The sequence below is a fragment of the Linepithema humile genome, chromosome 3 (assembly GCF_040581485.1).
Source record: "Linepithema humile isolate Giens D197 chromosome 3, Lhum_UNIL_v1.0, whole genome shotgun sequence".
Lineage (NCBI taxonomy): Eukaryota > Metazoa > Arthropoda > Insecta > Hymenoptera > Formicidae > Linepithema > Linepithema humile.
In genome coordinates this window covers 9,579,307-9,723,485 of record NC_090130.1, presented here as the reverse complement: position 1 = coordinate 9,723,485, position 144,179 = coordinate 9,579,307, and the positions used below count along the sequence as shown (strand labels likewise).

At 33.0% G+C, this 144,179-nt stretch overlaps 11 protein-coding genes and 2 long non-coding RNA genes across 15 annotated transcripts in view; 9 read left to right on the top strand and 4 right to left on the bottom strand.

The window, feature by feature from the left end:
* The first annotated feature begins 2,922 nt into the window (after window positions 1-2,922).
* On the top strand, window positions 2,923-3,966 carry LOC136998891 (uncharacterized). The gene is made up of 2 exons (XR_010889408.1): window positions 2,923-3,440; window positions 3,516-3,966. It is a non-coding gene; the product is annotated as an uncharacterized lncRNA (long non-coding RNA).
* Window positions 3,967-5,327: 1,361 nt separating this feature from the next.
* On the top strand, window positions 5,328-8,293 carry LOC136998687 (uncharacterized). Its single transcript, XM_067351770.1, is given in 4 exon segments — window positions 5,328-5,355; window positions 6,391-6,578; window positions 6,656-6,815; window positions 8,071-8,293. Coding segments are annotated over 4 exon segments (504 nt in total). The 3' UTR covers window positions 8,199-8,293.
* Window positions 8,294-12,385: 4,092 nt separating this feature from the next.
* LOC105679234 (very long chain fatty acid elongase AAEL008004-like) lies at window positions 12,386-32,118 on the top strand. 2 transcript variants are annotated; one of them, XM_067352242.1, is made up of 7 exons: window positions 12,386-12,680; window positions 14,807-14,892; window positions 29,687-29,877; window positions 30,538-30,630; window positions 30,969-31,025; window positions 31,229-31,471; window positions 31,806-32,118. In XM_067352242.1, the coding sequence occupies exons 2-7, from the start codon at window positions 14,835-14,837 to the stop codon at window positions 31,962-31,964; spliced, it is 801 nt and encodes a 266-aa protein (XP_067208343.1). In that variant the 5' UTR covers window positions 12,386-12,680; window positions 14,807-14,834; the 3' UTR covers window positions 31,965-32,118. The 2 variants fall into 2 exon arrangements, with proteins under 2 accessions (XP_067208343.1, XP_067208344.1); XM_067352243.1 differs by lacking the exons at window positions 12,386-12,680; window positions 14,807-14,892 and adding an exon at window positions 26,009-26,158.
* Window positions 32,119-35,972: 3,854 nt separating this feature from the next.
* LOC136998686 (uncharacterized) lies at window positions 35,973-36,416 on the bottom strand. The gene has a single exon (XM_067351769.1). It carries the CDS (start codon window positions 36,414-36,416, stop codon window positions 35,973-35,975), a length of 444 nt encoding a protein of 147 aa, XP_067207870.1.
* Window positions 36,417-41,322: 4,906 nt separating this feature from the next.
* Window positions 41,323-46,595, top strand: LOC136998886 (uncharacterized). The gene is made up of 3 exons (XM_067352246.1): window positions 41,323-44,570; window positions 44,648-44,689; window positions 44,762-46,595. The coding sequence occupies exons 1-3, from the start codon at window positions 44,509-44,511 to the stop codon at window positions 44,958-44,960; spliced, it is 303 nt and encodes a 100-aa protein (XP_067208347.1). The 5' UTR covers window positions 41,323-44,508; the 3' UTR covers window positions 44,961-46,595.
* A 25,127-nt stretch (window positions 46,596-71,722) lies between these two features.
* On the top strand, window positions 71,723-72,557 carry LOC136998887 (uncharacterized). The gene is made up of 2 exons (XM_067352247.1): window positions 71,723-71,942; window positions 72,029-72,557. The coding sequence occupies exons 1-2, from the start codon at window positions 71,770-71,772 to the stop codon at window positions 72,486-72,488; spliced, it is 633 nt and encodes a 210-aa protein (XP_067208348.1). The 5' UTR covers window positions 71,723-71,769; the 3' UTR covers window positions 72,489-72,557.
* Window positions 72,558-77,532: 4,975 nt separating this feature from the next.
* LOC105668615 (piggyBac transposable element-derived protein 4) lies at window positions 77,533-80,186 on the bottom strand. Its single transcript, XM_067351768.1, is given in 3 exon segments — window positions 77,533-79,453; window positions 79,456-79,627; window positions 79,809-80,186. Coding segments are annotated over 3 exon segments (1,389 nt in total). The 3' UTR covers window positions 77,533-78,614.
* Window positions 80,187-88,611: 8,425 nt separating this feature from the next.
* On the top strand, window positions 88,612-105,020 carry LOC136998884 (uncharacterized). The gene is made up of 2 exons (XM_067352244.1): window positions 88,612-89,408; window positions 103,947-105,020. The coding sequence occupies exon 2, from the start codon at window positions 103,954-103,956 to the stop codon at window positions 104,599-104,601; it is 648 nt and encodes a 215-aa protein (XP_067208345.1). The 5' UTR covers window positions 88,612-89,408; window positions 103,947-103,953; the 3' UTR covers window positions 104,602-105,020.
* Window positions 105,021-106,588: 1,568 nt separating this feature from the next.
* On the top strand, window positions 106,589-108,526 carry LOC136998685 (uncharacterized). The gene is made up of 2 exons (XM_067351767.1): window positions 106,589-107,740; window positions 108,510-108,526. Exons 1-2 carry the CDS (start codon window positions 107,203-107,205, stop codon window positions 108,524-108,526), a joined length of 555 nt encoding a protein of 184 aa, XP_067207868.1. The 5' UTR covers window positions 106,589-107,202.
* A 904-nt stretch (window positions 108,527-109,430) lies between these two features.
* LOC136998882 (putative G-protein coupled receptor F59B2.13) lies at window positions 109,431-119,622 on the bottom strand. Of its 2 annotated transcripts, none has more exons than XR_010889403.1 (5): window positions 116,256-116,266; window positions 114,543-114,794; window positions 113,190-114,367; window positions 112,683-112,909; window positions 109,431-112,331 (listed from the first exon to the last, which is right to left on the bottom strand). XR_010889403.1 is itself a non-coding variant. In XM_067352240.1 (5 exons), the coding sequence occupies exons 3-4, from the start codon at window positions 118,123-118,125 to the stop codon at window positions 116,494-116,496; spliced, it is 1,335 nt and encodes a 444-aa protein (XP_067208341.1). In that variant the 5' UTR covers window positions 118,126-118,201; window positions 118,360-118,553; window positions 119,139-119,622; the 3' UTR covers window positions 115,934-116,337. The 2 variants fall into 2 exon arrangements, 1 of the variants encoding a protein (XP_067208341.1); XM_067352240.1 differs by lacking the exons at window positions 109,431-112,331; window positions 112,683-112,909; window positions 113,190-114,367; window positions 114,543-114,794 and adding exons at window positions 116,494-116,721; window positions 117,019-118,201; window positions 118,360-118,553; window positions 119,139-119,622 and having other exon boundaries at window positions 115,934-116,337.
* Window positions 119,623-124,717: 5,095 nt separating this feature from the next.
* LOC136998842 (uncharacterized) lies at window positions 124,718-129,212 on the bottom strand. Its single transcript, XR_010889378.1, has 4 exons — window positions 128,621-129,212; window positions 127,263-128,431; window positions 126,291-126,519; window positions 124,718-125,936 (listed from the first exon to the last, which is right to left on the bottom strand). It is a non-coding gene; the product is annotated as an uncharacterized lncRNA (long non-coding RNA).
* A 132-nt stretch (window positions 129,213-129,344) lies between these two features.
* Window positions 129,345-138,847, top strand: LOC136998684 (uncharacterized). Its single transcript, XM_067351766.1, has 4 exons — window positions 129,345-129,427; window positions 129,548-130,147; window positions 135,820-137,457; window positions 137,808-138,847. The coding sequence occupies exons 1-3, from the start codon at window positions 129,345-129,347 to the stop codon at window positions 136,946-136,948; spliced, it is 1,812 nt and encodes a 603-aa protein (XP_067207867.1). The 3' UTR covers window positions 136,949-137,457; window positions 137,808-138,847.
* Window positions 138,848-140,975: 2,128 nt separating this feature from the next.
* LOC136998683 (golgin subfamily A member 6-like protein 22) overlaps window positions 140,976-144,179 on the top strand; it is a 3,241-nt gene continuing 37 nt past the window's right edge. The window contains exons 1-4 of the mRNA XM_067351765.1: window positions 140,976-141,648; window positions 141,795-143,249; window positions 143,403-144,039; window positions 144,090-144,179. The exon at window positions 144,090-144,179 is cut by the window's right edge and continues 37 nt beyond it. Of these exons, the coding sequence (XP_067207866.1) occupies window positions 140,976-141,648; window positions 141,795-143,249; window positions 143,403-144,039; window positions 144,090-144,179 (2,855 nt within the window). The remainder of the gene's footprint in view (window positions 141,649-141,794; window positions 143,250-143,402; window positions 144,040-144,089) is intronic.

Below are 144,179 nucleotides of genomic sequence, written 5' to 3'. Positions count from 1 at the left end.
TCACTAGGACACAAGGATCTAGCGTTACGCGCCGCTCGTATGTTGCCATTGTCATTTGTAGAGCGGTCCTCCCAACGCTTCATCGCGCGCCTAGTGATCGCATAGCAGTGGGATGTCCTTCTCGCTGCGCGCGCTTTACTTGCACGGATTCACCAATCTTTTTTCGTTAATTACTTAGTACATATTACAAAAATCAAAAAATGGTAAAGGACTTTTCTACTCGATTTGACCTCCTCTACCTGTATATGACCGGTGGGGCGAGTATTGCCAGACACCCTGTATACAGGGTGTCCCGCGAGACTTGTCCTACCGGGAACAGGGAGGTAGATGGGATCGAAATAAATATAAAAGTTCTTTACCGTTTTACGATATTCGCAATAATAAACAAGATATTAATTTTAACATTTGGACTAATGAGAGCGCGTCGAGAAAAACGCTCCAGCCGCTCGAGGTCTAGCCCGGCTTAGTCTATCATACATTGGCTGCGGGCAGCGCGTTGGAGAGGCAAGAGGGGAAACGCGTCGTGGCTCGGCGCCCGGCTTACGTCTCGCCGTCTCGCCCGTCTAGGCTGGGCTAGACCTCGAGCGGCTGGAGCGCTTCTCTCGACGCGCTCTCATTAGTCCAAATGTAAAAATTAATATCTCGTTTATTAATGCGAATATCGTAAAACGGTAAAGGACTTTTATATTTATTTCAATCCCATCTACCTCCCTGTTCCCGGTGGAACAAGTCTCGCGGGAGACCGTGTATATACAGGGTGTCCGATAATTGCTGAATCACCTCTCAGGTGTAGGTAGAGCGGTTTAAACCAAATAAAAAAGTTCTTTATTATTTTGCGATTTTCGCAATAATTAATAAGGAATTAATTCAATAATATCGGCCAATTCGCGCGAGTTTAAAAGCGCGGCAAGAAGAGACCCGTGGTGATACAGCCCACTGTTATTTGGTTACTAGGCGTACGATAAATGGTTGGGAGGAGCGCTCTATAAATGACAACGGCACATACGAGCGGTGTGTAACGCTAGATCCTTGCGTCCTAGCGACCACGTAACAACGGGCTGTCTCTTCTCGCCGCGCGTTTCGACTCGCGCAAATTGGCCGATCTTCTTTAATTAATTTCTCATTAATTATTGCGAAAATCGCAAAACGATAGAGGACTTTTCTACTCGGTTTAACCCGCTCTATCTGCACCCGAAAGGTGATTAAGCAATTATCGGACAACCTGTATAAATATTATTATATCTATTTTTTAAAATGTTTTATATAAAGGCAATATATATACAGATGTATTTTGTACACAATCCTTATATAAATAGTAAATAGCTTTAATTGCAATATTTAATAATTAAATAAATTTTTTTTTTTGGAATACAAGAAACTAGTTTTAGGGAAACTAAATAAAGTTTTATATAAACTCAATAGCATTAAAAATAGAATGGACATGCTAGAAGACAAAATGCAATGTTCTAATTATTCTAGCCAAGAAGAAATTCTTATACAACTGCTTATAACAACATTTGAAAAGTTAACATTTTTTAAAGAACAATTAAAAAAAGTTAATTTTAAAGACAAAGCTGTATTTTAAAAATATTTTTTTATTTTATTGAATACTTTTAACGTGTTCAAAATTAAAATAATAACATATTATATTTAATATTTATTTAATCTAATGGTTTATTGATAGTTCAGAGAGAGAGAGAGAGAGAGAGAGAGAGAGAGAGAGAGAGAGAGAGAGAGAGAGAGAGAGAGAGAGAGAGAGAGAGAGGGAGAGAGAGAGAGAGAGAGAGAGAGAGAGAGAGGGGGGGGGGAGAGAGAGAGAGAGAGAGAGAGAGAGAGAGAGAGAGAGAGAGAGAGAGAGAGAGAGAGAGAGAAAGAGAGAGAGAGAGAGTGAGTGAATCAATATAAACATAAAACAATATTTTTTAATAATATTCACAATCTTTTCTATTTTTTGTCAGATTAATACGTTTAAACTTGTGGGTGGAAATACGGCGCACATAATGATACGCAACATCTTAAAAAAAGCCATGACAAATAATTTTACACAACATTTTAGCTAGGCTGGAAAAAAAGCTAAGAGAAGCTTTCAACATTTTGGTCTTTCAAGAATAATTATACGTCAATTTCACACACAAACAAACACACACACACACACACACACACACACAATATAGAATGTCTGACAACATCAATACATACGCTTATGTGAAATAAAACTCATTACACTAAATGAAAAAGTTCTTTACCATTTTGTAAACTATGTGAAATTTTTAGATAATAAAAGAAGATAGATTAATCAAATGCATGTGATAATGTGGTGGGACAACTTTTGTAGGCATGTTTTCATTAAATGGCTTCGACTTATCGATTGTTTCTTAGCTACGACAACTGATAGAGATATGTGATTCAGCTTTACACGTCGCTACCGTTCGTATATTTCACCTTTTGTTCACCAGCTGATATTCACTGTTGCAAACAGACAGCCGATAAGTTGAAGTTTTTCAATGAGACTATACCTATACAGCTTATTCCATTATTTTACGCGCACTTATTCGCCAATTTTTTTCAATTAATATTTCAAAATTTTATGTGATTTTGCAAAATGGTACATTTTTATTCAGTTTGATAAATTTTACATGCACACGAGGGGACGTACGGATACTGTTGAACCCTGTGTGTGTATGAATTATATATTGTAATGTTTATAATAACTTTTTATGTTATAGAAACTGTTCGTAGGACACACAAGCATGTAAGTGATGCCGAAATTGCAGAAACCATTTCCAAGTGGCTTACCCAAACTCCTGTTAGGATTGAGAGAACAAAGTATGTACTTATAGAACTATGTACTTATAGGAGGATTTATTTTATGTATAATTTTATGTACATTACCGCTCATTAATTTCAATACACCTCAGATTTGTTGATTTCTCTGTAAAGAATGAACGTGATACGTATATTTTGCACAGAAATGAGTCCACCTGCTATTAAAAACACTTTCAGCACTCACATGCATCGTATTTAAACATTATTTATATAAAAAATTTTGAAAACTGTAGTTTTCGAAGAAACGAAATTAACAGCCGGATAATGTCAGATCCCTGGAAATAAACAAAATACGTGCGCAAGGTTACGAGGTTCTCGTAGTGATCAGATACACGCCCAATGCTGTTTTGAAACCCATTTATCAACACATACACAGTGAAAGAGCTCCGGTGTTCGCCTTGTACTGTGATACTGTGAAAACTTGTGAAAATGTGTAAAGTGGTCTTGTAAATGGCTCCCAAGAAGGAGTTATCAATCGAAAAGCGATCTGCCATAGTCGCTTTGAGAAATGCAGGACATAGTTTGCGTGAAATTGCTCGCCTAGAGAAGGTTTCTCTTGGTGGTGTGCAGTGTACCCTCAAGAGATTTGGATGGTGTATTGAAATTAATGAGCGGTAGTGTATATTTGTATGCTGTATGTATATTTTTATGTAATTATATGAATTTTAACTTTTATTTTACTTTTACAGACATTTAACAAAAGAAAATAATAATCAAGATTTTATTAGTATATAAAAATAAATTATTAGTGGCAACAAAAGGTGGAATATATGAATGGCAGCAACGCGTAAAGTTTAACTGCATATCTGTATTTGATTGATTACTAAGAAATAATTGATCGAAGCCAGGGAAAATATGCCTACGAAGATTGTCCATATTACATGCACTAATTAATCTATCTTCTCAAAATTTCACTTAATAGCGTACAAAATAAGACTAGATATAAGACTTTATTAATGAAAAATAATAATATAACAAACAAGATTATTTACTTTAAAAAAAATGCAATATTAAAAAAATTTTTATTTTTTTTTTAATATAAAAGAAAATATACTTTTATTTCAATGTTAACATGTTATGCAATGTTATGTGTATTTTATTTATGTTAACATAAATACAAATAAAAACATTTAATTAAAATGTATTGTCATAGCAATTTTACATTTATATATTAAAAAATATAAAGACAATATTTTTATATGCAACATTATTTTCCAGGGAGAACAACAGGACATGTAATAGACATCTATAAACGTCTATTAAATGTCTATTAGACGTTTCTTCGACCTAATGTTCTCCCTGGGGAATAATGTTGCATATAAAAATATTGTCTCTATGGTGTTCTCCATGGGTCTAAGATTGCAATAACAATGCATTATTGCAAATTCATTACATTGCAATATTACTGTAATATTTCGTTGCAATCTTCCTAAAGGCGGACATTTTAACATTGCTGCAATCCCACAGCAATGATGCAACAACATTTTGCAGTGAATTTGCAACATTGCGATGAAAGATTGATGCAATGTGTATGCAATCTTTGTGTGCTGTATGGGCCTTAATTGATCAATTGTAATTTTTAGTCTAAATCAAGGTGAAATCTGCATTGCCATTTCGAAGACTACTTCGATGTAGCCATAAAAATGAAATGCTACAACCATATGAATAATTCATGGATAAAATTGCATCCACGTAGTCCACGTAAATTTAGAGATTTGACATGAATGTGATATAACTGCTTTATCGGGACATATATAATACGCCCGTCCTGAACAGTTAACCACAAATGTCACCTTGTGGAATATAAAAAGAATTAAAAATTAAAATTTCACAAAATTAGAAATTTAAATTTAAACGTCATAAAATAAGCTATGCAACACGTATCTATTTTTTGAATTCTTTATGATCTGCTAAAATAATTACAAAAAATTGTCTAAAAGTGCTCTTTTCTGAGTTCTTTAACAGTAAATCAAAAAGAGATCACTATGAACTTTTATTTCTAACACAAAATAGTTCTTCATAATCAGCTCATTTTGCTGCATGATGACCCAGACAGCATGATGACCTCATATAATACTCCTAAAGAGTTCCAAAAATTTTTCTGAGTTGATAAATTTAGATCAGAAGGTGGTTAGAACGTGCTTATAATGTACTCGGATGCGTCGACTTCTGAGCTCATTTTGATTTCATCATAAAGAGTTTTTTATGCATATAACCTAGTAAACGAAAAATTATTGAAAGTTCAGAAATAGAATTGAAAATTACTGAAGAATTTATTTACGATGATGCTGAATTTTATTTAATTTTTCTCAATAATTTCTCGTTTACTGGGAACAAATATACCTCAAAAAATTACATGTAACAAATTGCGTCAGAAATCGTTGTACCAGGAACAATTTCACACACTGCGTGTTTTTTATGCACTGCGAACTGCGAGACTTGGAAAGTACTTTGTGGGTAAATATAAATAACAAAGAGAATAATCGACGAAGAATATATGGATGACCAACAAGAATCCAGCCGAGTCAGGTTGGGTGATGCGTGTTTTTTGTTTTCACGCATCATATTATATGATGTCAAAATGAGCTGATTATGAAGAACTATTTTGTGTTAGAAATAAAAGTTCATAGTGATCTCTTTTTGATTTACTGTTAAAGAACTCAGAAAAGAGCACTTTTAGACAATTTTTTGTAATTATTTTAGCAGATCATAAAGAATTCAAAAAAGAGAATACTTTTTGAACTCTTTCTGGAGATCCTGCTGTCTCGGCGGCTATTTATAACATGAATATAAATTTGTAATAAGACAAATATAAAAAAGATAACATATACTCGCCAAATAACACAAACACATTCTATAAACATTTTATACAATGCATGTGTTATTTGGCATTCTAAACGTCATCTATGTACATCTTCAGTACCCAGTGAGCATTATTAAGAGGAAGAGCTCTTTAAGAGGACTTTTTGAAGACCTCATTAACATCTCTTAAAAATGATATCAATAAGTTATCTTTTTATAAGACGTCTTTCAAAAAAGCCCTTTATGATGTCCACTTATAGATGTCTCTAGTAAGTGAGCTCTTGAACCGATAACAACCGGTAGTTCGATACGGTCGTCAAGGATAATAAACAATAATAAACGCTCGCGTTGTGCGCGCCAAGTGACATAGCCCAAGTAAAACGTAAAATAACCTAAACTTGGAGGAATTGTTATTTAGGAACACCTAATAAAACCAATCAACAAAAGATTGAAAAAAATATCACAAGAAAAGAAGAATCTCATAATGAATTATGTTGTAGTAAGTGTATAAAAATAAATTTTTAATAATTTATATTTCAATAAATATGATTTAACTATAGTTATATATAAGGTAAAGTAATAATTATTGGTTTCTCGAATATCTTCTATATCATGTAACTTCTGTTAAACAAATTTTTCTCCTACTCTAATACTTCCGAAAATATCCAAGGTGGCAATAGTTATTGCCTCTTCCTATATATTAATTAATTATATACATATGTACACACACACACACACACACATATTGTTTTTCTTAAATAGGAGCTTGTCAAAATGACATTAAAAAAATTACACGATTATTGGTTACAATCTAATAATTATTGTTAGATATACATCCACATTCTTCACAAGAGAACACAATAAATTTGAATTTACCGATTGGAACGCCTGAGGTACTAGAAGAATTTAATAAATTGATAACACAAGACTCCGTATCTTTATCACAATATGTAAATACTCTTTGTCAATTAAATTAAAAAAATAAAAATACATCTATAAAAGTTAAATTATATAAACTTTGTTACAGAAAAGGATAATTAGAACTATAGGAGGAAAAGATGCGGAACAACATGTAAGAAACGCATTAAAACTTACTCTAACTGATTATCTAGCTTACAAACTCTCATGGACCGGACAAAAAAATACTATACAAACGAGAGACATGAAATTTGATGACGTCATTATCGGTATTTTTGTTTTCTTATAGTTTTATTTATTACTTTTAACTAATTATTATATAATTATTATTTTTGATAAAAATTATTAAAAATTGGAAAAAAATTAATTCAAAGTAAAAGTAAAATTAATTTATTAAATTATTTTATTAATTAGTTAAATTATTTTAAATTTTAAAATATATAAAGAGATACACAACGATACAGAAATAAGTAATTGTCATATAAATGATATTAAACATAGTTTAACCAATCTGCACCGTTTTTTAGGTGGACATTACGTATGAGCTATGCACTTAGTAGTAGTTTGCCGTTAGTGTTAAATTATTTGGTAATAATTTTTCTTTTAAAATTATATTTACATTAATTATTTAAATTTATAATTATGAAAAAAGTTAATAGAAAGTTTTGTTTCTATATTATATTTTCAAAATATATTCTTATTCAAGATCATTAATCACTTTTGAGTTGAATTAATTAATAAAATATATATTTGTCTCAATATTTATATGATATAAATAGTAATATAAAATATAAAAAGTATGATAAAGATAAAATTTGTCTTAAATAGACATAGGGGTATTCAATTGGTTGCGCCCCAATTCAAGTTAATAGAATAAAAATATTGATAAAAGTTCAATATAAAAATTGTCTAAATGGGTAGAATCTTATTGTGTTTATTGAAGTAGTTATTAGAGGTATAATATATAAAATTATAATTGATATAAGTAAGGCTAGTACGCCTCCTAACTTTCTTGGAATTGAACGTAAAATTGCGTAAGCAAATAGGAAATATCATTCTGGTTGAATATGAATTACCTACTACTACTATCCACTACTACTATCCACTACACACCAATTGTGTCACTTTTTGGATACTTTGTGTACTGTAATCTAATAATATGTAAAAAAGAAATAGTTAATAATATATTTTTGTTGTAATTTTTTCATAATATTTTAATCATTATTATTATTATAGAGATTATTATTTCCAATTAAATTTTTTTCATCTATTTACTACATATTTTTAACGTTCAAGAATTAGTTAATTAATTTATTTATTTTTACGTTTCTTAATTAATAATTTCTGAGTATAATATACTGAAATATATATTCTGAATATATTTTTTATATAATATATTCTGAATATCTTTTTAGAAAATAGTAAATATATAATAAAAATAAAAATTTATAATTTTAATAATTTTATAATAATTTATAATTTTAACTTTTTATTGTATAAAATTTATTAACAGAATTTTTTCAGAAGTAAACATCAGTATTAGTGGAAAGAGTATTTCTTCCCATTCCATCCAAACTGTAATTAAAAACTGGCTACAGCATGCTGAAGATAGGATAAATCAAAATACAAAACGACATGAAAAAAAGAAATGAAATGTTTGAGAAAAAATTATAGATTTTTTTGTTTTATTTAGTTTTGATAAATTATAAAAAAGTGGTATTGAAATATTCTATATATGCATTTTATTGTCATGATAATTTTATTTTTCACATGTGCAATATAGTAATTACTTAAATAAATAATTACGAAAAGTATTATATATATAAAAATAAAATTTTAATATTACTTTTATAACTTTTTTATATTTTTATTATTTTTATATGTAAGGATCATATATTATATGTTTTTATTTTTGTATGTAAAACACATAAGGAAAAATTATTTTTTGTATTACTCAAATGTACCATACAACATAATTTCTGAAATGTTTCTATATGGATTCTACATTTATAATAAAAAAGTTATATAATGTATTGTATGTAACATTGTGTTCCTTTTCATATAATAAAATACATAAAAATAGTGCTATTAATAACAATTCTTAATGTTAACATTTTCTTGATATTTAGAAGAAGTCAGATTTTAATATTCTTTTAGATGTCATTTATGTGATCTCTTTTTTTCCTCTAAAAGTGACGCATTAGAGGGCTTATTGATATCATTATGTTATCTTCAAGATGGTGTTGTTGGATGTCTAACTCTCAAATCTGAGTACTTGAAGAGCTCTTTTTGATAACATAATGCTCACTGGGTACATTTGAATATTCAGTGAACATTTATGTAAATCGATGGAATAGCAGGAGGATCTCAAGCCAAAGAAAATTGTAGTTCTTGAAATCTTTTATTGTAACCAATGTATTTCATAAGTAGCAAACGTTTCGGCTAATTATTCAGCCATCTTCAGTGCTACCTTAACAAATCTAAATAATTATATATGTTAGAAATTTGTTTCCCGTAATTGAGGTCAAGTTAATAAAAAATTTGTTTATTTATATACCTAACAAAATAAATAATTAAAATTCTTAGTCGCATACCTGTTAATCAGAAGTCTGCAGAATCAATTTCACATTATTAAACTCCTTCGAAAGTGAATTCACATATGTGATTGAGAGAAATTCTTATATATGTAGGTGTTATTCAAATGTCACCATGTTCTCTACTGTGAGTTAATGATAATTCTTAATTTATGTAAATGTTTATGTAAACCAGCGCTCGGAATTAGAGTGGGTGTTTACGATAATTCAAGTTCGAGTTAGTTTCACTAGGACCGAAAAATGAGATAGACATAACCATCTAGAATCTTTATGATTTATGACAACTCGACGCTGTCTTGTATTGCTTGAGTTAAATTAATTGAATTTGTTGAGTTTATAGAGCAAATTTTATTGTAATAAAAAAATGTCAACTGCAAATCAGTCTATGAAAGAAACAAATAATGTTGGTATGTATGTGTGTGTGTGTGTGTGTTGGTATACCTCTTTAATAGATATAATTATATATATATGTATATAATTATATTTATTAAACTCAACAAATTCAATGAATTTAACTCAAGCAATACAAGACAGCGTCGAGTTGTCATGAATCATAAAGGTTCTAGATGGTTATGTATATCTCATTGTCGGTCCTAGTGAAACTAACTCGAACTTGAATTATCGTAAACACCCAGTAGCACAGTTCAGGCCGATGCCTGAGCGTTGCATCCTGTTCCCACACTACCGCCTGGCGGCCGAGCCGCCGATAGCTCTGGCTCAGGAGCGTTTTATATAAAAAATAGGCTGGGTTGTTGAGGCATCTCTCAGGAAATCGTAACATTTTCTTCGCTACATAAATAATGTTTATTTCATTAACAATTAAATATACAGGGTGTTTTATAATGTCTGTGCCAACGCTCATGTGCAAATAGAGTGCGGTAAACTGAATAGAAAAGTCCTTTACCGTTTTGCAATTTTCGCAATAGTAATTGAGATATTAATTAAAAGGGATTGACGAATAATCGCGCGTTGCGCGTAGCTAGATCGTGGGCTGTACACTCTAAACGTGACAACAACGAGGATCGCATGGCAACAAAAAATAACACGTAGCGAGAGCAGGAATGATATGCGTTGTTATTTTTCGTTGTCATGCGATTCTCATTGCTGTGACGCCTAGAGCGTACAGCCTACGATCTAGCCGCGATCAATTCAGTTTACCGCACTCTATCCGTACACGAGCATTGGCACGGACATTAAAAAACACCCTGTATATACAGGGTACTGGGTACTGGGAGGTAGATGGGATTGAAATAAATATAAAAGTCCTTTACCGTTTTACGATATTCGCAATAATAAACGAGATATTAATTTTTACATTTGGACTAATGAGAGCGCGTTGAGAGAAGCGCTCCAGCCGCTCGAGATATAGTCCGGCTCGGCGCGGTGCGGCGAGACGTGAGCCGAGCGCCGAGCCACGGTGCGTTCCCCCTCTTGCCTTTCCAACGCGCCGCCCGCAGCCAATGTATGATAGACTAGGCCGGGCTAGACCTCGAGCCAGTGTTGCGATATGGGACCGGTTGTATGCGCATGTGCGGCAGTACGGCGTCAGTACAATGTCTCATACAAGTTAAACAAGGCACCGTTACCCCGTCACATTAAAAATATTTCAAAATTTTTTGAAATTGATTGAAATTTTTTATTTCTTGGTTTTTAGCTGCTGGCTCCGTAGATTCCATGTTTATAAATAAATAAATCTTACCTTATTTGTAGTCACCTAACCTTCTCATGTCAAAACGTCCCGCCATACGGTCAACACACAACATATAACGGCACTGGATTTCCATCACCGCACATGCGCAGAGCCGCACATGCGCATACAACCGGTCCTATATCGCAACACTGCCTCGAGCGGCTCGAGCGCTTCTCTCGACGCGCTCTCATTAGTCCAATTGTAAAAATTAATATCTCGTTTATTATTGCGAATATCGTAAAACGGTAAAGGACTTTTATATTTATTTCAATCCCATCTACCTCCCAGTTCCCGGTGGTACAACTTACGCGGGACACCCTGTATATATTATGTTTTAATGAAAATAAACATTACTGGGATAGGTCATTTCTTGCTGGCTCGGCCGCCAGCGGCCGGGCGGTAATGGTGGAACAGAGGTATCGACACGGGAATTGGCCCGAAATGTGCAATTAATTTTGAGCGCTGATATAAACAGTTATGTCATATTATGTCATATTATGTCATAAACAGTTATGTCATTTTTACTGCTGATTTTAACATATTCTGGGCAGGTTTATAATAGAATATTCTTTACAAAGAAGGATATTTTTCACACATGCATTAATGATTTCTTCGAAAATATTCTCATAAAAGTATATTTGATGCAATATAGAATATTTATACAATATTGTGTGTTATCTGGGCTTAATGATCTAATTAAAGTATTTAGATTTTAACATAATGTTTATGCTAGTGCAGTGATATAACCTATAAAAACGATAAGAGCGGTGAAAATAAGTTAATCATATTTATTTTTTTTTATGTGTTTATAATGGAGCTGTAATGATAGTATAGTCCTAACCGTTGAACTGAGATGAACCGTTACTAAAAATGAATGATCAGAAGAAGAATTACTATTATCTTCAAATGCTGCAAGATGGTATATTAGAAAAGAGTGTCGAGAAGGACAAATTTGTATTTCTACGCTCTCATCAACTATAGAAAACATGGAAATAGTGTAGCATGACAATTGTATCATGTTTTTTAAATTTTGTTTCTTGTATAAAAAATCATGGATAAAATATAATCAAAAGTTTCCATCGTCATTCGCATATATTCAAAAAATTTTTATGGATACTTTTTCAAGTCATTGTATAAATGTTAAAACTCCCCAAATTTATATCATTTGGGTATTAATAAATGTACAAAATATTTACATTTTTTACAGCCTTTAAAGACAATAATAATTCTTCTCTTGAATTACTTATTTTTGGAAACGGTTTATTTCAGATAACGATTAGGACTATACTGTTATCACAATTTTATTGTAAACATGTAAAAGAAAGTTAGATGTTTTATTTCGCATGTGTCTGAAAATTGGTCATGAATTGGCAATGAAATATTAATTCAGGAAAAAAAGGTACTCTCAGGCCTTTTGTTTAAATATTTTTGAAAAATTTTTTGTTGCCCTCTAAGCTTAACTGTGATATCACTTGATATTCACTACCAGTATTAAAATTGTACAGGTAGGTAATGTAAATTATAAATTTCAATACTGATAATGAATATCAGAAGGCAGCTCTTTTCATGCTCAACAGCGCCCAACACTATCCCCTACATGACTCATATACACCACTTTCATTGGTGCTGCACCGCGCATGCGTGAGAAATATCCTTTATAAGAACTGCTCGAGATGTATTCCTTACTCATTAACGATCAGTTTTTCATGGGACGCTCATCTCAACACGGATGAGAAAGACGCATACGGAGTGAATCGTATCTAAACTTCTTTAATTTTGAGAGGAGGCAATAATCACAAAGTTCTTTCATCCCAGAATTTGTAAAACTAATCCGCAAAGTTAAAGAAAGGGTGAGTACACATAAGAAATTTGCATTTAAAAAATGTATTTTTTATGTTTTCTTTCATTATTTTTTCTCCTGATCTTTCTTTTTTTTTATTATTTTTAGGTGAAAGAATAAATCAAAACTACAATGTTATAATTATGTTGGAGATAACAAACCGTCTTATCATTAACTCTAATTCTATGTTGAGTACTATCCAGTTGCTGTTGTGATTGAATAATTTCAGCTACCTCAGAACTATTTGATAAATCTTCAGTCAAAATCTAGAATTAACAATTTGTACAAATGTATAAACACATATTGAGATAAAGGTTTAAGTATTACGTAAAAATACTTTAGCTTGATCAAATACTTTAGCTTGATACGTTAATAAGTTTTCTTCTAATTATAAAAATAATAATGTATACTAAACTGGTGCCACTGGCGATTGTATAGAAAAGAAAGACTGTCTAGATTCTGTGTTCTAAGGAGTTTGAAGCGGTGTTAAATCTTCTCTCTCACACTCTTTCTCATTTTCAAATGTCTACGAAAATAAAAAAGGGAAAGTTAATTTTGTTTTGCATAATCTTTAAAAATAAAGCCTATTTTTACATTAAAATAAGAAAAAAAAATAAAATACCGTATCGCCATATATTATATCTATCGTCTTAGTTAGTCCCACAGATAGAAACGACGACTTTGTATTTGAGAAGGTGCTAGTAGCAGTTTTATTGTTACAGCCAGTATGTGATTGAGATGCAGCAACTGGATCAGTCCACTTCCACTCATTAATCTAAAAATTTTAAGTGAAACAAATTTAAACATTTATTACATTGAAAATTATAACAATTGAAATGAAATTCGGATAATCGAAATATTGAAATAATAATTTTTAGACAAAAAAATATGGAATTTTAATTTTAGTTATTTAAATTTTTTTATGCTGTTAGAAGTTATCTCTCATAACGTTATCTCTCAACACATAACGTATACTATATTATATCGAGTAAAATTTTCCTTGGGGAGGACGTCTTGGAACGTAAGTCTAAACGTGTTCAATGTTGTTATATGTATATGTTTAGTAAATGTATATGAAACGTGCTACTTGAGAATAACACTGATTATGAGATAGCAGAGATTGAAAGAATTCTAAGATTCATAAAGATTGTAAACCAAACTTAGGTTTACTTACCGCACTTAGGTGTTCTTTTTTCACAGCACTTGAAACGACACAGCATTAATGAAATTATAATATAAGGCTTTATGACTGAGCTCGTGGAAACGTACGCGTCTGGCTGCAGCGTTCAATTGTTTCTGCGCCTTTCGACCGATGGGAAAAGCGGCAGGCAACGCCTATCGCTTTTCCCACCAATCCTACGACTAAAAGTTTTTTACGTGTGATGGTCTTTAACAATTAGTTACCGAATTTGAAATGTTTACATGATTTTGACGTAACTTTTACTATGGCAACACTTCTTTTTATCACATAGATAGAGTAATTTTTGTGGAACCAGCGCTCATGCCATATTCTGAAGTAAGAAAAACTTATTTTTACTATGGTATGCAGTAAAAATTTACTTGATATTTTATCTTTTACTTTTATTTACAATGCTAACTTTCATCCAACAAGTTTTGCCTTCGTAGCGTTAAAATTTTTACTATGAAAAAGTGTAAAAATTACGTTGCATTATTGTTTTTAAAAAAATAGCTATAGCATTTAAACTTATAATTACTTGATGGTCCGCAGCTACTGCCGTATTATAGTAATTTTGGATATAAAATTTTCTCCGTGTAATAATTTCAACTATGTTTATTATAAATGACAATATAATTAAGTTTCTATTTTTTTATTAGTAGCGGTGTTGTCATTTACTGTCATAATTTATAAATTTTAGTATTCTATAAAGAGTATTTTATTAAATGTGCATTTTATTTATGAAAATTATGTTAAACACGAAAACAAAAAGTTAATATTTTATCAGGATAAAAAAATAAACTTTTAAATTATTTTACTTCTTTAATTTTATAAGTTTAAAATAAAAATGTAAATAAAAAATTTTTTAATTTATCATTGATCGCATATAGTAGACATTAAAAATATGTGAATGTAAAACAAGTATATTTTGTACTTACGCTTCAAATTTTTTTTTACAGATTTTACGTAACGTGAACAATTACTACCATGGCTCTCCTACAACATTTAGTCAACAATTACACTGAAGTTTTGCAAAACCTTAAAGGTAAGTCCATGTAAATTTATTAACTTATTTCTCTTTATTTGATTGATTAAGATTCTTAATTGATACTTTTGTCGCAATGCTGAAGCGGTGTGAAAATATATGACTTTCTATATTTCATACTGCTTTAGCATTGAAATAAATATTAGTTAAGAATTTTAATCTATCAAATAGAGAGAAATAAGTTAAATTTCCATATGGTTGCGAAAAATCTCAGTGATCGCTTGCATCGTTCATTACAATACATAATTACAGCTGTTAACAAAATTAGAAGTAGTGTTCTCAATGACAGATTGTTTGGACATCTTTGCATTGAAAACGATGAAGATTACAATCGTTTGCTACTTCACACAGAAGTACGTTGGCTGTCAAAGGGTACCTGCTTAAATCGATTTTATATCTTTGATTCAGTTATAGAGATTTTTGAAAACAAAAATGATTCGTTGCGAGAGAATTTACTGAAGTTTAAAAACGACATAGCTTATTTGACAGATTTGTATAATAAGTTTAATGAAATGAATTTACGGTTGCAAGGAGACGAGCTCAATTTGATCAAAACTAAAAGTATTATTTCTGCGTTTATGTCAAAACTAGTCTTGTACAAACGTAACTTAGGACGTAGAGAATTTTATCAGTTTTCAAATCTTGCCTCGATAAAAAAAATAACGAAGACATTTTAACTTATTGTCAATACTTGGAAGCACTTCATGATGATTTTAATAATCGCTTTCAAGATATTTTTAACATGAAAATTCCCGATTGGGTTTTAAACCCACTTTCAAATACTGAAGAATCAGAATTACTATTGCAAGAAGAATTGATTGAATTATCAACAAACGAAGAAATAAAATTAAAATTCGTAAAAAGTGGATATCAAGACTTTTGGCTGCAAAAACAAATACCGTTAGTTTATCCAAGACTATGGACTATGGCAAAACAATTTTTTATCGCCTTACCCTCATCTTATTTAGTCGAACGTGGATTTAGTACGGTCACAAATCTGTTGACAGAAAAGAGGAACAGACTGCAAATAGTTAAACGCGGAGACTTAAGGCTGCTACTGACAAAAATAGAACCAAATATAGAAAAATTACTAACATTACACCAGGCCCAAGGTTCGCATTAATGGCTATTTTTCATTTATGGTTGTTTTTTATATATATCTCATAAAACATTAAGATATACTTAGTACATACAATGTATATACATTTATGTATATTGTATATTCTATGTATATATAATAGTTCCTTATGTAATATGTATATAAAGAATATGAAATGTATGTGCAAATGAAACCGGATTAATGTACATAGGAGATCCATGATACATACATATGTATATGATAAGTACAATCTATGTACATGTATTATGTATATACATTTCCTGTATATACCATGTGTATACAAAGTGTACATACATTAGATACAAGTCATAAAATAAACTCTTTGAGGAGCTATATTTTTGTCTTTGTTATTATTGTTAAAGCGATCTTTACTCCTTACAAGCCACGCTTTTATAAAACATATTATTTCTGAATCTGTACATTCTTGAGCGTTTTTATTAAGGTACAGCAGCTGTAAATATTTTCACAAAATATTATAAAAAACATATTTGTATATATATATTTCAAAAATATTATAAATTTATTAATAGTGTCTATGCATATATGTGTATATATCAATAAATAAATAATAAAATATACTATAAATATAATATATATATAATATAAATAAAAAATAAAGATAATTATTTACAATTTTTATAAATATAAATGATATTTCTTTAAACAATTCTTTAAACATTCTTTTTGTTTCCTTTGTTTTTTAATTTTACATACATTAAGAATATTATTTTACATAGTTCCATTAAAAAAATATACTTTATTATATTTATTTTTGTTAAAATTGAAAAAGACAAAAATAAAAATAATTATAAAACTTATAAAAATAATTTAATAACTTACAGAGAATAACAGATGCAACAGCTAAATTTTTGAAAACTTTTTTTTTCTTAGCTCCTTCCCAAGAATAAGACATACCAACTTCATTGGTAAACACACGATACATTATTCTCCGTACGATTTCTTTAATACAAGACCCTCCAATACGGCTTAAATTTTGAGACTAAAATAATAAGATCATTATTTATTTATATTTTAAATATAATAGTATATAATATAATAGTATAATATAATTAAATAATATTATCAAATAAAATAGTATAATTTTTACAATCTTTTTAAATGTAAAAAAAGGTGACATATAGAAAATATAAAATATACAAATAAAATATATTACAAATTAATTATATTATTAAATATATTGTATATATAATCTTTACAGATTTTGTTAAATATAAAAAAAAGGTTAAACATAAAGTCTAGTTAGACATAAAAATTTAAATATATTAAAAAATTATAAAATATTAAATATGTTATAATATTATTATTTTTTTGACACTATTGTACATTAGTAGAAAAATATTTTGATTTCTCTTACCAAAATTGTCTTATTATCTTCTGAATTCATTAACCAATCTTCGAATTCAGCCAAAGAATTTTTATTTAATAGAAATGATTGTATAATTTCGGGTATTTCATTACATACAGATTGTTTTACTTCATCTGCTTTATTTTTTAATAAAGCATTTATACCTTCAGAAATATCATCAATTTTTAAACTGAGAAGATGCAACTCTCTGAAAACTCGTTTTTCAAACTCTAAAATGTAAATAATTGATTCTAAGTATTGTATAGTAATATTTTTTCCAGAATTTAATTACAAAATTATATTTATTTATTGTTGTGAATAAGTATTAACGAATAATATTCGTAGAACAAAAAGCACTTTTACTTGGTATACTTAATACAATGTAAATAAAGTAAATACAATGTTTGATGCACTTTAGGTGCGTGTGATAACTTATACGTGTGATAACTTATACGTAGGAAGAACGATAAAATTAAAAGAAACTGTATGACGCAATCGCTTTCCGCGACTCTACTGCTAAAAACAGAACCTTAATGACGCTGATGTCGCGGGGATGTAATAACGCGGGAAATTTAACCTTTCATCATTTATGTAATTATAGTGTACTATATGATAAATTGTAAAATATATCGAATACGAACTATTTCTCTCGAAAGTTTTGTTCTAAAGTCGAGCCAAATTTATATGATAATGCAGTATTAGAAGTAGGAAGAGTAATACCACAAGTAGAAGTAGTATCATGAGTAATAACTTTCGACTGATTATTCTTACGAGTGTTATTTTCTACTCTCATGTCTAAAAAAGAATTAAATATATCTTTTTTATATAATTATATACTTTTTTAATAGATTAATAGCTGTTACAAATATTAAATTAGTATTAATTTAAAGTAATAAAAAAAAGTGCAAATAGAATTTTAAACTTTTCTCTCTTATATGTTTTATATATTTTTGTATTTTTTAATATAAATTATCTTTATTTAAAATACTTTTTATTAAAAATATTTAAAATACAGATAATAAATAAAATTTATAATATTTATGAAAATATTTTTTAATTTTTTTATTACGTAAATGTAATTTTATGTTAGCATCATATTCTTTACTATTGCTTCTTACTATTGAATTTATTTGTTCAATTGGAACGTCAGGGTATACTGAATCGTCTGATGATATTTCTGTTTCAGAGGACAGTTCATATTCACTATTAGATTTATTTTGGGGCCTTCTACTCTTTTTCCGATTATGTTTCTTTTTTTGTTTCAACTCTTCATTGTTGGAAGAAAGAATGTTTGTATTTCTTGCTTTATTAGCTTTCTGTTGTGCTTTTTTATAGTTGTCTAAAAAATTATTAAAAAATTATAAAAAATTATAGAATTTTAAATAAATAATTTATAATTCAATTAAAATTAGATTATAAATATGAGAAATAAATGCGGAATTTGTATTTCTTATAGTTAAATAAATTATCATAATAAGCAATAGATATCACTAATACTTATACAATACAGTTATATAAATATACACATAAAAGATTTATGAAGTGCAAAATATATATTTGCCACATATTTGTGTGCGTGCGTGCGTGCGTGCGTGTGTGTGTGTGTGTGTGTGTGTGTGTGTGTGTGTGTGTGTGTGTGTGTATTGTATATATATATATATATATATATATATATATATATATGTGTGTATGTGTGTGTGTGTTTATACCATAAATACCCAAAACACTTGCTTCATAGAGCATCCAATTTGCTGCAGGATGATGTTTCTTTTTTATAAAGTCTATTATAACATGTTTCACAGTGCCTTCAGGTGGCCAATAACATTGTGAATTTTTTTCGATATATTATGTTTTCGGTACAGCTTCTATTGTTTCTTCACCATCAAATTTTACGACAATCCAGCTCATCTTGTCATCACGATTAGATTATTGTAGAATATTTTACAACAAAAGAAATACATATTACATACTACAATATGTAAATAAACAAGTTTATAGAATACAACTAATTTCACACTTTTACTTATTTATAATAAAGAATAAAATTTTTATGCGTGTAAAGATTTTAAAACGTAAAATATGAAAAAAATTAATCTAATAATAATTAATAATGATTAATAAGACACATATTTATATATTATTTAAAAAAAAATTATTACAAATTTTAGCACAATTAATATTATACATTTTTTAAATCAATTTAAAATTAGCAATAATTTATATATGTAACAATGGAAATGAAACAAGTTTGTGTTTGTAAGGTAACACTACCAATTTTCTTTTGATAAAGTCAATGTTCCATACCTCAAGTTATTTTCCTTCTTTATATATTGGATATTAAATAAGGATGATGAACATGGCTTTGAATAAAAATTACCTTGTTTACTATATCTATAGCCTAATAAAAACATAGAGTTTTCACAAGGAGCAAAATTTTCAATTTTAACTATTACATTATTGTTTAATTCTACAAATTTATCAGCTTTTTTTGAAATATCTAAGTAATAATTATTTATTTGTATTCTTTTGTATTGTGGAAATGTGCAATTATTTGTTAAAGGACCATTGGAATGTTCTATCAATAGCTTTACAGAATCACTGTTCGTAATATTAGAAAAACTATGTTGAATATTACTTTCCTCAAACACACGATGTATGATTTGTTGTAAAGGTAAAGCAGATTTGCGAATCTTTTTCTTTAATTGTTGCATGTAATTTTCAAAAGGAAAAGCGCTAAAATTATCAAGTGAACCATATAATTTTACACAATCACTTAATTGCAAGAAGTTATGTATGTTGTGTGACAGTGGCGTAGCCAGGGGGGCTGTGGGGGCTGCAGCCCCCCCCGAAATTCTTAATAATTTTAATAATTTCATAGCTGATCACAAAAGTGAATTTCTGTCATATATGCTGTTTCACGCATTTAATATGCTTCACTCAGAAACGTATGCCTCGCTTTCCTTCGTAGTCCAGTCGTCAAAATCTTTTACTACCTTTACAGTTCATCGAGTTTATATTTTTTCCGACTTATTTTATTATAGTTTAATATAGTTTCCGACTATTATTTATTATAGTTATTTTATTTCCGTGAAAATAAAATCTAATATTTTTATACAATAAAGATCCGACAATGACTTTTGCCCAATTTGCACACACTACTGCAAATATTAGCAACTTTAGCGATTTCTACAGCAACAGTCGAACGCAGCTTCTCAACATTAAAAAGATTAAAAACCTATTTAAGAAATAGTACTGGACAAACGAGACTTACTGGTCTTGCTTTAATGAGCATTCATCGGGAACTACATGTCGATGATGACATTTTGCTTAATAAATTTTTAACTAAAAAGAATCGTCGAATACAATTATAGATTGTAATAACATTAACTTCACACGAGTATAATATATAAAAATTGGCATTCTACGTTTAAATTTTTTTGTTAAATGTTAAAAATTTCAATGTTAAAAAACATTCACAGTTCTATATTACAATTTTGTTTTAATTTAAATATAAAATTTGGTTTTTAAAATCAAACTCAAATGAATAAAGTCGTGAACATAGCATAAAAATTATATAAAAAAAAATATATATATATATATATATATATATATAAATATAAAACAAAAAAAAGATAAAAATAATAAATAAAAAATTAAAATAAATAAAATTACTCAAAAACAAAAAAAAAGTAAAATGGAGCCAGAACCCATCACGTCCCCGTCGTTGGCTCTGGGTCGCGCTAAGTGTGGGTAATATACCGTGCAGATGTGTCTAATTAATAGTGATAATTTGTAACAAATTAAAGCTATAGCCCTCCCCGAAACTCTTTCCTAGCTACGCCACTGTTGTGTGATACAAAGTTTGGACCGTAAATTTTAATAGATTGGCAAATAAAATGTTTCATCAAATTATGAGCATATAATACATAGTTTTCAAATCTCGAATAATATTGACTTATCATTATGGAACTTGCAAGATTTAATGTAATAAAATTATTGTAAATTTTAGATGACAAAACGTCTTTTAAAATAATAGACCAGCATAGAGCAAAACAAATCTAAATTCCGTAGCTTTATATCTTTTACAATCAAGTATAGAACGTGTTTTTCTTGAAAATTCATAAAGAACATATTGCTTTAATTTTAGAAGATTTTCCGAAATTGTATTTACATTAGAAGCTCGTAATTTATGAGGTGGTTTACCATAAATCCATCCATACCGTTTATGGCAAAGAAGTCTTTTCATGCCACCTAATAAGAGATTATGCATATAATCTATTGGTACACTGTTTATCATATTAAAGTTTGGTATATCTAATAATATACTTTTGCCAATATGATGTTCTTCTTGAGCAGCAGTTCTAAGTGAAATATCGGTTCTTTTGCAAAAACGTTCTGTTTCCGTAAAGCATAGTACATGATTAAACATTTCACCCTCTTCATCACATTTTGTGCAAGAAAAATAGCCTGTATGACTTTTAATAGCTAAAGCATATGATTTTGCAGGTGAATCACAAATTAACATTAAAATTCGGAATTTATATCTAAAAGAATTTATTAATATTCCATTATTTGATAGATGAATACATTCATTTACAAAATCTTTAAGAAAATCATTAGCAGATTTCGGTTTTTCTGAACCATGATATAAAGCAACTAAAAATACTTGTTTTATAAGAATTTTTATTGATTTTACCGAGCATAAAATAGGCCATAACGAGCTATTAGAACTTCTGCTTAAAGGTAAACCATCAATATTGACAGTTAATAAAAACTTTTTATTTTGTTCGATATTGATTCCATGCTTTATACAAAATAAATTTAACGTTTTTTCTATACCGAAATAAAAATATGTTCCGGAGTCTAACACATAGATTGTGTCTGACGAAGAGAGCGAATATAAGTCCGTACTTAAGACAATCTTGAATATAAGAACGGACTATTATGAATACCGGCCTAAGGTCCAACGCACAACAGAGAAAATATTAGGAATAGGAATAAATATTAAATAAGAGAAAAAGAATAAATTCTTTTTTTCCTTTTCTTATATTATTTAATATTTCTATCTTTAAATATTTTTCTTTATTGCATTGGGCCTAATGCAATAAAAAAATATTCATTTTGTTAATTGAAAAGTTAATTAAAGAGTTGCCAGAGCTTTACACATATACAATAATATATATTTCTAAATACATATACATTGCATATATATAATATACTATGCATAACATGTACATTGTACATATATGTACAATGTAGCATATATAAAATATATATTTTCTAATTTCATGTATATAAATCGCGCAAATATAGATAATTTGCATATTTTGTTGCATTTCCATTAATGTAGCTGAGAAGTAATGGTTATAAAAAAATCATTATGCTTGCTAACTTGTAATATTATTTTATATAATAGATATATTATATAAAATATATTAAATTATATACATTATATTACAACCATTCTTAGATTTCTTAGCTATATTAATAGTAATTCAGTAAGACATGTGCAAATTAATATTTATATGCGTACTATGGATATGTAATATCTATTATTAAATATATATAATAATATAAACTATAATATCTATTAATAAATATACATAATACATAGTATAGCATATATAAATTATGTATGTGCAATGTATGTACTTAGTAATAGCATAATGTATGTGTATATATAATGTACAGCAATATATATACACATTATATACATCAAAGTATATACAAATTACGTATATCTAATGTATGTACATATTACGTTTAATAAAGTATATACAAATTATGTATGTGCAATGTATGTACTTAACAATAGCATATTGTATGTATATATAATGTACAGCAATATATATACATATTATGTACGTCAAAGTATATACATATTATGTATGAACATTTGACATACATTGTACTATATATACTGTTGCGCCCGCGAACAGTCTTTCCGTCACAAACGGTACGCACAAAATTACAGAACACTTTTACGAACACAACAGAACTTTATTTCACTCAACCACTAAAGGGTAAAACACAGAACAAGCTCGTTTAAATGGTACACCGCTGAGCTAGCAGAAACACGTCCGCACTTTTCTGCAGCTCCCGAAAATCTGACATCTGTCTCCTTGTTAACATTCTCTTAGCAACAACTTGTTTATTTACAATATCCTAGTAACTGTTAAACATTTACTATTTCCTAGCAACTATCCTCTTTTATTAACTCCGCAAATCAATATATCGATCGCGGTTCTATCAGCTGTCAAACGCGATATCGGGCGACGAAAATCAAAACGGCGAGGACGCAACAATACATATAAAATACATCAATAAATATACATGTCATACATATATTGTGATATACATCCAAATTATGTATATGTAATGTATAAACATTTGACATACAAGATATTATTTTCATATTATGGAACAAAAATGTATATTCATAGAATGTCCGATGTTATATGGGTATGATCTTTCACTAGTAGTGCAATAGAGCTATCCACATTTATCGCAAACAAATATACAAGCAGTTACAAAAATAAAAATATAGATATTATGTTTTATACGACTGAAAAACTTACATAAAATCTTGCTTCGTCGGAAGGCTGGCCATCGCATCTTGGAATTTTCTAAAAAGTGGAAGTGACGAATCAGAATACAGAAAAATTAGTACCATGTATATATTTATATTCCATCAGACCATGTACATAGCAACTGATATTGAAGCTGAACTTCTTATTTGATGGACTGTATTTTTAAAAAATATCGCTATTACTTTTATTTGCCCTGTCTGTTCAGCTTCAAGTACTCAGTATATATATCATTTAGATGCGTTTATTTTTTTTAAACTTATATGAATATGGATAATTACTAATCTCTTGAAATATATAAGACATAGAGTTACGTTTTTGCAATCAATTATGTCTCGGCACCAACCGTGTCCTCGTGAGACAAAAATTAATAAATATAAACCAATATAAACTTTTACAAACTCATCATAGTGATCACATATTTTCCGCCTTCCGTAAACACGGCCATACATTATTTCCGTTACGTTTGACATTTTGACTAATTAAACAACCGAATTAGAAAACTAAACTAATCAAAACACCAAATTTTTTATAGACCCAGAAAGAATACAAGACGTAAAAAAATATTAATTTTGACTATGATCGCATGTACCGTATATAAGACATTTTCATTATTCACACACATATACATATATACTTTAATATTATTATCAAAATACATATTCAGAAAGCTTACATGAAATCTTCTTTCGTCGGCATATTTTCTAGCTGCTTCCTCATGTTATTGAATTCTCTAAAACGTATAACATATTTATTTTTATTTCTTAGAAATAATATTATTTCTAAGAATTTATTTTTATCTATTTATCCAAAAATATCTATACATTCGCTGCATGTATATACAAAATGTGTAGTATTTATGTAACTTGTAGAATTATTTACGACTAAATTAGTGATTTTTTTTGGTTTTGGAACAAGTACATGTCGAATTTTTCAATGTATTACAAGTATAAATACTAATCCCGTCATCATATTACTCAAAATGACTCAGATATCGATCATGTAACTTGAATTTTCCAGCTAACAGGAAACTGAAAGTGTCAAATAGTCAATATTATGGTAACTTAAAGATATCTATATCTCTTAAGTGATGTGCGCAGACCACACAGAGAAACTATAAATGGCACATAACTGTTAAAACACGTAATAATTGAAACTTTAAACATTTTTTCGTTTCTACTCTAATTGTTTTACGAACACTAATAACATTTTTAAATGTATATTTTGTTTACCGGATCAACTAATTTCAGTTAATTCGATCAAAAAATTATTGTATACAAAGAATAAAAGTCGTAACTAATGTACTAAAGTATATAACTATTAAACTGCGTTTATATATTTAAATCTATAGTCTTACATTTCAAAAGGAATTCAACATTTTATAAATAAATAGAAAAATTATCACTTGCCCTATTATAGCATTCTAATTACGCTGATGATCATGTTGTGTTGCATGCTCATGTTGTGTTGTTTCATGATAATAATTATCTCTTGAAGGATATGGATAGTCATATCCGTCATATCTATCATGCCGTTGATAGCAATAATTTCCCATAATAGTTTCAGAGTATCCTCCAGTGCATCCGCTTGTTTGCGGCATTTGTTGCAGACTTTGCAAATGTAACAGTGGATTTAGTGTTCCGGAATCATCAGGACACACGCTTTGATCTTCGGTAAAAGTGGATGCTCTATTAGTGCTTTCGAGTTGCCTTGTAATAAGAATGAACTAAATAAATTATTAAAGATTTTTATAATTATAATATAAAACTATTTCAGAGATGTTACATTCATTGACTGCAAAGATTTCACCTCAAAAATATTTCTTTTTTCTCAAACGTAAGCAGTGAAATCAAAATTTTAAAATTAATTTTAAGACATCTTAACATTCCATTACATTAACATTCCACGTAAATTACATTCTATCTTCAAGAAATTGATTTCAATTGTATTTCAAATTTCAAGTGCATTATTTTTCAGTCAAATAATTAGTTTATAAACACATTTCTTTTACAAGGCTTTTCATATGGAAGCTATTTTTATAAATCATTACAGACATATTACATCTCACATGTCGAATATTAAGTGACATACCACCAACACGTGTAATGGAAGTTGAAGTTCCTGACATCAGTTGCGTGTAACTGCGGTCAACCGCAACTTTTTCATTCGTAACTGCTACGTCGTCTCTAATCGGTGAGGACCAAGTTGTTCACATGTTGCTTCTTTCTGACTCCTGACTTGGAAGAATTGCTGTAGAAGCATCGTTTGGCGCATTGCGAATTTCATCGACATCTTTATCGAGATTAATTGGTTTCTCTGTTTCTGGTTTTTTTTTCTTTCTTAACGACGGTGCTTCGTCTGACTTAAAGTCGTCACATACTTCTTTGGTTTTGTAATATTCCTCGTAGGACGTTGAACGTTTCTGAAATTCAATATTTTATTCTATTACTAGAAATTTTTTTAAATTACTATTTTTTTCAATATCTGCAATAAATTTTCATAATATCAATAAAAGATAGTTCATAATATCAACTACAGAACTTACTGATTTAAACGAAATTGTTTCAACCTCTGAACCTTACTGTTAGCAACTCCAGCCTTAGAAAGGAATGCTTGTTTACGACGTATATGAGTTTTGCGTTGGTTATTCATCATTCAATGAGTCTCACTACCTTTAAATGTATAAAAGTAAAAGAATTTAAAGAAGTTAAACTCCATGCATAAAATTCCATTTAAATGCCGCAGTAAATACTTTTATCATCTTTTTAATGGCGATTTCTACTGTTCTTATCAGCTATCAAACATTTTGCTGCGTACAAATATTACTGATTTTTAAATGGATTATCTCTGCATTGATGAAAGAAATCAATATCATCATATTTTGACAATGTAATTTATACGGTTGACCAATGCATTAATAGACGTATCTTGTTTAATTTTATTTACACAAAATTTGTAATATAATTTATACACTAATAAAATATAATACAGTAAGGAACTTGTAAAAATGGAATATGTACAATGTTACGAATAATATTACTATGTTAGAATACTATACAAGTTTTATATACAATTTGAGTTATTTCGAGGAAACATTCATTCATCACTTTTATTTAATAATATTGGATTGTGTATATACTCATGTTTTTGCCCTTTTATTTTTCATTATCTCCTTTAAGTGTTTTTTTGTTACTGTAGGTTCCTATAGTTCCTATAAAAGAACTGATATAACATATTCACCAGCAACCGGCTTATCGGTTTCGGAATCACTGCTGGAATCAGAACTCTCGTCATCAATAGTTTTCCAATATAACATCATGTAACATTTTGCCCGCACATCAGTAATAGGTATTACATAAAGATCGCTTGATAACGCAGAGCATTTATAAATATCTAATGATGATGATGAAATACCCACATCATAAAAATCTTCCATAATTTCGAATTTCTTTACCACAAAATGGTACCTTTCATTCATTTCTAGTATGTTTTCGATGACACATACTGAAGAATCCTTTAAAATACAACATTTGTTGCCAAGTGAAGTAACATTAAAATACATACTTCCGGTTTGTATCTTTGTGTACTGTTGACAATGTGTAGGAGAAAATCCTAATGGAAGAGGACCTTCGCTATGCCGGTCGAACATTTGTATAACTGTTGCACTACTGTGTGCGGAATGTTCTTTCCGCTCATGATTATTTATTTCTGCCTGTCTGAGGGCAAATTGCTGTAAAGCCTGATGAGGTTTTTTATACGAGCGTTTGAGAATTGCATATTATTTTCATACTTAAAAGCAGAAAAACTGTCAAGCGGACCAAAGCGTTTGACATCTGCCACCAGGTGTAGCAAAGCATGCACATTGTATGACATAAAAGAAAGTTTATAGAAAACTTGACATTTTTCAATAAATTTTTTAAGTGCTACTTCTGCACACTATAACAGAGACATATTCGAAAATGTGTTACTGCAAAGCGTACGAATTGCTGTATGTAGAAATAATAAATGAATACATGTTTGTTTTTCCATAATGCCAAGCATTACTGTAGGCCCAGTATATAAAATAAACTGTCGTCCCTCTGTGGCTTTATAATCCGAATAGTCGCTCAATGACCTAGGTTTTCTGGCGAAGTCCCGTGGACAATAATGGGAAAGAAGTTCAAGTCGTTTTGATACTACATCTAGGTTTCGGCCTGATAATTTTGTCTTTTTATCACATTTGCCCGTAATCCACGCCGTTAACAATTTCTTCACGACTCCTGTACACACTAAGTGCAAATAGTCTACGGGAACTTGTGTTACCATTCCCATTGGTAATCGAGATAAAGGGCTTTTTCCCTTATGATGATCGCGGTCTGTCATCCGAATATACTCCTCATCGATTCTTAAACGATGATTCGTACCTAAGATCATTCGTTGCTCATATCGTATGCCGACAACTTTACATTTTCCGCATGCATGATGATGTGTGCCCATAATGATTCAATAACCAAGAACGTGCTGGAGCATCTGCGATGAATGCTCTCAGTGTAGTGGGAATTTGTTGATGACTAAATGTTATACCGCCCTTTTCAAAAACTTGCAATACATCAGTTACAAATTCATCCATAAATAAGTTAATGTCACCTGATTTTTTATTCCCCATATAAATACTCACTATTTTCGGTTTGCTGTTACTTATATTGCTTATTGAAATTTAGATCGGCCAAATTTGCATTGTCCCACATTTGTTTAATTTTGCGCCATCGGTACTCCAGTCTACTTCAAAAACGGAAGGAATCTGATTCGGTGAAGTTTTCTTCAGAATATTATTAATGCCTTTTTCAAAACCAATATGAAGGTATTGTCCTGGGTACATTGAACAAACTGCAGTTCTGTCACGCGGCGTATTAAGTAATGATCTTGTATCTTTTGGTAGAAACGTATGGCATTTATGTGATCGTAATGTATTTAAGATTATATTCCCCTGTGTATGGGTCAGATTACATTTTATAAACGCTGATGCTAAAGATTCTTGAAATGCCTGATTTACAGTGTCCAAAGATATGTCATTACTGATTGTACTACTACAATCATTATCTACGATTAATATGTCATTGACTTCAAGATTTTGTTCACTTTCAACATGCATTAAATGATCATAAATATTTTCATTCGTATTTAACTCGATAGCAGAAGACACTGTTTCATTATTAGCAAGATTATCTGTTTCATTATTAGTAAGACTCTGTTTCATTATTATTAGAGCGCGGTATTCGATTATTTTTTTTTTTTTACGGATGTAATAATGTCTATCGTTTATCTTCGTCACAAACTATCTACGAACGGCAGTAAAACATTTTTTTTTTTTATTTTTACAATAATTATTTCCTGACCACAGCTATAAGCAGTGATTCAAGTTCGAGCAGGCTAGCACCGTACGATGCTGCACGCTGCTCGGTGCACACAAGTGAGTACCGATTACGTCACGCGTCCGTGTGCGCTTGGAATGCATCACTGGCTATAAGAATTTTAATTCTAGAAATAAATTATAGTTTATGAAATATAGCTATAGCCTACTATTAATTAGATCAGTGCTCGGAATTAGTTTCGTTTTTCAAGCAATTCTCGAGGTTGACGTCTCCTTTCTTCTAACATTGAATTGAATTTAAAAATTGTTTAGTCAATAAACGTATTTTACGAATTTTTGTAAGACGAATTATATTTCGTTTTTTGACACAGATCCGATGATAGACACGTGGCCTCTAATGGGATCTCCATATCCTCTATTGTGCATTCTTGTGACATATTTAATATTTGCAATAAAAACTGGACCAAAAATAATGGAACAAAGACCAGCTTTCCAACTTAATAGAACAATGATTTTATACAATGGATTTCAAATACTTTTCAGTGTCTGGTTAACAGCTTTGGTAAGTATAATATTGTGGTTCTGCGCGCGCGCGCGTGAAATCTGTTAATGTTTAATATTAAACTACACATCAATTACTACATCATTTACTACACATCAAATTATTCTATTTGATTCCTTTACATTCAGTTTTATTTAAATTTAGATAGTTATGTCAAAACGTTAACTTCAATTAATTAATTTTTAACATGGTATTGAATTTATATAAATATATACATATTAATATATTTTCCAGTCATTTACACAATAATTATATTATTTAATATTTATTTTGAAGCTTTCACGATTCACATATCAAATGCTAAAGTAATCTTTTTTTGAAAATGGAATAATAGAAAGTGAACAAAGTACATTTTCACTGAAAAACGTGTGACAATATGTACTTTGTTCACTTTCTATTATTCCATTTTCAATAAAAGATTACTTTAGCATTTGATATGTGAATCGTGAAAGCTTCAAAATAAATATTAAATAGTATAATTATTGTGTAAATGACTGGAAAATATATTAATATGTATATATTTATAAATTCAAAATCATGTTAAAAATTAATTAATTGAAGTTAACGTTTTGACATAACTATCTAAATTTAAAAAAAACTGAATGTAAAGGAATCAACTAGAATAATTTGATGTGTAGTAAAAAAATTTATTGATTTCAGCTCTTAGATCTTAATATTCAACTATTTTCTTTTCACGGATGTAATGATATCCACCGTTTACCTATGTCACAAAGAAAATACATACGAACAGCGGTAAAACACTTTTTTTTAATTTTTACAATAATTATTTACGATAAATTTGTAATGTTGTGTATCATACCCTCACCGGCACAAAATTCGATCCATATGCTAAAATTTATTTTATCTAATTAGGAGATATTTTTTTGTTTAGCGTAATTTTTTTTGGTCAAATTGATCATGATCATTTGGATATTAAACAGTGTTAAGGTAGTTTATTTCTGTTTACATGATAACCAAACAGATTCGACTATATGTGTTTTTTAAAGAAATAATTTTGCTAAAAATAGATCGAATTTTATGTCGGTGATTCATAAATCGAATTTTATCGTCGGTATATTTTGAATGTCCAGCTGTCACGAAGTGGGTTGTGGTATTTCCTTGCAAAAGTCACCGAGCTTCTAGATACGGTAAGCAAATGTATGCATATCATATATATAAATATATATGTACATATATACACAATAAAATTAATGCAGATGAGTTAATCATTATGGTAGTTAATAAAATAGTTATTCTTATGTATAGTAAGATAAATAAAGTTGAGTAAGGTAAGAAAAAAACATCTATTAAAAAATATAATAATGTTTATTTTTTTCTCTACTTTTTGAAGGTATTTATGGTGTTGAGAAAGAAACAGAATCAATTGACTTTCCTTCACGTTTATCACCATACAGTAACGGTCCTTGTTTCGTGGTGCTACTTGAAATTGCTGCCTGGTGAACAAGGTGTCGTAGTAGCTTTTTTGAATTCCGTCGTTCACATTATTATGTACAGTTATTATTTCATCGCCGCGCTTGGCTCAAAATACAAAAAGTACATTTGGTGGAAGAAATATATGACCTGTATTCAGCTGGTAATTATCAAACATTATACTGCCAAAATAATTTATACAGATTATTAAAATTTTATTTCTTTCAATTGATATTCAATTAATTCTCGTCAATCTTTTTCAATACGCGATTGCATTTCTATAACTTAATAATCGAATTTAATGTCGACATTACTTTTAAACGTTTTATTTTATTATTCTCAGCTATTCTTTTCAATTAGTGTGCTGAATATATTTTTATAATATTTGTTTATTTAATAAAAAAAGATTGGAAGAAATGACAATTATACATTTATTATAGATTTATTATAATATAATGATTCAGATGTAATAATTAAAATTCTTTATCAAATTTCAGTTGCACTTTGGAATGCTATGTTTCTATCTAATAGCAACGTTGGTTCTGGACTGCCGAATGACAAAGGCTCTAACGTATTTCTTGCTAATAATTTTTTTCATATTTATCTACCTATTCAGCAATTTCTTTCAAAAGGCCTATAAGACAAAAACGGCTTAATTTCGCAAAAATTTAATAAAAATAACAAATAAATTCAATCGAACTAACGTCCCAGATAGCAAAATCAGACAGAGCACGTTTTGCAAATTATATGCTGCATACTATATCGACAAAATGCTGTCAATATTCTTGCAGAGTATGCCGTTTTAGTTAATGTCGTCAGAAACATAGCAAAAATCGAGTATAACGTGTATCATTATGTAATGGCAGAAATTCGGCAAAAATTGAGCATAGCTTACCAACATAAATAGAGCCAATTTCAAACATTTTATGCTGGTATAATATATCGGCAGAATGCATACAGAGATTGCACATAACTTGCTGTCACGGTGTAACAGCAGATTGTCGGTAGAAATCAAACTTGTCGGCGAGCACGCTATGACGGCAAAAACACGGCAGAAATGCAGCATGCTCTACCGTCACATGATAATATTTAATAAAATGGTATTATGATACATCGTATATTTAATTTAATGATACTTTAATACAATTAATAAAATTAATAATTTATTTTTAAAAAACTTGAAAAACACAAATTGTTTTATTAATGCTTAATTCTATAGATTTTGTATATATACATTCTGTAGACAAGATATAATTTAAATAAAATTTTACAAATTTATTTAAAATTACCAAACAACATGCGTGTGACGTATTTTTTAATCCTTTCTAAAACATTCGAAAGAAACAGCTCAAATTTATTTTGAACACATTTTTATATAGCTATCCACATTACTCTCTCTTACTAAAAAACTATGTAATAAAACTGTTTTTAAACTATAGAGCAATACGATATGAATATAATGTTAAGTATAAGAAGCGTTATATTTATTTTAATATATCAAGAATGTTCCGTAAGTGAGTTTATCATTCTACTTTCTTCAATATTTGTTGTGTTGTATAAGTGACATTAGAACTTATTTAACTATACATTTAATTTAACTATACATAATAAAATTATACATGCATAATAGCATGAGTGTGCAGAATTATATACAGATTTTTTTTTTTTTAAATATGCGTTTAAATTTTAAGATGAACTTTTTTTATTAATATATTGTATTAAGTTGTATATATTTTATGCTAGCTAATAATTATAAAAAAATTTCTACTAGTTAATTTTATTAATGCTAAACATTTTTACAATAAATTTAAAATAAATTATAATGTATTTTGTTAATTTAGTAGTTAGTAAAATGCTCGCATGTAAAATAGTAGAAAAATGGGCTTTAGGTTTTTTACATTTTATGTGTAATATTGCCTTTAGGTTTTTTACATTTGCTAGCATTTATTAGAGAATAAGACGAGCTGTGTTGCTACGCAATAGTAATTATTTAAAACAGACGCCTATTTGTTATCGCCCTCGACAACGGTCTGCGGATTCGCGGACACATGCTGCGTTATATTTTACAAGCTTGTGATTGGTGGAACCGTTAGCGTTGTCGAGTGGCATTTTTAACAATTGTCGCACTTTGCATCATTCTGATTGCAATAGCGAGAGCTGCCGGACAAAAATTTCATCTGCGAATATTTTGTGCGAATATAGTGTGTGTTGAAAATTTGGAAATTAAAAAATTTTTTAAATTTTTATTTGGTGAGACAGAATATTTAAACTGCAAGGATTAGACAGCGAGGAATATTATATAATTTTTATCGGTAAGAAAATAGCTACTTGGACAACAGCGAGGGATAATATCAAATAGGTAAATCTTTTTTTATTGAAACACTCCATTTCGCAAATTTCCAATTGTCTCGTTTTAGTTATTTTAATAATTTTGATAAAATAATTTATATTCCTTATTTTTCCGTTTATACCTTAACACGTTCCGTGCCTAGCCGTATATATTATAATAAATTTAAGATGTATTATCAAAATAGTGTAGAACAAAAGAAATAAATTGCGAAATGTTTTATGATAATGTATTTGTTTATGTAAAATATTGAACGGCCTGAATGGAAAATTCAGCGTAAGCCATTGAGGCACGGAACATGCTATGCTAGCTAATAATTTATTAAAAAATTACTACTAATTAATTTTATTAAGACTAAACATTTTTACAATAAATTTAAAATAAATTACAATTAATTCTGTTAATTTAGTAGTTAGTAAAATGCTCGCATGCAAAATAGTTGAAAAATGGGCTTTAGATTTTTTACATTATATTACTAATACTTTTACATTACTAATTAATTTTATTAATACTATACATTTTTACAATAAATTTAAAATAAATTATAATTTATTTTGTTATGTGTAATATGGCCTTTAGATTTTTTACATTTGCTAGCATTTATAAAACAATAAAACGAGCTGTGTTGCTATGCGATAGTAATTATTTAAAACAGATGCCAATTTTTTGCCCTTGACAACGGTCTCAAAAATTTTATCTTGGTGTGCGAATATTTTGTCTATTAAAAATTTAGAAATTGAAAAATTTTTTAGATTTTTTATTTGGTGAAACAGAATATTTGGACTATAGCAAGGATATTATACACTCTTCATCGGAGAGAAAATAGCTACTTGGACAACAGCGAGAAGTAACATCAGATAAGTATGAAACCTTATTTACTGAAACGCTCCGTTTCATGGAATCTTGCTCAGTTTAGACGCACGTGATAATTGCTGCATCTTACGTAATGGTTCTATTTGTATCATTATCAATATTTTTATGGCTGACAATTTACATTATTTAGTATTAAAAAAATTTTTTGATGTAGATACATTTTACGATATAGGTATTTTATCTTCAGCATTGCATATTTTTAAATGTTCCACATTAGATGAAAATATTTTTACCGTTTGTATAAATGAAGTCCACCAAAAATGTTTTAGAATGCTCTTCTGGAATTCCACATTAGTTGATGAAAATGATTCACATGATGAACAATAATTCACAAACTTCTCAATATATAGTTGCTGCAATAATACATATTGATAAAATTTAAAAATAATTTTGTAATAATAAAACTTATAAATAAACACACTTTGTTACTGTTTAAAAAAAAAACTAAGTTAATAAAATTAGTTGTAAAAAAATATTTATATTTATACCTGCAAAAATAAAAATGTAAAAAAATTATATTTTATCGGTGCATATTTTTTTCAGGAAATTTATAAAGAAAGGTGCTCAAAAATAAACAAAGGACATATTTCTGCCATCAAAGAGAGACCAATTCTTGATAACCAAAGTAACAGTTTCACTATCAAAAATGTTTGATTAATACAAGATAACAATAACGTTGACTTCTATTTTAAATTAAACTGAAAAGTTTATTTACATGAATATATATATATGTATAATTATTATTTTTTTAAATATTACTTTTAGGTAAAAATGTTATTCTGTTATTCTGTTCTTTGTCTACAAATGCTTTTTAAAATATATTTTTGATTATATCATATTTTAGGGCAGAGTAGGCCGGGGTGAGAGCGAACTGAACACATACGCTTCTGGTATAATAATATTTTTATTATATATTAGTAATGTTCGTGTTGCGACCACAAGGATAGAGAAGATAAAAGATGTAGATGCGCATGCGGCGAGCATAAACTATCGCTCGAGCTTAGATAGAGATGGCGCGGGATGTGTCCGCTCGGGTATCGCCACATAAATTCTAACACTTCCCCTCGAGGCTCGTGCGGTGATCCGCGTTAACTCTATTTTCTACACCTAAAAGTTCAATGCACTTTCGATGTTTTGGTCCCGATAAACCTTTAGTAAGGATATCCGCCGCCATGTTTTCTGTTGACTTGTAAACGACCTCGATACGGCCGCTCTCCAGCATTCCTCGAACAAAATGATGCCTCACGTCGATATGCTTAGATCGGTTGTGAAACACAGGGTTCTCAGCCAACTTGATGGCTCCAGAGCTGTCGCTGAATATCTTTACCTTTCCAACGCTTTCCAATCCAAGTTCGACGAGGAGGATTTGAAGATACACTGCTTCCTTGGTAGTCTCACTCAAGGCCATATACTCGGCCTCTGTTGATGAGAGAGCGGTGGTCCTCTACTTTCGAGATTCCCAAGTAACAGGACATCCAGCCAAGACAAAAGCAAATCCTGTATAGGACTTTCTGTCGTCTATACAGTTTGCCCAGTCGGCGTCCACGTAGTCAACGAGTGGATGAGTATTTCTTCCAAATGATAATCCGATGTCCCTGGTGCCTCTCAAGTATCTCAGCACGCGTTTCGCAACGGACCAATGACTCGAGTCGTAACAATTGTTGTACTGACTCAGATAACTGACTGCGTGTGCGATGTCAGGTCTTGTACACACAGCCAAATACATCAAGGCTCCAACTAGTTCACGGTAGGGAAGATTCACGTCTTGCTGGGTGATGTCTTCGTTTCTTTTCAGTTTCACGCCGACATCCAATGGTGTCTTTACTGATTTTGATTCGGACATTCCGAAACGACTCAATATATCATTCAAGTATCCCCTTTGATTCATGGATATAACTCCTCGGTCTTGCGAAAATTCGATTCCGAGACAATATCTTACGGCTCCTAGATTTTTGACATCAAACTTAGTGGATAAAAATTCGTACAATTTAGAAACGTTCCGATTCCTTTTTGATGCCACTAGCATGTCGTCCACGTAGATCAGTGCTCGGAATTAGTCTGAACATTTCAGCCGATTTCCGTGGTATACGCCTCCTTTCCTCTCCTTACCGCGCGCGCCGCAGCCGCTTGGGCCAGCGCCGCCGAGCGTTAGGAGCGACACTATCTGATTATGAGTGGGTTCTTCTCCCTATTTATTAAAATTTAAAAAAATGTATTAAAATTTATTAAAAATAAATTTTTTATTTTTAAATTTATTAAGTGAAAATATTTCAATAGATTTCCACGTCACCCATGAGATACTAATGCTGAAGCGTTTTTTTTTAAAGTGGTTTCCCCCGTAGACCTATTCCACTAAAGATAAAAATAAATTCTTAATTTAAAAAAAAAATATATAAAAGAGATTTTCTTAATTAGATTTTCTTGGCCTTTTATGAGAATGAACAATTGATGCAATAATGTAGATAGAAACCACTTTTTGAAAAACGTGTCAGTATTAGTACCTCATGGGTGACGTAGAAATCTATTGAAATATTTCCACTTAATAAATTTAAAAATAAAAATTTATTTTTAATAAATTTTAATAAATTTTTTTAAATTTTAATAAATAGGGAGAAGAACCTACTCACAGAACCTAATCAGATAGTGCCGTTCCTAACGCTCGGCGGCGCTGGCCCTAGCGGCTGCGGCGCGCGCGGTAAGGAGAGGAAAGGAGGCGTATATCACGGAAATCGGCTGAAATGTTTAGACTAATTCCGAGCACTGACGTAGATCAAGACCATAAGGATGTCTTCCTCTCGCCGGAGGTAGAATAAACAGGGATCACAAGCGGATTGAGTAAGTCCGAAGCTTTTAAGAACTTCACTCAGCTTTACATGCCAGCGCCGCCCTGCCTGGCGTAAGCCATAGAGCGACTTCTTTAGAAGGAGCACTTTCTCTCCACAATCTAATTTCTCTAGCATCTTTGTGGATGACTTGTGAATCTTGCTTCCTTTCTTTTCTCGATCGACGATTCTCTCTAAGATATCTTCGAAATTGTCCGGACATTCCATAAGAATCTCTTCCTCGAGTTCGCCGTTTAAGTACGCTGACGTAATGTCAAAATAACTTAAGAACAACTCATGTTGAACGGCTAGTGCGGCTATCATGCGAATAGAGCTCATGCGGGCTACGGGCGCAAATGTATCGCCAAAATCGATGCCAGGACGCTGCGAGTAGCCTTTTGCGACAAGTCGAGCCTTTCTTCGTTCCAGGGTTCCATCGCTATTAAACTTGTTTCGGAGTACGAAACGACTCCTGATGACTTTGCGATCTTTGGGACGATCGATGATTATCCATGTATCGTTCGCGATGATTGACTTCAGCTCCGATTCCATGGCCGCGAGCCATTCGTCCGCCTCTGGGCTTCGCAGTGCTTCTTTGACTGGAATCTCGGCTAGATACGCAACTTCCGCGTCCCCGTCGCCGAAAAACAATTCGTTGTATTGCTTCTTGGGCCTTCCCCTGGATCCGGTTCTTATTATACGTGGCCTTCCTCGGCCTCTCCTTGGCAAGTTCGCATTGTTTTCGTCGACGCCTTCTTGGACTAAGGAATCCTCTTCGTTGTCGAGTTCTATTTCCTCCTCGCAAGTCTTTAGAGGGATTTCGACTTCGCCGCCTTCCGAGTTTTCCGTGTGCTCCTCGTCGTTTGTGCTGAAGTCCTCAAAGTCGTTGCTAATTTGATCCTCGTCGTTTTCCAAGAATTTCGCGTCACGGGTTACATCGATTCGTCGTTCTTCCGGAATCCACACTCGATACGCCTTGGACTCTTCAGAGTATCCGACGAAGATTCCTTTGTTCGATCGATTATCAAGTTTACCTTTATTTGGATTTCTAACTAAAGTGTAAACTTTGCATCCGAATTCTCGGAGATGGCGCAGATCTGGTGTCTTGCCCGTCCATTTCTCGAAGGATGTTTTTCCGTCTAGACTATTTGAAGGACATCTATTTCTAATGTAGTTGGCGGTGTTTACAGCCTCTCCCCAGAACGATGGTGGCAACCCGGACTGGATCAGCAAACATCTTGCCATCTCTATGAGTGTGCGATTCCGTCTTTCCGCTACGCCATTTTGCTCAGGGGTGTGAGTCACAGTCAGCCGTCTGCCTATGCCGTATTCCGCTAGGAATTGATCGAATGCCTTACTTCGATACTCCTTCCCGTTGTCAGACTGAAGGTATTTGATGCTTCTTCCGGTTTGCTTCTCGACGAAGGCCTTGTAATCCTTGAATGCATTCAAAACTTTGTCTTTTCCTTTCAGCAATTTGATCTTGCACCATTTCGAGTGGTCGTCTATAAAGGTAAGTATGTACCTCGCTTTTCCATTTGATTCAATGCGCATCGGCCCGCATACATCGGAATGTACGATTTCTAGGAGTTCCGTTTTTCTATCGGACGCTGTCGGAAACGAGGCTTGCGTCATTTTTCCTCGAATACAAATCTCACAATCAAATTTGTTCTTTGACGTACCTAAGTTGATGCCTTGTACGCTTCCGTTACGAACGCCCTCCGCGAGATCGCGCGTGTTAAGATGTCCCATTCTCCGGTGCCATGATTCAAATAAATCGCGCGTCTTTTTATTTTTGATCGTCGCATTACATTCTAGCTTCGCTTCGCGTAGGTAATAAAGATCATTGATGCGATCGGCAACGAGTGTGATGTTTCCGTTTCTGTCGATCACTTTGCCGTATTTACTATCAAAAATTACTGTATAGCCTTTATCTGCAATTTTACTTACTGAGAGAAGGTTGGTTCTCAAATCCGGTACGTATAATGTATCGCGTACACTTACTCTTTTAAGTTTACCGTTAACCTCCGCCGCGATTGAGATCTCGCCTCTCGCTTTTATCTCGGTTGACGCATTATTCGCGAAATTTAACTTCCCAGAGTTTACGCTCGATATCTCCGTAAAATCGCGTTTATCTTTACATAAGTGCGTAGAACACCCACTGTCCAAACACCAGCTTTCACGCGATTTATCGTCTTTTACTTGGAACGTCTTTTGTGCGGGCACTTCTTCCGATGACGCGAACAGACTTACATCTTCCGCTTTTTGAGCAACGGTATCTTCGAGTGATGCTCGACAATCGGCGGCTTTGTGTCCTATTTTGTGATATCGGTGACACTTATATTTAAAGGATTTGCTGTCTTTTTGATCACGCTTGCCGCGCTCACCGTCTTTCGAATCACGTTCCTTGTTTCTTTTCGGATTCGCCGTCCGTCGCTTAACGAGCGGTCCCTTTACTACCATGGCGTTGGATGTACATGCGCGCGTATCTGCTTTTCGCGCGTCACCTTCCTCCACGATTTTTACGCGTAACGCTTCCGGACTCGGTAGATCGTCGCGGGACTCTATGGCGCACCTGAAATTTTCGAAACAAGGTGGTAAGCTTGTAACATGGGTTAAACCCATGTTACTATTCGCGCAATCGGCCGCAACGATCGTCCGCGCATCGAGCCGCCGGCCGCAACACGTCATCGGAATGCGGCCGCCGAGTGGGGCGAGCGGGTATGTAAGGCCGTCGCTCCGGCCAGTAGAGACCTGACCCGGTCTGCAGTGAGCACGCTGCAGACCTTCCGAGTCATCAGGGCGCACTCTGACTCGGCTCTTCCTTTCCTCTAGAAGCAGGGAGCACTCTGTCTCCGCCAGGCGCACTCGGCATCCGTATACTTCTCCGTTCCTCTAGGAGCAGGGAGCACTCTGTCTCCGCCGGGCGCACTCGGCATCCGTATACCGTTCCTTTCCTTTAGGAGCAGGGAGCACTCTGTCTCCGCCGGGCGCACTCGGCATCTGTTCACCGTTCACCGTCCCCCTCAAGGCAGGGAGCACTCTGTCTTCGTCGGGAGCACTCGACGTCCCGTACACACTGTCCGTTCCTCCGTAGGATTAAGTAGTATTTAGTTCGCGCTTCCTAGTTTAGATTCTCTAGTTTGTATTCTTTTTAGTTTATCCTTTTCTGGCTTATATCCGCTAGCATGTATTCTTTTCGTTATATTAAATGGTTTATCCTTTTCTAGCTTGTATTCAGTAGTTTATATTCTTTCGCGGTAGATACCTGTCTCACTCTTGCGTTACCCGCGTTACTTCCGTACTTTCCGCGCGCTCTTGCTTGCACGCCGCACTCGCTTGCTTTAATAACTACCGCTTGCTCTTTATAGTAATTATTGCTTCAATATATTATGCTTTCTTCAGTTAAGAATATATTTATTTTTACCTCCAAATTGGTCTAAGTTAATTGAAGTCTCCCCGTCTGACCGCTTATCCCGAATCCTGGCACCGGCGAGCTACTCCGCGCTTAGCAATAAGACCGCGAGATAAATTTGCACCGTTACAAGCTGTACAACAACATAATTGTTAGTAAGTCGCTATTAATGTCTACTTCCATTTCCGCGAGCTTGTCCACGGTGTCGAAGAACTGGTTCAAGTGTTCTCGAACGTCTTTTCCGTCGTCCATCCGATGCAGGGTCAGCTGTTTCAGTAGGGTGGCCTTCCGCGCCGGTCCTGTCGATTGGTAGATGGTCTGCAGTTTCCGCCATACCTCATTCGACGTTTTGCAACCTTTAATCCGTTTTAGCTCGGCCGGGCTTATTCCCAAGATAATGTCAGACTTTGCCTTTCGATCTTCCTTTTTCCATGCAGCAGCGGCTGCGATACCATTTGGATCGTTTTCGATTACCTGGGGTTTGGCCTTTTCTCCTATCACGTATGCCCATGTATCGTTTTTGACGAGTAGCGCTTCCATTTGGATCTTCCATGTGTCGAAGTTGTCTCGATTTAGTGGTTCAATCCGCACAATATAATGTGAAGCCATATTGATTCGTCTCTCGACAACGCTTACGATCGGTTTCGACTAACCGCACTTTTGTCCTCACGCGTATTTCTCTCTTGTTTCATTTTGCTTCTCACACTTTCACTGCGAGTCCTGGGCCCATAACCTTTTAGAGCAGAGTAGGCCGGGGTGAGAGCGAACTGAACACATACGCTTCTGGTATAATAATACTTTTATTATATATTAGTAATGTTCGTGTTGCGACCACAAGGATAGAGAAGATAAAAGATGTAGATGCGCATGCGGCGAGCATAAACTATCGCTCGAGCTTAGATAGAGATGGCGCGGGATGTGTCCGCTCGGGTATCGCCACATAAATTCTAACATCATATATAAGTTGTAAAATTTATGCATTAAAGAAACTTGATATCAGATTCAAATTGTTTTCGTACAACAATTTACAAATAACAAATAATTAGAATATTTTTGTATATATTTAAACTTTTCAAAAAAGCTGTTATACATACAAACTTTTAAAACTGTTATACAAAAAAAAATTATTTATATATTGGTACCGCGGAAAGTTCGTGTCGTTTTTTCCCTCAAAATAAAATACAAAAATTTTGTACAAAAGAGTTTATTCAATCTGTTATATATTGGCCATTTTGATCGATGATCTTCTGCCATCTTTCTGGTAACTTCATAATTCCGCTGGTGTAGAAGCCCCGGGGTTTCTGAGCGAAAAACTCGTCCAATCCATTTTTGACGCTCTCTAAAGAATTGAATTTTTGCCCATCGAGATGATTCAGCAGAGACCGGAACAAATGATAATTCGAAGGAGCAATATCGGGCGAGTACGGCGGATGAGTCATAATTTCCCAGTCAAACGTTCGCAATCTTTTCCGCGTCACCAATGATGTGTGTGGTCTTGCGTTGTCGTGATAAAAGACAACTCTTTTTCTGTTTGTCAATTCCGGCCGCTTATCCTTGATTGCCTGCTTCAATTTGTCAAGTTGTGAGCAGTATTTCTCCGAATTAATAGTTTCACCTTGCGGGAGCAGCTCATAATACACCACGCCTTGCCAGTCCCACCAAATACAGAGCAGGACCTTTTGTAGGTGCAATTCTCTATTGGCAACCATTTGCGATGGTTCACCGGGCTTAGACCAAGACCTTTTACGTTTAATGTTGTTGTAAATAACCCATTTCTCGTCTCCAGTCACCAAACGTTTCAAAAAAGACTCCGATTTGTTCCACCTCAGAAGCGAATCGCAGATCTCGATTCGGTCTACAATATTAAATTTTTTTCGCTCAATTCATAAGGTACCCAAATATCGATTTTTTTAACATATCCCATCGCTTTCAAATGGGCTCTTACTTGTGTGGCACTGATATTGATCCTCTCTGCGATCTCCTCTGCCGTCAAATGTCGATCATTTTCAATTAATGCCTTAATTTCATCATCGTCGACCTCGGATGGCCGTCCGGAGCGAGGTGCATCTTCAAGATCGAAATTGCCAGAACGAAAGCGGGCAAACCATTTGCGGCATACTGATTCGCTTAAGGCATTGTCTCCGTACACAGCACATATCTCACGTTCGGCTTCCTTTAACCCTTTCCGGAAGAAAAAAAGCAAAATATGCCGAAAGTGCACCTTATTTTCTTCCATATTTAAACGTAAGTAATATCAATACAACACATTCAATGTGAATAACTTTTTTTTCAAATGTCAAGGAAGGTTAGACCTTTCCAAAACTATAATGAAGTTGGCTGCAATTGCTACGCGTAATGCTTTTTTTCTCAATAAGCGACATCTCAGGGAAAAAACGACACGAACTTTCTGCGGTACCCAATATATATACGTTATTTGTAAATTGTTGCATGAAAACAATTTGAATCTGATATCAAGTTTCTTTAATTCATAAATTTTACTTATATATGATATAATCAAAAATATATTTTAAAAAGCATTTTGTAGACAAAGCAACAGAATAACATTTTTACCTAAAAGCAATATTTAAAAAATAATAATTATATATTTTTTTTCTTTCCTTGTACACTTTATAGAATATTTTTTTTATTTAAGGTAATTATCTCTGACAATAAATGTAAAACTTAATTTCTTACAAATTGATCTAAATTTTTACTATATCTTTATTGAAGTAATATCTAAATGGTCCTGTAAGAAGAGAAATTTATCGTTTAGAAGCTGAGATAATTGCAATTATAATTGTACTTTTTTTGTCTTGCGTACCTTAAGGTAATTATAATTGCAATCATCTCAGTTTCTGAACAGTAAATTCTTTTATTCTTGCAGAACCACTTAGATATTACTTCAATAAAGGTATAGTGAAAATTTTAATCAATTTATAAGAAATTAATTTTTTACACCTATTCCCACACAGCACAAAACATCCTATGACATCTTAGGGATATCTCAATGTCCTGAGGTAATCCTACCTGAGGTAATGCTTCCCTTCTCGGGATACATGATTCTGTTACTTTATATTTTACAATATACATGTATTCACACAATTTGCCTTTGCTTTACCCATGGAGAACAACAGGTCTAAGAAACGTCTATAGACCTGTTGTTCTCCCTGGGTATACACAATTATGTTCACATTTAAGAAAAAATTGTTTTATTCACTTTTCTTCTTGCAATCTTCTTTTTCCTCTCGTCTGTTTTTTCCTTATTTCTTTCGTTTTTCTCTTTTTTTCATGTTTTTTTAAACATCCATTCTATTCCTTTTCCTCCCTCTGACATTATTGTTTCTTCTTATATTTGCAATGTGTGTGTTTCCGTTTCTGTACATTCTTTTCTTATAGCAAAATGGATCGCCCTAAAAGGCCAATCATGAAGCCTTCAAGATATATAACCACATCATCAGATGAAGCTCGATGAAGCTCGATGAAGACGAAAGAAGACAGCGGATGGAAGAGAATTACAGATAACAGACGATATAAGGGAGTTGCAAGCAGTTTTAAACGAAAACTGCTCGCCAATTTATACTAACAATGAGAACCATTTACACACACAGAATATACAAGTATCACAATCATCTCAGGCATACACACAGACAGCCACAAATTCACAAAACATTTCTTACATACAATTACAAACATCCCATGAACCAAATTACACTGAACCTATACTTACATATGAATCAAATATAATGCCAAATGTTTCAAAATTTCAGGCTCAACCACGCCATGCAGAAAATGATGTGCAATATTGGTGAGTATATGATAATTATTGCAAAAAAAAAATTATTACATAATGCACTTTGGAGCTAACGTATATTTATTTTGTAGGAAGTTTCAAGAGCGACTGGAAACCATAGAAGCTCAATTGAAGTAAGTCCAAAATATAATATGTAGCAGTAATATATATTACATATATATAATTATATATATTTATGTTTGCAGGAAATTGAATATCAACGTAGAACAAATTTTAAAATGTGTTCAAGACAGAGATCGACGCCGAGTAACAAAAGTGTCATGCTTGCCACTTTCCACGGAAAAGGATGTGCAAGATTTTAAAAATGTTAATGACGAGACGTATAAAGAAGTTGTAAATTTTAATGTAAAAACGCATAGATTTTTAATGAATAAATTAGTGTAATAAACACAATTATGTTTTCACATTTCAGGTGAATTTTCTACAATATGTTGGCGGGTTTACAGCCAAGGAAGCAATTAATTTATGTTTGAAAGAAATTATGGAAGATCAAACGATAGCAACGTTTACATGGTTTGGCCGTGAAGAAGGCTCACGGCCTTTGTACAACGCGCGAATTATTCAGGCGATTTACGGTAAGCTTTTTTTCAGTATTTGTACATAAAATAAAAGCAATACAATTTTAATAATAAAATGTTATATTTCTTATATTTTTCAGTTGCTGTTTCCAATAATAAACATTTTGAAAAACCAACTCGATCAGAATTTCAATGCTATATGCGAGAAGCCTTGAGATCGGCAAAACAACGCCACAGAACATATAAGCGACAAAATAGATCGAGGAAGAAGGAGCGAAATGTGGCTCAAAAATATTGGGCCGATGAAGAGGAATTGGACAACGAACCGGATGAAGCAGTGGAACAAAATGAAAGTGATTAGGTATGTATATACTAAATTTTATTTATAGAATATAATAAATTATTATTAAATTATTAATATTATAAAACTATGTTGCAGTGCCTTGAAGATTATACAAGTAGAATTGGATTCATCGTTGGATTTATCGCCCTTTGTGATATAAACGGTGATATAAAATAAATTAAAATAAGTTTTAAGTTAAAAGTTCGTAAAAGTGTTAGTTTTATATAAATACATAGTATTAACATTAGTATTATTACTTTAAAATTTTACTAAGTTTTTGTAAATTGTGTAGGTAATGAGGTGGTTTTTTAGCTGGTAGGCGGTCAGAATAGCGGATTTATGATCCAAGTTCTAGCTGAATCCAGCACTCCCCCATGGTACGGACCATGGGGACGTCTTTTGAAGATTTTTCCACCTCCGTTAAAAAAAAAAAAAAAATTTAATTATAAGTTAGAAAATATTTTATTAAACTTATTATTATAATAATAAATTTACGTCGTGTATAATGTAATAACTTGTAATAAAATTAGTTATAAGTACTGAATTTGTAATATTTAATATGTAATATTACAATATAATATGTATATGTAATAAATATAAAATATAAGTAATATGTATAAAAGTATATGTAGAATATAAAATAATATGTAGAAAATCGTACGAAATTATCTTAAATTGTATTAAATTATAACAAAATTTTATATAAATAAATAAAAATTTGTTTTTAAATAATTAATATTTTTAATTTTATTTAAAAAACATTTAAAATATTATTTTTTTTAAACCCGACATTTTTAAATGCCATTTTTAAAAAACACGACATTTTTAAAAACCACTTTTTAATTTCATTAAATACCATTTAAAAATGCACATTTTCTGATCCATTTCTACCGTATTTCTGCCGCCACATCGTGACTGCATATTGTGCTCAATTTTTGCTGTACGTCTGCTGTCGGTAACTGCTATTGCAGGCTCTGTTCAATATCGACTGCATTTCTAGCGTCACATCGTGACGGCACGCCGTGCTGCATTTCTGCCGCGTTTCTGCCGTCACATTGTGCCGTCACATAGTGCTAGCAAAAACATAGCTTAATGAGGACGCAGCGGAGCGGAATCTGCTGCACATTCATGATTGAATCTGCTGATATACTGCTGGCATTTTGCTATCTGGGGTATGATTGAATTTTTAAATAAGTAATTTTTAATATTTATAATAGCGTTTTTTACTGAGCCGCACTGAGTGCGCACCGAATATTTGTTCAGTAGCAGCAACACTGTACGAGGTTGCCGAAAGTGCGAGTTTCTTGCACTCCCAGCTAAATAATAAACTACATGTGTCAAGTGCCAAAAAGTGCAATATTTCTGGATTTACGAAAAATGATGGAACATTCAGAGAAATTAAACATTTGCTTTAAAGTCAATAATGACATGCTGTCATTAAAACTTCAATCAAGTGAAATAGACTTATTCAATAAATTGATAATGTGTCAAAAATGATAATATGTCCAATTCAGCAGAGGTAGATTTACTACCTCCGTGAGTTCCATCCGACGGATAGAATTGTGAAATTGCGTAAATATCAATTATTTTATAAGCTGTTGCTCTTGCAACACGAAAATGACTTTTGAACTGTAACAATAATATATAATTATTTGTAGCACTTATATACAACACATGTATATATTTTTCCACATAATACAATACCAATACAGTACAATAAACAATACCTGTACAGCAACAATTAAATTATTAATAAACAATAAATATATAATCACGACTTACGTCCTTATCCGTAAAATTATATACAACATTAATAAAATTTTCGATTTTTGGAATTTTTTGTGGATTTCCTTTTGTTATTTCATCTTCATCACTGCTAGATGATGAAGAAGATAGCAAATCTAGCAATTGAAGAGCATTAAAAATATCGCGCGCTGCCATCTTGCACTCAACCGACACCGTCTCTTAGAGCTCGTGTCGAATTTATGCACTAACGTGCAAAAACTCGGCACTCAACTTCTCACTGAAACAGCGCGCTCCGTCTCCGTGCGCACCGAAACGCCCAGTGAAATACGTTGCCCTCATCTAGTGCGCACCCAGTGCGCACCAGTGCGACCAGTGAAAAACGCTATTAATTAGTAAAAAAAAAAAAAGAATTAACAAAAGAACATACAACAAGAAGATTGCAGTTTGTCGTGCAGCAGCAACTTTCAAATGTCATCAATTTTTATGATAAATATAAAATTACGTAAGAAATCTGTGTATGGAAATATCTACAAAATAAACGATACATTTTTATGCTTTATGCTTTAAAACATGTATTTACTTGAATTCCTATTTTATTGTAATTACATGTACTTAGCCCTGGTAGACATTGCTTCTCGCTTGCCAGGATACAAGCCTGCGCCCGATTTGGTTACCAAGCCACAGCCTAATTAGAAAAATAATAGCGGCTAGAGTCAGGCCCACTGTCCTTTTTGGAATGGCACTGCATATAAACAAAGTGACATTCTGAATAGATGCCAGGCTTGCATTAACCTGGCTGCAATCGGGCTCAGACTAGCCAAGACGGTGTTTCTAGTGTGGATATAAAACCTAGATTTTTGCAATGTAACCTAAAAACCAATTCATCTCTTTGTGTTTGAGTTGTCTGCACTATGTATAATCATTTGCAGGAAAATTTTAATAGATGTACTTCAAGTAGATTGGAGTACTGATGGGGCCAAATTGAATAAATCGGGCAATATGCAAATTTGGCCGATTCAATGTTCCATAAGTAACATTGTTAATTCTACACCTGAAGTTGTAGGAATATATAAAGGGCCAAAAGAACCATATAGTGTTGATCTTTTTCTTAATCAGTTACTGCAAGTTGTTGATAATGGTATTTTCTTTCTTTAAAAACAAATTCCAGTAATATTGCGAGCTTTCATTGCAGATGCACCTGCACGTTCATGGATATTAAATCATTTTGGACATACTTCTAGTAATTTGTGTTCCAAATGTAAAGTTGTTGGTACTCGATACAAAGTTCAAATGATCTTTATAGGCACAAATCATCATTTACGAACGGATAATGAATATGCTCAACTCATTGATGAAGATCATCACAAAGGATCAAATCCACTAAATCATTTATCAATGAGTATGGTTTCATAAGTACCCTTTGAATATATGCATTTGATTTGTATAGGTGTCGTCAAAAAGTTAGAATAGTTCCCCGTAGGGGCGAAATCCTCCGCCGCCTACGCATAACATTTCCAACAAAGCGAGGTTCCCATAGTTTGCCATGTTTTTAAATATTATAACTCTTAATTGTAGGCTAAAAGAAAGCTATATGTAAATTTTCAACCAAATCGGAGCTGACTACCTTAATATAGAAATTTACCACAATTGCTTTCATTTCAGGTCGAGTATTTACATTTTGTAGGCGGCTTTACTCTACACGATGCAATAAAATATTGCATGAAAGAGGCAATAACTGATGATGCAATTCAACATTACTCAGCTTGGGGAGAGCGCGGAAATCTTCCATTGTTTGAAACTAAATTAATTAAAGCAATAGATGGTAAGTTTTTTTGGCTTAATATAATGTATTGCATGTATAGTACTAAGTTGATATACAAAATAAATTGTGATTTGATTGCTTGCATTGATTAATCTTTTGAAACATACATTTTATTACGCACACACATTTATACATACATAGACTCTATATTAGAAAAAAGTAATCTTGTCTAAAATATATACAGAATATTTTATTTTATACAATAAATTGCGAATTAATGTTATTTTTAATTTACAAATGCTGTATGCAGAAATTTACATTTTGGAAAACCATTGCGTAAAGAATTTTTCCGAGAAGTGAGAGAGGCAGTACGTTTCGGAAAACAAAGAAATCGCAATGTAACAAAAAGAATGAGCGAAAGAGGGAGAGAACAACGACAGAGATTGCGACATGCAGCAGATAACAACTTGTTTGGCGAAGTAGTAAAAGACAATGCAATCGATAATACAGACGATGCAAATGATGGTGATCTAGAAAATAATTAATTATCAGGAGACGCGGTAGTGTCTCCGGCCAAGTTCAAAAAACGACACTACTAAGTCAGGAAAAGAGTCTCTGGCAAAGTTCAGAAAATGACACTACTAAGTCTCTTATCCTGCGCGCACAAAGTCGATTTTTCGAGGGTTTGTAGCAACTAAAATATAAAAAATTTTATAAAAACACATAATATATCCTTAAAGGCGGCATAGCCACGACTAATTTGAGCAAAAAAAAATTAAAATTGGTCCAGCCGTTCCGGAGATACAAGCGGTCAAAAAGTGATGTTGGTAATGCAAAAATTAAGAAACGTCGTCTCCTTATTCTTTTCCTCTGTCCGCAGGGGCGGATGAAGAATTTACGGGGCCCAGGGTATTATCATTATCATTAAAATTTACGGGAATTTTTCGCACCAGGTGCCAAGAGTCGACGATTTCGACTTCCCCGAGTTGCGCTACAGGAATTCCTCGCACCAGGTGTCAAGGGTCGACGAATTCGACTTTCACGAGGTGCGCTACAGGAATTTTCGCACCAGGTGCCAAGGGTCGATGAATTCGATTTTCGGGAGTTGCACTACGGGAATTCCTCGCACCAGGTCCCAAGGGTCGACGAATTCGATTTCCCCGAGTTGCGCTACGGGAATTCCTCGCACCAGGTGTCAAGGGTCGACGAATTCGACTTTTGCGAGTTGCGCTACAGGAATTTTTCGCACTAGGTGCAAAAGGTCGACAAATTAGACTTCCCCGAATTGCGCTATGAGAATTCCTCGCACCAAATGTCAAGGGTCGACGAATTCAACTTTCGCAAATTGCGCTACGGGAATTTTTCGCACCAGGTGCCAAGGGTTGACGAATTCGAGTACTCCGAGTTGCGCTACGTGCATTCCTTGCATTAGGTGCCAAGGGTCAATGAATTCGACTTCCCCAAGTTGCACTACAAAAATTTCGCAAATATGAAAGAGAGAGACAGATATGACATATTTTGATATAAAATCTAAAATCTCTTAAAATATTTAGTTATCGATAATCTTACCGTAATATTTTTATGCGCAGATAATAAAACAAATCAATACGTGTAAAAAAGACTCATTGTTATTTTAAAGAACAAGTATGTAATTTACAATGTACTTTTTTTAACAATTATGCATCTTCCTTATACCACTTGATTCTCATTATTCTAATCATAAAAGTATTACGGTAAGATTATCCATAACTTAATATTTTCAGAGATATTCTAATTTAAATTTTATATCGAAATATGTCAGATTAAGATATAAAATAACTCGAAAAGTATTAAAAAGAACTTCTGCAAAGTATAAAAAAGAAAATTATATCCTTTAATCTTGTTAATATTTTATTAACGAATAAACTGCCATGTAATAGAATTTTATTAGTATTAATGAACGAAGAACATCTCATCGACGTCGACATCGATCCAGTCGCAAAACTTATAATGTAAGATAATTTAGTTAATATGTTATTAAGTTAATATAAATGTTACATTCAAAATGTAGAAAAATAATTAAAAAATAATTTAAATTTTGTCACATAATTAATTTTGTACATTTCTGTACATTTTTATATTAACTTAATTACATATTAACTAAACTATTTTACATTATAACACGTCTTGTGTTTTATATAGCATTTCAGTCATGTGAAACAGATGTTTTATTTGTAATATTAGAAAATAACTAATTATACAGGGTGTCTGGCAATAATCGCCCCACCGGTCATATACAGGTAGAGGAGATCAAATCGAGTAGAAAAGTCCTTTACCATTTTTTGATTTTTGTAATAAGTACTAAGTAATTAACGAAAAAAGATTGGTGAATCCGTGCAAGTAAAGCGCGCGCAGCGAGAAAGACATCCCACTGCTATGCGATCACTAGGCGCGCGATGAAGCGTTGGGAGGAGCGCTCTACAAATGACAATGGCAACATACGAGCGGCACGTAACGCTAGATCCTTGTGTCCTAGTGATCGTGTAGCAGTGGGACGTCCTTCTCACCGCGCGCGCTTTACTCGCGCGGATTCGCCGATCTTTTTTCGTTAATTACTCAGTACTTATTATGAAAATTAAAAAATGGTAAAGGACTTTTCTACTCGATTTGACCTCCTCTACTTGTATATGACCGGTGGGGCGATTATTGCCAAACACCCTGTATAAGTCTTGCGTTTGATATCACAGTTACGTTATGTGAAACACAATAAGTGTCCTTTTGAATGTTCTAACTTAATTATTTTATGTTTTATATGTCGCTGATTTGATATCATAGTTTATATTATAATTTATATAAGTGTTACATCCGAAATGTACAACAATAATTAAAAAATAATTTCAATTCTGTTACATAATTAATTTTGTACATTAATATTAACTTAATTACATATTAACTAAAATATTTCACATTATAACACAAGTATTTTGTTTTATATCACACTTATATTCTGTGAAACAGATGTTTTATTGGTAATATTAGAAAATAACTAACATAAGTAATGCGTTGGATATCACAATTACGTTATGTAAAACATAATAAGTGTCATTTCGAATATTTTAACTAAATTATTTTATGTTTAACATGTCTTTGATTTGATATCATTGTTTTTTTTCGCATATTTTGTAAAAATTTTAACAAAACTGTGATATGAAGCCAAAGATATTTCATATCAGCTATCCATGGCTTTATATCAATGGGGCAGTCAAACCAAAGACATGTTACAACGAGAAATAGTTTTGTTTGAATATTCGAAATAAAACATTTGTTTCACAGAATGTAAGTGTGATACAAAATACTTGTGTTAAAATGTAAGATAATTTAGTTAATATTGTTTGAATTTGTTAGGTGAGTAATTTGGTATTGACCAAGAGACACGAATAATGAGAATATATTTTAATATAAACATAAGAGGTACAACTCAGAATACAGAAAAAATAAAGAAGACGTAGATAGCGTATATCTGAGCTCACAACACACAAGAAAGCGCGCATGAAGGAGGGGAACAACAGAGCCATCTATTAAGCAATAGATTACTGATGGAAACATGAATTCTCAACACCTCCTCTTGTTTTCGACGTCATCTCTATTTGCGTAAGACATCGTGAAATTATGGACCATGGCAACGGCTTTGTAAGCAAATCTGCTGCTTGCTTATTCGATGGTACATACGTGACGACAACTTTTCCTGCTTCTTGTTCCTGTCTGATCCGATGAAAACAAACTCCTATGTTTAGTTCTCTTATGGAACTCAGGATTCTTAGACATTGCTATGGCAGCTTGGTTGTCTACTTTCAACTCAGTTGGTTTCATCTACTTCAAACCGAAAGATTTAAAAAGTGATCGTAGCCAGAGAAGTTCCTTCAACGCTTCTGAAATTGACATGTACTCTGCCTCCGATGATGAGAGAGCAGTAATTCGTTGCAGACTTGATGACCAAGCGATCGGTCCACCATGGAGCAGGAACATATACCCAGATGTTGATCTTCTCTCTTTTAGTTCACCAGCATAATCGGAATCACAAAATCCAATCAATTCATCTGACGACTTCCGATGAAAGTATAATGAGACATCCATCGTACTTTTAAGATACTTCATGACACGCTTTGCTGCCTTCCAATGAAGTTCTTGTGGATTATTTGAATATCGAGCAAGGATGCTTACGGCATATGAAATATCTGGTCTTGATATTGTGGCAATGTAATTTAAACAGTCGATTGCTTCTCGATAAGAAAAACTTTTCTCCTTACTCTTTTCTTCATTGAATTCAGTCAATTCAATAGACGAATCCATTGGGGACTTCACAGGTTTGCAGTCCTCCATTCCAAAACGATGCAACATACGAGAAATATATCCCTGTTGATTGATGCAGAGCGTTCCTGTCTTTTGATTTCGAGTTATTTCCATTCCAACGTAGCACGTTGGTGTATGACACGTAACTTCAAATTCTGAAATCAGCAAAGAAATAAAAATATTCATTGTTTCCTTTCGTTTACATGCTATTAGACCGTCATCAACATATAAAGATAGTATCATCCAGTCATTTGTGTTAATACCTTTCACAAAGACACATGGGTCGGCTTCTGATTGTCTAAGACCATGAGACGTGACAAACTCGTTAAATTTACTATTCCAGTTCTGAGGTGCTTGTTTAAGCCCTTAAAGGCCCTTCTTCAGATGACAAATACGATTCGATCCATTTTCATATCCTTTCGGTTGCTGCATGTAGATATCTTCTTCAAGAGGACTATTCAGGAAAGCTGTCTTTATATCAAATTGCGTCAGTTCCATGTCGTGTTTAGCAACTACAGCTAAAATTGCTCTCACTGACTCATAACGTACCACAGGCGAAAACGTCTCAAAATTGCCTATACCCTGAGTTTGACTGAAACCTCGAGCAACCAGTCTTGCCTTGTGACGTTTGATTGTGCCATCCGACTGCAATTTTGATTTAAAAACCCATCGACACAAAACTACAGGATGTCCATCTGGTAAAGATTTAAGTTCCCATGTTCGATTCTGAACTAAAGACGACATCTCATCATTCATTGCTTGCTTCCAGAGAACAGAATCATCTCTTGAAACTGCATCTTCATATGAAACTAAATCTAATGAAACTTTCATTGCAGCAATATGAGCCGTTTTGTTCGACCTATCTCGTAACACTTGATCCGTTGGGGGAACTGGCTTTTGATAAGATCGTGACCCTGGTGGTCGTCCTCTTTTCTTCTATGACTCGGGTATAATTTGAATTTCATCCTCTTCTTCATCCAAATCATCATCAGATTCTGCGTCCACAAAATCATCTTCAGATCCTGTTGTACTATCTTTGGCTTGATATTCCTTATTAAGAGATTCTTCAAGTTCCTCCTCTTGCTCCTCAGACGGTAAAGGAAAAAGAACTTGTTCAATTGTATTTGTCACATCTTCTATTGTGACATCTGCTACTCTTTCCACAATTTTCTTCTCAAGATCAAAAACTCGATATACCTTGTTAGTATAACGATCATATCCAACAAATATCGTCTTTTTAGCCTTGGAATCCCTTGGAATTGCCATCTTGTGTCTCATTGCATCGGGAATACGAACAAAAGCTTTTGCTCCAAAGACTCTTAAGTGAGTAATATCAGGTTTCTTTCCATACCATTCACTGTACGGAGTTGTAAGTGTAATTTCTCGATTTGGCACACGATTACGAAGATATGCTGCCGTTCCGATGGCTTCTGTCCATAACAAATGACGATCTACCTTTGAGATGTCAGTGTTAAATAATAAAGATCGAGCAGTATCACATAGTGTACGATTCTCTCGTTCAGCCATACCATTGCACTGTTTTACGTTGGGTGGCGACAACTCGTGTATAATTCCTATTTCTTTGAGAACTTTTTTTACCTTATCATTTATATATTCAGTTCCATTATCAATTCTCAATGAAATTGCTTTTCTTCCAGTTTCCTTTTCTGCTTCTAGAAAGAATTCCTTTAGAATTTTCGATACTTCTTCCTTTGATTTCATAAAGAAAACTCTGCGATAACCAGATGCCTCGTCTTTTAGTGTCAGAAAGTACTTGCATTTATTCCACGATATGACTCCAACATGACAAACATCTGAATGAAAACGTTGACCGGCTAAGCATTCACGCTTTTCTCTAGTGAAATGTGGACTGATTGTCTGTTTTCCTAAATGACAAGAATCACAATCGTCCCTTTTCTTCAGAATTACTTCAAGGCCATCAACGAGATTATTCTTTGCCATTGTTCGTATCACGTTATCACTGACATGACCAAGACGCTGGTGCCATAATTCAATCGATCGAGCAACTTTTACAGAAGCTGGTGGTGGCACAACACGAATAAAAGGTATATACTGGTTGTTGATTCTTCTGCCACCAAGTACCGTTTTTTGTCCATCCATTAGTCGCATAATTCCGTTTCCATGGTAAAATCCATAACTTTTCGTTTTCTCCATAAACGTCATTGAGAAAAGTGATTCGCTACTCATATTTTCGCAGTAGTATACGGATTCCCACATTCGTTTCTCCCACTCTCTGCCATCGACTGACTTTTCAATTTGTATATTACCAATATGAGTTGCTTTCAACGTTTTACCATCGGCAATATTCAATATTAGTGGCACACTAACCTTTCGAAGTGACGAGAACCATTCAATATTACCAGTAAGATGAACACTTGCGCCAGAATCTGCGATGATACATCCATCATTCTTTGATTTAAAAACAGATGATGCGGATAATCCTTGTTCAGCTTCTACATCTTTTGATTCTTTAGATCCTTTCCGTAAATCTGATTTTTCCAGTTTCTCCGACTTCTCTGATTTCGACCTACAATCTCGCTTCATATGTCCTATCTTACCACACTTATGACACTTGCCTTTAAATTTCTTTCCATCAGTCTTTATTGCTTGACCATGCGTTGACTTAGACTGCGATTTGAATGCTTTATTTGATATGTCATCCGATCGTCCTTCAATATTTCTTTCGGCATTGGCAAGTTTCTCCAAGAAAAGTTCCAGAGACATTTCATCCGATAAAATGGACCAGCTTGTAACGAAACTGTCGAAATCCTTCGGTAGACAACCTAGAATCTTTGCCATTAAAAGTTTTTCATTAAGAGGATGCTTAAGTCCTACTTTATCGACCGGTATTTTCAATTTTCTGGAAAGTATGGCATTTTTTATTGCTTTGATAGAATTACAAATCCTTTGGTGTAAGTAAAGTACACATGCTAATCTTTCGGCAGATAGTGAAATTTAGACCAAAAAATAAAAAAAATTTTAGAAAATTTATCGACAATGTCACCTCAAAGAATTATATCTTTTATATCAAAATTATACTGCTTCAATCTGCAAAACAAGGGTGTGTGCCAAAGAAGAGCGTATGAAACAATAATGGAAAACCAAAAAAATAGAGCTTAGAGACTTATTTTCAAAATGCCATACTTTTCCAGATTTATGCAAAGCATGCGTGCAATATAGAAGAATAAGATAAAAAAGAGCTATAGATTAGTTCCGGGATTTTAAGATAGAGGCGCTATATAGTTCTCACTGCTGTCTGTCATATACAGAATCTGTTAGGTTAGTTATGTGTGTGTGTGTGTGTGTGTGTGTGTGTGTGTGTGTTGTGTTATGTGCTATGAAACCCGGCTGAAAAAAATGGATTGAAGGCACTCTGAAGGATAAAGTGTATGTATTACACATAAATTTTGCAACATTTTTGCAAACATTCACATTATTTAGTTACATACATTCATATTCTAATTTCTGTAAAATACTTTTATTCATGTGCTTCATGTGTATATATTATATATATTATGTGCTCCATATTATACATATTCACATCAAAGTATCTATGTAAAAAGTTAATATCATTTTGTATATTGTTATAATAAATGTATATGTCATATAACTTATATATTATTTATATGACGAATGACATATATCATTTAACACATATACATTATATATATATAAAGCATATGACGTAATAAAAATATCTTACAATAAAGAATAAGACAAGCCAGAGGCGGTTTTCTCGTGGACTGGCAATATAAAATAAGACAAGCCAGAGGCGGTTTTCTCGTGGACTGGCATTAGAAAATTCTTATTCTTTTCTTCAAGCCAGAGGCGGTTTTCTCGTGGACTGGCAATACAGAATAAGACAGCCAGAGGCGGTTTTCTCGTGGACTGGCATTAGAAAATTCTTATTCTTCTCTTCAAGCCAGAGGCGGTTTTCTCGTGGACTGGCAATACAGAATAAGACAGCTAGAGGCGGTTTTCTCGTGGACTGGCAATATAAAATAAGACAAACCAGAGGCGGTTTTCTCGTGGACTGGCAATATAAAATAAGACAAGCCAGAGGCGGTTTTCTCGTGGACTGGCATTAGAGATATCTTATTCTTCTCTTCAAGCCAGAGGCGATTTTTTCGTGGACTGGCAATACAGAATAAGACAAGCCAGAGGCGGTTTTCTCGTGGACTGGCAATATAAAATAAGACAAGCCAGAGGTGGTTTTCTCGTGGACTGGCATTAGAGATATCTTATTCTTCTCTTCAAGCCAGAGGCGATTTTTTCGTGGACTGGCAATACAGAATAAGACAAGCCAGAGGCGGTTTTCTCGTGGACTGGCAATATAAAATAAGACAAGCCAGAGGTGGTTTTCTCGTGGACTGGCAATACAGAATAAGACAAGCCAGAGGCGGTTTTCTCGTGGACTGGCAATTTAGAATTACAAAATCCAGAGACGATCTAACGTCAGCTAACAATTTTTAATAAATATAGTCAGAGGCGATCTAACGTCAGCTGACCGTTTAGAAAAAAAAGAGCTAAAGACGATTTATTCGTGAACTGGCAGATTTTAAGAAATGTTGTCAGAGGCAATCTAACGTCAGCTGACCGTTTAGAAAAAAGAGAACTAAAGAGGATTTATTCGTGAACTGACAGATTTTAAGAAATATTATCAGAGGCGATCTAACGTCAGCTAACAATTTTTAATAAATATTGTCAGAGGCGATCCAACGTCAGCTGACCGTTTAGAAAAAAGAGAGCTAAAGACGATTTATTCGTGAACTGACAGATTTTAAGAAATATTGTCAGAGGCGATCTAACGTCAGCTAACAATTTTTAATAAATATAGTCAGAGGCGATCTAACGTCAGCTGACCGTTTAGAAAAAAGAGAGTTAAAAACGATTTATTCGTGAACTGACAAATTTTAAGAAATATTGTTAGAGGCGATCTAATGTCAGCTAACAATTTTTAATAAATATTGTCAGAGGCAATCTAACGTCAGCTGACCGTTTAGAAAAAGAGAGCTAAAGACAATTTATTCGTGAACTGGCAGATTTTAAGAAATACGTATTTCTTTTAGTTAGTAACTTACTACACTTGTGGTCTGTTTTTGTTTTATCGAATAATCTATAAGGTTATTTCAACTTTTTTCTCGCTATTAAAATTCTATCGTATGGCTGTATGATGTACATACGAGACGAAATAGACTTATACAAGGTGTCTAATAGATATAAATTAGATATGATAGAATCTTTTATTTAAAAAATCTATATATAATACTATATATCTAATTGGAAAAAAATGTTATATGTTTTCCCTATTTTTATTCTTATGTAATTAATACAAAATAAATAAATAAGTTAATTATTCAATACATACATATATATATTGAATATAGTTGTCTTTATTTTGTATTTTATATAACTGAAATGATATATACTCTCATTATTTCAGTTATCATCATATAAAATATAAAATAAAGATAATTATTTATTTAATATATGTGTATATATATATATATATATATTAATTAATTGATTAATTAGTTATTTTGTATTTGCTACATAAGGATAAAAATAAGATAAGTATATGACATTTTTCTTCAGTGATATATATATAGTATTTTATGTATATTTTTATTTATTATTTTGTCATATTTAGTTTATATTTATTTGACACCTTGTATACGCTTATGTTTTCTCGGACATTATATTGCAGTCTTGCGACGAAATTTCAGTCGAGGAAACAAGCGCAAGCATTGTTTGTTTACAAACTTCCGATGACACACGTACACAGACAACACGTCAGTGTAGTGAGTTACCACTACAAACAAATGTGTACACACGGACCTACGCGGCGTAGGCTACGCCGATAATGTCATTTCATTTTTAGTACCATCGAAATGATGGCGCTTTCGTGTCGGAGTTCGCCCGTCACTTTAGCATCCTCTTAAGCTTCTTTCCAAAATCTTCTGATTCTAGAGCTTCAATTTTACGTGCAATAACTTTTAGTCCTGCCACAAACGTACCAACCGTATCATCAGATTTCCACGAATAAATAAAGAACTCACGTAGCAATTCCAGTAAAGCATTTAACGTCTTTGGTTCATAGAATGCTTTAACTCTTTTCATAATGTCTGCTGACGTCTCACAGTCGCATACCTGATCAAATGTAGTGTCGTCTAGAGTTGATCGAATAACTGACCGTGCCTTGCTGTCCTTTGCCTTCCAGTCATCAATTTCTCTCACATTGGTAACGATGTCATCCTCAGATCTTACTTCGCTTGGCTTCACCGTTTTTCCATTAGTGATATCCCAAATTCGATAACTCTCAAGAACATCACGGATCTCGATTTTCCAACGACTATACGTTGCTTTTGTGAGCTTAGTTACTCAAATATCTTTCAATGAATTTTCGTCAGTCATTTTTGTGTTTCGTTAGACCACCGTCGTTAATCCTCTTAACCTCAAAAATACCACGCGTCTATAGTCGTTTCTTAATGAGCACTTAAGTCTCATAATCTGTTTGAATTTGTTAGGTGAGTAAGTTGGTATTGACCAAGAGACACGAATAATAAGAATATATTTTAATATAAACATAAGAGGTACAACTCAGAATACAGAAAAAATAAAGAAGACGTAGATAGCGTATATCTGAGCTCACACACACAAGAGAGCGCGCATGAAGGAGGGGAACAACAGAGCCATCTATTAAGCAATAGATTACTGATGGAAACATGAATTCTCAACAAATATACAACTGACTTAATATAATTATTACATCCGAAATGTGCAACAATAATTAAAAAATAATTTCAATTCTGTCACATAATTAATTTTGTACATTAATATTAACTTAATTACATATTAACTAAAATATTTCACATTCTAACACAAGTATTTTGTTTATATCGCACTTATGTTCTGTGAAACAGATGTTTTATTGGTAATATTACAAAATAACTAATAATAACATAAGTATTGCGTTTGATATCACAATTACGCTAGATGAAACATAATAAGTGTCATTTCGAATGTTTTAACTAAATTATTTTATGTTTAACTTGTCTTTGATTTGATATTATAATTTTATTTCGTACATTTTGTAAAAATTTTAACAAAACTGTGATATCAAACTAAAGATATTTTATATCAGCTATCCATGGCTTTATATCAATGGGGCAGTCAAACCGAAGACATGTTACAACGAGAAATAGTTTAGTTTGAATATTCGAAATAAAACATTTGTTTCACAGAATGTAAGTGTGATACAAAATACTTGTGTTAAAATGTAAAATAATTTAGTTAATATACAACTGACTTAATATAAATGTTACATCCGAAATGTGCAAAAATAATTGAAAAATAATCTCAATTCTGTCACATAATTAATTTTGTACATTTATAAAAAAGTAGGTGATATAGCATAAAAAATCATAAATAATAAGGTCTGGCCAAGTTCCAAAAAAGATACTCCAATATGTTTATATTTTAATAATTATCTAAATTTTTAATATATCACCAACATGAAAAGTAACTGATATGTTATTCAAGCTGCAAATTAAAAAAAAACATACATAAAATATTCATAAAATGTATCAATAAAACTGATCAAAATTTGATTGAAAAAAATTTAATTAAAATAACAAAATATTTATTAAAAAATACAAAAAAACTTGGCGCTGCTAACGGGCTTTGCTCCTCCCCTTTAATCGCCTCCCCTTGCGCAACGCAGCCCTTTGCGCCATCTCCCCTTCACCCCCGTCGAGGGGTCTCTCCGCCTCTCCGCCCCTCTTTACACCACAAAGAATTATGAAACAATGAAAATGAGTAATAATGTAATATATAGAATGATTAATTGACATCATGTAATTAATTGACATTATGTAAGTTAACATGTTGTTCGGTGTGGCAGCGCCAAGTTTTTTTGTATTTTTTAATAAATATTTTGTTATTTTAATTAAATTTTTTTCAATCAAATTTTGATCAGTTTTATTGATACATTTTATGAATATTTTATGTATGTTTTTTTTTATTTTGCACCTTGAATAACATATTAGTTACTTTTCATGTTGGTGATATATTAAAAATTTAGATAATTATTAAAATATAAACATATTGGAGTATCTTTTTTGGAACTTGGCCAGACCTTATCATTTATGAATTTTTGTGCTATAATCTTATAATAAACATTCTACAGTTTCTTCATGCTAAATTTTAATTATTTTTTGTCATTAATATAAAAAATATAGCCATTTTTGCTTAGGGGGTCCGTCTTACCCCCCCCCCCACCCCCACCCCTTCTTTCCCCTACTCATATACACCACTGGATTCATTGGTGCTGCACCGCGCATGCGTGAGAAATATCCTTTGTAAGAACATTGCTCGAGATGTATTCTTTATTCATTAACGATCAGTTTTTGATGGGACGCTCATCTCAACACGGATGAGAAAGACGCATACGGAGCGAAACGTATCTAAACTTCTTTAATTTTGAGAGGAGGCAATAATCACAAAGTTCTTTCATCCCAGAATTTGTAAAACTAATTCGCAAAGTTAAAGAAGGGGTGAGTGCACATAAAAAATTTGAATTTACGTTTTCTTTTTGCAAGTTTACTATTTTAGTCAATATATGTATATCATAATTTCTTAAGAGAAGGCGCGCATAATAGATTGACATTAATTATTTGTTTGTTCGACTAGCATTCGATTATTTATTTGTTTAAATTTTAATGCAACGGTAGACTAGAAATTTCAACTATGTTTATTGTAAATGACAATACAATTAATTTTTTATTTTTTTATTAGTAGCGTCCTGATGGAAATATTTTACTGAAAATACTATGAAATCAATAAAAAGTAAAATGAAAATTTTTGAAAAATTACTGAATATATTTCAAAATAAATCATAATTTTCCGTATAAAAATTTAATGTAATACTATGAAATATAAGGAAAGTTAAAATATACTAAAAATAAATTAAATATTACAATTTTTGGCTCAAATTATTAAAATAAATTATTAAAGACAAGCTACAGAGCCAGAGCTAGTTGGACATGCTTAGTTTATTAAATTTTATAACATTAGATAAAGTCTATACGTTTCGACCATTCGGATGTGGTCATCTTCAGTACAATTATTCGTTAAAATTATTAGTACATTTAATACATAAAACAATTGTTAAACAAAGTCATCTCGGAACATATTACATTAAAATTCATCATACAAATTCGTTACTTTTGAAAACGTCTAACCCATAGTTGGAAAACATTTCATCAATGTCATGCCCAATTCAATAACAGCAACCTCCAAATTATTAAAAGGAGAAAGATGTCATATTTAACATTTCTATTATACTCGATGTGCTATCAAGAATTAAGCCTTTACGGTTGATTAACATTATTCTAAAAAATAGCATGAAAAACGACCGTCAACCTTTATCCATGCATTAATCATATTGTACTCGTTAAATATGAAACTAATTCTTACCTCAATGCATAACAGTAAATTATCATGTTGTGTCACTCAGTTTGCGTGTACTTAACTTTATTTTTTTTTAAATTAAACAAAAACTATGTATCAAGTCAGTTTGCCTTCAGAGATATTTGGGAGTCCGTGCCGTCTGAGAGGACATGGCAAACTAGTTGATGGTTTAACTAAGAATGGATATGCAAAGGAAAACGTGGTGGGAGAATAATCTTTAAGCAGTAAACAGATTGAGTACTGGCAAATACATGTTTGGCAATAACTCAGTATCACTCTGCTTATTAAGACCACTTTTTTATCGTTTTATATGTAACATCTCGGAAATTAGCCTTTTACTATATGACATTTTCTTATCTAATATTTCAATATTCTCCCAATCCATTTCATGGTTTTGTTCTAATCTATGGCAAGAAATAACCGAAGGGGATTCCGTTTTTTTATTTATATCAGACTTGTGTTCTTTTATTCTAGTTTTTAGTTTTCTTTTTGTTTGTCCCACATAATCATGCATCACTCGCATCACAATCATGACACGTTACTTTATAAACTACGTCGCATTGGTTCATGGATTCTATAATATCTTTACCTGTTTTTATAATTCTATTGAGTTTATTATTACACGAAAAGGCTAAATTAAGATTGTATTTTTTTATATTTCTTGTAAATTTATCAAAGGTTCCTTTTATATAAGGTATCGTAAAAAAACCTATTCTTTCATTGTTATTTTTGTCTTCATTACATTGTAAAACCTTGTTGTTATATTTTTTAAGTCTTTCGTTAATAATGTTAAAAATCAATTCCAATGGATAGCCATTCATCAAAAGTAGAGAAATCGTTTCCTCAATGTTCTTACCTCAAAATTGTGGGTGTGTTCACTTTAAAATTCTGTCTAATATGCCAATAATAACACCTTTTTTGTGTGTGATTGAATGATGCGAATAAAAACTTAGATATCTTCCCGAAAAAGTAGGTTTGTGGAACAAATTAAATTTAATCAAGTTGTTTTCAGAAATTAACTTAACATTTAGAAAATTGATATAATTATCAATTCCCATTTCTAATGTAAACTGTAACCTATTATGCATTGAGTTAAATATCCCAAAAATCTCTTCTAATTGATTTTTTCGAGCTGCAAATAGTATGACGTTAACATATAACGTTAACATATAACGTTAACAATAAAAAGGCAAATTAAAAGGTAGGCGTTCGATTGCTAAATTTTCTAAATCCTGTAAAACAATGTCTGCTATTATGGGAGAGAGAGGAGAACCCATAGGAGTGCCAAAAATTTGTTTGTAAATGACATTGTTAAGACTAAAATAAGTCGAATTTAAAACCATATTAATTTCAATTAAAAATTCCTCAAGTGGTATGGAAATGTACCTTCTAATCAAATCCCATCTGTTCTTAAGCCAAAAATTGCAATATTTAATTAATTTTATATACGCAAGCTTTAAAATGCGTGAATCCTATTTAAAGTTTGTTCAATTTCATTTTGGCAAAATGTACTTTACAACTTAAGAAATTTGTAAAGAATGTTGGTTTAAGCATTAGATTGCGCATCCAAATTAGGTTCCTCAAAAATTGTCTACAAAGAGGTATAACTCTTTCACAATTGAAATTTGCTTTTGTTAAATACCTGCAATTATACCACCATGGATCATTTGCAACCCTAAATAATATCAAGAATGGACTAATTCATAAAATAATAAAATTAGAAATAAATGATGCCTACGCGGCATTACAATGTGTCAGAAAAGAATGTTATAGGATATAGGAATATGTAACTGGAAGATTACCATTTAATTTATACAATACGTTCTTTAATGGACAAGAGAGACGCTCCCAAAAATTGTGGTTTATAAGCTTAAATAAGATGAACAAAAAAGTTGAGTGGTTAATTTCTAAACATGACATTGATAGAAGAGCAAGAATCAAACCAATTTCTTTCAATACTCATAATGTTAATGCCAATAATAATGTTGTAACAGATATTGATTCGAGGGTGGTAGTAATTCCGGATAATTTAAATTTTCAGTCGACCTTAGAGGATAAACATAAAAAATGGTTTGTTAATTTGTCAGATGTTGTCATTCCTAAAGAGGTCGAACTACTAATGCAATTAGGAAAACGTTTTAATATGCCTATAACGGAAAAAATGCCGGCTTTAATTGAATTCATAAAAAACATTGAAAGAAATATTGAAAAAAAGAACGATGATTACAAATGTTCTGTTAGAAATGATACCATCTCAATTATCAATGGACTTTCTGCAAGGGAAACTCCTACACTAGTGCGAATGACAAAGTTACCTAATTGGTGGAATAAAACAAAAAAATTTATTAAAGAAAACCCTGACGTATTATTCACCAGGGCTGACAAAGGCAATAGTACAGTGGCCATTAATAAAACAGAACACACGAAAGAAATTATTAATATACTTTATGACATTAACTCTTACCAAATAGTTAAAAAAGATCCAACTAGAATATTAACTGATAAACTGAGGTCTCTACTTTCCAGATGGAGGGAGAGAGGTCACATAAATAACATAAAATACAGATGTTTAATGGAAACAGATGAAAACGTACCTAGAGCTTATAGTTTGCCAAAAATTCACAAAGAAGAATATCCTCTTAGAGTAATAGTCTTGTCTGTTAATAGCCCTTTATATAAGATCGCAAATTTTTTACATGGAATCATTGCAAACAATGTACCTAATTCGAAGAGAAACATTAAAAATAGTTTTGATCTAGTTAATAAATTGAATGGGGTATATTTGGAATCGGATCACTGTCTTGCATCTTTAGATGTTTCTCTTTTCACGAATATTCCTATTGAAAGGGCAATAGAGAGCATTAAAAACAGATGGGAATTGATTAGAAGGTACATTTCCATACCACTTGAGGAATTTTTAATTGAAATTAATATGGTTTTAAATTCGACTTATTTTAGTCTTAACAATGTCATTTACAAACAAATTTTTGGCACTCCTATGGGTTCTCCTCTCTCTCCCATAATAGCAGACATTGTTTTACAGGATTTAGAAAATTTAGCAATCGAACGCCTACCTTTTAATTTGCCTTTTTATTGTTAACGTTATATGTTAACGTTATATGTTAACGTCATACTATTTGCAGCTCGAAAAAATCAATTAGAAGAGATTTTTGGGATATTTAACTCAATGCATAATAGGTTACAATTTACATTAGAAATGGGAATTGATAATTATATCAATTTTCTAAATGTTAAGTTAATTTCTGAAAACAACTTGATTAAATTTAATTTGTTCCACAAACCTACTTTTTCGGGAAGATATCTAAGTTTTTATTCGCATCATTCAATCACACACAAAAAAGGTGTTATTATTGGCATATTAGACAGAATTTTAAAGTGAACACACCCACAATTTTGAGGTAAGAACATTGAGGAAACGATTTCTCTACTTTTGATGAATGGCTATCCATTGGAATTGATTTTTAACATTATTAACGAAAGACTTAAAAAATATAACAACAAGGTTTTACAATGTAATGAAGACAAAAATAACAATGAAAGAATAGGTTTTTTTACGATACCTTATATAAAAGGAACCTTTGATAAATTTACAAGAAATATAAAAAAATACAATCTTAATTTAGCCTTTTCGTGTAATAATAAACTCAATAGAATTATAAAAACAGGTAAAGATATTATAGAATCCATGAACCAATGCGACGTAGTTTATAAAGTAACGTGTCATGATTGTGATGCGAGTGATGCATGATTATGTGGGACAAACAAAAAGAAAACTAAAAACTAGAATAAAAGAACACAAGTCTGATATAAATAAAAAAACGGAATCCCCTTCGGTTATTTCTTGCCATAGATTAGAACAAAACCATGAAATGGATTGGGAGAATATTGAAATATTAGATAAGAAAATGTCATATAGTAAAAGACTAATTTCCGAGATGTTACATATAAAACGATAAAAAAGTGGTCTTAATAAGCAGAGTGATACTGAGTTATTGCCAAACATGTATTTGCCAGTACTCAATCTGTTTACTGCTTAAAGATTATTCTCCCACCACGTTTTCCTTTGCATATCCATTCTTAGTTAAACCATCAACTAGTTTGCCATGTCCTCTCAGACGGCACGGACTCCCAAATATCTCTGAAGGCAAACTGACTTGATACATAGTTTTTGTTTAATTTAAAAAAAAATAAAGTTAAGTACACGCAAACTGAGTGACACAACATGATAATTTACTGTTATGCATTGAGGTAAGAATTAGTTTCATATTTAACGAGTACAATATGATTAATGCATGGATAAAGGTTGACGGTCGTTTTTCATGCTATTTTTTAGAATAATGTTAATCAACCGTAAAGGCTTAATTCTTGATAGCACATCGAGTATAATAGAAATGTTAAATATGACATCTTTCTCCTTTTAATAATTTGGAGGTTGCTGTTATTGAATTGGGCATGACATTGATGAAATGTTTTCCAACTATGGGTTAGACGTTTTCAAAAGTAACGAATTTGTATGATGAATTTTAATGTAATATGTTCCGAGATGACTTTGTTTAACAATTGTTTTATGTATTAAATGTACTAATAATTTTAACGAATAATTGTACTGAAGATGACCACATCCGAATGGTCGAAACGTATAGACTTTATCTAATGTTATAAAATTTAATAAACTAAGCATGTCCAACTAGCTCTGGCTCTGTAGCTTGTCTTTAATAATTTATTTTAATAATTTGAGCCAAAAATTGTAATATTTAATTTATTTTTAGTATATTTTAACTTTCCTTATATTTCATAGTATTACATTAAATTTTTATACGGAAAATTATGATTTATTTTGAAATATATTCAGTAATTTTTCAAAAATTTTCATTTTACTTTTTATTGATTTCATAGTATTTTCAGTAAAATATTTCCATCAGGACGCTACTAATAAAAAAATAAAAAATTAATTGTATTGTCATTTACAATAAACATAGTTGAAATTTCTAGTCTACCGTTGCATTAAAATTTAAACAAATAAATAATCGAATGCTAGTCGAACAAACAAATAATTAATGTCAATCTATTATGCGCGCCTTCTCTTAAGAAATTATGATATACATATATTGACTAAAATAGTAAACTTGCAAAAAGAAAACGTAAATTCAAATTTTTTATGTGCACTCACCCCTTCTTTAACTTTGCGAATTAGTTTTACAAATTCTGGGATGAAAGAACTTTGTGATTATTGCCTCCTCTCAAAATTAAAGAAGTTTGGATACGTTTCGCTCCGTATGCGTCTTTCTCATCCGTGTTGAGATGAGCGTCCCATCAAAAACTGATCGTTAATGAATAAAGAATACATCTCGAGCAATGTTCTTACAAAGGATATTTCTCACGCATGCGCGGTGCAGCACCAATGAATCCAGTGGTGTATATGAGTAGGGGAAAGAAGGGGGGGGGGGGGGGTAAGACAGACCCCCTAAGCAAAAATGGCTATATTTTTTATATTAATGACAAAAAATAATTGAAATTTAGCATGAAGAAACTGTAGAATGTTTATTATAAGATTATAGCACAAAAATTCATAAATGATAAGGTCTGGCCAAGTTCCAAAAAAGATACTCCAATATGTTTATATTTTAATAATTATCTAAATTTTTAATATATCACCAACATGAAAAGTAACTGATATGTTATTCAAGCTGCAAATTAAAAAAAAACATACATAAAATATTCATAAAATGTATCAATAAAACTGATCAAAATTTGATTGAAAAAAATTTAATTAAAATAACAAAATATTTATTAAAAAATACAAAAAAACTTGGCGCTGCTAACGGGCTTTGCTCCTCCCCTTTAATCACCTCCCCTCCCCCAGCACACACACAACAGATGCAAATCCGAGCGAGTAACCTTCATGTGGTACACCTTGAATAATGTTAAAACCGGCGGTACTCTAACGATAAACCCTCATAACTCGCAAAGTACGTAATAAAAATGAACATTATTATAGTGCTTTGGAAAGCTCTTGAATTAAGCTATAAGAATATGCAATCAAATGTAGGGAGTGCCATTTAAAAAAGTCAATGTGACCTTGACCTGACCTTGACGACGTCATCCAAGGTCAATCTGATAGAATCAGTATGTGCATCTTTTTAAACCCTACAACTTTTGTTCGAAACACTTTTCTGTAAAACGTATATTTTCCGAGATATTTAGGGGTTTCCACACTTTTCGTAAACCCTGTATATATATATTTTTTTTTTTTCGATAAGATATGTAACGGACAAATTTCCATTGGGGATCTCTTTGAGTTTTATCGACTGATCGTGAGAAAGTTGCGCAAAGAAGAACCGTATAGGATGTAGGACGTAACATGAGGATACAGAAAGTTTGCTTATTCTTCCGTCTCACCACAGATGTGTGAGTCACACTTTAAATCTTGTCGCAGTAAAAGATTCCGAGAAAGCTATAGATAACGTTTTATACAAGAAACTATACAGATTGACATTTGCTAAACTAACAAAATTATGGAATAAACAGAATTGGTCTACACAAATAGCTGATAAAATAAAAAAAATATGTGGTATCTATTTAAAAACTCCCGTTATTACTAGGTAAAAAAATTTTTTATCCAGTTGTGGAAGATAGTAAATATGAGATTTATTTGATCTTAGAACTAATTATAGTCGTAACGTTTTTTCATCAATATTGAAAAGATAATAATATTTGCGGTGTTTATATACGAGCCACTCGGTTTTCTGGCTTGTATATAAATACCGCAGATTATATTACCCTCTCCACACAATAATAAAAAACATTACAATTATCACCATTTCTACGATCAAATTAATTGCATATTTACTATTTTTCAATATTAATCACATTGTTCAAAATATTTATTTTTATTTCTCATTACGTTTTCATTCAACTTTGCGTACAAATATAAGTATTTTTTCTAGAATTAATAATTTTCTATACTTTCATCTTTCATTTTAATAGATGGAACTCGACTTTTGATTCTATACTGCAACTAGTAACACTTTTAAAAAATGATTCCGAAAAAATTAATCAATGTCTCGATTATTGCAATTTGCAAAGACTAACAGAAAACAAAATTAAATTTATAGAAGAATATTGTCAGGTACGTCTATAGATAGATTGTATTATATATACTGTTACGTCCTGATCAGACTACACGATTCTTTTCTTTTCATTAAATACCAGACCTAGTAAACGCGGAACCAACAAAAACTCTTAAGAAATATTATAACGCCAGAGCTGTTTTTCTCATGAGACACCAGAAGCTCGAATCTTCTCACAGAGAAAAATAGCATGGATATTTCAAAATACCTTGGCCGCTCAGCGTGCCTATCGTCGCCAGAAAAACCGTAAAAGTCAAAACTTCGCGGTAGCTGGAGTCCTTAACCGACTCCAGACGGTTAGAGTAAGAGATAAAAAGAAAAACTGGCACCAACTAGTCATATTCTTGGATTCCACCTACGGGAACTCTAGCTAGTAGATAGGGTTTTACCGAGTAACGATCGGGGAATGACCGCAGTCGCATGCCGAGAAGGCGCGACACCTGATACGGCGCACGTGTTTAGTAGGTCTGGGAAACCGAGATGCATTAGTCGCACTCTCCACGCGACACCAAGGGCACGCGACAGTCGTAAACTGTCAAATTTATTAGATCAGTGACCCAAGGCTTTGCGAACTTATATACCGATTCTTAACCATCCAATCCGAAAGCCGAGAATCGGGGCAAGCACTTCTATAGACCACCCATCGTTCCATCGTATGGTCTAAAGACTACGCCCACCCAGATCTTAAGACGCTGAGATGCACCCCACCTATACTAATTAACACCAACCGGGTTACGCCACCTCAAAAACCTACCCCCATCATATATGGACCCGAAACGACGCTATTCCTTATTCGTTAGGGCCTCTTTCTTCCTATCTCATTTCAAGTAACCTAATCATCTAAACCCAATCCTATTAGCTAAAAATGACGCCATCCTCCCCCACATTAAAAATTTTCTCGCAAAACTAATTCCTATTCGATCCCCGCTCCAAAAACCTAAGATTTTCCAAAGAGATCTACCCCAAAGAAAAAGTATAAAAACCCGTGTTCTGGTGGCTCCGGACACAATCACACACAGTTTTTAAGCAGTTTTGCGCAGTTATTCCGTTTAGCTCAAACAGTTTTTCGAGTAGTTCGGGGGCGCGAATCAAAGAGTAAAACCAGTTGATACTTTGTCGCGACCATCTCGTGGTGCATCTCAAGTAGAGGGTCCATTACCTTGACGACACCATCCCGCAGCAGGGTGCCCACTCGTTTACAAAAGGGTCCGACGCCTATACAACACCTTCCCTCAACGGGGCGCCTGCTCAGAACCACCGAACATATTCAACGCGATCCGAAACTACTCTGCAACGAGTAAGTCAGTTCATTTCTCTTTATTTTATTATTTCTTCTGTCCTCCCTCCGGAAAAATAAAACACTCACACACACACACACACACACACACACACACACACACACACACACACATACTTGTAAAAAATACACAAATAAAATTATTAACATATGCGATTAAGAATTAAGTTTTTGTATCCTAATTATAAATTCAATCAAATTAAAATGTTGTCTTTAGTAAATTAAACTTTTGTTCTTTTTCATTTAACCACACCCTCCTCGTTCGTCACCCCCTCACACCTTCCCTCTCAAATTGCGCACAAAGGTTCCGCCCCGGGTAATAGGGATTCAATTCCTTGACCCAAAAAGGGAACCACGAGCGGTTGACTTGTTGACGGAGTAAAAACGACTCTTCCAGTCGCTGAACCGTCGCAAGTCCTAAACGTGCCGCTCGGCTCGTGCGGTCAGGTCCGTTTACGTCGATCGCCGAGCCCAACGAAAAAATTCTACATCTATCAGGACGTAACAATACATTTAGTGAATTTCTTTCATTTTTTTTTGTTTTTGGATTAGACAATGAAATCTTTGGCACAAGCCTTAGATATATTACAAAGTGAGTCAGGGATGTATATGGGATACTTATTACTAGTCTTAAAAACTTTACAAGAAAAATTAGAAAAACTCAACAAAAATGGATTTACTAATTGCCAGTCACTAATTACAGCTATTCAACAAGGTTTAAACAAAAGGTAATTTGTTAATTTAATTAACACGCATGTATTTATTATTATTTAATACAAAACAATATTTATTCATTCTGAATATATAATTTTAGATTTTTCACAATATTTGAAAAAAAAGAGCTAATCATCGCAAGTTGTTTGCACCCAAAATTCAAGTTGAACTGGATAAATGGAGAAGAAAGGAAACTTGCTAAAAATTATTTAGAAGACTTATTAGGAATCCGTTCTAATGAAAGTTCCCAAAATCTTGATGAAAACCTCGACGATCACGATGACTTTCTTGCTTTTAACCAGCAAACAAAAGAAGTCGAGTCTGCACAAGAAGAATTGCATCGATTCTTAAAATCAAATAATTGCAATATCAGTATGTTAAATGATTATACCGCAATTAAAAAACTTTTTATTAAATACAACACGGCACTTCCGAGTAGTGCATTTGTTGAACGAATGTTTAACGTCAGTGGTTCTGTAATAACGCCACAAAGAGGACATCGTCACGATGACATAATAGAATATCAAATTCTTTTAAAAATTAATAAACATTTTTATTAAAATTTTGGATATATACAGGGTGTCTGGCAATAATCGCCCCACCGGTCATATACAGGTAGAGGAGGTCAAATCGAGTAGAAAAGTCCTTTACCATTTTTTGATTTTTGTAATAAGTACTAAGTAATTAACGAAAAAAGATTGGTGAACCGTGCAAGTAAAGCGCGCGCAGCGAGAAGGACATCCCACTGCTATGCGATCACTAGGCGCGCGATGAAGCGTTGGGAGGAGCGCTCTACAAATGACAATGGCAACATACGAGCGGCGCGTAACGCTAGATCCTTGTGTCCTAGTGATCGCGTAGCAGTGGGACGTCCTTCTCACCGCGCGCGCTTTACTCGCGCGGATTCGCCGATCTTTTTTCGTTAATTACTCAGTACTTATTATGAAAATTAAAAAATGGTAAAGGACTTTTCTACTCGATTTGACCTCCTCTACCTGTATATGACCGGTGGGGCGATTATTGCCAGACACCCTGTATATGTTGTTGTAATGTAACACATTGTACACATTGTACACTGTACGGTAATCACGTTCCTAAAATAAATTATTGATTTGGATTATTAATTTGTATTCGCGCTCTCGCGACAGACTGCCCGTCGAGCGCCCCCTCTCTAGTTACTCTTTGTTACCATTTTATGTTGCGTTTCTTTTTCCTGCCGCTTTAGGATGCGCCCACTTTCGTTTTATTATTACTCACTCGTTTTCTGAAAATTACGCATATTGTAAGGCGGCCACGTGTCCTTGAAGAACAAAATAAAATATTCTAAAGTAGAGAAGAAATCATCATTATTTCTCGTCCACACCGTTACACGAAGCAATCTACCGTGAACACGTGTGGTAATTCCAGTCGCACATGAACGAAGAAATAACATACACATTGTGACACATTATTATAAAATAATAAATTTATCAATGTATTTAAAGATGTGATTTAATTCTTTTACCTCCACAAAAATGTCATGGAATTTGTCATATTAAATGTAGATTCGAAATTTGTTAAATAAATAGACGGATAAACGTATAGATATTAATTTTGAAATTCAACAAAAATAAACAAATTCTCATTTAAAGAATGCACTGCCACCCAGTAATAAATTATCTTTGAGGATGATTATCATATAAGCATAAAAATGAGACTTTAAGAAGAACTGAAACATAAGTCTACGATTTTTTGGAAAGTTACGACTATTTGTGTGAAATTCGTTAATTTTTAAACTGAAAAATCTAATTCTATAATTTTTATTCTAAGTGTATGATAATTTATTTTAAATTATTAATTAATTTAATATTTTAAATGCATTTTAATTTTAAGTTTAAAACAATTGTGATTTATTACATATAAAATAATATAACACAAAATTAAGTACCTATGTAGTATATAATAAGTTAATAAATCTTGAAATGTAAGATTCTTATATTTAAAATAGTAGTGCACATTTATTGCAAAAAAGTAACTGAAAAGTAACGACTCGTTACTTTTCAGAGTCAGTAACTTGTAACTGTAATTAGTTTTTTTTCAGTGAAAAGAACTGTAACTTTAACTAGATACTTTTACAAAATAACTTTCCCAACCCTGGAAATCATTAATGCATGTCCGAAGAATATAAGCACTCTGTAAAGAACCGGCGATAGAGTCAGTCGCGTTTAGAGTCGTCGATAATTGTCGTGAGAATAGATCTAGTCGAGTCGAGCGATATGCAGTGTAAAATGTATTAAGGCAAAGTAATAAAGGCCATTCTTCTCTCTGGTAAAAGTGATTTATTCATACACCGCGTTTACATTATTATTGCTGTCGGTAGCCAATCGGAGCACGTGGTTTAAATTAATAAGGCTAACGGACATTTTGAACGAGAGAACTCAGTGCTCCGACCGTTACAAATTATTGCTAAAAAGACTAGCTGGATTCTTGTCCAGCCGGGTCGAGCCGCTTGTCGATTAAAACTAGTCGGAGAACTTTCAATCCTATAAAGAATATTCCATAAACCTGCCCAGAATATGTTAAAATCAGCAGTAAAAATATATGACATAACTGTTCACATCAGAGCTCGGAATTAGTTGCACATCTTGGGCCGATTCCCGAGACGACGCCTTCTGTTCCCCCACTATCGCCCAGCCGCTAGCGACCAACCCAGCAAGAAATGACCTATCCCAGTAAACCATTTGATATCCTACCCAGTAAGCAAGAAATCATTGATATAACGTTATTTTAACGATATTTAGTAATATGTAACATTGTTAAATATGTAGGTTTTAACATTCTAATCGACGTCATTATAAACAAACTTGACACTGATTTTAAGGTTTTAATAACGTTGAAGTGGGAGTGTCTTAATATTACGAATAATGTTGTGCAAATATTTATTATAAATTTAATATAATGTTTTTCATATAACATTAAATAAATGATTAGATTTAAACTTACTTTTAACCTTATTTTATCATTATATCAACATTGACACAATATTAATATTTTATTATTTATTTCATATTCTTAGTAAATACAAAGTAACATAACATCAATGTTATAATTTTCCACTCAATAAAGTACAGCAAGGTATGTTATATTGCAGTTAAATGTTAAACAATTCAACAATGTAACTGCGATGTTATATATACCTTGGTGTACATTATTGAGTGAGAAATTATAACATTGATGTTATGTTACTGTGTGTTTACTAGAAATATTAAATAAATAATAAAATATTAATATGGCGCCAATGTTGATATAATGATAAAATAATTATTTAATTTTTATTATAATCAATAAATTATAAATTATTTTAAAAAGTTACTAAAATGTTTCAATATATATTTTTTATATGTAAGGATGCAGAAAAAATCTTGGTACATTACCCGATGAGAATTATTTTGTGGTCATCTTGCTAGGAAAACGAAACAAATTATTGTCAGGCAGTATATATACAGGGTGTCCCGCGAGACTTGTCCTACCGGGAACAGGGAGGTAGATGGGATCGAAATAAATAAAAAAGTCCTTTACCGTTTTACGATATTTGCAATAATAAACAAGATATTAATTTTTACATTTGAACTAATGAGAGCGCGTCGAGAGAAACGCTCCAGCCGCTCGAGGTCTAGCCCGGCTTAGTCTATCATACATTGGCTGCGGGCAGCGCGTTGGAGAGGCAAGAGGGGAAACGCGTCGTGGCTCGGCGCCCGGCTCACGTCTCGCCGTCTCGTCCGTCTAGGCTGGGCTAGACCTCGAGCGGCTGGAGCGCTTCTCTCGACGCGCTCTCATTAGTCCAAATGTAAAAATTAATATCTCGTTTATTATTGCGAATATCGTAAAACGGTAAAGGACTTTTATATTTATTTCGATCCCATCTACCTCCCTGTTCCCGGTGGGACAAGTCTCGCGGGACACCCTGTATATATAAATATTATTATATCTATTTTTTTTTAATGTTTTAAATAAAAGCAATAAATATACAGATGTATTTTTTACACAATTCTTATATAAATAGTAAATAGCTTTAATTGCAATATTTAATAATTAAATAAATATTTTTTTTCGGAATACAAGAAACTAGTTTTAGGGAAACTAAATAAGGTTTTATATAAACTCAATAGCATTGAAAATAGAATAGACATGCTAGAAGACATAATGCAACGTTCTAATTATTCTAGCCAAGAAGAAATTCTTATACAACTGCCTATAACAACATTTGAAGAGTTAACATTTTTTGAAGAACAATTAAAAGAAGTTAATTTTAAAGACGAAGCGGTATTTTAAAAATATTTTTTTATTTTATTGAATACTTTTAACGTGTTCCAAATCAAACTAATGACATATTATATTTAATATTTATTTAATTTATTGGTTTATTGATAGTTCAAAGAGAGAGAGAGAGAGAGAGAGAGAGAGAGAGAGAGAGAGAGAGAGAGAGAGAGAAAGAAAGTGAATCAATATAAACATAAAACAATATTTTTTAATAATATTCAAAATCTTTTCTATTTTTTTTCAAATTAATACGTTTAAACTTGTGGGTGGAAATACGGCGCACATAATGATACGCAACATCTTAAGAAGAGCCATGACAAATAATTTTGCACAACATTTTAGCTGGGCTGGAAAAAAAGCTAAGAGAAGCTTTCAACATTTTGGTTTTTTAAGAATAATTATACGTAAATTAATTTCACACACACACACACACACACACACGCGCGCGCGCGCGCGCGCGCGCACACACACAATAGAATGTCTGACAATATCAATACATACGCTTATGTGAAATAAAACTCATTACAATGAAAAATGAAAAATGAAAAAGTTCTTTACCATTTTGTAAACTATGTAAAATTTTTAGATAATAAAAGAAGATAGATTAATCAAATGCATGTAATAATGTGATGGGACAACTTTTGTAGGCATGTTTTCATTAAATAACTTTGACTTATCGATTGTTTCTTAGCTACGACAACTGATAGAGATATGTGATTCAGCTTTACACGCCGCTACCGTTCGTATATTTCACCTTTTGTTCACCAGCTGATATTCACTATTGCAAACAGACAGCCGATAAGTTGAAGTTTTTCAATGAGACTGTATCTATACAGCTTATTCCATCATTTTACGCGTACTCATTCGCCAATTTTTTTCAATTAATATTTCAAAATTTTATGTAATTTTGCAAAATGTTACATTTTTATTCAGTTTGATGAGTTGCACACGGGGGGACGTACGGATGCTGTCGAACTCTGTGTGTATATGAATTATATATTGTAATGCTTATAATAACTTTTTATGTTATAGAAGCTGTTCGTAGGAACACAAGCATGTAAGTGATGCTGAAATTGCAGAAACCATTTCCAAGTGGCTTGCCCAAGCTCCTGTTAGGATTGAGAGAACAAAGTATGTACTTATAGGACTATGTACTTATAGGAGGATTTATTTTATATATAATTTTATGTATATTTGTATGCAGTATGTATATTTTTATGTAATTAAATGAATTTTAACTTTTATTTTATTTTTACAGACATTTAACAAAGGAAAATAATAATCAAGATTTTATTAGTATAATAAAATAAATTATTAGTGGCAACAAAAGGAATTATTAGTGGAATATATGAATGGCAGCAACGCGTAAAGTGTTTAACTGCATATCTGTATTTGATTGGTTACTAAGAAACAATCAATTCAAGCCAGGGAAAATATGCCTACGAAGGTTGTCCATATTACATGCACTAATTAATCTATCTTCTCAAAATTTCACTTAATAGCGTACAAAATAAGACTAGATATAAGACTTTATTAATAAAAAATAATAATATAACAAACAAGATTATTTACTTTAAAAAAAATATAATATTAAAAAGATTTTTATTTTTTTAATATAGAAGAAAATATACTTTTATTTCAATGTTAACATGTTATGCAATGTTATGTGTATTTTATTTATGTTAACATAAATACAAATAAAAACATTTAATTAAAATGTATTGTCATAGCAATTTTACATTTATATTATAAAAAATATAAAGACAATATTTTTATATGCAACATTATTCCCCAGGGAGAACATCAGGTCGAAGAAACGTCTAATAGACATCTAATAGACGTCTTGTAGACGTCTGGACATCTAATAGACGTCTATTAGATATCTATTATACCCACGTTTTTAGATGCGCTGAATACAAAAAAAATAGTCATATGTGTCGCAAATGTCACCCTCAAAAATATTTCAAGGATACCAGTTATTATAGAACAAGCGTTTGTCAGTAAACATGCTTACTGCCCAAAGTGTCACGAGGAAGCTGCTGAATAATCATACATCATTTTCAAGCCCTTTTACTCACTTTTACTCGTCCATTCCTTAAATAATAACATTTTCAAAAACCTCTAAATATGAAGGTGGACAATGGCTTCCTAAAATAGTTTTTCAAAAAACTTATATAAAAATTACATAAAAAATTATATAGTAGCTCCATATTCTATGAAAGAAATACTCTGACTTTCGCTCTTAGTATGACCCAGGATCAACAACGTGGATGTGGCGAAAATGTGATCTCTTTGGGGTGCTTGATTTTCGTGAGTCCCCTTGCCTCTCACGTTGGGGTGCTTGATTTTCGTGAGTCCTCTTGCCTCTCACCTCAGAATACTTGACTTCATGGTAATGTCGCTTGTGTGTGGTACTCTTCAAAGCATGGTGCTGCGCATAGAGGAGTCTCACAACTGGGGCATATGTACATCGTTCGACGTGTAATCTTACGCAAAGAGCACAAGTGACACCTTCGACTTGTACCATGCCTCGGGAAATGACGACCAACTAATCGAGTAGGAAGACTATCGTTGCGAAAGATGCTTTCAGTAGAATCAAGTTTCAATAATGATCTAACAACCTCTAATCGAAATGAAGGAAATAGTGTATGTCCTTCATTTCTCAATTTATATAAAGCATGAGCATTAGACAGACATAGATCAATAAAGTCAAAAAATAGCTTGCGATACCACTTTATTGATTTTTTTACTGTTTCTGTTATAGATAATTGTCTATCTACATTATCTACACCGCCCATATTTTGATTGTATTTGTGGATACACGTTGGCTTCATAATGTCTTCATTTGTTCGATGATCCCTTTTTCCAGTTGCACAGAATTCAAGTTCGTGCACATTTGTAAGCATGTGAACACTACGTTTATCTTGCCACTTCATTGCCATCCACACATCATTATGAGCGACTTGTACTTTCCCTCGCACTAATTTGTTTTCTAGCTTTGGCATTCCCTTTCTATTTGCTTTTACCGTGCCACACATTCCTGTGTCACGATCATGCAAAAATTCTGCCAAAATAGGAGATGTATACCAATTGTCTACATACACAACATGACCCTTATAAAAATAAGGTTGTAAGAAGTGAGCGACAATATCGCCAGTAACACCCAAACCAAACTTTTGATAATCAATATCTGCACCAGTGTAAACAATAAAGCCCAATATGAATCAGTCTCGCAGTCTACTAACTCAAAAAGCTTGATGCCAAAACGATTTCTCTTCAAGGAAATATATTGCTTGAATCGAAGCCTACCTTTCCATAATAACAGACTTTCATCTATGCACAGATTTTTGCCTGGAATAAGAGCTGCCGAGAATTGTAAAACTATTACTTTGTAGGTGATCTATTACTGGCTTTATTTTCACTAAAGGATGATCTACGATTTTTGAGTCATCTTCGTTATCATGAAAATGTAAATAACGCAGAATTTGAATATATTTATCACGAGACATTATTTGACCAAAAATTGGAGTGTGCAACAAATGATCTGTAGACCAATAATTTCTCAACTTGCCTTTCCGAACATGGCCCATTAGAATCGAAAGACCGAGAAAATTTTCAAAGTCATTTGTTGTGAGAGGACACCAAGCTTTTATATGGGAAGTTTGAACTTGATGATTTTGAGTTTGATAACGATTCGTCTTCTCTATAATCCTTTCAAGCAGAGAAGAATCACAAAAATAATTGAAATAATCAATTGGCCTATTCCCCGATGTAGAGATATTCGGATTCATTTCGGAGCTGCCTTCGAAATCTTTGATAGATGGGTAAAAATATGCGTCCTCAAAAATTTGATTTCCGCCATAATCGTCTCCCAAATCAATATCACCAATTTCTTCAGTCTCTGAGTCTCGTACCTCTGGTTCGGACTCGCCACTACTCCAAGCTTCATTTTCACCCATTTTATCAAAGATAAGAATTTGATGTACTGTTTAGATAATAGTGTCAAAATAATAATAATAGTAATAATAATAGTAATAAATAAATACTGGAAGAGTTCTAATCAGTAATATATTATAAATGAAAAGTAGCAATCTGCAGCACTTTTACTTTATACAAGAAAATGAGTAAACAATTTTAGTCCTCTACAAGAAAGAAAGAATCGAGTGCTAACCCGCTGGCAGGTACTAACGATAATTTCAATTTTTGACCTTGAATTCACCTTGAAGATGAGTTTCGCGATACTATTTTTTTCGTATTCAGCGCATCAAAAAAGATAGGTATGCCAACTTTCAGGCCAAAATAGCAAAAAAAATTGACCTTGAAATAGCGATTTTCAAGGTCAAGAATGCTCCCAGGAATTTTCACACTATTTTTCCCATATTCAACGCATAAAATTTTTCCTGAAAAAACATCAAATATTATGTGTCTACTGGTTGGTCGATATATCGACCACTCCCGCCTTTAAAAGTTGATAAATGAGTTGATAAATTTAAATCAGAAGGTGGTTAGAACGTGCTCATAATGTACTCGGATGCGTCGACTTCTGAGCTCATTTTGATTTCATCATAAAGAGTTTTTTATGCATATAACCTAGTAAATGAGAAATTATTGAAAGTTCAGAAATAGGATTAAAAATTACTGAAAAAAATTTATTTACGATGATGCTGAATTTTATTTAATTCTTCTCAATAATTTCTCGTTTACTGGGAACAAATATACCTCAAAAAATTACATGTGAAAAATTGCGTCAAAGATCGTTGTACCAGGAACAATTTCACACACTGCGTGTTTTTTATGCACTGTAAACTGCGAGACTTGGAAAGTACTTTGTGGGTAAATATAAATAACAAAGAGAATAATTGACGAACAATATATGGATGACCAACAAGAATCCAGCCGAGTCAGGTTGGGTGATGCGTGTTTTTTGTTTTCACGTATCATATTATATGATGTCAAAATGAGCTGATTATAAAGAACTATTTTGTGTTAGAAATAAAAGTTCATAGTGAGCTCTTTTTGAATTACTGTTAAAGAACTCAGAAAAGAGCACTTTTAAACAATTTTTTGTAATCATTTTAGCAGATCATAAAGAATTCAAAAAAGAGAATACTTTTTGAACTCTTTCTAGAGATCCTGCTGTCTGGGCGGCTATTTATAACATGAAATTTGTAATAAGACAGATATAAAAAAGATAACATATACTCGCCAAATAACACAAACACATTCTATAAACATTTTATACAATGCATGTGTTATTCGGCATTCTAAACGTCATCTATGTACATCTTCAGTACATTTGAATATTCAGTGAACATTTATGTAAATCGATGGAATAGCAGGAGGATCTCAAGCCAAAGAAGATTGTAGTTCTTGAAATCTTTTATTGTAACCAATGTATTTCGTAAGTAGCAAACGTTTCGGCTAATCATTCAGCCATCTTCAGTGCTACCTTAACAAATCTAAATAATTATACATATATGTTAGAAGTTTGTTTCCCGTAATTGAGGTCAAATTAATAAAAAATTTTTTTATTTATATACCTAACAAAATAAATAACTAAAATTCTTAGTCGCATACCTGTTAATCAGAAGTCTGCAGAATCAATTTCACATTATTAAGGGGATGCTGGAGTTACCGGCCGGACATTATATTTTTTCGAACAAGAATATCTTTTTATTGATTGCATAGAATTGTAAATCCTTTTGCAGGAGTAAAGTGTACACAAAAACGGAATTCGGGCTGCTCGACTTTATTTGGAAAAAAAAGAATTAATAACAAAATTTGTTTCTATTCATTAATTTCTATTCTGCTCTTAGGATAACATATTGTATAGAGCTATCTATTTTCGTTTTTTATAAAAGTTTAACAGTTTTAAGACGCTGAATAAGAGCAGCCCGAATTGCGGACTACAGAATAGAATGTTATGAAACCATTAAAATTGGGCTGAAAAGTAAAAAATGTAAAAAATGTAAAAAATATTCTTGTCCGACTATTTTTACATACGTGTGCGTCCAATATCGGTATAACAGATGAAAAAATAACAGAAGATTAGTTCCAGGATAATATCAGAGAGGCGCTATACAATAATATGCGAATATATACACGCACCACACATACGCATACACAATACATTCATACTTAGATTATGATTTATGCCGATATCACTCTCATTTTTAGTTCCATCGAAATGATGGCGCTTTCGCGTCGGAGTTCGTCAGGCACTCCAGCATCTCCTTAAACTCCTTCGAAAGTGAATTCACATATGTGATTGAGAGAAATTCTTATATATGTAGGTGTTATTCAAATGTCACCATGTTCTCTACTGTGAGTTAATGATAATTCTTAATTTATGTAAATGTTTATGTAAACCAGCGCTCGGAATTAGTAGCACATTTCGGGCCGATGCCCGAGACGTTGCATCCTGTTTCCGCACTACCGCTCGACCGCTGGCGAAATTATTTATGTAGCGAAAAAAATGTTACGATTTCCTGAGAGATGCCTCAACAACCCAGCCTATTTCTTATATAAAACGCTCTTGAGCCAAAGCTATCGGCGGCTCGGCCGCCAGCGGCCGGGCGGTAATGGTGGAACAGAGGTATCGACACGGGCATTGGCCCGAAATGTGCAATTAATTCCGAGCGCTGATATAAACAGTTATGTCACATATTTTTACTGCTGATTTTAACATATTCTGGGCAGGTTTATAGAATATTCTTTACAAACAAGGATATTCTTCAGACATGCATTAATGATTTCTTCGAAAATATTCTCATAAAAGTATATTTGATGCAATATAAAATATTTAGGTATACAATATTGTGTGTTATTTGGGCTTAATGATCTAATTAAAGTCTTTAGATTTTAACATAATGTTTATGCTAGTGCAGTGATATAACCTATAAAAACGATAAGAGCGGTGAAAATAAGTTAATCATATTTATTTTTTTTTATGTGTTTATAATGGAGCTGTAATGATAGTATAGTCCTAACCGTTTAACTGAGATGAACCGTTGCTAAAAATGAATGATCAGAAGAAGAATTACTATTATCTTCAAATGCTGCAAAATGGTATATTAGGAAAGAGTGTCGAGAAGGACAAATTTGTATTTCTACGCTGTCATCAACTATAGAAAACATGGAATTAGTGTAGCATGACAATTGTATCATGTTTTTTAAATTTTCTTGTATAAAAAATCATGGATAAAATATAATCAAAAGTTTTCATCGTCATTCGCATATATTCAAAAAATTTTTATGGATACTTTTTCAAGTCATTGTATAAATGTTAAAACTCCCCAAATTTATATCATTTGGGTATTAATAAATGTACAGAATATTTACATTTTTTACAGCATTTAAAGACAATAATAATTCTTCTCTTGAATTACTTATTTTTGGAAACGATTTATTTCAGATAACGATTAGGACTATACTGTTATCACAATTTCATTGTAAACATGTGAAAGAAAGTTAGATATTTTTTTTTGCATGTGTCTGAAAATTGGTCATGAATTGGCAATGAAATATTAATTCAGGAGAAAAAGGTACTCTCAGGCTTTTTGTTTAAATATTTTTGAAACAAATTTTCCGTTGCCCTCTAAGCTTAACTGTGATATCACTTGATATTCACTACCAGTATTAAAATTGTACAGGTAGATAATGTAAATTATAAATTTCAATACTGATAATGAATATCAGAAGGTAGCTCTTTTCGTGCTCAACAGCGCACAACACTATCCCCTACATGACTCATATACACCACTGGATTCATTGGTGCTGCACCGCGTATGCGTGAGAAATATCCTTTATAAGAATTGCTTGAGATGTATTCTTTACTCATTAACGATCAGTTTTTCGTGGGACGCTCATCTCAACACGGATGAGAAAGACGCATACGGAGTGAATCGTATCTAAACTTCTTTAATTTTGAGAGGAGGCAATAATCACAAAGTTCTTTCATCCCAGAATTTGTAAAACTAATCCGCAAAGTTAAAGAAAGGGTGAGTACACATAAGAAATTTGCATTTGAAAAATGTATTTTCTATGTTTTCTTTCATTATTTTTTCTCCTGATCTTTCTTTTTTTTTATTATTAATTTTATTTATATTTAGTTATATTTTATTTATTATTAAATAGACAAATAATATACAATTTTACTTAATCTGATAAAAATTTATTGATGATAAATACAAAATAATAAGTACAATAAATATTTTTACAGTAAAAGAAAAATATTATATGATTATGGGATTCAGAGGAAAAATGGACCAAGTCTTTTTACAATTTCATGCATAAATTAAAAAAAACTGAACAGTTTTCACTGAACAATTTAAAAGTGAGTGCAAATGTTTAAGTTAGAATTAAAAGAAAATATGGTACTTATGAAAAAGTATACATGTTGCACATAAGTAGAGAAACAACTTTATAACTTTTGAACTAATTTTTTAACAGTTAACAAAAATAGACTTGATCCACTTTTTCTCTGAGTTTCTCGTATAATGTAACATAATAATCTGTAAACCATTATATAAACCATATTTAAACTAATATATATAATCTAAACCATAATATAAACTATAAATAATAACCAAGGTTGAAAGAAGTAAAATTTGTATACACCAAATTTTCGCATCTTATATCCAGAGTTTTCGTATATATTTATTAGGTAATTTAATTTGGCATGTAATTTTGGCAATGTAATTATTATTGCAGATGAAAGTATTTGTTGCAATTTAATACAGTCTCTATGAAAATCTTGACTATCAATTATTTCATAAGCCTCATAATGTTCATATAAATAACACGAGTTTAAATTTTCTGTTAATATTAATATATTCTCATTTGATTGCCAAATTAAATCTGTCATTTTGTGAAAGATAGGTCCATTTTCTGATGGAATTATCAGGATTGTATTGCACTCTATGTTACAATTACCTCGTTTAATCCATTTTAAAGTCTGAACAACGCCGAAACTTGAATCAATGTTGTGTGGTAAATGTGAAATATTTGCAATACTCTCAGTCTGCTTTGAACTTATCTCGTACAGTGCACATATTACTTTTTTTGTTAATAATCGATGACTTAATTTTAATTGATGTCGCAATGCTAGTGTAACAAATATTAACTCTGCTAATGGCAGAATGTGCAATAATTTTTCCTTCTCTATGTTTGCTCTCAAAACGCATAGAACAAATGTTCCATTAGGTCCAAATGGATCTAATAATCTCATTTTTTCTGGATAGTGTATAGCAATATGATGATCAAATTTCAGATTTTCCGAAAATAATTCAACGCGTAAATGCAAATATTCTTCTATTTCAGTGGCTAATAAATCATGTTTATTAACATGAATTGTTGTAGCAGTAATAATAGAAGTAATTCGTTTTAACACAAGATACAAATTCCAATATTTGTTTTCTCTATCTATCAAATGACCAATTATATATTACCACAAACTGTTCGTAATATGTATTTTCCTTTTCACCAGGAAATGTTTCTGTTATTTCCTTTGCCAACGTTTGAACCTTTGCACTTAAAATCCTGAAACATAAAATATATTAAAAAATAATTTTTATTTTTTTTATTACACATTGCATATAAAAATTTAATAAATAAAATTAGACTTACTCTAAAGTTCGGAGTTTCTGTGTGTTGTAGAGGAAGTTTCAGTAGAATGTTATTTAATTCTCTTCGTATTATAAGCCGTGATAATCGATTACGAGCACTCGGTGCTCGTAAAAAATCCGTGCTGTTTTTGGATGGACAAAATAGACCGACCTTCTCCCTCTTCAATTAAAAAGTTATACAACTCCTAGACAAATAAAACTTATAATTTAGGTGAAAGAATAAATCAAAATTACAATGTTATAATTATGTTGGAGATAACAAACCGTCTTATCATTAACTCTAATTCTATGTTGAATACTATCCAGTTGCTGTTGTGATTGAATAATTTCAACTACCTCAGAACTATTTGATAAATCTTCAGTCAAAATCTAGAATTAACAATTTGTACAAATGTATTGCGACGTGAACTGGCCTCGGAATCACGCCAGATCCGAGGGAGCACGCCCAATGGAAATCGGTAGCTCGCGGTATCGGCAATAAATGCTCGATTCGGTAACTTACGGTATCGGAAGCAGATGCTCGATTCGGTAACTCGCGGTACTCCACGCTCGTCGGGAGCAAGGTAACTCGCGAAATCGGCAATAACTGCACGATTCGGTAACTCGCGGTACTCCACGCTCGTCGGGAGCAAGGTAACTCGCGAAATCGGCAATAACTGCACGATTCGGTAACTCGCGGTACTCCACAAAATTCGGGAGCAAGGTAACTCACGCGATATCGGTAACCGGAAATGGGCGCCAGGTGCGAGTAATCGCACCGCGGTATCGGTAACTTTAACAGTTCACAAAATTGCTCGGCCGCTCCCCGCTCAGTATATGGCAGAGGGGCGCAGTTCTTTTACTTAACGTTAGATATCTGGAGTGAGAGGCTAACGCAAGGATAACTCAATAATTAACAGTTAACAATGATGTATTTCAGTGATTTAGTTTACAAGGGTAAAGATGCTTAAACTATTCGGCCGGAGCCGATACAGCGGAAATAGGTTGATACGATAGTAGGGCTCTTCGCCCTATAAATTCGGTAACGAGAATCGAGTTCGATGCCTACATCAAATCTCGGGAACGCGATTGCGATAATTCGCCGCTGATCCGACTATATACAGCCAACGAAGGACTTATGTTTTGATCATCTGATACGGCCGGTGAAGGCCAAATAAATATACTCTAAACGACGGTAACCTAACGGCCAGAAATGAAATACCGCGGAACGGCTATTTTTCGCGGATTTTCCCGTTTCTCGCCGAGACGCTAACTTTACGGTAACCGCAATCTCGCGGAGAACGTTCCCGAACCAAAATCCGCCCGCGGACATTCACCCACGGTACTTCCGGTACGGTAGTAATGCGACAGAAAGACGATAACAATCGGTAATTTCAAAAGAACGGTAACGGTAGAACGGTACGGTAACGAAACGAACGACAAACGAAACGGTAACGAGAAGAGACTGTCGGCGCTTAATTCTCGCAAGACGGAGAGACTCTTACGCGGTATCCGGAGCCGGCTGGACATGCGGTAACTGAGCGTAATTGAGCGCTCACGGTATCAAGACTTGATTAGTTGTGAGATACACAGATTACAGAAAAACTCACGCTACCAGCCATAACCGGACGGAACTCTACGGCTACCCGAGAAGCGGCTTACAATGAGTGGACGTCTTCGGCGTCTTCGGTGTCGTCGGGCTGAGTCCCGGGTGTCGTCCTCACGCACTTGCAGCACACCGAACAGTGGCTCTTCTCGGCTCTGCACGTAGGTCCTCTCCAAATCCGCGTCGCCTTCCTGCGCATCCTGCCGATTTTCCGAAAAGGGGGGCCCCTGAGAACCGCCTACAGTTCATCCAGGGCGCCCTCCTCCGCTCTCTATGGTTTCCTCAAATCTTTCGGCCGTTAACGTGTCGATGAGTCGATGTTCCCGGAAGAGACTGGTTAGGCTGGCCGGGCCATACTCCGGTCCTTCCGGGTGCAACATCTTCGGGGTCCCCGGAGCCGTCTGCAGCCGGGCGAGGTCCGCTGCTGCGTGTTTCTGCGTTTCTTAGACTCTGTGGCTGAAACCAAAGCGGAGTTAGATATGGCTTGGATGGCGGAGGCGACGGGATCGCGGTACCTGACCTTATGCTGTGGGGTCACTGACGCGTGACACCCGTCGATGATCCCCCGGCGTCCGGTCTTCCTGGCGATGCTGCATCTTCGCCCTGAGGCACAAAACACGCAACGCCGCCCGCACGGGGTCTCGCCTTACAATTTAAAAACGATATTAATGACATAAAACGGGAATGACAATACAAACAACGCGTACAAATTGTGGAGTCTCGCGGGTTGCTCTCTCCACGCGAGGAGCAACACCAGGACTCTGCTCCCTCGGCCGGGCTATCGCCCTTGTGACGGCGCTCGAAAAGCGTCACGTCACAGTATAAACACATATTGAGATAAAGGTTTAAGTATTACGTAAAAATACTTTAGCTTGATCAAATATTTTATCTTGATACGTTAATAAGTTTTCTTCTAATTATAAAAATAATAATGTATACTAAACTGGTGCCACTGGCGATTGTATAGAAAAGAAAGACTGTCTAGATTCTGTGTTCTGAGGAGTTTGAAGCGGTGTTAAATCTTCTCTCTCACACTCTTTCTCATTTTCGAATGTCTACGAAAATAAATAAGGGAAAGTTATTTTTGTTTTGCATAATCTTTAAAAATAAAGCCTCTATTTTTACATTAAAATAAGGAAAAAAATAAAATACCGTATCGCCATATATTATATCTATCGTCTTACAAGGAAAGGGACCCAAGTGTCCCCCTCCGATTTTGACGAGCTTTAAATATGTTGTAAAGTAGCTCAAAATAAGAGACACGTATTTTTTTTTATGTGCTTTTTCACACGTTTAGGGTTGAAACAACCCCTACAAGCTAAAACGGTTTTTTTGGTTTTGACTGAATATCGTCAAAACTGTAAGAGATATCAAAAAATGTTTCGAATAAAAGTTGCATGGTCTTTTATGAGCTTTATAACCGCGTAGCTCGATTTTTAAAAAATTTTATATTTTTTAATTTACCCTTACCCCTTCTTATTATTTTTACGAATTTCAAAATTTTTGTTATGACAAAAGTTGTAGCATTTTTTACGCTGAATACAACCATATATGATTTTATTATATTTTGAAATCGCATCTTTCAGAAATGAGCTGTCAATGTCGCACTATATGCGTCGCGCTGCGATATATGCATATATATACATAACGCATCGTTTGTGCCGCTTGTGTAATCGATGTTTGTCGCGCATGTGTAATTGATAAGATGAATAAAATTAGAAATAAAGATTAGCATGTTATGAAGTATTCGGAAAAATGTTCTGATCAAAGAACAAAGTTCACTAAAGTTGTTGCCAAAACATCCCCTCTATTTTACACTTTTATAGTTGCATTTCGAGTGCATTTATAGCGCAGCGCGTTGTCATATCCCGTCAGTGCATATTACGCTTTAAAGTTGTGCGCTTGTTAGTGATTACGAAAAAACAATATATAAAACAGCATCAAAAAAAGAACAGCAAATTCACTATAAAGTAAGTATTGCAGTAAGTATGCAGTTGCATGTTGCAAACTACATATTTTTTCTTGAAAGCAACTATGTGTTTTCTTTATACCAATTGATTCGTCTCATTATTTTATGCATAAAAGTATTAAGGTAAGATTCCCAAAAATTGAATATTTTACAAGATATTTTGTATTTTATGTCAAAATACTGTAATTTACAAGCCTCATAACTCGAAAAGTACTTAATGAAAAATAACTTCATTATAGTGTTTTGAAAAGCTCTTGACACCAGCTATTAGATTTTGGAATCAAAAATAGGGGTTTCTATTTAAAAAATCTAACCTAACCTTGAAATGACCTTGAAGGTCAAGCTCAAGGTCAAATTGAAGGTCATCGTTGAATTCCTCGTTGAAAATTACTTCAGAAATGACCTTGACCTTTTTCAAAAATACCTTACATGAGAAAATATTCAGCCGTCCCGGGACTTAATTGACACCCTGTATATGCATATATCGCAGCGCGACGCATATAGTGCGACATTGACAGCTCATTTCTGAAAGATGCGATTTCGAAATATAATAAAATCATATATGGTTGTATGCAGCGTAAAAAATGCTACAACTTTTGTCATAACAAAAATTTTGAAATTTGTAAAAATAATAAAAAGGGGTAAGGGTAAATTAAAAAATATAAAATTTTTTTAAAATCGAGCTACGCGGTTATAAAGCTCATAAAAGACCATGCAACTTTTATTCGAAACATTTTTTGATATCTCTTACAGTTTTGACGATATTCAGTCAAAACCAAAAAAACCGTTTTAGCTTGTAGGGGTTGTTTCAACCCTAAACGTGCGAGAAAGCACATAAAAAAAAATACGTGTCTCTTATTTTGAGCTACTTTACAACATATTTAAAGCTCGTCAAAATCAGAGGGGGACACTTGGGTCCCCTTCCTTGTAAGTTCAAGTGACAATAAAAAGGTGAAAAATATGGCGCAAGGTAATCTGTTCGCTACCCTAAAATACGCGGTCGAAGCCGTTCCATTTTTCGGCGGAAAAAATATCCCACTAAATTATTTTATCGAAAGATGCGAAGAGGCAAAGTCTATGTTGCCCAATGAAGTAGAGCCTCAGTTTACTAAAATTTTACGAACGCGAATAGTAGGCGAGGCGCGACAAACAATTAGAGATCAAGATTTCGAAACAGTAGCGCAATTAACTAAATATCTAAAACAAATTTACGGCGGATCTAAAAATGTGTATCAGCTACAGGGAGAACTAGGAAGCGTATATCAAAAGAATGACGAGGACGTCATCACTTATGCTAATCGTGTAAAACTCTTAGAAAAACAGATACGAAAAGCTTATCGTAGTTCGGAACACGCGTTAACAGATCACGACGTACGAGCATCTTTAGAAAAAGACATGTGTAAATGTTTCATCCAAGGCCTAAAACCCGAAATCGAGCAGAGGATCGCTCGAAACTTAGACGTACAGGCGATCGTAACAGATGCCCTACGCATAGAAAGAGAGCTTCGTGCTATTACAGATTTACGACATGGACCTGCTAACTCCGATCGAAATAATGTACAGGAAAATCGTTCCACCGGAATTTGTCAGATTTGTTTTAAAATTGGCCACTCAGCAGCTAATTGTAGGAAACTTATGCAAGTTGCAGATTCATTTAAACAAAATAATTTAGGCATTGAAATCCTGATTTGCCAGATTTGTAAAAAACGCGAACATAGTGCAGAGAAGTGTCGATTACGTGATCCTCAAGCTCAACGATCGATAAATGTGGTGCAAGAAAATACCATAAAATGTCAATTATATTTTAAGCCGGGTCATAATGCAAAGAATTGCCGCTTAAATAATTCTAATAATCAAACAAGTAATTTTAACAAACAGATCTCCGTAATTTGCCAGTGGTGCGACCGGGCCATTTCGCCAATAATTGTTGGAAAAAACAAAACAAGCAAGCAAATCTTAATAATCAAATCAGAATCATCTGTCAAATTTGTAATAACTTGGGTCATATAGCTAAAAACTGCCGTTCAAATTCTAATCAACGGGCAAATACTGCTGACGGAACGTTTTGCCGTTATTGTAAAGAAAACGGCCACCTAATTGAAAATTGTCAATTACGCATTGCAAGCAATAATCGTAAAAGAGAAGGAAACACGGGAAATGGGAACGGCCCCTCGAAATCGGGCGTACCGCAGGGGTCCGACTTCACGTCCGTCGACCTCACAGGAAAATGCGTAAAAAGTGACCCTTCGGAAATTCGGCCCGTAACGGTAAATCTTAACAAACAGAGTCGCGTGCCTACTGTCCAAATAGAAATTAATGAAATAATTTTGCCCATAACTTTTATGCTAGACACAGGTTCCAGTCCTAACATAATTAAATAAAATTTTATGCTTCAAAATTAAAATATTAATTATAATAACGTTTTACAGTTGAATGGTATAAATAATTACCCCATTTATACACTCGGGGAAATCGCTCTTACTCTTTTCAGCGAATCAGTAAAATTCCACATAGTGGCCGATGACTTTCTGATTACGCAATCAGGAATATTAGGAAACGATTTCTTTAAACAAACAGCTTCGACTATCGATTACGCGCACGAACGACTAAATGTTTTTGGAAACTACGTGACATTTTTTTCTCCGGAAACTATCGTAGCATCACTCAGATCAGAATTCTTGTTTTACGTGAGAATAGAAAATCCAGAAATAAAAATAGGTTATTTACCAAAAATCAAATTAGCGCACGGAATATATTTGGGAGATACTATCGTGGAAAACATGTCGGGAAAAACTTACTTGAATGTCATAAGCACCTTGGACGAAGAGGTTGAAATTCGAGTGCCTACCCTTTGACTCAGGCCCCTAAATGAACTGCTCGACGACCATAAAATTGATTAACCAGGATAGTTTAAGGAAAACGCAAGAGACGACAATACAACCTGAGAGTGACAAAACTCTTAAGACGCAAAATAAATTTAACGACGATGAACTCAACGATAGAAACACTAATAACGTTAACATTATTAATAATAATGAAAAATTCGAAGATGGTAGTAAAAATAAAGTTAAGATCAAAGTGAACAAAAACGAAAATAATATTAATGAGGGAAGAAAAAATGCCGCTCCCAAAAATCCAAAAATCTTAAGAGAGGAAAATCTCCAAACCTCTCCTCCTGAAATCATAAGAAGTCATCATTCAAAGATTGTTAGAGAGGGACGTTTCCAAACCTCTCCTCCTAAAACTTTAAGAGAGAAAAATCTCCAAACTTCTACTCCAAATAATTTTTTGAGTGATTCCATAATCCTTGACCGAGGAAGTTTCCGTACTCCCTCGCCCAATCTAATAATCCCTGGAGGGGAAAGTTACCAAACCTCTCCAGAAAATTCTAGTTCCGTCGGTTGCGAGAAGGAAAATTACCAAACCTCACCAAGCAATTCGACACAATCCTTAAAAAATTTAAAACGGAGAAGCATTCAATCCTCCCTAGAAAATTTAAAATTTTCAAGGATCGGAACACTCACAGGAAATACTAATAAAAAACATAAAAACTCATATGTAACAATCCAGGAACTTCTAGATAAAATTCAACATTTTAATCCTAATATAATGGTTAACAAAAATTAAAAAAAAAAAACAAATTGTCTTCAAAAATTGTTGCTTTATCGAAAAAAATTGCACAAGAAATCGTTGACAAAGTTTTGCCGTGCGCTAAACAAAAATCAAAACATAAGGATAAAATTAAAGACAAATTTCAAAACAACGACAAGCCCGAATAAAAAAAACAGGGTAAAAATATAAAGAACAACCAACTTGAATCTTCAAAGTCACACAAATGCTTAGTGATATCTGAAAAACCGACTGAGTGAGATTATAGAATTATTACGCTTAGAGCACCTAAACAAAAAGGAAAGGAAGAATGTCATAAAACTTATAACTGACAGCCAGGATCAGTTTCATATACCTGGAGAGCAATTAACTGTTACCGATGTATTGCAACATCAGATAGTAACAACAGATGATCGTCCGATAAATACAAGGCAATATAGATTTCCACAACTGCATAAAGAAGAAATAAACAAACAAGTGGAAGAATTATTAGAAGGAGGTATAGTCAAACCTTCACAATCACCTTACAATACACCCATATGGATCGTGCCTAAGAAAGAAGATTCCAAGGGCAATAAACGTTGGAGAATGGTTTTGGATTTTTGTGCTTTAAACGAAAAAACGATTGGAGACGCATATTCATTACCTAATATCATCGACATATTGGATCAATTAGGAGGAGCAGTACTTTTCTGTATGTAACTTAGCCTCCGGATTTTATCAAATAAAAATGAACCCAGCTGACAATCATAAAACAGCATTCACTACACCCTTCGGACATTATGAATTCGACAGAATGCCTTTTGGACTAAAAAACGCACCTGCCACATTTCAACGATTAATGGATTTAATATTATCTGGACTACAAGGACAGGAATTATTTGTTTATATGGACGATATTATTATTTATGCCACCTCCCTGGAGGAACATGAAAGAAAATATAAATTATTAATCGACAGATTGCAAAAAGCTAATTTAAAACTACAACCAGACAAATGTAAATTTTTAAAAACAGAAGTTACATATTTAGAACACGTAATTAGTAAAAACGGAGTTAAACCTGACCCTAAAAAGCTAGAAGCAGTAAAATTGTTTCCCAGACCAAAAACACCAAAAAACATTAAACAATTTTTAAGACTCGCAGAATATTATAGGAGATTTATACCTAACTTTTCGAAATTAGCAAAACCATTAACAAATCTATTGAAAAACAATACTCGATTCGAATGGACATCCGCTCAAGAAGAATCGTTTAAAACGCTGAAACAATTATTGTGCAAAGAACCTGTGTTACAATATCCTGATTTTACAAAATCATTTATTTTAACAACAGACGTTTCTGGAATAGCAGTAGGCGGAATATTATCACAAGGAGAAATAAATAAGGACCGTCCAATAGCTTACGCATCTCGAACTTTAACAGATAACGAATTGAAATACGATACATACGAAAAGGAAACATTAGCGATAGTTTACTGCGTTAAACAGTTTCGACCATACTTATACGGACGAAAATTCACGCTGGTAACCGATCACAAGTCTTTAATATGGTTTAAGAATGCTCAAGATGCGAATATGAGAATATTACGATGGAGACTAAAATTAGCGGAATACGATTATGAAATGGAATATAAAGCAGGTAAAATGAATAGAAGCAGGTAAACGCAGATGCATTATCACGAAATCCTATAAACCTTAAAGAAGCCGATTGTAAACCAGTTAGAAAATGCAAACGAAAACGAAAAATTTTTAAAGATGCTAAAACAACCTTAAAAACGCAAAGAGAATTTAACGAAGAAGAAGATAATTATAAATTGTATCTCTCCGATTCTTCAGAGGAAGATGATAATTACGAACTACGCCTTTCTGACACTGAAGAAAATGATAATTACAAATCGCACCTTCCTGATAGCGAGAAAGAAAATTACGAATTACATTTTTCCGACACCGAAAAAAATGAAAATGTAATTAAAAATAATACAGATGTGATACCATTTACCCAAGAAGAATTAAATGAACCAAACCAACAAATAATAAAAAGAGCATTAATTCACAGTCCACCTACACATGATAGAATACTAACAAGAAGTCGGATAGCACGACGTCGAATTACTGATCAAGACGATTTATTAAAAGAACAAATAGACAATAACATTATATCGTTAGACGATAGAAATGATCCGCCTGATAAAGAAAACAGTGATGAAGACGAAGAACAAGAAGATATAGACAATAACCAAGAGAGATTAATATTAAAAATTATAATAAACCCACTATTAATAATCAGCAAATAATGAAAAATAATATAATTGAATCTCGCGATCTATTATTCTTACGTAAAGACAATATAGCATATTTTGTTGATACCAACGGTAAACCTTTAGATTCCGGTTCGCAAAAGTTATTCGAACGAAACAAACTTCCGAACTTAAATAATCTTACGTTAAACCAACCTAAAACCATTAAAGTAAAAAATTATTATCATATAGTATTGCCGATAAGCGAAGAACAACGAGAAGGCCCAACATTAACTTTATCTCGAATCATAACCACTTTAAATAACTTAAAAGAAACTGTTGAAAACTTAAAAATTGAAACACTTATGTTAAGAGAGACAACAATTCATTATAGTGCATGATGATTGCTCATTTTATTTGTATTTTCCCGCACTTTCTTTGTTTCCTTTTTATTTGCTATGAGCCTGCGCGAGTGCATGATTTTTCCGTACATATATGCTTCGCTACTATCGATACTCTCTCTCTGTTCTCTTGCATGCTGTACCTTTATCAAGAAGGAATAAAGTCTCAAAACTAAAAGCTGTTTTATAAAAACCTCTCTGCTATATATATCAAAATCACATCAGGTTATGGGCCCAGTCGCCGTGCTGGCAAGAAGGAATCAAGAAACTAAAACAAAAGGAAGGAGGAAAAGGAATCGTGAACTATTCGTGCAATATAGGTTAGAATTTGAGTTACTAAAAAGGGAGGAAGCATGGCCTCAGAAGATGAGCGATATAAAGTCCCACTTTTTGATGGAACAAACTACGATAATTGGAAATTTCGAATGGAAACATTACTTGACGAAAAAGAATTGCTAGTGATCGCGCAATCTCCACGTGAACTGGAAGACGAGAGTATAAACGACGCAGCAGGGGTCATAGCAAGAAATCGAGAAAAAATAAAAAATGATAAAAGATGTAAGTCACTTATCATTCAAAGAATTGCTGACAGCCATCTTGAATACTGCAAGGGAAAGGAAACGGCATACGAGGTATGGACTTATTTGCAAGAGACCTTTGAGCGGAAAAGTATGGCTAGTCAATTGAGAGTCAGAAAGGCACTCTTAACATTAAAATTCAACGCGGCCACTGATACAATGGAATCACATTTCCTGAAGTTTGATCGAATGATTCGGGAACTCAAGTCAACAGGAGCTGCAGCTGAAGAAAATGACATAATATGTCATTTACTGCTCACTATGTCAAATGAGTATGATATGGTGGTTACAGCTATAGAGACCATGGCTGGAAAAACAGATTTGAATTTATCCTTCGTTAAGAACAGATTACTTGACGAGGAATCTAAGCGTCTAGTAAAGGGGCGCAGCAAGTCAAAAGGAGAGCAGTTGCACTCCTCTACAGCGTTTGTCTCACATGCCTCTGTTCGAGGTAATCGAGGTAAACGTGGTGGTTTGCGGAACACTGACCGTGGAAATAGTGGAACAAGTACAGAACAAGCAAATAAAAGGAATTTTCAATTCGAATGCCACAACTGTGGAAAAATCGGACACAAGAGAGCTAATTGCAAAAAACCACAGCAATCATACAAAGCATATATTGGTAATAATAAGACATACAAAGCAGAAACAGAAGAAAAAGAAGAGAAAAAGGCAACTGAAATCTGCTTCACAGCCTATAATTTGAAAGAATCTCTAGAGGAAGAGGACATCAAAGTCTGTTGTTCTACATCAAACCAGAAAGAAGCTATCCAGATAACTTGGTACTTGGACTCAGGCGCAACGGATCATCTTGTGAATAGTGATAAGTATGTTAGAAACATTAAAAATTTGGAAAGGCCGATTAAAATTAAGATAGCAAAACATAATGAATATTTACTGGCTGAAAGAAAAGGCGATATTCTAATGGATTGCTTTGTGAATGGTAAAAGCACTAGAGTTAAAATAAAAAATGTTTTAATAGTTCCTAACTTAGAGCTTAATTTGATCTCAATTCCTAGATTAGAAATTAATGGTTTTAAAGTTGTTATTGAAAACGGTTTGGCTACTATAATGTTAGAGAATAAGAAAATAGCTGTTGCTGTACGAAAAAGTAAGTTGTATAGATTGAATGCATTGATAGAAAGTGAGAATGAGCGAGCTTGTCTATCAGCTGTTAATGATGCTTTTCTATGGCATAAACGTTTAGGTCATATAAGTAAAAATGGTCTTGAAAAACTTTGGAAACTTGTTGATGGAATTAGTACTAATACAAAAACTCTAGATTGGGAAACTTGCGAAACGTGTGTGGAAGGAAAGCAGGTAAAGTTACCTCACAATAAAGAAAGAGTGCGAGCAAAACGCCCACTCCAGCTAGTACATAGTGATTTAATGGGTCCTATTACACCTGAATCACACGATGGAAAGAAATATATCCTTACGTTTATAGACGACTTTACACATTTTACAGCTATTTATTTACTCAAAGCAAAGTCTGAAGTTTTCCGTTTCTTTAAATTATTTGAAGCCATGGCTACTGCTCATTTTAATTTACAAATGAGTAGATTCAGGTGTGATAACGGGCGAGAATACCTCTCAACAGAAATAAAAGATTATTTTGAAGAACAAGGTATTCAATATGAATTTACAATTAGATATACTCCAGAGCAGAATGGAGTTGCGGAGCGCATGAATAGAACAATTCTAGAAAAAGCTAGGTGTATGTTGTTAGGATCAGGGCTTCCAAAATATTTATGGACGGAAGCAGCTCTTGCGGCTATATATATTATTAATCGAAGTCCTACTAGTGCTCTAGAAAATAGTGTTCCTGCGGAAAAATGGTTTGGAAAAAAACAGGACATAAATAAATTGAGAGTGTTTGGATGCTTAGCCTACGTACGTATTCCCATAGAACTAATTGAAGGAAAGTTTGACTCAAGAACTGAAAAATGTTATTTCGTTGGATATTGTATGAATGGCTATCGATTCTGGAATCCTATGAGTAAGAGAATATTATTAGGAAGAGATGTAAAATTCGTAGAAACAAAGTTTGTAAACTCCAAAGCGTTAGTTGAAATCGATTCAGATGTTGTTTCAGTAAGATCAATGGAAGAACCGTTAAATCAAGGCGGAGCGACAGAAGATGAAGATTGCATCGAATCAATGGAAGAAGATGAAGAAAAAGACGTCACAAGAAACATTGAAAATGAAGATGTGCCAGTCCAATCACCTCGTCGCTCAACACGGACAAAAATTAAACCCAAGTATTTGGATGACTACTGTGCGTTTGCACTTAATGCCGAAAGTTTTGTTGAAGATGTTCCAGGAAGCTATGAGGAAATACAGAATAGAAGCGACGCAAAGGAATGGTTCGAAGCTGTCAATGAGGAATTACGAGCACTTAAGGAGAACAAGACATGGACACTCATAAAACCTCCACCTGAAGGAAAGGTGATTGAGAATAAATGGGTGTTTAAATTAAAACACAATGAAGATGGAAGCATTGAAAGGCGTAAAGCGAGACTTGTAGTTAAGGGATGTGCACAAAAAAAGGGCTTCGATTTCAATGAAACCTATGCCCCTGTGGCCCGATTGACAACTGTAAGAACCCTACTTGCCATAATTAATTATAAAAATTTATTCGCTAATCAACTTGATGTTAAAAATGCTTTCTTGCATGGAGATCTACAAGAGGAAATCTATATGAAGCCTCCTCAAGGACTTATAGAGAATCAAGGATTAGTTTGCAAATTAAACAAGGCATTATATGGTTTGAAACAAGCGCCTCGTGAATGGAATATCAAATTTTACAAATTTATAAGTCATTTAGGTTTTGTTCAATCAGTATATGATAATTGTCTTTATAAACGAAAAAAAGGAGACAATATAGTCTATGTACTTTTATATGTTGATGACATTATTGTTGCAGCAAAGGAATTACATGAAATAAATGTAATCAAGAGAGTCATGATGACTGAGTTTAAAATGAAAGATCTTGGAGAATTGAAATGTTTTTTAGGAATAAAAATTTGTCAAACTAATAAGGGAATGTTACTTAGTCAAGAGCTGTATATGAAGAATCTTCTTCAGAGATTCAATATGCAAGACTGTAAAATAGCCAAAACACCAATGGAAACTAATCCTGTGAAAGAATTACATGGAGACTGTATTGTTAATACAAAACCATACAAAGAACTCGTTGGATGTCTCATGTATGTAATGCTGACAACGAGACCTGACCTAAGTGCAGCTGTCAATTTTTACAGCAGGTTTCAGAACAATGCAACCGAAACACAATGGATTGGTTTAAAACGTATACTAAGGTACATTAAAGGAACTATCAATTTGGGTCTATTTTTCAAAAAGGATGGAAAAATGCCCGTGGTTGGATACGCAGATTCCGACTGGGCGGGAGACTTGGATCGGAAGTCAACCTCAGGATATCTGTTTGAAGTTTTTGAAGCTACTGTTTCATGGACAACAAAGAAACAATCAACAGTGGCACTTTCCTCCACAGAAGCAGAGTATGTCGCTCTAGCAAGTGCGGCAACTGAACTAATGTGGCTTAAGGGTTTATTACATGATCTAGATGTGCAAATTAATGAACCGATTACTCTTTTTGAAGATAATCAATCTTGTATTCATTTATTAAACAAATGGGAGCATCGTAGACTCAAACACATAGATGTTAAGTATAATTTTGTAAGAGATATGTATCAGAAACGCATAATTGATGTAAAATATATCCCTTCGAGAGGACAAAAGGCGGATATTTTGACGAAGGGATTGACTCTTGAACATTTTGTGAGTAACAGAAGTAGCCTGGGCATGCGAACCATTTGAGTTTTTTTTTTTCTCTTTCATTTTTTTTTGTTCTTGCAGACCTATCTTATGTGTTCACTGCGTAATTGAAATGTATTAAAAAAAAAAAACACTTAAAGGTATATAATTGAGTGCAGTTATGCTGGCGTGTGTGTGTGTCAAGGACTATACTAAATTGAGGCGGAGTGTTAAGAGAGACAACAATTCATTATAGTGCATGATGATTGCTCATTTTATTTGTATTTTCCCGCACTTTCTTTGTTTCCTTTTTATTTGCTATGTGCCTGCGCGAGTGCATGATTTTTCCGTACATATATGCTTCGCTACTATCGATACTCTCTCTCTGTTCTCTTGCATGCTGTACCTTTATCAAGAAGGAATAAAGTCTCAAAACTAAAAGCTGTTTTATAAAAATCTCTCTGCTATATATATCAAAATCACATTAACTTAGTATTGCTAAAACGGATTTCATTAACAATGTACCGTGGAACAACATAAAAAATCAGCTACAATTAATATTCATTGACGCACCAATTAAATTAATTATTTGCAATGGATTAGTTAAATATCCACCTAGAGATCTACGACCAATAATAATAGGAGAAACGCACTGTTTACCCACTGGGGGACATCGCGGAGTAACTAAAACGTATAATAGAATCAAACATAATTATTGCTGGGAAAATCTAAAAATAGATGTACAGCATTTTATCCAACAATGTTTACATTGCCAATTAAAGAAGCTAGTTCGCGTAAAAACCAAGCAACCTATGGTAATTACCGATACACCCGGATCATCTTTCGACAAAGTCGCTATGGATATCGTTGGACCTTTGCCTAAAACCGAACGTGGCAATGAATATATCTTGACTCTACAAGACCAACTCACGAAATTCAACATGGGAATACCCTTATCCGACCAAACTGCCGAAACGGTAGCCGAAGCTTTCGTCGATCGATTTATTTGTGTATTCGGTTCTCCGAAGGCAATTTTAACAGACCAAGGTAGAAATTTTATCAGTGACTTAATGAAGAAGGTAGCTAAAATATTTAGAATTCGTAAATTCCGTACAACCGCATTCCATCCTCAATCAAACGGGTCACTAGAAAGATCACATCACGCATTAGGAGAATATTTAAAGAACAAAAACAGTGGGATAGATGGATAAGTCTCGCGATGTATAATTATAACACCAGTGTACATGAAGCAACTAAACACACGCCTTACGAATTAATCTTCGGTTAAATAGCACGAATTCCGTCAAATGAATCTCTAGCACCTGGCGATAAATTAGCAACTTACAACAAATATCTTGTAAATTTAGTTAGTCAACTCCACGCAATTCAGAAAAATGCCCGAGAAAACGTTGTCGAAGCAAAAATTAAATCAAAAAGACATTATGATAAAAAGATAAATCCACAAACATTCAAACTTGGTGATCAAGTCTTTTTATTAAAAGGGCCTAAACCTGGAAAATTTGGAGATCAATATACAGGACCTCACGAAATCTTAAAAATATTAAATAAAAACAACGTAAGGATAAAAATCGAAAAGAACAGTCGAATAGTACATCCAAATAGATTACGAATCTTGCATATTAAGCCTGTTGTAACCGAACAAATAAATAAATAGAAATCAACTAACAATCTAGACAAACAAAATACATAAATATATACCTATATTCATCACCGAATATATAATACTAATATCACTTCTAAGCAAAATTTGCAGATGGAAAGCTGCACGAGACAAATAATAATAGTAATTTTGATGAGTCTCTGGGTACGTGACTCCGAGGAAATAATAGGATTGTGGATCCGCCTCCGCTAATATTACTACCCTATCATTATTGGGCATAGAAGAATGTGATATTCCACCACAAGAAGTAGTATCGCAAAAAAGATGCATACAATTGCTCCAGATAAACGAATTTTCATCGACAAAAGTCATTCAATGCAAAGTGGAAATAGATAGATTGATTCAAAGATGTGGAATGTTTTCTCACTCTATGGACGTACATAACGGAAAACACGCATACATACACGAAGTATCACGAGATGCTTGTAGACGCATGCATACTTATGGCACTTATGAGTTAAATAACATTCATTTAACAGGACTAAGATTCAATCAAACCTCAACACGTCCGGTCACATTAGCTGGACACGTAAATAATGACAGATCCTGCTCAGGAACCACCTACAGTGATCTATTTGGAACGTGGGAAGAAGCCGTAGTGCTCACCACGTTAAAAATCACATTACAAGACTACATAGCTGATGTAAAAATAAATACAAACCGAATCGTACTTAGATCAGGAGTAACCTGTGAATTAAGCGGAACATATTGCACAGATATTGAAGGCGGAGATACTTATTGGAAGTTATTACCCGTGGATACATGTAAAACTAACACGTATGGAGTGTTATACCAAGGCTACATCGACAAAATAATGAATCGCGTTAAAGAACCATTTCAAATTGTTTATTCTATTACTACAAAAGATACAGTATTCGCATTAGCAAAAAGGGATACATTTTCAATTTGCGGTTACACACTTACTCATACGGAACATCCTAAATTAGTAATTTTCGAAACCACACCAGAAGCAACAATTTTTAAAGAACAATCTCATGTCGCCAATTTGGACATTTTTACATATGTGAACTCGAAATTTGTATATGTGGAAAAACACATTAGGACTCAAATCGATCAATTATAAAGAAATCTTTTACTACAACAATGCCAACTTAAACAACAAATACTATACAATTCTCTGGTTATAGCAACACAATCTCCAGATATTTTTGCATACCATCTTATGAAAGGACCAGGATATATGGCTGTCCTATCAGGAGAAGTGATTCACATAATAAAATGTGTGGGCATCGAAGTGAAGGTCGCCCATACAAAAGAATGTTACGAACAATTGCCCGTAATACGCGAAAATCAAACGCAATTCTTAACACCACAGACTCATATTCTATTACGCCAAGGAACGCAAGTATCTTGCAATCCATTTACACCATCTATGTATCTTTTTGGAGATGCATGGTATAGATTCACGCCAGCACCAGTACATACTGTACCCCCACTTACCGTGAAACCTATGACAAAACCTACTTGGAAATATGTGAGTGCCGGATCACTCGCCACTAGCGGCATTTATAGCGAAAATGACCTAGCTGAACTCAGAGATCACATTATGTTTCCTGCAGAACGGCCAGCAATGTTAAATACCTTGGCCAGAGGCATGATGGGGCAACCCACTACAATGCGTGGCGGAGGATCATTCGTCAATTTTCTGGACGAAGCATCTGTTGAAAAGATAGCCATATCAGCATGCAGAAAGTTCTGGGATTGATTCCTTCTTTTTGGCAATATCAGTGCTGGATTTATAGAAATTTTTCTGGCAATAAAAACCGTGAAATTAATATTGGATCAACACAATCGTGCATGGTTACATCTTGCACACTGTATACGGATGGTCTATATTTTTGATAGGAGCTACTTGGGACTCAGTAACTCATCTTCTTTTGCACCTCAAAACAAACATTCCTGGAAAAAGGAGACAAGAAAACGCGAAAGAATATGAAAATGACAAAGACATCAAGGCATCTGAATCAAGACCTATGAGACATCCTGAAAAAATTAATTTACAATTGCCTACCGATACCAACAAAATATACCCTCCTCTTGCTCCCAAAGAGCAACATTTTACCTTCGAATTAAAAGAGTAACATTAGAAGACAGCAATCTTTCATTTATCCATTATCTTTTTTCTTTTCTCTTCCAAATCTTTCTGGACCTTTGGAACCAACAAATACATAACTATAATTTTCCGAAAACACGATCATTAAATAGTATAATTAACAACAATCATCTTTTCTTAGCGTCAAAATGAATATTGAGCATATCAATACGAGGACCTTATCCCGTTCGACCATGGAAGTAAGAGTAGTAAAGGTGATATCCCCTACCTTACTTTGGGTGCATTTAAAACATTGCAACGCCCGGCTCGATGAATTACTAGAAGATATAAATGAGTATATGAAGAGGAAGAAGGACAGGATGCTCCTCAACCCAGACTACATCACGGAAAACGAAGTGGTGGCAGTACCGACAAACCGGGGATGGCAACGAGCGATTGTCATCCGCTTCAACGAGAACGACACTGTCCAGCTGATGTTAAGAGACTGGGGCGCGTTCAAACGCCACTCCAAGTACAATCTATATCGTCTCGAAAATCACTTCCGAGAGCAATCCTGGTTCGCCATTCCTTGTGGATTGGCCTACGCTGGACCCACAACGCGCGGACTGATGTGGTCCAAGACAACAAAAGCACTGACGAAAGTCTTGGCGGAGAACCACGAAGGTTGGTTTAATATAATTAAACCAATAAAAGACGAAGGTGCCCTCATCCGACTTTCCATAGTGAGGAAACGAGAGGAGTTTGCCCGAAATCTTCTTCAAGATCTAATAGACCTTGGAGAAGTGAAGAAAACATCAACGCCAGCGGTAACAGTTTACCCTACGGTAAACTTATAAGATAAGTTAGTATAAGTATTATCTATCTGGACCGTTACACAGCGTCATGCGAATTTTTTATATATCTCGGACAACTCAAGTAAGATTAGTTTAAAAAAAAAAAAAAAAAATTTCCGACACTTTATACCAATTTTATATAGGCTTAGCGTCAACGGCTGAATTCTGTAAACATAATGCGATAACCTTGCGGCGTATACTTATTTTTATTAATTTTATGTTACTTTCTTTTTGGAATTATTGTTATCGGGAAGATGGCCAAATAAAATGAGCCGAAACGTATGAACTTAACTAATTGTTAACTTTTCTTTACTAAACAACCAACTACGCCCAGTTATGGGCTAAAAAAAAGTTATATTTTTTAATATGTAATTTGTTTATTAAAAAAAAAAAAAAAAAAAAAAATATATATATATACAGGGTGTCTGGCAATAATCGCCCCACCGGTCATATACAGGTAGAGGAGGTCAAATCGAGTAGAAAAGTCCTTTACCATTTTTTGATTTTTGTAATAAGTACTAAGTAATTAACGAAAAAAGATTGGTGAATCCGTGCAAGTAAAGCGCGCGCAGCGAGAAGGACATCCCACTGCTATGCGATCACTAGGCACAAGGATCGCTTCTTTACTCGCGCGGATTCGCCGATCTTTTTTCGTTAATTACTCAGTACTTATTATGAAAATTAAAAAATGGTAAAGGACTTTTCCACTCGATTTGACCTCCTCTACCTGTATATAACCGGTGGAGCGATTATTGCCAGACACCCTGTATATATGCATTAAATTTGAATATTATACCCGTTTCTTAGTTTTAAGACTATAGCTTTAAGGTTTTACAAAAATATCTACATTATTTTCCTACGATATATAATAACTCTTAGTAAATAAAAAAAAAAGAAAAACAACCTACCTCACTTACTATTTAGTATAAAATAAGTGTGTATATATATATATATATATATACCGGGTGTTTCAGACCACCCGTCCCACTCTTTTAAAACGTAGGAATGTGCTTGTACAAAAAAATGGCTCAGACGAAATTTGCATGATTTCGAGGGATCTATCTGATGGTGACCTTGAATTCGACCTTGAGATCGACCTTGGGCATAAATGAAGGTCAAAGTAGCGTTTTTAAAATGAATACCCTTATTTTTGACTTTAGAAATGAAAAGAGCGGAAAATTTCACGTTCGAATACGTTATCAAGTCAAGGTCAAAAATATCCTTAGAGGTCACGTGGAGGTCGAGTTATTCCAAAGCACCCGTCCCACCCTTTTAAAACGTAAGGATGTGCTTGTACAAAAAAATGACTCAGACAAAATTTGCATGATTTCAAGGGATCAACCTGATGATGATCTTGATTTCAACCTTGAGATTTATGTGCACTGAGAGAAAGTACATTAACAGTTAATGTACCTGCTTTATGATAAACGTTATACCTAGAATGTAGAATTCAGACTTAATAAACAGTTAATATGAAATTTTTAACATTTAATAATAAGTACCTATAGTTTTTTATTTTTTCGTTATTTTCGACGTCCAGGTGTTCCGCACCGCAGCTTTTCGTAGTCCAAGAGTTCTGCTCCGTGGTTTTCGGTGTCTAGGTCATCCCCAAAACCTACGGTTTTGGTGTTCACGTCATCCATATCGTAGTTTGATCTTAGAATAACCTTCATGTTCGATTCAAAGGTCAATCAGATTTGACCTTGAAATGACCTTCAGATTTTTATTCCAAGGTCAAACAGAGCTGACCTTGGAATGACCTCTAAGTTCGATTCCAAGGTCAAACAGAGTTGACCTTGAAACGACCTTTATGTTTGACCTCGAGATCGAGAACAAGAACATTATGCCTAGACTTCGTGATCGGTGACTCCAAACACCTGGTAAAAGTGTTTTAAATAGATAGTACGATGAAAAACTGTGAAGTGCGCTACTAGGCCCCCTTAATTGGCGATCCTAAACACCTGACCATACCATTCTATTAGAGATCATGGAAAACTACGGAGCGCACTACGTAGACTGCGTAATCAGCGACCCAAAGCACTTACAGTACGTATTCTGCAAGGTAATTTCCAAAAATGAATCGATCGAAAACGAAAACGAAACGAAAAAATTCGATCCGGATGACCTAGATACCAAAAATCAAGGAGCGGAACACCCTTATGACGAATATTTATCAGTTATTAGTTGAGATTCAATAACTTTGAGTGGATGTTCCGTTTTATTAACATTTAATTTCTGTTTTTCACGTTAAGATTGTATTTAATTTTATAATTTAACAGTTAACGTAGAAGATTTAAAATTTCGGTATATTAAAAGTAATCATTCTATTTCTCTCAGTGTGTAGTCCTACGCGTAGAGTTTTGAAGATACCTAATTACCGAGATCTCTAACATTCGGTACAGCTCTATGATGCCGTTTATTCTTGATTTATCAATATTAATCTTTATTTAATGTTGATTATTGTAGTAATAAAGTAATTTTCACGAAAAAGCATCCTTACATGCCATTCCTAAAAGTCATTGCTTAGAATTCATAGTATTACGCAACTCGTCACCAATTTATGTTTTCTAATAAGCAACCCGGTCGTAAGCGTAATTTGTAGTTATGCCTTACCCGAACGAAGAAGCTGCGTTAATGATGTCAGTTTTGGGTAGAGCTGGAAGTTTTCGAGCAGCTGAAATAATGTGGCGAAATGAATATCCCGATCATACACCACATTCGCGCAAAGTTTTCAGTCGTTTACAACGTCGAATAATTGTAAAAGGTATCGTTCAGCCGGATCATAATAAGGGAAGGCAAATTCATCGATCAGTTCGTTCAGTAAGAGCACCTGATGTAATTGCATCTGCCTTTGTAACCCCGAATGATTCTTTAAAGCGACGAGCAAGAGATAGTGGAATAAGTCAAAGCACGATCAGTCGAATTTTTCGTGAAAATTTATTCCATCCATATGGAATGTCACTTCACCAGGCCATGACATTGAACGATCATAGACAAAGACTGATATTCTGTAATTGGATTACTCAACAATTACCTAATTTCCATAGAAGTATCTTATTTTCTGATGAGTGCACCTTTAAAAGTGACGGCGAAATAAACACACATAATTTTCGTTATTGGGCACGTGTGGATAAAATTGCATGTAAGAAGGCATGTGGGGTGTGCTCGGTCTTGCGCACACACACACACACACACACACACACACACACACACACACACACACACACAGCAGAGGTGGTTTGGAGTCGTTAATTACTGCGCAAGCACGCACACCCCACATACCTTCCTACATGCAATTTTATCCACACGTGTCCGCGGAAAGTCTTTCTCACGTCCTCGTCGTGGGCCCTCCGCTACTGCGAAATCTCAATGTTTAAATGATCATAACTCTGCGAAAAAAAATCGTAGAGACTTCGGCCACATCGCGTTGTTTTTATCTCAAAAAGCTCTTTCAAACGAACCCTCACTCGACCCCACATTCCATTTAAAATTTTCTCGCCCTCCCTCCCCCCCGCCACCCGGGGGTGTCAAAATGGGCGTTTTTGGTGTTATGTGATAGATTGTGTGATACCATTGTAACCTTGTAAATTTCAATCCGATATCTCAAACCGTTCAGAAGTTATTTAGGTGTCCCGGTACTTTTTCCTCACCCTGTATAACCAGTACAAGTAATTTTCTTCTAGATTTATACCCATTAAAAAGCACCAGTTAAAAAGAAATATCATCGAATAAACTATGTCGCTTATTGCTAGCGTGCCCAAGTAGAAGTTGGACGAAAGAGAAATTTTTTTACGGAAGAGCACAATGGCGGACAAACAGTTTCCTAAAAGACCGAGAATAATAAAAATCGGCAGACTGTACTTTTTTACATTTAAGGAAATCTCATAATAATCTACAATTTGATGTTTTAGCCGAAAATAAGAATTAAATTCATTTATGACGTAAGCGATGGGGAAATGTCTGCCTACAATATCTTTGTTACATAAATCTTTAAATTTTTTAATTCTACTTGTATTTACAAGTGAATACTTCATTATGGTCTTCTGAATACTGTCGATATACACATGGGCAAAATATTCAGTTAAGCTTCGCAAACTTTCGTCAAGATATCTTTTGTTGTTACAAGCATGCAATAGTAGTTCGTGTTTAAATATGCTGGAATAATCTTTGCCGAGATTATATTCAGAAAACATCCTTGCAATGATTATGGATTGTTTGCAGCAGTTGCTTATGAGATGCAAAAAGCGATAGGATCAAGTTGTCACGCGTCTCAAAGAACGTTATAACATTATATGTATATATTATTCGTTGAAATCAATGAATCTTGCATATAAATTTTATTTATCGATATATTTATGGAAATCATTTTTTTTTTAATATTAAAAAAATAAAATATGCAAAGTATACAAGATATAATAGTATTTTGAACATTTAAAGTAAAATTACTTATGCACCATCTCACTTATCTGAGAGAGTCGTTAAAAATTCTGAAGCCTACGAATACAAGAATTACAAACTCTAAGCAATTCCCCGATTCTAATCGTTTAACTGCTAAACACTAACGATTGCTAGAGACTAAATGTCGAGACGACTGACTTGGAAGACGATATTATTGTTTCCTGGAAGTTTGTGGCTTACCAAAATGATTAACATTTTGACTATAATGTAGCTCATACCCGTTGACATGTAAATTTCTGTAGGAGCCTGTCGCCCTACTGAAGTATATATAATAACATTGAACAAAGCAATGAATATTACTAAAATAATACATAAAATATATTACAAACAGAATTTGTTATTTTTCTCACGAAAGATATTACAGTGAACATAGCTTTTTATTAATATAATATTTATGATTACATGGCAACTGTGGTTATTATATTGTTACGTTCCAGCGTCCTGCATGGTCTTTTCTTTGCACAATTTTCCCACAATTAGTCGGAAAAATTCAAAGAAAGTCTCAGTAATGGAAAGTTTTCCATTACCAGAACCAAATGTGCAAATATCCGTCTAATAAGTCAAATAATTCTAGACAAATAATGACAACAACTATAAAATAATTTTAAAAAATCCTTTAAAACCGAAAATTTCTTAAAGAAAGCACAAAGTGTGAAAATTTTTAGATTATACTCTAATACCGTCATATCTGAGCAAGATAAGTAGCATTCACTCAAGATAAAATTTTAAAAGCGACGAGGATAAACAAATAAAAAAAGAAAAAAAAAGTATGCATAAAAGGATCCATAATAATATAAGGAAAAAGAGAAAATAAATTTTCGGTTTCCAGAAAACAGGTATAATAAAAAACGCTTTTAAGAAGTTTCAAAAAGCTCAATATTGGACGGATAAGCAGAAGGCGCGAGATCACGCTAATAAATATTCCTTAAAGGGTAATGTTCCCCAAATGCAGGGCCGCGTTTGTAAAATTTGCACCCAGAGGCTTGTCATCTTCGAGCGCCTCAATCTAGCCTCCCTCCCACAATGAGTAAACAGTAAATAATTAAGATTTTAAATATTAATTAAATTCTACCGAAACACACTTAAGAACAAGGAGATAATTACAAATGTGACATTTTTTTATGAATATATAGAAGCTGCGGCACTCCTGATGCTTTGGCGCCCAGGGGCTCAAGCCCCAAAAGCCCATAGGTAAACGCGCTACTGCTCAAATGTTTCCCAAATCTCGTATTATTTGGCGTGCTTATCGGAATCCTTCCTCGCTATCAGTAGTCACTCGATCGATCGCGATAGTGTCGTGCCGACAGTTACCTGTCGGATTTGAAACATTCAGAGTTCACTTTCTCATAAAACCTTACGAGGGTCCAAGCTGTATTATATATCATTCTAATCAGCTTGACAAAAGCTTTCAATTAATGCAAGTTTTGGACCATGAATCGAGGTACAAGGTTTGAGGAACATTGCCTATGGCGACTTGGCGTCAGCCTTTTCTTTGAATTTTCGTCGACGGTCACGTTTGGGACAAAACAATCGCAAAATCCTCAAAGATAAACTTTACAACACTCTACACTAAAAACCATCACTGAACACCTTTTTTCTATTATTGGACCCTTATTCCGTTCTACCTTAGAACAACTCTTAGCCCTGATTTGCAAACTCCATTTATTACCTTCCTCCACCTTAGAATTTCCTCGGCTATCCAGAATTCCAATTCGTGCCCCATGACAAATTTTCTAAATTTAAGAAACTACCAAAAAAAATTATTCCCCTTTCTAAAAATCAAGATATAAATAATCGAATTGTCGCCAGAACAGACACTTACTATTTCGCTCGCTGTGTTGCACGCTTTCACTTGCTATCTTTAGTTTTTCCGCCGCAAACAATTTTTCTAAAGTTAAATTTTCACCCATAACTACTCGGGTGTTCTCTTTAAGAAATTTCTCATAAACTAGTGCAAGTCTTAGTTATTCAAGTGAAAACCAAGTTCCCATAGTGTAAACAAGTCTGTGAAGTAAATTCGCAACTTGACATCAAAACGCAGCGCAAACCCGCCCTTCAAAAGTCTTCTCGAAGGAACTCAATAAGGCTTCTCATCTCGACACCTTCAATCTCAAAAAGTAGTAAATCTTAGAAACAATAAATTTATATAGATCTCGGAAATGGTGCGGTTCCTATTTTTATCTTCTTACCTCCTACTCTTCATAAATAATTAACTTGTCTTTTTCGCTATTTCAATTTTAATTTTAGTGAGCCTCATTCGACTCCTTAGATTAGATTGAATTATTCTTTATCCCTTCAACCTCACCAGTTAAAAATCCTACGGATCATGCGTCAATAATGCTTAATTTCGCGATCTAAATTTTAGTGAATATACGGAAATAATTAACAATTAACGCAATTTGCGGCCGTTTAAAACTTCTTTAGCGCTGCTCGTACCTCACGCAGTCTTCACGACAGAATCAGAAAAATATCTTTCCCGTTTATCCTTTGAAATGAGAAAGATGTCTAATCCAACACAGCCGTCCTTTTCTTTCCACTATGTATTTACACATGCACACACAAATACAAAAGTATAAATTACAACATTACTATTACTAATAAAAAATTTTTACTTTGTGTTTCTAACCAACTTCTTCACATTGTAAAACGAAAAACATCGTAACGTTAGTTATGAACTTAAAGCATTTTTATTTTGTAATTACAATATATCTAGCCTCACACATTGTAAAAGAAAACAGACCAATTATGAATAATTAACTTAATAGCAACAACCAAAACATTTTTACTATTTTATATAGGATGTATTTCATCCAGTATTCTAAAAGATAGGAATTATGTACTTTAGTTTTCCTAATATAAAATTAAAAATTTTTTACCTCTACATGTCTTCTATCATTTAATTAAATAAAACCTCTACTATTTATTCCTTATTCTTTGAAGATCGCACACGATTCCGTTGCAGGTAACTGAGATCGCTATTTCAGACCTAAAAGAGAATCACCGAACAGTATTTCTGCAAAAACGGAGTAAAATCGACCTTCGTTGATACGTTTTCAGAAACAAACAAACTGTTTGCCTCACAGAGTCAGATCCTTTAAATTCTGATCTGCCAGTTCCTCAAGTTACGGCTCGACCGCTCTTCCTCAGGTAAGGACGTAACATTATAATCTCTTGTGTATATCAGCAGTATTAGCTTCAATTGAAAAATTTTCAATTCCGCGTTGTTGACAAATACATTGTTTTGCTCAAAGTACAATTGGACGTAAATTTGCAACCTGTAACAAAAAACAATGTATTATCAAATTCACAAAAAATTGATTCATTTTTTATTTCATTTATTTAATTATAAAAGTCAGATAAGAAAGAAAGTAAAAGAATTTTTGATAGATATAATATAAGTATGCACAAAAAATTCGGTAAATTTAAACAACGAAGGTGTAAAAATTACATGACAAACAATGGAAATATACTAAGTAAATAGTATAAAATTTATGAAATTATTCAAATTTGCAATATATATTTAGTAAATTTTTGTTGTTTTTTACGTAATTTTCACATTTAATTTTGTAAATTTATCGACTTTTTACAAAATAGAGCATCGAGGCTATATTGAATTATAGTATTACCTTATTATGATTACATAATTGGACATCAATCATACTATTGCTTATAATTGTACATCCCCATGACATTTCTGTTTTTTCTCATATTTGTACGTTTCGTAAACATGCGGATTAGTTCTTTGCGAAAAGTTTGTCCCGTTGCGCAGTATAGAACAAAATTTATACTGTAATGCATTGTTCATTAAGTCGATTATTGTAAGCATAACAAACACATTGACATATTCAGGTATCTAGAAAAATCAGTATTGTCATTATTGTTGTATATAATTATTAATAATAACATGTCGTATTTAAACGCATCTATTTTCTTACGCGGATAATATAAAGAAGTTATTATATAATGTCATTTATAATGTAAAAATTGCACATTACAAATTAATTAAAAAATTAAATTTTGAGAGAAAAATTAATTAGTATTATTTTGTCATATACAAAATGCACTTTTAGAGTAAATAAATTATATTTTGGTCGATGGTCGATATTGCTTTAATGTGTATTACTGATACGTACGTAATTCAAAATATATAAGATAAAATCCAGGAAATTTCGAGATTAGAAATATGCTCGAAACGAAAATGAGCATTTTTGTGATCTTTTGTAGAAGCATTTTATCATTAGAAATCTGAATTCTCTCATTAGAAGAATCGGACGCTGTAATCAAGGTTCTGCGAACACGATTGTGCTGATAAATGTGGTATCCTATCAGAGTATTGCAGATTACTATCACACACGACAGCAGGTAAGATAAATATTATAATAGAATCTATAATGCGCGTTGTCAATATAGATCCATACTGTCTGTTAAATTTTTCATATTTATACACATTACAGATATTGCCGTTTTTTTTTACCATTTCATAGAACATGGTCTTATACAGATAAAACATATATAAAATGCTGCGTAAAATCGCTAGTCCCATCAGCGTGATTACCACAATTTTTGCTCGTTTGACAGTGCACCAGAATCAACGTAGAAGCGGATACTTTGTCACTATGAATCTCTCGATGGTAAAGGCTACTATAAGCCACACACTCAAAAATTCGGAAAAAAAGTACAGAAAGTCCAAGAAAACTAAGTTATAATTTGATAGATCTATATGCATTATTTGGAGCCAATTAATGAGTGATATCATCAAATAGACGATGTCGCTCATTGCTAACACGCCCAAGTAAATGTTGGACGAAAAAGAACGCATCTTTTTACGGAAGAGTACAATAGCGGACAAACAGTTTCCTAAAAGACCGAGCATAATAAAAATCGGTTGACAGTACTTTCTGATATTTGAATTGGCGTTCGAACTATTTACAATTACATAGTACAGCTCAAAAACAATATAAAATTCATTTATGATGTGAGTGATGGGAAAATGTCTGCCAACAATATCTTTGTTACATAAATCTTTGACATTTTTAATTCTACTTGTATTCATAAGTAAACGATTCATCATGGTTTTCCGTCTTCTGTCGATATAAACGTTGGTAACAAATTCAGCCAGGCTACGTAAACTGTCGCCAAGATCTCTTTCGTTGTTACAAACACGCAATCGTAGTTTGTGTTTAGATATACTGGAATAATCTTTGCCGAGATTATTTTCAGAAAACATCCTTCTATATGTTTATGGATTGTTTGCAACAGTTGCTTATGAGATAAAGAGCAAAAAGCGATATAATCAAGTTGCGTCTTGCGTCTGAAAAACGTTATAACGTTATTATATATATTGTTTATTAATACCTTGCATATAAATTTTTTTTATCAATATATTTATTGAAATTTTTTTTAATATTAAAAAATAAAATATACAAAATATATACAATATTTTAAAGATTTAAAGAATAAAATGTCTTGTTCACTATCTCACTTACCAGAGAGAAAAATTATCGTTAAAAATTCTGAAGTCTACAAATACAGAGGTTACAAATTCTCAGCAATTCCCCGATTTCACTCGTTCAACAGCCAAACACTAACGATTGCAAAAGACTGAATGTCGAGATGACTGACTTGGACGACGATATTATTTTTTCCTGGAAGTTTGTGGCTTACCAAAATGATTATCATTTTGACTATAATGTTGCCCATATCCGTTGACAAATAAGTTTCTGGAAAAACCTGTCGCACTGCGAAATTATTAATATTATCATTAAAAAAAGCAGTAAATATTACTAAAATAATACATAAAATTTATAAGGAAGATTGTTTTCTATTTTTCTTTTATGTAAGATATTATAGCGAATATAGTTTTTTAATAGCATAATATAATAATTATGATGACATGATAATTCTAGTCATTGTATATAACGTATAAATGACTTAAACAACAAAATATTTTATTTTGTGCTGTATAATTAATATTTTATTTTTAGTTTTATTAAGATTTAGACACTTATATTATCGTGTTACTATTTTATGAAAATTTTGATACTAATATTTGTTTTAACATTGGAATAATATTACGGCGCATATTACTGGGTTGATGATTGCTCTCTCGTTTTAATAACTATTTTCGACACCAGATACAAATTCACTATAAGTCATTAATCTGAGTATATTACTCAAAAATGCTCACAATATGAAAGGAAGCAATATGTATATGTAACAAATGAAAATTGACAAGATATGTTTAAAAGCGTTTGTTACACAGAATAAAATAACATGCACTTGTGTAGTAAGTAAAATTATTAAACGTACGTAATAATGTACTTGTACATTAATACATTAATTGATATAGATATTTGTGATATGATAATATGTAAATAGTATGTTATACGTTTTTGGTAGGTTTTTTCTTTTTAGAAAATATTCTTGTAATGAATAGACATGTTATTTTTATAACTTTAATGGTAAATAATAAAATAAATTTTAGGTGAAACTGCATGGCAACAAAATAATTTAGCACTTAAAAAAAAACGAATACAAAGCTTATTCAGTATTAATATAAGCAAAGAAAAAAGTATAAACCACAAAAAATGACAAGTACCAAAACGTACGAAAAGTAGAAAATGCATGCAAATTTTATACGACATTATTTTCTTTTTTAATGTACGACTTCTCTTCTCGAGTGTTCGATCTCTTCTAATAACGTTAACCAATTTAACAAACTGCGATATTCTGCGAGCTTTCCATAATCGACAAAGTTCGATTATTTCCGATTGCACACCAGCGCTGCTAATTTGTAAAAAATTACATGTTTACCTATTGGCTAATACGGATACGAATTAGATAACTCACTTTCTAACAATAACAAATTATCTTTGCATTATAATCTATAATGTGACAATTTATTTATTTCAAATAACTCAATCAACACTTTTTTTAGATTACATACGCCCACATTCATTAATAGAATTGTTAAACATGTAGTTTTCTTTACAGTGCGGTAAAATATTTGTACATACTATCTATACATATGCATCATAGATTTTTTTAGATGTTACTTTTAACTTACTTTTAACATTTTTAATGCAATAATATATGTAACTATCTTATTTAACTATTTACCGCTAACTATATTCCTATGAAGTTATAATGTGTGACTATATTATAATCTTCCTCGTATATGTATATATCAAGAGTTCTACCTTCTTTTGAGAAACTCTCCGTTGTGCGTTTTTAATAAATACATTGCTCCATTTAAAGTGCAATTTGGCACAAATTTGCAAGCTATAACAAAATGCATTATCAAATTGAGAAAAATTTGGTTTACTTAACACTATATTCATTTAATTAATAAGAGTCATATAAAAAAAAAGATAGTAAAAGAATTTTTGATTAATGTAAAATAATTATGTAGACCGTCGTGTTTAATTATGGTATTACCTAATCATAGCTGCATAATTTGGTATCAATCATATTGTTACTTATATTTGTCCATCTTCGTGACATTTGTTTCTTTGAAAATTCGCACTTGGTAAATGTGCGAATTAATTCTCTGCGAAAATTTTGTTCTATTGCGCAGTAGAGAATAAAATTTATACTGTATTTCGTCGTGTTTAATAAATCGCATATTTCAGACATAATGGTCCAATTAATGCCATCTTTATACATCTGAAAAAATTGTTAATTTTTTGTTGTACAGTATATTAATAGGTGTAATATTTTTGCATTCATCTTTTTCTTACGCAAATATTTATATAAAAAATTGTTGTAGGTATAGTGTCATTCATAATGTGATAATTGTAAGTAGTATAAATTGAAAAAAAAATTTTAATTTTAAAATAAAAATTAATTAATATTCTTTTATCTTATACAGAATGTAGATTTAGTGTTAAAAGATTATATATTATAATCGGTATTATTTTAATATATATAAAAATTATTTTGTATTAAATTATTAGTACATACGTCAGACTCAATAAAGAAATGGATATGTGCAGGTAATTTCAAGAATACAAATGTGCTCGAAACAAGAATAAGCATTTTTGTGATCTTATTCTCAGGCATTTCATTTTCGGTAATCTGAGTATTCTCACTGGAAGTACCGGACGTTGAAATCAAGGTTTTGTTGATATGATTTTGCAGATAAATGTGCCATCTCGTCAGAGTATTGAAGATTATTATGATGAGTGCAGGTAGGGTAAACATTATTATAGCATTAGTCTTCACGTAAATGTTTGAATCTTGTTTGATGGACTCTGATGATACATGTTTGAATATATGAAGGACCTTTATATCTTGGTCTTTCATATTTATTGATGTACTCTCGAGGAAAACATATAAAATGCTGTAGAAAATCGCTAGTCCTATCAGCGTGATCACTACAATTTTAGCTCGGTTGACAGTGCACCAGAATTGACGTAGAAGCAGATGCTTCGTCACTATATATCGCTTGATGGTAAAGGCTATTATAAGCCACACACTCAAGAACTTTAAAAAATAGACCAAGAAATTCTCTGAGTACATTAACCAATGCAAATTATACATTTCCAATATTTCCATTATTCTGAGCCATTGTATGAATATCATGAGCGAAAAGCTGATATCGCTTATCGCTAGCACGCCCAAGTAGATGCTGGACGAGAAGGAACGCATCTTTTTACGAAAGAACACGGTAGCGGACAAACTGTTACCCAAAAGACCCAGAATAATAAATATCGGCAAATAATACTTTTTGATATTGAACGTCTCAATTGTAAGAGTATTAATAAATAGATGTTTTGAGTTAGAAATACTATAGAGATTATATATTAAATCAGTGGTAGGATAATATTTATCGAAAATATCTTCGTTACAGAAATCTTTGAATTTTTTAATTTTGCTTGTGTTCACAAATATGTTGAGTCGAGCACTTTCAATGTTCTCGTTATATTGTTTAATTATTTCTGCATTTATGTTTCGGTAAATTCCTTCAAGATCATTGTTATTGTTACAAAAATTAAATAATTGTAATTCTTGTTCAGACATATTCGGGTTGGAATAATTATTGCCGAGACTATCTTTAACAAATTCCATTCTTGCGTATTGAATATGAATTGTTTGCGATAATTGCTTATAAGCGGTATAATCAAGTTACGTCTTGCCCAAAAATCTGAAAAAGTATTATAACGTTGCATATATTGTGTACTAAGATCAATAAATCTTGCATATAGTTTCTATTTACTGATATATTTTATTATATAAAATAAATTGTTTTACATAAAATACTATATATTTAAAATAAAATGTTTTATATACTATCTCACTCACCTCGTAGTCGTTAAAAATTCTGAAATCTACGAATACAGGGCTACAAGTTCTCTGCAATTCCCTGATTTCACGTTGAGCTATTAAACACTCACAATGCAAAATCCACTGAAATACTGAATGTCGAGACGACTGACTTGGATGACGATATCAGAAGACGCGGTAGTGTCTCCGGCCAAGTTCAAAAAACGACACTACTAAGTCAGGAAAAGAGACTCTTATATTAGGTCCTTGAATAAGTTCTCGCTGTTTCTTAAAAGATGGCGTAGCGGCACTCTGTGCATGGAATTTCGTACGGAAACGCATCAGCTAAGTAGTACTATATGTAACCTCAAATTCTAGTAGATACAGTTTACCACAGTGTCAACCACGTGTTTAATTACCTATTGCGAAAATGTCTACTTTTGTGCCAAATAAAGTGTTTTTGCGGGGAATTTTATTGCACTGCTTTATTCAAAAGAAATCTGCAGCTGAAGCACACAGAATTCTTGTTGAAACATATGGTGACAATGCTCTGTCGAATACGACATGCAGAGACTGGTTTAGGCGCTTTAAAAATAATGACTTTGACCTTGAAGATAAAGAACGTTCTGGAGCACCGACAAAGTTTGAAGACGAAGAAACCTAATGAAACTATCACGGGAGCTCGCTATCGACTTCAGATGATGCGTTTGAGTCGAGCTCTAAAAGAAAAGCGGCCACTATACGGGCAGAGACACGACAAAGTCATTTTGTTACATGACAATGCTCGGCCACATGTGGCAAAACCAGTCAAAACTTACCTGGAAACGCTTCAATGGGAAGTTCTACCTCACCCGCCGTATTCACCGGACATAGCCCCCTCGGATTACCACTTGTTTCGGTCGATGGCGCATGGTTTGAGCGAGCAGCGCTTCCATTCTTTCGAAGAAACCGAAAAATGGGTCGATTCATGGATTGCGTCAAAAGATGAATCGTTTTTTCGACGGGGGATTCAATTACTGCCAGAAAGATGGGAGAAAGTGGTCTCTAATGATGGACAATACTTTGAGTAAAGTTATTGTAAGCCTTATATTTTAAATTAATGTTTTTTTTTAACAAAAAAAACAGCGAGAACTTATTCAAGGTCCTAATACATATATATTATTGATATCTTGCATATAAATTTTATTTATTGATATATTTATTGAAATAATATTTTTTAAATAAAAAGAATAAAATATGCAAAATATACAAAATACATACGGAATTTTAAACATTTAAACAGTAAAATGTCTTATGCACTATCTCACTTACCAGAGAGTCGTTAAAAATTCTGAAGCCTACGAATACGGGAGTTACAAACTCTCAGCAATTCCCCGATTTCAATCGTTCAACTGCTAAACACTAACGACTGCAAAAGACTGAATGTCGAGACTACTGATTTGGATGACGATATTATTTCTTCCTGCTCGTTTGTGGCTTACGAAAATGATTAATATTTTGATTATAAGGTTGCTCATATCCGTTGACATGTAAATTCCTGCAGGAGACTGTTACTCTACTGAAGTATTTATAATGTGATGTTAAGTGAAATTATAATATTAATATAATGATACTGTTAGTTGATGTTTACTAAGTATTTTGTAAATACTTTATCTATTCTAAAACTACTCCTCTTCTCAATTCATAAAGTATACATATCAGTTGGAATAGAATCAGGAGACGCGGTAGTGTCTCCGGCCAAGTTCAAAAAACGACACTACTAAGTCAAGAAAAGAATCTCTGGCAAAGTTCAGAAAATGACACTACTAAGTCTCTTATCCTGCGCGCACAAAGTCGACTTTTCGGGGGTTTGTAGCAACTAAAATATAAAAAATTTTATAAAAACACATAGTATATCCTTAAAGGCGGCATCGTCACGACTAATTTGAGCCAAAAAAAAATTAAAATTGGTCCGGCCAACCGGAGATACAAGCGGTCAAAAAATGATGTTGGTAATGCAAAAATTAAGAAACGTCGTCTCCTTATTCTTCTCCTATGTCCGCAGGGGCGGATGAAGAATTTACGGGGCCCAGGATATTATCATTATCATTAAAATTTACGGGAATTTCTCGCACCAGGTGCCAAGAGTCGACGATTTCGACTTTTCCGAGTTGCGCTACGGGAATTCCTCGCACCAGGTGTCAAGGGTCGACGAATTCGACTTTCACGAGTTGCGCTACAGGAATTTTTCGCAGTAGGTGCAAAGGGTCGACGAATTCGACTTCCCCGAATTGCGTTACGGGAATTCCTCGCACCAGAGCTCAAGGGTCGACGAATTCAACTTTTGCGAGTTGCGCTACGTGCATTTCTTGCACCAGGTGCCAAGGATCAATGAATTCGACTTCCCCAAGTTGTACTACGAAAATTTCGCAAACATGAAAAAGAGAGAGAGAGAGAGATATGACATATTTTGATATAAAATCTAAAATTTCTTAAAATATTTAGTTATCGATAATCTTACCGTAATATTTTTATGCGCAGAATAATAAAACGAATAAATACGTGTAAAAAAACCCATTATTATTTTGAAGAAAAAATGTGTAATTTACAATGTACTTTTTTTAACAATTATGCGTTTTCTTTATACCACTTCTCATTATTCTAACCATAAAAGTATTACGGTAAAATTATCCATAACTTAATATTTTCAGAGATATTTTAATTTAAATTTTATATTAAATATTAAATATGTCAGATTAAGATATAAAATAACTCGAAGAGTATTAAAAAGAACTTCTGCAAAGTATGAAAAAGAAAATTATATCCTTTATCTTGTTAATATTTTATTAACAAATAAACTGCCACGTAATAGAATTTTATTAGTATTAATGAACGAAGAACACATCGACATCGACATTGATCCAGTCGCAAAACTTATAATGTAAAATAATTTAGTTAATAATAAAATAATTTAGTTATGTTATTAAGTTAATATAAATGTTACATTCGAAATGTAGAAAATAATTAAAAAATAATTTAAATTTTGTCATATAATTAATTTTGTACATTTCTGTACATTTTTATATTAACTTAATTACATATTAACTAAACTATTTTACATTATAACACGTCTTGTGTTTTATATAGCATTTCAGTCATGTGAAACAGATGTTTTATTTGTAATATTAGAAAATAACTAATTACATAAGTCTTGCGTTTGATATCACAGTTACGTTATGTGAAACACAATAAATGTCCTTTTGAATGTTCTAACTTAATTATTTTATGTTCATATGTTGCTGATTTAATATCATAGTTTATATCATAGTTTATATAAGTGTTACATCCGAAATGTACAACAATAATTAAAAAATAATTTCAATTCTGTTACATAATTAATTTTGTACATTTATATATTAACTTAATCACATATTAACTAAAATATTTCACATTATAACACAAGTATTGTGTTTCATATCACACTTATGTTCTGTGAAACAGATGTTTTATTGGTAATATTAAAAAATAACTAATAACATAAGTATTGCGTTTGATATCACAATTACGCTAGGTGAAACATAATAAGTGTCATTTCGAATGTTCTAACTAAATTATTTTATGTTTAACATGTCTTTGATATCATATCATAGTTTTTTTTGCATATTTTATAAAAATTTTAACATAACCGTGATATGAAGCAAAGATATTTCATATCAGCTATCCATAACTTCATATCAATGGGGCAGTTAAATCGAAGACATGTTACAACTAAAAATAGTTTAGTTTGAATATTTGAAATAAAACATCTGTTTCATAGAATGTAAGTGTGATTTAAAACAAAATTACTTGTGTTAGAATGTAAAATAATTTAGTTAATATATAACTGACTTAATATAAATGTTACATTCAAAAAGTGCAAAAATAATTGTAAAATAATTTTAATTCTGTCACATAATTAATTTTGTACATTTATAAAAAAGTAGGTGATATAGCACAAAAATTCATAAATGATAAGGTCTAGCCAAGTTCCAAAAAAGACACTCCAATATGTTTATATTTTAATAATTATCTAAATTTTTAATATATTACCAACATGAAAAGTAACTGATATATTATTCAAGGTGAAAATTCAAAATAAACATATATAAAATATATATAAAATGTATAAATAAAACTGATCAAAATTTGATTTTAAAAAATATAATTAAAATAACAAAATATTTATTAAAAAATACAAAAAAATTTGGCGCTGCTAACGGGCTTCGCCCCTCCCCTTTAATCGCCTCCCCCCCCACCCCCAGCGCAACCCTTCGCAACATTCTCCTTCATCCTCTTCAAGGGGCCTCTCCGCCCCTCCAACCCTCTTTACACCTTAAAGTATTATGAAACAATGAAAATGAGTAATAATGTAATAATTAGAATGATTAATTGACATCATGTAATTAATTGACATTATGTAAGTTAACATGTTGTTCGGTGTGGCAGCGCCAAGTTTTTTGTATTTTTTAAAAAATATTTTGTTATTTTAATTAAATTTTTTTAAATCAAATTTTGATCAGTTTTATTTATACATTTTATATATATTTTATATATGTTTATTTTGAATTTGCACCTTGAATAATATATCAGTTACTTTTCATGTTGGTAATATATTAAAAATTTAGATAATTATTAAAATATAAACATATTGGAGTGTCTTTTTTGGAACTTGGCCAGACCTTATCATTTATAAATTTTTGTGCTATTATTCTTTCTGGAAGTTTGTGGCTTACTGAATTGATTAACATTTTGACTGTAACATTGCTCATATCCGTTGATATGTGAGTTTCTACAGGGCCTGTGGCTCTACTAAATTATTTATAATAACATTAATAAAGCAGCAATAAATATTACTAAAATAATTACTAAAATAATACATATAATTTATGAAAAACAGAATTTTTTTTTTTCTGATAACAAATATTACAGTGAACATAGTTTTTCTTATAATACTTATGATTACATGACAACTATGTTTATTGTATATTACATATTAAATGACTAGAACAATAAAAAATTTTATTAGTACTCCTCAATTAATATTAAATTTTAATTTTATTGAGAGTTATTCGCTTGCATGCAAAATTATCATGTTACTATTTTAGAAACATTTTAATACTGATATTTTTTTAAATATTGGAACAAATATTCTTAACGCATTCGAAATGGTTGATAATTCTTACAACATAAGGCAGTGCTCGGAATTACTTCAGCTTTTCAGCCGATTCTCGTGGCACACACCTTCTTTGCTCTTCTTACCGCGCGTGCCGCAGCTACTATGACCAGCGCCACCGAGCGTTACGAGCGGTGTTATCCGATTAATGTTAGGTTCTTCTTCCTTGATCATTAAAAATTAAAAAAATTTATTTAAAATATTTTTTTTATTTTTAAATTTATTATGTGGAAATATTTCAATAGATTTCCACGTCATCCATGAGATACTATTGCTATTAAGAAAAAAAATATTTTTAATACATTTTTTAACATTAATCGGATAGCGCCGCTCCTAACGCTCGGGGACGCTGGCCCAAGCGGTTGCGGCGCGCGTGGTAAGAAGAGCAAAGGAGGCGTGTGCCGCGAGAATCGGCTGAAAAGCTGAAGCAATTCCGAGCACTGACATAAGGGATGCAATATGTGTATGTAGAAACAAAAAATTACAAAACACATTGAAAAGCGTTTATTATATGTATATACGGGTGCTTTATTTTAATTGCCCCAAGCAGATATTTCGGAAACTAAGAGAGATACAAAAAAATATTTCATACAAAAGTTATAAGGTTTCGAGGAAGAAAGGAGATGACAATGGCGGATTTTGTATAGAGGGCACTGTCAAGGTCAGGTAAAGGTAACCTTAACTTTCTTAAATGGGAATCCTAATTTTTTATTGCATATTTTTATAGCTTATTTCAAGAGCTTTCCAAAACACTATAATTAAGTACTTTTTCGTTCAGGACTTTCCGAGTTATGAGACATGAATTTTACAGTATTCGACATAAAATACAAAATATCTTGTAAAACATTCAGTTTTCGAGAATCTTACCTTAATACTTTTGTGCACAGAATAATGAGATGAATCAATTGGTGTAAAGAAAGCACAAGTTGATTTAAAAAGAATATGCAGCTTTATGTTGTAAATTACATATTTTTTCTTAAATGCAACTAAGCTACAAAAATATGCAATAAAAAATAAGCTACAAGAATATGCAATAAAAAATTAGGGTTCTCATTTAAGAAGATTAAGGTCACTTTTACCCAAGATCTGTAGAGAGAAGGTTACCTCAGTAAAACCGGTTGAGGGCAAGGGACGATGAAAGGGGGAGCTAGAAACAGCTTGATGGCGAGGAGCGATGAAGGAAGGGGGAGCTAGAAACAGCTTGATTGCGAGGGGCGATGAAGGAAGGGGAGAGCATGATGATCTCATCGACAAACAGTAGCTGTCTAACAATAGCTTCTGTTCGCCGATGAGATCATCATTGCCCCTCTTGCTGCTCGCCCTTCTCTGCATTTGCCCCTCTTGCCGCTCGTCCCTCTTTGCGCATGAGGTAACCTTCTCTCTATAGATCTTGACTTTTACCCGACCTTGGCAGCGCCCTCTATACAAAATCCGCCATTGTCACCTTCTTTTCCCCTCCAAACTCTACAACTTTTGTATGAAACATTTTTTCGTATCTCTTTTAGTTTCCGAAATATCCGCCTGGAGCAATTAAAATGAAACACCCTGTATATAAGAAATAATGTACATATGTCGCACATTTGCTGCAACAATAATATAATTTAAAATGCCATTTTTGAATAACAGGTATAAGAAGGTATAGAAAGAACGGTTCTTGCTTGTACTGTTTACTGCTAGAACGATATTATGTTACTTTTGTCCCACACTACAATATGTTATTATACCAATATGATATTTCAAAATGATGTTTTTTATCAAATTATATGACGATTGGAAACATTTCATCTCGTTTTCCGGAAAATCATGATTTTTTTATTATGTCATTGTTGCAGCAAATGAGCAGTGTGCAGTAAGTAAAATTATCAAACATGTACTTGTGTGTACATGAATACACTAATTGGTATAAATATTTGTGACATAATGACATGTAAATAGTACGCCATTCGTTTCTAATACGTTTTTTTCTTTTTAGAAAATATTCTTGTGATAAATGTAGACGTGTCAGTTACATTGATGATAACAAATTGACTTTGCATTACAATCTACGATGTGATAATTCAATTATTTCAAATAGTAAATCAACACTTCTTTTAAGTTATATAGGTTCACATTCATTAACAGAATTGATAAAACTCGTTTTCTTTACGGTGCTAAATTAATTATACATACTATCTACACATACTTATGTGCATTATAGATTTTGTAATTGTAATTTTTTACTTACTCTTAACACTTTTAATACAATAATATGTTTAACTATCTTATTTAGCTATTTGCAGTTAATTATTTTTTTATGAAGTTATAATGTATATTACAATCTCGTGTGTACATCAAAAGTGTTAGCTTATCTTGAAAAGCTTTCAGTTGTGCGTTGTTAACAAATACATTGTTCTGCTCAAAATGCGATTGAACGCAAATTTACAAGCTGTAACAAAATGCAAAGTATTATCAAATTGGAAAAAAATTGGCTTATTTTTGGTTTTGTTCATTTAATTATAAAAGTCATATAACAAAAATAGTAAAAGAATTTTTGATTAATGAAATATAAGTATGTACACTGTCATAATATTCGGTAAATTCACATTAAGAAGGTAAAAAAATTGCATAATAAATAATGGATATGTATAAAGTAAACAGTATAAAATTTATAAAATGATCTAAATTTGCAATATATATTTAGTAAATTTCTGTTATTTATCATGTAATTTTTACATCTACTTTTGAAAATTTATCGATTCTTTTATCCAGTATGGAACGCTATATTTAATTATGGTATTACCTTATAATGACTGCATAATTGGGCATCAATCATACTATTACTTATAATTGTGCATCTCAATGATATTTCTGTTTTTTCTTATAATTGTACGTTTCATAAACATGCGGATTAGTTCTCTGCGAAAAGTTTGTCCTGTTGCACAGTAGAGAATAAAATTTATACTGTAATGTGCAATGTCCAATGAGGCGAATATTATGTACATAACTGACGCAATAACATGTTCATGTATCTGGAAAAATTGTTATTGTTATTTTTGTTATATACAGGGTGTCTGGCAATAATCGCCCCACCGGTCATATACAGGTAGAGGAGATCAAATCGAGTAGAAAAGTCCTTTACCATTTTTTGATTTTTGTAATATGTACTAAGTAATTAACGAAAAAAGATTGGTGAATCCGTGCAAGTAAAGCGCGCGCAGCGAGAAGGACATCCCACTGCTATGCGATCACTAGGCGCGCGATAAAGCGTTGGGAGGAGCGCTCTACAAATGACAATGGCAACATACGAGCGGCGCGTAACGCTAGATCCTTGTGTCCTAGTGATCGCGTAGCAGTGGGACGTCCTTCTCACCGCGCGCGCTTTACTCGCGCGGATTCGCCGATCTTTTTTCGTTAATTACTCAGTACTTATTATAAAAATTAAAAAATGGTAAAGGACTTTTCTACTCGATTTGACCTCCTCTACCTGTATATGACCGGTGGGGCGATTATTGCCAGACATCCTGTATAACTGTTAATAATAACGTGTCGTATTTTAAGGCAGTTATTTTTTTACGTAGATGTCTAATATAAACAAATTATTATATAATTTCATTTATAATGTAAAAATTAAACAGCATAAATTATTTTTAAAAATTCAAATTTTTAGAAAAAAATTAATTAATATTTTTTGTCATATACAGAATGCATTTATAGAATAAATAAACTATACATTATGGTCGGTGTTATTTTAATATAAATTATTGATACGTACGTAACTAGAAATGTAAAAAAAGTAATATGTAGGTAATCTCAAGATTACAAATATGCTCGTAACGAGAATAAGCATTTTTGTGATCTTATGCTGAAGCATTTTATCACTAGAAATCTGAGTTCTCTCATTAGACGAATCGGACGCTGTAATCAAGGTTTTGCGAACACGATTTTGCTGGTAAATGTGGTATCCTATCAAAGTATTGCAGATTACTATCACGAGAGCTGGTAGAATAAATATTATAGTAGAATCTATAATGTTTCTTGTCTGTGTAACTCCTTTCTGAATGTCACATTTTTTATATTTGTACACATCATACGTATTTATTTTTTTTTTATTTAATATTTCATACAGCGTGGTCCCAGAAATAGAAAGAGTATGTAGAATGCTGCGCAAAATCGCTAGTCCCATCAGCATGACCACTACAATTTTTGCTCGTTTGGCAGTGCACCAGGATTTACGTAGAAACGGATACTTTGTCACTATAAATCTTTCGATGGTAAAAGTGACTATAAGCCACACACTCAAGAACTCGGAAATAAACTTCAGAAAGTCCATGAAGATAAATAACCAATACAAATTATTTTCTTCAGGATTTATATGTATTACAATGAGCCATTTAATGAGTAATATCATTGAATAGACGATGTCGCTTATTAATAGCACGCCCAAGTAAATGTTGGACGAGAAAGAACGCATCCTTTTCCGGAAGAGCACAATGGCGGACAAACAGTTTCCAAAGAGACCCAGAATAATTAAAATCGGCAGACCGTACTTTGTGAAAATTGAAAAGGTCTCCAAAACATCTACAGTTTTATCTTCTAACCGAGAAAAGAAATCATTTTCTTCATTCGCTTCAGAATGTCTGCCTACAATATCTTTGTTACATATATCTTTGAATTTTTCAATTCTACTTCTGTTCACAAGTGAATGAAGTAGATGTATACTGTTGATATCATAAATAAAATATTCGTCCATATTTCGCAAAGTTTCGTCAATATCTCGTTCGTTGTTACAAACACGCAAACGTAGTTCGTGTTCAAATTTGCTGGAATAATCTTTGCCGAGAATATTTTTTGAAAATATCCTTGCATATAATTATGGATTGTTTGCAACAGTTGCTTTCGAGATGAAAAGCAAAAAGCGGTATAAACAATTGCATCACGCGTCTGAAAAGCGTTATAACGTTATTATACATATATATTATTGATATCTTGCATATAAATTTTATTTATTGATATATTTATTGAAATAATATTTTTTAAATAAAAAGAATAAAATATGCAAAATATACAAAATACACATACGGAATTTTAAACATTTAAACAGTAAAATGTCTTATGCACTATCTCACTTACCAGAGAGTCGTTAAAAATTCTGAAGCCTACGAATACGGGAGTTACAAACTCTCAGCAATTCCCCGATTTCAATCGTTCAACTGCTAAACACTAACGACTGCAAAAGACTGAATGTCGAGACTACTGATTTGGATGACGATATTATTTCTTCCTGCTCGTTTGTGGCTTACGAAAATGATTAATATTTTGATTATAAGGTTGCTCATATCCGTTGACATGTAAATTCCTGCAGGAGACTGTTACTCTACTGAAGTATTTATAATGTGATGTTAAGTGAAATTATAATATTAATATAATGATACTGTTAGTTGATGTTTACTAAGTATTTTGTAAATACTTTATCTATTCTAAAACTACTCCTCTTCTCAATTCATAAAGTATACATATCAGTTGGAATAGAATCAGGAGACGCGGTAGTGTCTCCGGCCAAGTTCAAAAAACGACACTACTAAGTCAAGAAAAGAATCTCTGGCAAAGTTCAGAAAATGACACTACTAAGTCTCTTATCCTGCGCGCACAAAGTCGACTTTTCGGGGGTTTGTAGCAACTAAAATATAAAAAATTTTATAAAAACACATAGTATATCCTTAAAGGCGGCATCGTCACGACTAATTTGAGCCAAAAAAAAATTAAAATTGGTCCGGCCGTTCCGGAGATACAAGCGGTCAAAAAGTGATGTTGGTAATGCAAAAATTAAGAAACGTCGTCTCCTTATTCTTCTCCTATGTCCGCAGGGGCGGATGAAGAATTTACGGGGCCCAGGATATTATCATTATCATTAAAATTTACGGGAATTTCTCGCACCAGGTGCCAAGAGTCGACGATTTCGACTTCTCCGAGTTGCGCTACGGGAATTCCTCGCACCAGGTGTCAAGAGTCGACGAATTCGACTTTCACGAGTTGCGCTACAGGAATTTTTCGCAGTAGGTGCAAAGGGTCGACGAATTCGACTTCCCCGAATTGCGTTACAGGAATTCCTCGCACCAGATCTCAAGGGTCGACGAATTCAACTTTTGCGAGTTGCGCTACGTGCATTTCTTGCACCAGGTGTCAAGGTTCGACGAATTCGACTTTTGCGAGTTGCGCTACGAGAATTTTTTGCACCTGGTGCCAAGGGTCGTCGAATTCAATTTCCCCGAGTTGCGCTACGAAAATTCCTCACACCACGTGTCACGGGTCGACGAATTTGACTTTCGTGAGTTGCGCTACAGGAATTTTTTGCACTAGGTGCAAAGGGTCGACGAATTCGACTTCCCCGAGTTCCGCTACGGGAATTCCTCGCACCAGGTGTCAAGAGTTGACGAATTCAACTTTCGCGAGTTGCGCTACGGGAATTTTTCGCACCAGGTGCCAAGGGTCGACGAATTCGATTTTCGGGAGTTGCGCTACGGGAATTCCTCGCATCAGGTCCCAAGAGTTGACGAACTTGAGTATCCCGAGTTGCGCTACGTGCATTTCTTGCACCAGGTGCCAGGGGTCAATGAATTCGACTTCCCCAAGTTGCACTACAAAAATTTCGCAAACATGAAAAACAGAGAGAGAGATATGACATATTTTGATATAAAATCTAAAATTTCTTAAAATATTTAGTTATCAATAATCTTACCGTAATATTTTTATGCGCAGAATAATAAAACGAATCAATACGTGTAAAAAAAACCCATTGTTATTTTGAAGAAAAAGTATGTAATTTACAATGTACTTTTTTTAACAATTATGCGTTTTCTTTATACCACTTGATTCTTATTATTCTAATCATAAAAGTATTACGGTAAGATTATCCATAACTTAATATTTTCAGAGATATTTTAATTTAAATTTTATATCGAAATATGTCAGATTAAGATATAAAATAACTCGAACAGTATTAAAAAAAACTTCTGAATAGTATGAAAAAGAAAATTATATCCTTTAATCTTGTTAATATTTTATTAACAAATAAACTGCCATGTAATAGAATTTTATTAGTATTAATGAACGAAGAACATTTCATCGACGTCGACATTGATCCAGTCGCAAAACTTATAATGTAAAATAATTTAGTTAATATGTTATTAAGTTAATATAAATGTTACATTCAAAATGTAGAAAAATAATTTAAAAATAATTTAAATTTTGTCACATAATTAATTTTGTACATTTCTGTACATTTTTATGTTAACTTAATTACATATTAACTAAATTATTTTACATTATAACACGTCTTGTGTTTTATATAGCATTTAAGTCATGTGAAACAGATGTTTTATTAGTAATATTAGAAAATAACTAATTACATAAGTCTTGCGTTTGATATCACAGTTACGTTATGTGAAACATAATAAGTGTCATTTCGAATATTTTAACTATATTATTTTATGTTTAACATGTCTTTAATTTGATATCATTGTTTTTTTTCGCATATTTTGTAAAAATTTTAACAAAACCGTGATATGAAGCCAAAGATATTTCATATTAGCTATCCATGGCTTTATATCAATAGGGCAGTCAAACCGAAGACATGTTACAACAAAAAATAGTTTAGTTTGAATATTCGCAATAAAACATTTGTTTCACAAAATGTAAGTGTAATACAAAATACTTGTGTTAAAATGTAAGATAATTTAGTTAATATACAACTGACTTAATATAAATGTTACATCCGAAATGTGCAAAACTTATTGAAAAATAATCTCAATTCTGTCATATAATTAATTTTGTACATTTATAAAAAAGTAGGTGATATAGAGCACAAAAATTCATAAATGATAAGATCTGGCCAAGTTCCAAAAAAGACATTCCAATATGTTTATATTTTAATAATTATCTAAATTTTTAATATATCACCAACATGAAAAGTAACTGATATGTTATTCAAGATGCAAATTAAAAAAAACATACATAAAATATTCATAAAATGTATCAATAAAACTGATCAAAATTTGATTTAAAAAAAATTTAATTAAAATAACAAAATATTTATTTAAAAATACAAAAAAACTTGGCGCTGCCAACGGGCTTCACCCCCCCCCCCTAGCGCCATTTCTCCCTTTCCCCCCCTAGCGCCATTTCTCCCTTCTCCCCCCCCCCGTCAAGAGGCTCCACCAGCCCTCCACCCCTTTACACATCTTTACACCTATAATATTATGAAACAACGAAAATGAGTAATAATGTAATAATAGCATGATTAATTGACATCATGTAATTAATTGACATTATGTAAGTTAACATGTTGTTCGGTGTGGCAGCGCCAAGTGTTTTTGTATTTCTTAATAAATATTTTGTTATTTTAATTAAATTTTTTTTAAATCAAATTTTGATCAGTTTTATTTATACATTTTATGAATATTTTATGTATGTTTATTTTGAATTTGCACCTTGAATAACATATCAGTTACTTTTCATGTTGGTGATATATTAAAAATTTAGATAATTATTAAAATATAAACATATTGGAATGTCTTTTTTGGAACTTGGCCAGATCTTATCATTGATGAATTTTTGTGCTTAATATTATATGAATACTCCAAGAAATTTTTAAGAATTCCAATTATGGTGCATGTAACTTATTGAATCATTCTTATAGTATTCTTCTATAAATTCCTCAAGAATTATTATTTAGGAAAGAAGAAAACTTGAAGAATACTTTGCAAATTCACTGTGCTATCTGGGCCATCATTAACCCAGTAATATAAGCCGTAATATTTTTCTAATGTTACAACAAATATTACTATCAAAATTTTTCTAAAATACAATAACACGATAACTTTGCATACAAGTGTCTGAATCTTAACAAAACTAAAAATATAATATTAATAAAACAGTACAAAATAAAATATTTTACTGTTCAAATTATTCATACGTAACCCAGCGAGAAATGACTTCTTAATTGACGTCAAATCGATGTCTAATTGACGTCGAAATCATTGATATTACATCGTATTAATGTCGATTCGATAACAAATCGACGAGTCATTTCTCGCTGGGTAATATATAGGACCTTGAATAAGTTCTCGCTGTTTTTTTTGTTAAAAAAAAACATTAATTTAAAATATAAGGCTTACAATAACTTTACTCAAAGTATTGTCCATCATTAGAGACCACTTTCTCCCATCTTTCTGGCAGTAATTGAATCCCCCGTCGAAAAAACGATTCATCTTTTGACGCAATCCATGAATCGACCCATTTTTCGGTTTCTTCGAAAGAATGGAAGCGCTGCTCGCTCAAACCATGCGCCATCGACCGAAACAAGTGGTAATCCGAGGGGGCTATGTCCGGTGAATACGGCGGGTGAGGTAGAACTTCCCATTGAAGCGTTTCCAGGTAAGTTTTGACTGATTTTGCCACATGTGGCCGAGCATTGTCATGTAACAAAATGACTTTGTCGTGTCTCTGCCCGTATAGTGGCCGCTTTTCTTTTAGAGCTCGACTCAAACGCATCATCTGAAGTCGATAGCGAGCTCCCGTGATAGTTTTATTAGGTTTAAGCAGCTCATAATAAATTACGCCCTGCTGATCCCACCAAATGCAGAGCAGAAGTTTCGAACCATGGATATTCGGCTTTGCCGACGATGTTGATGCATGGCCGGGCTTACCCCACAATTTTCTACGCTTAGGATTATCGTAGTGTATCCACTTTTCATTTCCAGTGATGATACGGTGCAGAAAACCTTTTCTTTTATGCCGTTGAAGCAGCAATTCACACATGAGAAAACGTCGTTCAACGTCTCTCGGCTTCAACTCATACGGCACCCAATGTCCTTGCTTTTGGATCATTCCTAACGCTTTTAAACGTTTTGAAACTGTTGACGCATCTACTTGCAATGTTTTCCCGAGCTCTACTAGCGTCTGACATGGATCTAGATCAAGCAATGCCTCCAATTCTTCGTCTTCAAACTTTGTCGGTGCTCCAGAACGTTCTTTATCTTCAAGGTCAAAGTCATTATTTTTTAAAGCGCCTAAACCAGTCTCTGCATGTCGTATTCGACAGAGCATTGTCACCATATGTTTCAACAAGAATTCTGTGTGCTTCAGCTGCAGATTTCTTTTGAATAAAGCAGTGCAATAAAATTCCCCGCAAAAACACTTTATTTGGTACAAAAGTAGACATTTTCGCAATAGGTAATTAAACACGTGGTTGACACTGTGGTAAACTGTATCTACTAGAATTTGAGGTTACATATAGTACTACTTAGCTGATGCGTTTCCGTACGAAATTCCATGCACAGAGTGCCGCTACGCCATCTTTTAAGAAACAGCGAGAACTTATTCAAGGATCTAATACAATAACTAGAATTACCATAATCATAATTATTATGCTAATAAAAAACTATATTCAATATAATATCTTACATAAAAATAATAAAAAATAATGTTTTTAATAAATTTCATGTATTATTTTAGTAATATTTACTGCTTCTTTTAATGATATTATTAATATTTTTGTAGAGCAACAGGTTTCTGCGGAAATTCATTTGTCTACGGATATGGACAACATTAAAGTCAAAATGTTAATAATTTGGTACGGCACAAATTATCAGAAAAAAATAAATGTCCTCTAGGTCAGTCATGTTATTATAAATACTACAGAAGAACAACAGGCTCCAGCAGAAATTCACATGTTAACGGATATGAGCAACCTTACAATCAAAATATTAATCGTTTTGGAAAACCACAAACTTTCAGGAAGATATATTATCGTCATCCAAGTCAGTAGTCTCGACATTCAGTCTTTTGCAATCGTTAGTGTTCAGCAGTTGAACGATTAAAATTGGGGAATTGTTGAAAGTTTATAATCTTCGTATTCGTTGACTTCAAAATATTAACGACTCTCAGGTAAGTGAGATAGTGCGTAAGACATTTTATTTTAAATGTTTAAATTGCTGTATATTTTATATATTTTATTGTTTTTATATTTAAAAAAAATTATTTTAATAAATATACCGATAAATAAAATTTATATGCAAGATATCAATGAATAATATATGTATATAATAACGTCCCTAGTGAAAAATATTCTCAAAATTTTTCTAAAAAATTTTCAGATTTTTTACAAAAATTTTATAACTTTGTCAAAAAATTTTAAGATTTTTTATATGAATTGACACACTTTTCAGAAAAGTTCAGAAAAGAAATGAAAATATATGAAAATATATAAATAAATTCATTATTTCTCATATTTTCCAAATCTGTATATATTAAAGCCCGTGTCCACGTTGCAAGAAATTGGTTCGAGTTCTTGGCCCAAAATGGTTGGATTGCTTCAAGAAATGTGTAACCAATCAACTTACTGTTTTTCCATAAGAACTTCAATTTAATTGGCTATATATTTCTCGGACCAAGAACTTGGACCAATTTCTTGCATCGTGGACACAGGCCTTTAGAAATATCAAATATTTTTACAAGTTGAAAAATATACAATTTATCAGCTTTTATTTTTCTACCTTATCTTTGAATGCATTTCATTTAGCAATGTAAAAACGTGTCATTCTATATTTATTTTCTAGTAGATATCGAACATAGAATGTCACGTTAACATACATGTTAATACATGTTTTATTCTGTGTTTGACATCCAATGAAAAAGATAGAATAGAAATATATATTTGCGTTAATTTGTACCGTTAAATGAAATATACTCAAAGGCAGGGCAAAATATGGAAGCTGATAAATCGTAAATTTTTTTTAGAAATATTCCGTTAAATAGAATACAGAAAAATGTACCTCATTACAACACATACTCGCATACATATACATTTAAAAATTCTATAAAAAATATATAATAATTACAAATATTGAATTTATTACATTTCGTACATAATAAATATAAAAACCGCTTATGAAATATAAATTGTAATTATAACATATTATTGGCAAAAATAATTTTCATAACAATTATTATTATAACGCTTGCAGCTATACAGCTATCGAACATTATTACATCAGATTCCGTAATCTTAAAAATCCCGGCTAATAATTTTTTTTTTTTTTTTAAATAATTTTCTAAAAAATGTTTCAAAAATATGAATAAATAAGAAATTTTTTTTCAGAATTTTTTACAAAATAAAATTATAAAAAATTCTTAAAATTTTCTAGGAAATTATGAGATGTTTTTTCACTAGGGGTTATAACGCTTTTCAGACGCGTGACGCAATTTGATTATCGCTTTTTGCTCTTTATCTCATAAGCAACTGTTGCGAACAATCCATAATCATATGCAAGGATGCTTTATCAAAATAATTACGGCAAAGATTATTTTAACATATCTAAACACGAACTACGATTGCGTGTTTGTAACAACGAAAGAGATCTTGACGAAAGTTTACGTAGAATGGCCGAATATTTTATTCACGTTTTTATCGTCAGAAGGCAACGAGAGATCATAATGAATCATTCACTTGTAAATATAAGCAGAATTAAGAAATTCCAAGATTTATGTAACAAAGATATTGTAGGCAGACATTTTCCCATCACTCACGTCATAAATAAATTTTATTTTGTTTTTGAGCTGTACCATGTAATTGTAGATAATTTGGACATTACAAATATCAGAAAGTACTGTCTGCCGATTTTTATTATTCTCGGTCTTTTAGGAAACAGTTTGTCCGCTATTGTGCTCTTTCGTAAAAAAATGCGTTCTTTCTCGTTCAACATCTACTTGAGCGTGTTAGCAATGAGCGACATCATCTATTCGATGCTATCACTCATTAATTGGCTCCAAATAATGGATATAAAACCAATAAAAAATTATATGTATTGCCTAATTTTTTTCTTGCACTTTCTGCTCTACTTTTCCGAGTTTTTGAGTGTGTGGCTTATAGTAGCCTTTACCATCGAGAGATTCATAGTGACAAAGTATCCGCTTCTACGTCGATTCTGGTGCACTGTCAAACGCGCAAAAATTGTGGTAATCACGCTGATGGGACTAGCGATTTTACGCAGCATTTTATATATTTTTTATCTGTATAGGACCATGCACTATAAAATGTTTAAAAGAAACGGCAATATCTATGATGTGTACAAATATGAAACATTTAACAGACAGTATGGATCTATATTGACAACGCGCATTATAGATTCTATTATAATATTTATCTTACCTGCTGTCGTGATAGTAATCTGCAATACTCTGATAGGATACCACATTTACCAGCAAAATCGTGTTCGCAAAACCTTGATTACAGCGTCCGATTCTTCTAATGAGAGAATTCAGATTTCTAATGATAAAATGCTTCTCCATAGAATCACAAAAATGCTTATTCTTGTTTCGAGCATATTTCTAGTTATAAAATTTTCTGCGTATTATATTCTTTACATTTCTAGTTACGTACGTATCATTAATTCATATTAAAATAATACCGAACATAATATATAGTTTAATTACTCCATAAATGCATTCTGCATTTGTATTGTATGTAATGCATGTAATGAATATGAGAAAAAATATTAATTAATTTTTCTCTTAAAATTTAAATTTTTTAAACTAATTTATACTGTTTAATTTTTACATTATGAATAAAACTGTATAATAATTTATTATATTAGGTATCTACATAAGAAAATGAATACCGTAAAATACGACACGTTATTATCAATAGTTATATATAATAAAAATAATAATAATTTTTCCAGTTATCTAAATATGTCAAGGCATCATTTGTGAAAACAATATTCGACTTATTAGACACAGCATATTACAGTACAAATTTTGTTCTGTACTGCACAACTGGAAAAACTTTTCGCAGAGAACTAATCCGCATGTTTACGAAACGTACAAATAAAAAAAAAACAAAAATATCATGGGGATGTACAATTAGAAGTAACAGTATGATTGATGCCCAATTATGCAGTCATAATAAGGTAATACCATAATTAATAACGGCGTTCTATACTGTAAAAAAATCGATAAATTTACAAAACTGGATGTAAAAATTACATAATAAATAAATTTAGTAAATATATATTGCAAATTTACATAATTTTATAAATTTTATACTATTTACTTAATATATTATTTGTCATGTAATTTTTACATCTTTATTTGTAAATTTACCGAATTTGTTGACAATGTGCATATTTATATTACATTATATTACATTAATCAAAAATTTTTTTACCATTTTTGTTATATGACTTTTATAATTAAATGTATAAAAGCAAAAATTTATCAATTTCTTGTCAATTTGAGAATACTTTGCATTTTGTTACAGCTTGCAAGTTTACGTCCAATCACGCTTCAAACAAAACAATGTATTTGTTAACAACACACAACTGAAAGTGTCTCACGAGAAGCGAACACTCCTGATGTACACGAGAGATTATAATATACATTTAACTTTATGAAAATATAATTAATTAAATAGCTAAGTAAGATAGTTAACATGCAGATATATGCAGGTAGTATGTACATTATTTTGGCGTATCATAAAAAAATGGACTGTTTTATCAATTCTCTTAATGAATGTGAGCTTATAAAACTTACAAAAAGTGTAAGTTGATTTACTATTTAAAATAGGAAAATTATCACATCATAGATTTTAATGCAAAGACAATTTGTTACCATCAAAGTTACATAAATGACATTTACTCATTACAAGAGTATTTTCTAAAAAGAAAAGAACGTATTAGAAACGAATGGCGTACTATTTACATGTCTATATATCACAAATATTTATACCAATTAGAGCAGCGCTCGGAATTAGTTGCACATTTCGGGCCGATGCAAGGGACGACGCCTCCTGTTCCCCCACTACCGCCCGGCCGCTGGCGGTCGAGCCGCCGATAGCTCTGGCGCAGGAGCGTTTTATATAAGAAATAGGCTCGGTTGTTGAGGCACCTCTCAAAAAATAGTAATATTTTCTTTGCTACATAAATAATGTTTATTTTCATTAATAATTAAATATATATATATATTATATATTAATGAAAATAAACATTATTTATGTAATAAAGAAAATGTTACGATTTCCTGAGAGATGCCTAAACAATCCAGCCTATTTCTAATATAAAACGCTCCTGAACCAGAGCTATCGGCGGCTCGGCCGCCAGCGGCCGGGCGGTAGTGGGGGGACAGGAGGCGTCGTCTCCAGAATCGGTCCGAAATGTGCAACTAATTCCGAGCGCTGAATTAGAGTATTCATGTACAAGTATATTTGCCCAGATAGCACAATGATATTCTGAGGATGTTCTCAGAATATCAAACCATGTTTTTCAGATATACTGAGAACATTCGTAGGATATCTAAGGTATTCTGAGTATATTCTCAGTATATCCAAATGTCCGCTTTTTTATAATTTTCAGTATATTCTCTGTACATCCTCAGTATATCTTCTGAATATTCTAAGTATATTTTCTATACATTCTTAGTATATCTTTTCAATATTCTCAACATATTTTTGGTACATTCTCAGTATATATTCTGAATATTCTCAATATATACCCAGTATATCGATGATTTAATTCAAATACACCCTAACAAAAAATTAAAATTTTATAGATATTTTTTTTTTTTTTTAATTAATTGATAAGTATTAAATTAAAAAAATTTATTGCGGAAGTGGTGAGTTTTCAAATCAAAAGTATAATTTTTACTATCAAAATTCGCCCATTTTTTTTATGTAAAAAAAACTATGTAACTTATCAGTATTCTGGTTCATCAAACGATAAAGTAATGTTTGCTGAACATGCAGGCCAAATTTGAAGGTAATCGGTTCAGTGGTTACAAAAATATCATGCACACCATCCGCAAAAATGCTGTTTTGAGAAAACAACATTTAAAGTTTTAAGTTTAGTTTATATAAGTATATCAAATACTTACATCACTTTTCTGTTACTCAGCTATCCCAGGGCTATATAATAATCCTTTCTCTTCTTCGTAGAACTTGTTTTGAGCTATCTGCTCGCTTCTACGCTTTGTTCCAGCTTCTTTTGTAGAGGCTTCGTCACGTTGATCTCTCAAGCCAGCGTTCATCTTGCTCGTTGCAAAATATTTTGGCTTTTTGACCGACAAGAAAGCAATGATGCGATAACCGTGACCTGAGTCCACTATAATTTCCTCGTCTTGAGCACTGGATAATTTTTTTACTGATGTTCTTGCAAATGAAGTATCCGCTTTCCAAGTGTGAATATTATCCGTGAATTTTCTTTTTTTAGATCTACTAGCATGTTCATGCGTGTCTCGTGAATGTTTACGATCCATTGCTCTTTACTTTCGAATGTGCGTCTGTTTCACTTGGAGGTTAAACGACCACTGTGAATTTCATTGCTGAATAATAAACAAAATCTTATACCTGCGCTCGGATCAGTTAAAAGCTCATAACTCCGGAAGTTTTATGAATTTCGACATGAAATTTCTTGGAGATATTCTTAAGACATTAAGAGGATGCTGGAGTGGAAGCCGAACTCCGACGCGAAAGCGCCATCATTTCGATGGTACTAAAAATGAAATGACATTATCGGCGTAGTCTACGGACCTATGCCGCGTAGGTCCGTGTGTACGCATTTGTTTGTAGTGGTAACACACTACACTGACGTGTGGTCTGTGTACGTGTGATCGGATAGTTTGTAAACAAACGATGCTTGCGCTTGTTTCCTCGACTAACATTTTATCGCAAGGCTGCAATATAATGTCCGAGAAGACATAGGCGTATACAAGGTGTCAAATAAATATGAATTAAATATGACACAATAATAAATTAAAAATATACATATAATACTATATATATCACTGGGGAACTTCCGTTTCCGGTGCGATAGAGTGAGACACGTGGAGTAGAGCAAAGTTTTTGGGGTGACGTGAGAAGCGAGAGGAGAGCAGAAGGAGGGATGAGAGTGAGTGAAGGAGAGAGTGGAGGTGAGAGAGAGAGTGTGTGAGTGAGGGGAGTACGGAACGGAGCAGGGAGAAAGGGAAAGGGCAAGGAAAAAGGCGACGGGTTGACAGGCATAGGACAGGCATAGAATATAGGACATAGAGACGGGCACAAACGGGATAGGAAAAGAGAGCAAAGAGTATATAGAGAATAGAAAGTAATAAGAGTAGGGGACTGGTAGCGACACAGCGGGATGGAAAAGAAATGGGAAATGGCTGAAGGAATAAGAGAAGCAAGAAGGGGGAGAGTGAGATGTGGGAGTCATGGATGTATAGAGGAGATGTGGAAGAGAAAGAGGGAGGAGGCATGGGAAAAGGGGGAAGGGGAGGAGAAAGAGATTTTTATTAAAAGTAAAAAAACAACTAGATCACCGGAAAAAAAGAGGAAAAGAAAGAAGGAGAACAGAGAGAGATAGAGAAGGGAGAGGAGGAGATGAGGAAATGAAAAGGGGAAATGGAGGGGGTGATGAAGGAGGTGATGAGAATAGGGCTGGAGGATTAGAAGGAGGAAATGAGACAGATGAAAGAGGAAATGAAGGAGGGTATAAAAGATATAAGAAAGGAGATGAAGGAGTTTAGAGAGAGAGAGGAGGGATGGAAGGAGGAGAGAGAAGAGATGAAAAAGCAGATAAAGGGATTGGAGAGGAGAATAGAGGAGATGGAGGGAGAGGGAGAAAAGAAGAAGGAGGGGAAAAAGAAAAAAGGGAAGGGAGAAGAAGAAGAAATGAAATTAAGATTGAAAAAGATAGAAAAGAAAATGGAAAGGAAAGAGAGGGAGGAGAGGAGAAAGAATTTAGTAATAAAAGGGATAGAGGTGAAGGAAGGGAGAAGGAAGGAAGCGGTAGAGGGGTTAATAAAGGATATAGGAGCAGAGGTAAAGATAGAGGAGACATGGAGGATAGCAGAGGACAGGGATAAAAGAAGAGAGATAGTGGGGATAAGGATAGAGAATGAGGAGAAAAGAAGGGAGATATGGGAGAAGAAGAAGACATTAACGGGTAGAAAAGAAAGGATAGTAGAGGACTGGACATGGAAGGAAAGGAGAATGAGATGGAAATTAGAGAAGAGGGCCCGAGAGGAGGGAAGGAAGGGGAAAAATGTATGGGTAGAGTATGGGAGAATAAGAATAGATGGACAGTGGTGGAAGTGGGATGAGGAGGAGGAGGTGTTAAGAGATGGAAAGGGTAACATAAAAGTAGGTGGACAGGGGGAAGGGAGGAGGGAGGAAGAGGGGAACACAAGATAGAGGAAAGAAGGGAAAGGGGTAAAAAGGGGAAGCGGGAGGAAGCGGAGGAGAAGGAGTGGAGAATAGGGTTCTGGAATGTGGCAGGAGTGAGGAATAAAGATAGAGAATTCTGGGAAGGATTAAAGAATTGGGATGTAACAATACTAGTAGAAACATGGATGGACAAGAAAGGGTGGAGGATGGTGAAAGAAAAGTTACCAAGAGGATACGAATGGGGAATACAAGTAGCCGAAAAGAATAATAAAAAAGGAAGGGCGATGGAGGGAATGATAATGGGAATAAAAAAGGAGATAATGGAAAAAGGAAAAAAAATAGAAACGGAAAGAGAAGGGCTGATAATAAGAAGAATAAGAAAGGGGAAACAGAAATGGAGGGTAGTGGGGGTATACGTTAATCAAAATATGGAGGAGATGCTACAGAGCATGGAACAATGGGTGGGGGAGAAGGAGATGGAGGTAAACACAATAATTGGGGGAGATTTTAATGCAAGAACGGGGGTAGAGGAAGGAGGTATAGAAATAGGAGAAGAGGGAGAGAATGGAATAGGGAGGGGGGAAGGAAGGAAAAGGAAATCAAAGAATGGGAAAATTAATAGAGAAGGAAGAGTAATGATGGAGTTCCTGGAGGAAAGAGGGTGGGGAATACTGAATGGATGCACAGAGGGAGAGGAGGAAGGGGAGTTCACGTTTACAGGGGGAAAAGGGAACACGGTGATAGATTACGTAATAGCAGATGAGGACACGAGGGAAAAAATAAAAAGTTTAAGAATAGGGAACAGAATAGACTCAGACCATCAACCATTGGAGGTATGGGTGAAGGGGGAGAGACAAGGAAAAAAAGGAAGGAAGAGCGGGAGCAGGGGAGAAGGAAGAATATGGAGAGGAGTGTGGAATGAAGAGAGGTGCAAAGAATTCAAACAAAGGATGGAGAGGATAAAATTGGGGAAAAAAGAAATAGGAGAAGAATGGGAAGGGATGGAGAGGGAGATGAAAGAGGCGATAAGGGAAGTAGAGAGGGACTTGGGGAAAGAGGAGGGGAAGAAGGGAGGATGGTGGGACAGAGATTGTGAAGAGAAGAAGAAGGAGGTAAGAAGGGAATTAAGAGGATGGAAAAGTAAAGGGAGAGAAGGAAAGAAGTACAAAGAAAAAAGAAAAGAATATAAGAAATTATGTGAAAGGAAGAGGAAGGAAGAAAATGAAAAGTGGGGAAAAAAAGCAAGGGAGGTAAAAAGGGAAAGTGAAGTGTGGGAAATAATAAATAGAGAGAGGAAAAGAAGGGTAAGGATAAATGATGGGATAGAGATGGAGGAATGGAAGGAGTACTTTATGAGGTTATTAAAGGGGGCAGAAAGGAAAGTAGTAAAAGGAAATGGAAGAAGGAAAAAAGAGGAGGGGGATGAGGAAGAAGAGATTAGCAGGGAGGAAATAAAGGAAACGATAAAAAGGCTAAGGAATGGGAAGGCGATGGGGGCAGATGGGATACCAGGAGAAGCTTGGAAATATGGTGGGGAGGAAGTGGAGGAGTGGGTTTGGAAATGGTGTAGCAGGGTATAGAAAGGGGAAGGATGGCCGGAGAACTGGAAGGAGGGAGTAGTGGTGCCAATAGTGAAGAAGGGGGATGGAGAGAGAGTGGAAGAATACAGAGGGGTGACACTAATGTCATCGTGTTACAAAATATACGCGATAACGTTAGCAGAAAGGTTGAGGAGGGAAGTGGAGAAAAAGGAGATAGTGCCGGAGAATCAGACAGGTTTCAGGAAAGGGATGGGGACATTGGATAATATTTATATAATGAATTACTTGGTAAACAGGCAGTTAGAGAAAAAGAAAGGGAAAATGACGGCATTATTTATAGACCTTAAGGCAGCGTTTGATTCTGTAGATAGGGGAGTATTGGTGGGGGCAATGAGAGAGAGAGGAGTAAGGGAGGGACTGGTGGAGAGGGTAGAGGAGGTGTTAAAGGAAACGAAAAGCAAAGTAAGAGTAGGAGGGGAGGTGGGGGAGAATTTTTGGACGGCGAGAGGAGTGAAACAAGGATGCCCATTAAGCCCATTATTATTTAATATAATGTTAGCGGATATAGAGGAGGAAATGGGAAAGGTGAAACGGGGGGGAGTTAAATTAAGAGGGAATAGGATATACTCATTAGCGTATGCAGACGACATGGTGTTGGTGGCGGAGGAGGAGGAGGAGGTGAGGGGCATGATGGAGAGACTAGAGAGATACCTAGAGAGGAAAAAATTAGAATTAAACACCAAAAAAACGAAGATAATGAGATTTAGGAAGGGAGGAGGAAGATGGAAAAAAAGATATGGAAATGGAAAGGGAAGGCAATTGAGGAAGTATAAGAATTTAGTTACTTGGGGTACAAAATACAAAGGAACGGAGGACAGGAGGCGCAGATTAGGGAGAGGGCGAAGAAAGCGACAGCGGTGATGGGAACAGGTATGGGGGATAGGGAAAAGAAGAT

Excerpts from the sequence above, each read along its gene's own strand:
- LOC105679234 (XM_067352242.1), top strand. The coding sequence starts at position 14,835 with ATGGCTCTCCTACAACATTTAGTCAACAATTACACTGAAGTTTTGCAA. Across the intron at positions 14,893-29,686 it reads AGTTTTGCAAAACCTTAAAG|ATCCGATGATAGACACGTGG; the intron begins GTAAGTCCATGT and ends TTTTTGACACAG. Across the intron at positions 30,631-30,968 it reads GAAAATACATACGAACAGCG|CTGTCACGAAGTGGGTTGTG; the intron begins GTAAAACACTTT and ends TTGAATGTCCAG.
- LOC136998686 (XM_067351769.1), bottom strand. The coding sequence starts at position 36,416 with ATGAATCAAAGGGGATACTTGAATGATATATTGAGTCGTTTCGGAATG.
- LOC136998886 (XM_067352246.1), top strand. The coding sequence starts at position 44,509 with ATGCCAAATGTTTCAAAATTTCAGGCTCAACCACGCCATGCAGAAAAT. Across the intron at positions 44,571-44,647 it reads GAAAATGATGTGCAATATTG|GAAGTTTCAAGAGCGACTGG; the intron begins GTGAGTATATGA and ends TTTATTTTGTAG. Across the intron at positions 44,690-44,761 it reads ACCATAGAAGCTCAATTGAA|GAAATTGAATATCAACGTAG; the intron begins GTAAGTCCAAAA and ends TTATGTTTGCAG.
- LOC136998887 (XM_067352247.1), top strand. The coding sequence starts at position 71,770 with ATGAAATCTTTGGCACAAGCCTTAGATATATTACAAAGTGAGTCAGGG. Across the intron at positions 71,943-72,028 it reads CAACAAGGTTTAAACAAAAG|ATTTTTCACAATATTTGAAA; the intron begins GTAATTTGTTAA and ends ATATAATTTTAG.
- LOC136998884 (XM_067352244.1), top strand. The coding sequence starts at position 103,954 with ATGAATATTGAGCATATCAATACGAGGACCTTATCCCGTTCGACCATG.
- LOC136998685 (XM_067351767.1), top strand. The coding sequence starts at position 107,203 with ATGCCTTACCCGAACGAAGAAGCTGCGTTAATGATGTCAGTTTTGGGT.
- LOC136998882 (XM_067352240.1), bottom strand. The coding sequence starts at position 118,125 with ATGGAATTTGTTAAAGATAGTCTCGGCAATAATTATTCCAACCCGAAT. Across the intron at positions 116,722-117,018 it reads ATTTCTTTATTGAGTCTGAC|ATGTATAAAGATGGCATTAA; the intron begins GTATGTACTAAT and ends CAATTTTTTCAG.
- LOC136998684 (XM_067351766.1), top strand. The coding sequence starts at position 129,345 with ATGTCCGCAGGGGCGGATGAAGAATTTACGGGGCCCAGGATATTATCA. Across the intron at positions 129,428-129,547 it reads ACGGGAATTTCTCGCACCAG|GTGCAAAGGGTCGACGAATT; the intron begins GTGCCAAGAGTC and ends TTTTCGCAGTAG. Across the intron at positions 130,148-135,819 it reads ACAAAAATTTCGCAAACATG|GATGCTTTATCAAAATAATT; the intron begins AAAAACAGAGAG and ends ATCATATGCAAG.